At 31.5% G+C, this 144,179-nt stretch overlaps 6 protein-coding genes, 1 long non-coding RNA gene, 3 other non-coding genes and 1 pseudogene across 23 annotated transcripts; 3 read left to right on the top strand and 8 right to left on the bottom strand.

Annotated features, from left to right (window-relative positions):
- The first annotated feature begins 43,090 nt into the window (after positions 1 to 43,090).
- On the top strand, positions 43,091 to 51,388 carry LOC125418544 (DNA-directed RNA polymerase 2A-like; annotated as a pseudogene).
- Positions 51,389 to 73,580: 22,192 nt separating this feature from the next.
- Positions 73,581 to 78,235, bottom strand: LOC125418771 (uncharacterized). Its single transcript, XR_007237801.2, has 2 exons — positions 74,056 to 78,235; positions 73,581 to 73,919 (listed from the first exon to the last, which is right to left on the bottom strand). It is a non-coding gene; the product is annotated as an uncharacterized LOC125418771 (long non-coding RNA).
- LOC112493260 (small nucleolar RNA R160) lies at positions 76,459 to 76,538 on the bottom strand. Its single transcript, XR_003057688.1, has one exon. It is a non-coding gene; the product is annotated as a small nucleolar RNA R160 (small nucleolar RNA).
- Positions 76,864 to 76,943, bottom strand: LOC112490414 (small nucleolar RNA R160). The gene has a single exon (XR_003054624.3). It is a non-coding gene; the product is annotated as a small nucleolar RNA R160 (small nucleolar RNA).
- LOC112490415 (small nucleolar RNA R160) lies at positions 77,729 to 77,814 on the bottom strand. Its single transcript, XR_003054625.2, has one exon. It is a non-coding gene; the product is annotated as a small nucleolar RNA R160 (small nucleolar RNA).
- Positions 78,236 to 91,484: 13,249 nt separating the features above from the next.
- Positions 91,485 to 96,461, bottom strand: LOC107429133 (WPP domain-interacting tail-anchored protein 2). Of its 4 annotated transcripts, none has more exons than XM_048462751.2 (6): positions 96,059 to 96,461; positions 95,891 to 95,924; positions 94,717 to 95,248; positions 93,481 to 94,610; positions 92,571 to 92,717; positions 91,485 to 91,755 (listed from the first exon to the last, which is right to left on the bottom strand). In XM_048462751.2, exons 2-6 carry the CDS (start codon positions 95,912 to 95,914, stop codon positions 91,531 to 91,533), a joined length of 2,058 nt encoding a protein of 685 aa, XP_048318708.2. In that variant the 5' UTR covers positions 95,915 to 95,924; positions 96,059 to 96,461; the 3' UTR covers positions 91,485 to 91,530. The 4 variants fall into 4 exon arrangements, with proteins under 4 accessions (XP_048318708.2, XP_015895266.3, XP_048318709.2 ...); XM_048462752.2 differs by having other exon boundaries at positions 91,518 to 91,758; positions 92,567 to 92,717; positions 96,059 to 96,456; XM_048462754.2 differs by having other exon boundaries at positions 91,518 to 91,755; positions 92,567 to 92,717; positions 96,059 to 96,452.
- Positions 96,462 to 106,637: 10,176 nt separating this feature from the next.
- On the top strand, positions 106,638 to 111,476 carry LOC107429134 (transcription factor bHLH49). 3 transcript variants are annotated; one of them, XM_048462811.2, is made up of 9 exons: positions 106,638 to 106,924; positions 107,564 to 108,614; positions 108,707 to 108,937; positions 109,022 to 109,087; positions 109,183 to 109,251; positions 109,896 to 109,967; positions 110,146 to 110,337; positions 110,697 to 110,784; positions 110,873 to 111,476. In XM_048462811.2, the coding sequence occupies exons 2-9, from the start codon at positions 107,685 to 107,687 to the stop codon at positions 110,908 to 110,910; spliced, it is 1,686 nt and encodes a 561-aa protein (XP_048318768.2). In that variant the 5' UTR covers positions 106,638 to 106,924; positions 107,564 to 107,684; the 3' UTR covers positions 110,911 to 111,476. The 3 variants fall into 3 exon arrangements, with proteins under 3 accessions (XP_048318768.2, XP_048318767.2, XP_024934325.3); XM_048462810.2 differs by having other exon boundaries at positions 106,640 to 106,924; positions 110,137 to 110,337; XM_025078557.3 differs by lacking the exon at positions 106,638 to 106,924 and adding an exon at positions 107,236 to 107,418 and having other exon boundaries at positions 110,137 to 110,337.
- Positions 111,477 to 112,503: 1,027 nt separating this feature from the next.
- LOC112493156 (putative pentatricopeptide repeat-containing protein At1g68930) lies at positions 112,504 to 119,528 on the top strand. Of its 4 annotated transcripts, none has more exons than XM_048463302.2 (7): positions 112,504 to 115,376; positions 116,162 to 116,312; positions 116,475 to 116,712; positions 117,141 to 117,222; positions 117,304 to 117,392; positions 117,538 to 117,748; positions 119,038 to 119,528. In XM_048463302.2, exon 1 carries the CDS (start codon positions 112,740 to 112,742, stop codon positions 114,969 to 114,971), a length of 2,232 nt encoding a protein of 743 aa, XP_048319259.2. In that variant the 5' UTR covers positions 112,504 to 112,739; the 3' UTR covers positions 114,972 to 115,376; positions 116,162 to 116,312; positions 116,475 to 116,712; positions 117,141 to 117,222; positions 117,304 to 117,392; positions 117,538 to 117,748; positions 119,038 to 119,528. The 4 variants fall into 4 exon arrangements, with proteins under 4 accessions (XP_048319259.2, XP_060669064.1, XP_060669065.1 ...); XM_060813081.1 differs by having other exon boundaries at positions 116,472 to 116,712; XM_060813082.1 differs by lacking the exons at positions 116,162 to 116,312; positions 116,475 to 116,712 and having other exon boundaries at positions 119,038 to 119,207; positions 119,291 to 119,528.
- On the bottom strand, positions 115,984 to 119,470 carry LOC107429117 (uncharacterized). Of its 4 annotated transcripts, none has more exons than XM_016039763.4 (5): positions 117,999 to 119,031; positions 117,156 to 117,772; positions 116,632 to 116,740; positions 116,241 to 116,561; positions 115,984 to 116,152 (listed from the first exon to the last, which is right to left on the bottom strand). In XM_016039763.4, exons 1-5 carry the CDS (start codon positions 118,149 to 118,151, stop codon positions 116,126 to 116,128), a joined length of 1,227 nt encoding a protein of 408 aa, XP_015895249.3. In that variant the 5' UTR covers positions 118,152 to 119,031; the 3' UTR covers positions 115,984 to 116,125. The 4 variants fall into 4 exon arrangements, with proteins under 4 accessions (XP_015895249.3, XP_060669068.1, XP_060669067.1 ...); XM_060813085.1 differs by lacking the exon at positions 115,984 to 116,152 and adding an exon at positions 119,370 to 119,470 and having other exon boundaries at positions 116,208 to 116,561; positions 117,999 to 118,135; XM_060813084.1 differs by lacking the exon at positions 115,984 to 116,152 and having other exon boundaries at positions 116,208 to 116,561; positions 117,999 to 118,215; positions 118,335 to 119,031.
- A 1,145-nt stretch (positions 119,529 to 120,673) lies between the features above and the next one.
- On the bottom strand, positions 120,674 to 125,228 carry LOC107429113 (putative U-box domain-containing protein 42). Of its 2 annotated transcripts, XM_025078065.3 has the most exons (5): positions 124,909 to 125,228; positions 124,662 to 124,748; positions 123,313 to 124,488; positions 122,729 to 123,038; positions 120,674 to 122,496 (listed from the first exon to the last, which is right to left on the bottom strand). In XM_025078065.3, exons 2-5 carry the CDS (start codon positions 124,665 to 124,667, stop codon positions 120,902 to 120,904), a joined length of 3,087 nt encoding a protein of 1,028 aa, XP_024933833.3. In that variant the 5' UTR covers positions 124,668 to 124,748; positions 124,909 to 125,228; the 3' UTR covers positions 120,674 to 120,901. The 2 variants fall into 2 exon arrangements, with proteins under 2 accessions (XP_024933833.3, XP_015895246.3); XM_016039760.4 differs by lacking the exon at positions 124,662 to 124,748.
- Positions 125,229 to 128,019: 2,791 nt separating this feature from the next.
- LOC107429120 (RNA polymerase II C-terminal domain phosphatase-like 4) lies at positions 128,020 to 134,137 on the bottom strand. Of its 2 annotated transcripts, XM_048463030.2 has the most exons (10): positions 133,977 to 134,124; positions 133,668 to 133,887; positions 133,060 to 133,202; positions 132,787 to 132,872; positions 131,991 to 132,109; positions 130,840 to 131,020; positions 130,220 to 130,509; positions 128,904 to 129,089; positions 128,781 to 128,819; positions 128,020 to 128,658 (listed from the first exon to the last, which is right to left on the bottom strand). In XM_048463030.2, exons 3-10 carry the CDS (start codon positions 133,200 to 133,202, stop codon positions 128,347 to 128,349), a joined length of 1,356 nt encoding a protein of 451 aa, XP_048318987.2. In that variant the 5' UTR covers positions 133,668 to 133,887; positions 133,977 to 134,124; the 3' UTR covers positions 128,020 to 128,346. The 2 variants fall into 2 exon arrangements, with proteins under 2 accessions (XP_048318987.2, XP_048318986.2); XM_048463029.2 differs by lacking the exon at positions 133,668 to 133,887 and having other exon boundaries at positions 133,977 to 134,137.
- Positions 134,138 to 144,179: the final 10,042 nt, after the last annotated feature.

Below are 144,179 nucleotides of genomic sequence, written 5' to 3'. Positions count from 1 at the left end.
TAACCAACTACATCAAGAGAGTTGGTGCATCGATACGTCAACATATGATCTTTAATACCCTTAAGATACCTAAAGACCTTTTAACTGCTTGGTAATGAATTGGACCAAGATTGCTCATAAATCTACCAAGCACACTCATAGCAAAAGCTATATCAGGCTGTGTACAAACTTGAGCATACATCAAACTACCCACTGCTAAAGAATAGCGAACATTTTCCATCGCCTTCCTCTGTATATCATTTTAGGGACATTGATCCTTAGAAAGTCTTTCACCCTTCGTAGCCGGTAGACTTCTAGGAGAACAATTGTACATATCAAATCTCTTAAGGATTCTATCAATATAGGCTTTCTGAGACAACTGCAATATATAATTAGTGCTATCTCGAACAATCTTGATATCCAAAACAAAAGAAACCTTACCAAGATCTTTCATATCAAAATGGTTGCACAATATCCGTTTTGTCTCAGCCTAGCCAAGAGTATGTCATTATCATACAACACTAGAAATATAAAACTGCTCCCACTGACCTTCATATGTATGCATCTATCAACAACATTCTCCTTAAAGCCATTTTTGGTAACAACCTCATCAAACTTAAGATACCATTGCCCCAAAGCCTGCTTAAGACCATAAATAGACTTCTTAAGCTTACAAAACAAATTACCATTCCCTGTTTGTTGGAAGCCAACTGGTTGAATCATATATACATCCTTATACAAATCACCAATTAGAAAAGCAGTTCTGATATCCATCTGGTGTAACTATAGGTCATAATATGCCACAATTGCCATAATGATTCTAAAAGAATCCTTTGTGGATACAAGAGCGAATGTCTCTGTATAATCAATTCCTTCCTTCTGGCTAAATCCTTTGGCTATAAGTCTAGCCTTATATCTCTCCACTTGACCATTAGAGTCTCTTTTAGTCTTAAAGACTCATTTGCACCCTGTAGGTTTTCTACCCTCTGGTAACGCAATCAAATCCTAAAATCATCTTCAAAATAAACAGTCCTGTCTGATTCCATAATTTTGGTGGTGTGAGATGGACAAAAGAATCTTGAACCCCTAAATCTTATACAATAACCAACAAAATATCAACTTATAGTTTTAGGATCCAACTTATTAATTTGGGGATTATAAATCTTTACTTAAACTTTGCAACCCCATACTGGAAAATTGTGCAAATTAGGCTTTCTTCCTACCACAACTTAAAAGGAGTCTTAGGAATGGATTTACTTGGAACTTGATTTTAAATATAAGCCACATTCCTTAAGGCCTCTCCCCACAAATAATCTGGCAAACTAGAATTTGCCAACATAGATCGCACCATATCCAACAAAGTACGATTCCTCCTCTCAGCTATGCCATTCTGTTGAGGCATACGAGGCATTGGTATTGCGCATCAATGCCACACTCACGTAAATATATTGCAAAAGGCCTTGGGTTCTGTCCAATCTCATCATATCTACCATAAAACTCACCACCTCTATCAAACCTCACAGCCTTTATCTTCTTATTCATTTGAAGCTCCATCTTTACCTTAAACTCCTTAAAAGCAACTAAGGAATCTGATTTTTTATGAATAAGCTCAACATGTCCATAACGAAAAAAATCATCAATGAATGTAATAAAATACCTATAACCATCTAAAGCAGTTGGTGTAAAAGGTCCACATATATCAGTATGGATTAATTCTAAAACATCTCCACACCTCACTATCTTATCTTTTTTAACCATGGAAGTTAGCTTCCTTTTCACACATTCAACATAAGTCGACAGATTGGAGAAATCAAGATAAGGAGGTATTCCATCCGTCATTAGCCTTTCCATCTTATGAGTAGAAATATGTCCCAAACGCTTATGCCACAACATTGAGAAATTATCATTAACTCTTGGATGTTTAGAAGCAACAATAGGGGCAACAATAAAATTAACAAAATAATTGAGACCATTATTAAATAAATCAAGTCTATACAAATTGCCACATAAAGTTCCAAAATCACCAACTTTACCATCCTTAGATATTTCAACTTTGTTATTTCCAAACAAAATAAAACTAAAACCTTAACTATCCAAAAGTGAAATAGGTAATAAGTTCCTCCTAATTGAGGGTACATAGGAAACTTCTTATAATTCTAAAACATATCCTATGGCAAGCTTCAACTTGATTGTTTCCATGATATTCACCTTCACTCTTTAGCTATTTCTCATATAAACATGCTACTTAAGATTGCCTTATCATCCCCTTACTTTTCTAGCTTTGCCTTTAAAGTCCAACAATCTATCTTCTTGTGATAAGCATCATCTCTTGGGCTTGATTCCTTGTCCAGGCTTAAATCCTTGTCTAAGCTTAAATCCTTATCTCTTCTTTTGGAAAATCCTCTTGGACTTATCCACCTGATGTGACACAATAGCAACGGATCTCGACATGCTTAGCTTAATATCATCATCTTCCTTCACAAGAATAGCAGTTAATTCCTCCAAACTATAACATTTCTTCTTAGTATTCAAACTAGACCTTATATTATCAAACTGAGGTAGAATACTCTTCGTTATAGAATAAATCAAAAACTCCTCTCCAATGTCCATCTTAAAGTCCCTCAGCTTATTATAATTGGAAGAAAGTAACATAATATGGTCCTTTACTCCTTTAATTCCATCATATTTAGTATTATTCAAAATTTTCAAATAATGATGCTTCTCATTCATATCAAACTTGATAAATTTCTTTCCTATCTCCTCAAGAAGTTCCTTTGTAGTGTCAACCTTAGGAATACTAGCATATATAGCTTCATCCATGTGATTCTCCATCATCATCATGCAGCACTTATTAGAATGTTTCCAATCTTTATAAAGTTTCCTAATTGTTGCACTACTCTCATCAGTTGGTATCTTTGATGCATTTATCTCCAAAGCCAAATCCAATTTCATAAGGGTCAAATTCATAACCAATGTCTTTTTCTATTTTAGATAATTTGTCCCATCTAATTTCATCATGGCAGTCATAGGCAAAACATTTGGGGTACTACTAACTATGAAAATAGTAAACACAATAAAGCATTTAATATATATAAAACAATAATTATTTTTCAGCCCTTCAACACAAAACATAAAGTATCAATATCGCTAGGGTCTTTGTAGCACTAAAGATACCCTAAATAAATAAACAAAAATAAATAGATAAATAACCTTTTCTTTTGTTTAATTTTATTTTATAATAAACAATAGACAAATAAATAAATAATCAAAAAATAAAAAAGAGAGTAATAAATATAAACAAGAAAAAAAAGTTTTTTCTTTTTTTTTTTCATGGCTACTGACGTCAGTGCCTTCTGCCTTCAGCTAGGTCGTAGGTTGACCTGGTTTCCTGGTTAATGGGTCACACGACCTGCTTGACAAACCGAGATGGAAAACCCAAAAACGGCTACCATTTTCTACTATTCTTGTGCCGTTTGATTAATCTCTTCTTGGACAACCGTTTCCTCAATTCAATTTGATCCAAAAACCAAGAAAATTAAACACCCAAGCAAGATGAAATTCAGCCCTTAAACAAGAGTTTTCAGATCCAATTTCAAAAAGTTTTAGTCCAAATCAATGGATAAACATATTCCATTCCATTCGAAAATCAATTTCCAAGAAAACCTGGGTCATGAATTCATGCAAAACAAATTTCCCCAAAATTTTACAAACCAATTTACAGTATGAACGGAGCCAATATTTCACAAATCTTTTTTTTAATTAAAGGTTTTCAGATCCAATTAGAGATGTTAAACCATACAAAACATACCGAAAGACAATTTTCCATCATGCCCAGGTCTTAATTCGAATTAAAACAAAAAAATTACATATTTTGCACAAATTGAACATTAACCCAATAACAGTTTCATGGAAAAGAAATTTTTTTTTTAATCTATTTGAAATAGCAATCGAACATGTATATATATTCATAGAATATGTAATTTTGAATCCCACAAATTCATGCACAAAGGAAAACAAAATAAAGAACATATATTTGAATCGCACAGATCATTCGATGGCCACATACAGTTCAATCCGATCATCATTAATATAACAAAGACTAATCACAAAGAAATTTATTATCCATATTAACCAGCTCTAATACCAATTGTTAGATTTTACGGATCTAAATATACATAATAAATTCCATTAAAGTATCGAATTACTAAACTCCAAACGCAGCCATTGATAAATTAAATTTTTAGTCCTGCAAAATAGAAAACAATGTAAAGTAGTGCCTATGGACACACTACTCTTAAACCACTCTCAATGATTTCGGAAAACCCTAATCTCATAAAATATCTTATGTATCTGTTTGCTTGGCCTAGACCTTTTATAGTCTCTGCAAGTCAGACATATCCATTAATTTTAATGCACACCAAAATAATAATAATTTAATAATATAATAATAATAGAAAAATATGGATAAGTCACTGGGCTTATCAAGAGAATTGGTCTTCCAGTCCAATGGGCCAATTGGAGTCTTATAGAAAGTGCATAACCAAGGGCCTTACTGCAAAATAATAAAATAAATCAGTCTCATTAATGGCATAAATAGACCCTATAAGTGCGTAATTGATTATGATAAGTCCACAAATACTAATTTATCTAACATACAAGCCTTTGATCTGGAACTATCTCTAAAGGGTGTCCACAAAACCCTTTTCTATGTGAATGAAACTGCACTCATTGATATGGCATGGAGCCTGCTTGTAAAAACGAGGTCAACAAACTTATACTAATGCTAGCACTTATTGCATAAAAATTTGGAAATGAAAGAAGTTTACTGCATGCCTTTGGTACTTATTTGATCAGTCACAGTGGCATATAAGAGCCAAAAGGTCAATAAGACCGAAAAAGCATCATCCAAAAGATGAAGATGTTTGTAGGATTTTTATTAAAGGAGGGCTAATTCACATGTACAGAAGGCCTTTGAGTGGACTGCCATAAAAAGGAGGGCCTAAGACAAGCCTTTTTCCCAAATTAACCCGAAAATCTAGGAGCAATATGAGTGAGACCAAGCTAAGAGATTGGGGTAGGGTATGTGAAGTAGCTCGACTAAAATAGGATAGGATAAGCGAACTGGAAGGGAGGAGGTGCACAGCAGGCTCTTACATCAAGTTTCAAAGCCAACACATGTACCATGACAATAAAGCCTTGCCAATACTTTACCAACCTAAAAGCCTTATATATTGGGTGCAGAAGACATGACTTTTCTTATGAGAGATCCAAGGTATGTATTTTGGTGTAAAGCAAGGGTAAAAGGGCTGTGTATTTATATTCCAGTCGAGGTGATCGCTCAACTTAGCAAATAGGAGAGAGATCCCTTTTTTAAGGCTTTTTTAAGCCTAATCATCTTGCATCATGGAAAAACCAAATGTGGGGGACAATGACGTGGTAGAGGAGATTCTTTAGACAAACATTGTATTAGTGTCTTCATATTTTGGCTCCCACCATAATTCAAGATACAAAATCCAAATTTGGTGTTGTTTTCCATAAATTCTTTCACTTTCACGTAGAAATAAAAAAATCACACAAATAGGTTTATTTTCACATCAATTAAACATACTAACAAGTAACAACGTATAAATGAGGTATAAAATTATAGTTTATACCCAGTGTATAACACGCACTTGGCTAAACAAAATTTTCCACTCCAAACTAGCCAACACTATATCAAGTTGTTCTCTAATGTTTGCTTTGCCACCATTTGAAAATATTGCCTATAAACCCTAGATCAATAGCCTCATTATCATTCATGGAATTTCTAATGAAGAAGTATGACTTGCTTGTGATGTTCTTGCCTCCTAACTTTTCATCTTGCTCTATGATGTCATTCAAGTCCCCTATGTAACTGCATGCCTTATACCCTGCTTCAATCACCAAAGCTAGCTCAAGCCAAAAATCCATTCTCATTGAGCGATCTACTGAGCAATACAAAACCAAATATTCCATACTTCATTTACATATAATTTGGCAATGTAAATGAATGGATAAAAATAAAAAATAAAAAGGGTTAAATTTCACTTTACCTTTCTTTATTATGGATTTTTATTGGGGGGATAAATTTCACTTTACCGTATTTTGGATTTTTTTTTTTTTTTGGGAAATGGTAATTTGTATTTCGCATAAAAGAACTATTGTTATCTCACTTTTCATTTTTGTTCTAGTTTAGCTTCCTTTACAAGTCAAACCCACCCTAGTCAACTAATATATTTGACTTAAAATGACATTTCGTATTTTTATTTAGTTTTTTCTTTTTGATATTGGAAGTGGAGAATTCGAAAATGGATCAATCATCATGGTTGAAGAGTTAATAGATTTTACTACTAGGCAATCTCCATAGGAACTTTAGTTTTTTTTTTTTTTTTTTTTTTGGGGGGGGGGGCTTATATATCAAAATAATAATCCTTGTATTACATTAAAAAAAAAACTTATATTTGTTTTCAAATAACAATTATACTTTTATGTTTACGATTTTTTAGACATAAATGTTAAGAAATTGAATGAGTAGTCAACATATTAAGAAAAAATTATTATTGGTCTTTTATAGAGGATTTTTTTCTTTTTTTGTATATGTCACATAAGGGAAAATAAAATTGTTATTTTGAGTGAAATGTTTAAGTTGACTAAGATTTGACTGATAAAGACGCTAAAGTCAAACAGAAATGAAAATTGGAGGATTGTAGTGAAAATGTTCAAATAGCGATGCACATATGTGTACAAATTCCAAATTAAAGAGGCTATATATATAAAGTAAAATTTGCAATAAAAAAATTCAACAAATTGCAATACTTCACGCAATAGAGCAATATCGATTAATTCATCATATCATAGTTACGGTATTAAGAAAAGGTGCAAACAGCAATACTAAACGGGGGCTGCTTATTGTTTGTTGAGGCCTAAGCATTCATTGATCGGCCAATTTAATTTGTTGTTTGTTTAGACTTAGCAGGAGGGCCTCCTGGTGGGTCGATTTCATGACAGCCATGAGGAGGACAAGGAATAACATCGGAATCTTTGGCCTCCTTAGCTGGAGGGCCTCCTGGCGGGTCGATTTCGTGACAACCACGAGGAGGGCAGGCAATAACATCAGGATCAACAGTCGTTGGAGCTGGCCTTGCTTCAGCCACTTGAACTGTGCTCAACATAGGCAAGCCTGTCAAGAAATTCTTATAATCATTAATATATATATATATATATATATGAATTAAGCAAATTCGACGGGAAAGAAACTAACTTAATACTGTAATTAAGATTAATATCACCAAGAAAGCCAACTTAAGTGAAGGTTTCTCCATCATGCACTTGTTTTGGCGTTTGCTCCCCTTTTTCCCTTTTTTTTTTAATTTATTTATTTATTTTTTGGTATAGATATTGGACTGTTTCAGAGAGAGAGAGAGATATATATATAGAGAGAGGACATTATAACGTTCGCACCTTTTTATGGTATATAAATTTTAGTTTCCTATTTCATTTGTTTTTTATTCCTATATATATATATATATATATATTCCTATATATATATATTGACCATGATAATATCTAGGTTAAATGTGAATTAATCTGCTTGCTAAAAACTAGGATATTTTAATGTTTTTATAATAATGTCTTGGTTGGAGTATTTATAATGGCTCTGTTCATAGTTAGAATGTTTTTTTAATTTTTTTGCCACATCATAAATATAGATACATCATAAATATAGATAGTTATTTAAAAAAAAAAATCTTCAATGAATTTGTCTAAAAGCAACTTCAATGTTGAATGTGGAATGTTGTTTATATGGCAAAAATATTAACATTGTCTAAATTTATATGGTATAAATATACGGTCAATTTTAAAAATATTCTGCAATGATAGTGTGTAAATGACAATTTATGACTATTAATAATTTTATATATTTTATCTTTTTTTTTTATTTTTTTTAAAAAATAATTTTTGAGGAAAATTTTACTTTTAAGAAAACGTTACAATATTCAACAAAGCTTCCAAAAATAGAGAGTTATCTCGATAATGTTTATTTGTTTCTTGTTATATCAGTTTGATAGGATGTTTAGACAAATTCATTGAAGAGGATTTTTTTTTTTTAATGGCTGTCTATTTTTCTCATGTGGCCCAAAAAAAAGAAAAAAAATCTAGTTATAGATATATCCATTAGTGATGCTCTAAATACCTATTAAGCTGATGTAGCAAGGAAAAACAAAAAAAATTCATTGTTAAGGTGACCCTCTACTCCTAGAGGGTCTGTAAACATTCTAAAGATTCTTAAAATATAAACTTTTCTTAAAAATTCAACTTTTTAGAAAAAAAAAATAAATTATTAAAATATTTAATTAATTATTAACCATATATATTAACCAATTATTAACTATTGGATAGCAATTTTAAAATTGATTAGACATTTATGCCATCTATATTTATACATGTCAATTTCTATATCACATAAGCATGAATCCACATCCATCATTAGAGATGCTCTTAGATAAAGTATTACAAATAGTAGATTTCCTATCTATTTTTTCAAATCTGAAAATCATATCTACAATGGTTGCATTACTTCAAATGGCAAATATTCCTTTTTTTTTTTTCATGAAAGGAAAATCATAATTAGAAGTTAATTAACTATGTCACTATTGTAAGATTAGGTGGCATTTGGTACCATGTTTCGTATGCTTTTTTTTTTTTTTTCCTTTTTTTTCCTTTTCTTTTCTTCTTTTTGTTCAAAAATCTCAAATTGAGAGTCAAAACTCTTTTTACAAAAAATTTAAGTGCTTAACTGTAGTTAACAAATATAAGTTATTTTAGATAAGCTTAAATTTTTAATTTCTCTAGAAAAGCAATACTCCAAACCAATTACCATTTTAGTGACACTTTATTACTCAGCATAGTTACCAAACCAAAAAAAATAAAAAATAAAAAATAAAAAATTAATTACTTACCATGTTTTATTTGTTATTTTAACAAATTACCTAACAAAGAAAGCTAATATATATAAAATTCAACTGCTAAAAATGTTTTGGCTCCACTTTTTATCTTCTTATGCTTCCTAAACATATTTTTTTATTTTTTATTTTGTACATATATAAAGAGCTAAATATATCAGCTAAAATATAAAAAATAAAATAACAAGATTTAAACAATAGTATTTACTACATTAATTTTTGTAAGATTACTTTTCATCGATGTAATAAATTTTTTAATTAACATTACTTATATAAAAAATATATTTAATATAATTAAAATAATCTTATTCACATTTAAGTCAAAAGTGTAGCACCTTGATTCGAGAGAACACTTGAATTTGAACTTTTAACCATGTTTAATCAGGGTTGACCGAGTTTGATCAAGTGGGTATTATAGTTGACTTTTTATTACAAGAGGAATTTCGCTTTGATCGACTCATCTGGTGAAGTACTCGTCGACTTACGTTCATAGACTAGTAGTATACCAAAATCAGATCTGAGATGGAAAAGTTTTGGTCAAACAAACTGATCGGTGAGTCTAAGGTTGACTTTTTATTTTAACTCATACACCATGTTCGTTAATACGAGTCCGTAGACTACAGGCACGTTTAATTTAGACTTACGATTGAAAAGTTACGGATCTATAAATTCAGGCATTTTTGTGGGACCGACTTTACTGGGTAGAAGAATATTTAAAGGGGTCCTTAACAAGTATCATGTGTCACCATTTGGTAGGTGCCATGTGTAACAAATCAGTGGATACCACGTTTCATCATAAAATACAATAAAATATTATTTTTTCTTTTATTTCCTTTTCCTTTTCTTTCTTTTCTTTCTCTCTTTCCTCTCCCCATGCATGTAGAAAGGAAGAAAACAGCCCCCCTCTCTCTCTCTCTCCCCCTCTTTCTCTCTTCTTTTCTCTGTCTCTCTCACTAGCCAACCAAACTGGCCGTGCTCTCCTATCGTAGGGACCCGGTGCCTTGTCAGGATCCATCCAGAATCACTTCTCAGAACCTAGACAGGCCCTGATCCTAAGAAGACCCTATCGAACAGTCCTATGGAAAATCCGGCAGCATCTTCCCTCAAGGTAGAATATATCCCAAAAATTACCTACACGAAAACGTACTCCTATATGGTACCACCTTATCCCTCCCACCTTACTACAATAAATCTACAATTTGCAATACTTCGATAATGAAATATAAATGTAGATACATATATTAGAAATAATTTAAAAATAAAATACCTTTAATTTATCACATCCGCCCACACCAGCCACTTAATGCCATATATTTCAAATACATTTTAAATATCGCTTTATAAACATACCAATGTGTAATATAGAACTTGCCCGAGGGCTACCATATTAACATATTTGCCCATGGGCTATCACACTCATCCGAAGGCGATCACTTATCCAAGGATTATCCCATAATCACACCTGCCCAAAGGCTATCTCACTTACCCAAAGCCTACTACTTGTCTAAGGACTACTATACTTGCCAGATGACTATCTTTTTTGCTCGCAGGTTGTAATATTTGTTCGAAAGTACCATGTGATGATGATGATGATAATAATAATAATAAATAGATAATAAAAACATTAATACTTGCAATAACAACATTAATAACAATAATAGTTATTACAACAATTAATAATAGCGATTATAATAATAATTGACCATAACAATGATAAGTAATAATAATAATAACAATAATCAGAATAATAATAATAAAAATAGTGACAATAATAATGATAATGAAAATAATTGTAAACGAAATCATGATAAATAATAATAACAATATTAATAACAAGAATAATATTAATAATAGTAATGACAATAAAAGCAATTAAGTATAATATTGGAAAATCAAATTATGAATAGATAAGATAATATAAGTTAAAATAATATTTTAAAATTCAAAATATATTATGAAATATACACTCGTATCGGAGGTACGAACGATATCCTCTAACATGCTACATGATCCTTACAACCTAATAATTTCCTTAGAGAATAAGTTAGCAATATTAGATGCATTATCAATTTTGTTACATGCAATAAAATGTGTCATCTTAGAAAATCTATTCACAACAATAAATATTGAATCATTACCTATTCTTGACCTAGGTAAACCAAGAATAAAATTTTATAGACAAATCCACCCAAGGAAAGGAAGGAATCGGCAATGGAAGGTACAAATCGTACGGCTTCAACTTGGACTTGGATTTTCGGCACTTCAAGCATCTTTCACATATTTACTCCACATCTCTCCTTATGTTGGGCCAATAAAAATGTTCTTGCAGTAAAGATAGTTTTTAAAACACCAAAATAACCCATTAAACCACCACCATGACCTTCCCTCACTAATAATTCCCTAATGCTACAATTAGGCATAAAAACTTTGTTTTCCCTAAACAAATACCCCTCAAAGATATAAAATTTATTAAAACCATATTTTGTATAGGTCCTAAATATTTCTCCAAAATCATTATCATGCTCATAAATTTCTTTTAATTGTTCAAATCCAAGCAATCTAGCATCTAAGGTAGAAAACAATACATACCTTCGTGATAATGCATCGGCAACCACATTTTTCTTATCTTTCTTGTAGCGAATGACATAAGGAAATGTTTCAATGAACCCAATCCATTTAGCATGCCTTCGGTTGAGCTTCTCTTGTCCTTTAATGTGCTTCAAAAATTCATGATCCATATGAATCACAAACTCCTTCGGCATTAAGTACTGCTTCCACGTTTCCAAAGCTCTCACCAAAGCATACATCTATTTGTCATATATCAGGTAGTTTGGTGCAGCTCTATTCAATTTCTCACTAAAATAGGCTATGGTTCTTCCTTCTTGCATCAAAACAACTCCAATATCTACACCCGAAGCATCATACTCAATTTTAGAAATCTTAGAAAAATTTGGCAAAACTAGTAAAAGTGCATTGGTTAATTTTTCTTTTAACAAATTAAAAGATTTATCTTGTACTTCCCCCCATTTGAAGCCAACATTCTTCTTTACAACTTCGGTTAAATGTGTTGCGATGGTGCTAAAGTCCTTGACAAATCTTCAGTAAAAACTAGCCAAACTATGAAAGCTCCTCACTTGGGTAATGGAGGTAGGTTTCAGCCATTCTTGGATTACTTTCACCTTGGATTGATCAACTTTAATTCTTGTAGCACTTACAACAAATCCTAGAAAAACAAGTTCACTTTTGCAAAAATCATAGTTTTTAAAAGTTAGCAAACAACCTTTCCTTCCTAAGAATATTTAAAACTTACCAAGATGTTCCACATGCTGATCAAGATGCCTACTATATATAAGAATACCATCAAAATAAATAACAAATTTTCCAATGAATGGTCACATAACATGATTCATTAATCTCATGAAAGTGCTACGTGCATTAGTTAAACCAAAAGATATTACTAACCAATTATACAATCCATACTTAGTTTAAATGTGGTTTTCCATTCATCACCCTCTTTCATTCTAATTTGATGATACCCACTCCTAAGATCAATTTTAGTAAACATACATGCACCATGCAATTCATCTAACATGTCATCTAACCTAAGAATTAGATGCCTCTATTTATTGGTAATATTATTTATGGCTCTACAATCTACACACATGATCTATGAACCATATTTTTAGGAACTGACAAAACCGGAACAGCACATGGACTCATACTTTCCCTAATCTATCCTTTTATCAAGTAACTCACTTACCTGCCTTTATAGCTCCTTTGTCTCCTCGAGATTGCTCCTATATGCAGGCCTATTTGGAATTGTAGCTCCTGACATGAAATCAATTTGATTTTCAATCCCTCGGACAGGTGGTAATCCATTAGGAATTTCCTCTAAAAAGACATTATCAAATTCCTGCAAAAGAGAAGAAATAGAGCTTGGCAATTCAAGTTCTTCCAGATTAGCTTGATTATTTAATCTTTAGAAATCATGACCAGCAATGGTTTCTTGCTAAAGATGGCTTTATTAACATCCCCAAAACTAAGATAATTTTTTTTATTTTTCCTCTCTTTTCTTTCTTTTTCTTTTTCTCTCTCGGCCATCACACTTTTGCCAACATTCTCAGCTTTTTCTAAGTTTCTCACACTCTTGAGTTTCTCTCTTTCTTTCCCTTCTAAGTTGAGTTTAGGATACTTACCTGGTTGTTCTTGCATGGCCTTGTTCCTTTGAGTAGTTATTGAAGCCGTGGGTGCCATACTAGCATTTTCTTTAAGCTTTTCTGTAACAGCCCAGACCACTCGCATGAGATATTGTCCGCTTTGGACCCAGACCGCACGGTTTTGCTCTGCGACCTCGTTACACTGTGGGTCCATAAAAGGCGTCTCAAGGGAAAGGTATCCATACCACCTTATAAGCCATGCTTCGTTCCCCTTTCCAACCGATGTGGGATGTTACAATCCACCCCCCTTAGGGCCCAGCGTCCTCGCTGGCACACTGATCCGGGTACTAGCTCTGATACCACTGTAACAGCCCAGACCACCCGCATCAAGATATTGTCCGCTTGGGGTCCGGCCCGCACGGTTTTGCTCTTCCTGACCCCATTACAACGGTGGGTCACAGGAAAAGGCCTTTTAAAGGGAAAGGTATCCACACGCTTATAAGCCATGCCTCGTTCCCCTTTCCAACCGATGTGGGATGTTACATTTTCAGCATTCCTCCTTTGTTACATTTGAAGTTGATTTCCAAATACTTCCTTTAGAGTTAATGGCTCCAACTTAACCTTTTTTCCCTTTAACTTTAAATACAATGGAATTCTCTCTCCCATAATGTATGGCATCCTTATCAAAATTCCATGGCCTACACAACAAAAGATGACCTGTATGCATAGGAACCACATCACGCAATACAACATCCATATATTTATCAATGCTGAATTTTACTTTGGCTTGTTTATTTACTTTTATCTCACTACTATCATTAAGCCATTGTAATCTATATGGTTTTGGATATTTAATGATTGCTAACCCCAATTTATCAACTACCAAATTACTAATTACATTTGCACAACTTCCACTATCAACTATCATACTACAAATGTTACCTTGAATTTCACATCGGGTGTGGAAGATATTCTCTCTTTGAATTTGGTCCTCATCTCTATACACGGTTAGAACCCTTCTTGCCACCAAACTCAATTCAGCCCTTGAAGCCTTGAGTGTTTAAGATTCATCATGCCCATCATCTCCAAGTTCATCTTCAACAAATTCATTTTCAACATCACTTTCGGATTCTAGCTTACCATTACCTTTAAGCACCATAATCTTCCTATTCGGGCATTGACTAGTAATGTGTCCTCGTCCTTGGAACTTAAAACACATGATGTCACAAGTTCTAGAAAGTTTAGGATCAGATTTACCTTCATTCTTTGGTGATTGGACAGATTCATCTCTAGACTTCCTTTTTGGCCGATTGGTGCTCTTTTCTCTAAGTTTCAGTTTTTGTCTTGCTTCAAAGGTGGGATTGCTTCTCCAAGCACTTGGATTTGTCCTCCTGCTACTTGAAACTCCTCCAAGCCATGTACTTGTGCCCCTCCTCTTGAATTGATTCTCAAAGTTGATAGCCACATGCAATATCTCTTCCAATTCCATATATTGTTGCAACTCCCATTGATTGGCTATTTCTCGATTCAACCCACCTAGAAACCATGCCATGGTTGTTTCTCTATCCTCAGTCATGCTCAATCTCATCATGAGCATCTCCATCTCCTTGTAATAATCCTCCACGGACCTACTACCTTATGATAATGATTGAAGTCTTTGATGCAGCAACCTATGGTAATGACTTGGTACAAACCTCTTTCTCATGGCTCCTTTGATTTGTCGCCAAGTAGTGATGGGTTCATCCCCAATTCTACTCCTAGTACTTTACTCATTAGTCCATCATTGAAGTGCATAATGACCAAACTCCAAAGTTTCCAACTTAACTTTCTTAGCCTCTGAGTATTTGTGGCAATCGAAGATCATCTCCATACACTCCTCCCACTCTAGGTATGCTTTCGGATCACTTTTTCCCATGAAAGATGGTATGTTGACCTTAATATTTCCAAGTTCATCATCCTCATTCCTTGCTAGTCTCCCACGGGTTGTCCTTCCTTAGAGTGCAAAAATATCATCTCCTCTTCAAATTCATCTCCAAAGTTACTTTGCCCGAATTCTTCTTTAGGTTGCCTTCAACCTCCTCGACCTTGACCTTGGCTTCCATGTACATCAAACCTTGTATTCGAGCCACCTTGGGAATTCTCTAACCTTTCCATCCCTTAATCTATATGATCAAATCAAGTATTCATTCGCTACAATTGCTCCAATACTGCCATCATGTCTGTATGCTTACCCCCACTTCTCGAAGCTCGGGAATCACCTTTGAATCCTACGGATTCCTCTTCATTAATTCTTAATGATACATCTGCTCTTTTCACCCTTGAATCTGCCATGTTAGTATAAATAACATAAAAATAAAATAAAGCCTCACCAAATTCACTCCCTCATGTGTTTCACTTAAATAAGATCTCGACATTCTTGTTTGCACACTACTTTTGGCTTTTACCCTCTTTTAAGGTCACACGCTCTTGCATTTTTTCACTCAAAGAATTATCTCAAAGTTATAATTAAAACACATAAAAAATAGCAACTATATCACAAGTATGTTCTAATTAAACTTATCAACAAAACAATAGCAAAAGCAAGCAAATACCGAGCAGAATGAAAAGACCTATTCTCAACTTTTCTAAGCTAAAACAAGGTAAATCAATCAAGCAGATTTTTGGAATGAAATAAATATCCAGCAGAAAAATTGAATTTCCAGCAACTCCAAATATTGAATAAATAAGCAACAACTCAGCAGCTCCACCAAATTTCCAACAAACAAATTCAAACTCCAACTTTAACCAAACCGGCTTTTTTTCTTTTTCTTTTTTAATTCGGCTTTCTTCTTCCTTTTTTTTTAACTCACAAAATATAATCTCAACTGAAATGGAAAGAATTAACAAGTAAATTACAATTCCAACACCAAATAACTACCAAACCCGAGACCACACAATGCAAAGTTTGCAAATTTTGTATTTGTTGCCGCAAACACACTTTTTTTTTTTTTTTTGAATATATGAATGCAAATATTTAAGATCAAAAACATTAAACAAAAATAAAAAATAAACTAAATTACTAAGAACAAAGATGAAATCAATCAACAAGCTAGGAAGCCAAAATACGATAAACAAAGAATCCCAATTTCGGCTATGAATGAATTTTTTATTTTTTTTTTAAGATGCAAAACGTATAAGAGATGGATGCAACCTTAACCTAATGCTAAAATTATAGATTAACACAAAACAAAATAAAAGAAATAAAGATAAACCAAACCTGAACAAAATCTTGGCTCTGATACCAAATGATATGAACCTAGGTTGACTTGCGCCTAAACTCGTATTATATTAGCTCGGATCTCAATTAAGTTCAAGTTCTTATAGAAAAACCTCAACCCCTAACCAACCTGTGATTAGAAACATTGGTATAATGAAGGCGCCACAATAGGTTATGGATGCTCTATTGATAGGTCAAACTAAAACATACACTCTCTAATGGTGTTTTAGGTGTTCAAAGAGAACAAAGATAATTCTTTCTCACAAAATAGTTTCTGATTATTATTAAAGTTGTGTTCTTCATCAAAATTAAGCCCTTAAGTAGGCTAGAGTCATGAAATAGTAAACCCTAAAAATTTAGATTAAAACCAGCCACCAAAGAGAAAAGGAAACATGTTGGCCGATTCTCACATTATTTTCCTAAACTAGTTTGTGTTAATTAATTTCTTTGTTTTGAATTAGGAATTAATTAATTTACAATAAAAATAATAAAATAATAACTTTTTGAAGTTGATTTGTCCAGAAACTAAATAAATAAAAAACCAAATAAAAGAATAATTTCCTAAAATAAAAAGTCAAAATCAAATTAGGAAACTATTTGACTATCTTTCTAATTAAGCTGTCTTTAACCATTCTTTGACCAATTTAAGCTCCAAATCAGGTCCGTATGCCTTGTACGATGCCAAATAGGATGATTATTAAGCCTCACATGTTTCCCTTGATTGGAACAAAGAGAAAATGTCAACTCAGCAAAATATAGTAAAGCCAGTAAACAATACAGTAAAACTGGCCATGTCTTTCCCTTATGTGCACAACCCCTTGTTGTTTTCCTTTGGTTCTGTCTTGACTTGATTCCATGACCTCTTAAATATATTCATTGAATCCATAAAGTGTTGGATCCATTCCTTGCTTCTTGGAGTTCATATTTGCACTAAAACAGCTGCTCTGGTTCGTATCGGCCTCCACCACTTGAATGCTTAAAACAGGCTTTATACCTTTGGGTATTGACAAGCCCTTTTGAGAATTAATTACTTCCTATATAAAGGTAGCCAGGTTAAATCAAAGACTCCTTTGGATATTTTATTACCTGGTAAAATCAGTCTTGAAAAAGATGGACACAACTTTACAAACCCATAACTTTTCAATCGTAGGTCCGATTTAAGCATGCCGCCATTCTATGGACTCATACTGATGAGCACTTACGTATAACACATGGGTCAATGCTAAACTCCCTATAAATAAAAAGTCAACTATAGGATCCACTGGTCAATCCTGATCAACCTTGGTCAAAAATTCGAATTCAAGGCCTTTTCTAGGATCGGGGTGTTACATGCCTTGTTAGGATCCACCTAAGATTGCTTACCAGAACCCTAAATAAGTCCTGATCCTAGAAAAACCCTGCCAAACCGTCCTACAAAAAATCAGCAGCATCTCCCTAAGGGTCAAGCACGGCCCAAAAATTCTCTGTACAAAGAACAAACTCCAATATCATACCATTATTCCTTCCACCTTACTACAAAAAATTTCCATAAAAGGCAACACTTTCATAACAAAAACATAAGATTACATATACTAGACATACTTTAATGAACAAAAAATACATTTAAACTTCATATCTGCCCATTCCACCCATTTATTGCTATTCTACATTTCTATACTGTTTTATGAACACACCAAATGCATAAATGTAGATAGAAGGGTAACAAAACAACAACAACAATAACAATACAACCTACGAGAAATTAGGCAACTCAACACTGCCCGAAGGCTTCGATACTTGCTTGATTAGACGAATACGATGAGTACATAGTTGACACTAATGATGATAATAATAACATTAATAAATAATAATATTAATATTGGTCATAACAATAATCATAATAGTGTTCATAAGTAGTAGTAGTAGTAATAATAATAATAATAATAATAACAACAATAACGATATTAATAACAATAATAATAATAGTAATAATAATAATGATCACAATAAATAGTATTAATTATAAACATAACTAACCACGGTAACAATGGTAAATAATAATAATAATAACAACAAATAATAATAATAATAATAATAATTACATAACAAATAATGATAATAATCAAAAATCATAATCATCAACAAATAAAATAAAATAAAATTTATAAATATACTGCGAAATATGCACAATCACAGCAGAGATAGAACTGATACCATATAGCATACTAATACGCGATCCCATGATACCAGCTGTCGCAAGTACATTGCTACTAATACAGTTCGGGATGGTTACCTATAATGGCCATCTGAGCCACTAGTCTCATAGGTAACAGAGTTACCAGACTAAGCTACTCATAGACTAAATTGGATCATTACTCGCATACGGTGTAGTGCATATAGACATAATAGAACATAATATATATATATATATATATATGTGTGTGTGTACATGAAAAAGATATTTGATGCACCATATGATATACTAGTGGTTTCAGACAGTATTCAGTGTCCCGAGCACTACCTGATGTGGAGGTTAAAAGATAAACTTGCAATCGGTCACCTTGGCATCCCGCAACACAACTGCTAATAACTTGTCATGGCTAAAATAATCTTCTTTGGACTGAGAGGAAAGTGGCTGATGCTTACTATATATTATACTTGCCAATCTTCAATCCCATAGCTCTCACAAGATGGTTATACATACGTCTGTACTAACTTATAATAACCAACCGTCCTGCGACTAAGGGAGGATGATTGATACCCACTCTACATTATGTTTGCCTACCTTATCTCATCACAGCTCACAAAGGACGACCATTAATACAACTTATACGTTGATTCATAATATAAGAACCAGCTATCTTGCGGCTAAGGAGGGAGGCAGCTGATGCTCACTGTGCAAATATACTTGCCAGCCCTCAGATCCATGGCTCTCACAGGATGACCATAATATAATAACTAACCATCTTGTGATCAAGGAGGGGGGCGACTGATGCTCTTTACATTATACTTGCATTCCTTCAATTTCATGGCTCTCACAGGATGACCATACACACTTGCGCACTAATCAACAATACAGTACAGAACACCGGTATTGTACGACATATCTAAAAACTATAAAAATTTACAATATTATAACTACCAAAATTTGATAAAATAAAACCAAGTTTATACACTTTTATTAAATCCATAAGATTCCATATATTCCTTTTAAACAACTGTATCAATCCAACAATTTTATAAAATTAATTACTTTTACAATAATTTCAAATTCACAATTATTCAAATAAACAAATATATTTTTATACACTAAAAACTACTATCTATCTTAAATCCTTAAAATTAATTTATAAAAAACCATATTATATCAAATGAAATTTCTCACAAAAATAAACGCATAAATATATTTTATTTTGCATAATAAATTTAATAATAGGAAATAACAATAAATCTCATAATAATTTAGCATAGTAATTTCTTTAAAACCATAAATATAATTTTATGCAACAAATATATATATATATATATCACATAAGTTCTACACAATAAAATTAAATAACAACGTATCTTAAATTTTAAAATATACATAATATTTTTTCAAAATTTCCAATAACACAAAAAAAAAATATATATATATATATATATACACACAGATCTATATCTACACAAGAATATATATTCACCTACATAATTCATATATATTCATACACATAGATATTTAGTCGTATATATATAAACACAATCTTTTTGGTAAGCATGTACATGCTCATGTACATATTTATACAATGTATATATATACATGTAAATAATGTATATCCACATATGCTCACACACATACATAGGTATTCATATATATATATATATGTACAATTCTTTTAACAAGGATATATATGTATATATTCATATACTCAAATATATATATATATATATAAATATATATATATATATATGAATCTACACAAGTGCCAAAGGAGTATCCACATGTGCTTATGCATGTATATATAAATATGCATTTGCAAACACACATGCAATTATCTATACATAAACATGTACATATACATACACAATTTATCGCAATTATCACATTAAATACAAAGTTTACTCAAAAATAGCAACTTTTCAAATACATCCCCATAATTCATAAATAAGGTACCAATGGAAAGCTAAAGAGACAAAGAACACATTACTAACCTCCGTTGGGCTCAACACCACTGGTGTTGACCAAAAATAGATGGAAAGTTTCAACCAAACTCCCCTTTAATGTATCTAACAAACGGTTTGGAATTTGGATGAATGGAAACTAGTTTAGAGGTTAGGGGGTCGAAAACTAAAGGGAAGGACAGACTTCATGGCCAGAGACTGCTAGAAAACCAACTAACAAGAGAAAGGGTGATCACCGGCATTGGACCATTGATATCAAGACCCATCCAAGATCCCTTCTAAGAACCCTAGATAACTCCTGATCTCAGGGAAAATCCTACCAGACCGTCCTACAAAAAATCAAGTAGCATCTCCCCTAAGAGTGGAGCATGCCCCAAAAATACCTGCATGAAAGCACACTTCTATATAATATCACCTTATCCGTCCCACTTTACTACAATCGATTCCACAAGTTTTTAGAACTTCTATAAAAAAAGTATAGATACATAGATAGGAGTAATAACTTAACAATAACTCAAATACCTTTTTATTTCATGACCAATAGTGTCGTACTACATTTCAATATCATTTTACAAATGTATCAATGCATAATGTAAATAGGATGGTAATAAAACAACGATGATAATAGTAATATTAATAACAATAATAGCACAATTTGCCCAAAGGCTACAACACTTATTCGATGGCTATCGTTCTTTGCCCGTAGGCTGTGATACTTGCGAAAAGACTATCATATAATAATAACAACAACAACAACAACAATAATAATAATAATAATAATAAATGATAATAGTAACAATAAAAATAATAATAATAATAATAATGGATAAATAAATAATAAGAAGAAGAAGAAGAATAGCAACCATGTTATTAACAATAATAATCATAATAATAATAATAACAACAACAACAATAGTAATATTAATAATAGTAATAACAATAAAGATGAATAAAGGTAATATTAGGAAATCAAATCATGAATAGATAAGGTAACATAAGATAAAATAATATTTTAAAATTTATAAGCAAACTATGAAATATGTACACTGTAACACCCCGTCCCTAATCACATCGAAAATTTTCACGTTGATCGGGTTTGACCATCGTTGACCAAGCGGGGTTAAATTTTGACCTTTCACTTTGGATGAAATTTTGTGGTGACCAAGATACCATTGTGGAGTAATGTCGACATGAGTTCGTAGACTAGTCGCACACCAAAAATGGAGCTATAGTTTAAAAGTTATGAGCAAAACAAAATACGATCCGCATTGGTCAACGAGTTTGTGTTGACATTTTAGTTACATACATATTGGTGTTGACCCATGTGTTATATGAAAGTGTTCATCGCTACGAGTCTGTAGACTAATGGCACACCTAATTTGGATATACGGTTTAAAAGTTATGGGTCTGTAAAGTTATATTTATTTTTCCCAAAACCGATGTTACTGGGTAATAAAATATTCAAAGAGTCTTCGATTTGAGCCATGTGTCACCAGTGGGTTGCACCACATGCCACGTGTTAGCCTCAATAAAATATCATATTATTTTATTATCATTATTTTATCATTAAAAATTATATTATATAGTTATTTTTTTTATTTCTTTTTCTTTTTCTTTCTTTCTCTTTTTTTCCCTTTCCCCACGTGGGAAAACAACCCAACCCCCCCCCCAATTTCTTCTTCTTCTTCCTTTCTCTTTTTTTCTCTCTCTCCTATCGGGCTCCCTGTGTGCACCCTTTTATGGCCGCTACATGGCCACACGCGCCAAACGGAGTGGTGGCCCACGGCTGGGCAAGCTCAAGCCCCGAATCACTAGGCAGTTGGTCGGTAGATGCTCCAAGATCGGTGCCCAAAGCCCGCTGCCGACGTTATTTCGGTTGGCCAGCTTTCTGTTGGCTACCGACCATATGATTGTTCCTCCCTCTTAGTTTTCCACCCCTTGGTTCCAAAAATGACCTCTATTTGTCCAATTTCTAAATGGATTGTGAAATACATGGAGAGAGAGTTTGGCTAAAACTTCCCTGTCAAATTCTAGCCACCACCGGTGAGATTGTGGCCAACGAATGTTAGAAATGTGTTCCTTGTCTCATTAGCTTTCTATAGGTACCTTATTCGCGAATTATGGTTTCCAGCCACCACCAGTGAGATTGTGGCCAACGAAGGTTAGAGACATGTTCCTTATCTCATGAGCTTTCTATAAGTACCTTATTCATGAATTATGGTTTTCGGCCACCACCGGTGAGATTATGGCCAACGAAGGTTAGAAAACGTATTCCTTGTCTCATTAGCTTTCTATAGGTACCTCATTTGCGAATTATGATGGAATATTTTGAAAGATACCAATTTCAAATAAAATATTATTTTTTAATATGGTAATCTGAAAAATATATCTGTTTAATATTTAAATAATTGTCATTTATATTAAGGATGCCAAATTGTGTTGAATTGAACAAATATGGTCTTGAATTAAATTTTTCAAAAAATTGGGAAGCTATAAATTTTAAATTATTGTTAAATTTACTGCAAGGTCATGGCGTCTAATAGAATATTGCTTGAGGTATGTTGAAGCTAACTACTCCTTTTATGAGAGTTCCATGATGGAGTGTTTGCAGTCAATATGGAGGTTGAGCCTTGGGTTGTTACGCTTTAAGGCAGGAATACATTTGGTTGATAATATTTGACAATTATTTAGAAAATGTGATAGTTGCAATGTCATGTTGCAATTCCACATCTCCAGTTGATCCTTGCTTTTCTGTGGGACTCGACATTATTGCACCTCTCTTTATGGATGAAAGTCAGACAAATATCTCATTATCACTAAATAAGTTGAGATAGAACCCTTGAAGATCATCATTAATTTGTAAATTTATAAGGTATGTTCAATTTAGATTTTAAAAAACTTTTATTAATATTTTATATAGCTAAGTTTTGCGAATTTGATAGACTTTTATATAGTTTTACAAAATTATAAAAGATTCTCATTTACTTTTATAGATTTCATTTTAAAAACTTTTGATAGATATTCATAGACTTTCATTGAGTTCAAATACATATATTATAGCATTTGCTCTAATAAAATTATATTTCTACCGTAATAAAAAAATTTTATAAAAAAATTTTAAGTCAAATAAAAAATAAAAAATTTCTTATAAAAAATAGTAGTGTACAAATTCATAGAGATATGGAAACCATTTTACTTTTTGTACTAAGCAAAGTTTAAAATATCAAAATTTTCATGGAAATTTCATTAAAATTTTCGTATTTCTAAATGGTAGATAAGAAACCTTGGTCTCAAATGAAAATAGAGAAAATATTCAAAATTTCTATTGGAAATTCTAATATTTCCAAAAAAATTCAATCGAAATTTTCATTAAATTTATGGATCAATTCATTCATAATTTTATCCCAAAAAAAATCCATAATTGCATGGAAAATCAAACTTTTTGTGGAAATTTCTCTTAAATTTATCTTCTTCTTTTTAATTTGTTGTTAAGAAATAATAAATAATATTGATGTTTTACTTAGGTATTATTTTTTTTACTATAATAAATTTAATGTTTCTATAAGTATTATAAAGTAGATATAAATTATAATATAGACATAAATATAAATATGCATGTAAAATGAATGATAATATTATAATATAGACAAATATTATAAAGATGTACAAGTAATATACTCTCTGCAAATGTTGTTAAGATTAAATGTTTAAGAAACATCAAGTAGTAATTCATAGATACTATCTCAAACTTAACTATCAGATGAAAATAATTTTGCATAAAGTCAACAAATATCATATAATGATTATAATAAACATAGTCACATTTAATACAAAATCTATATGATTGGCATATTAAAAATTACATATTTCAAGGAGATACAACTTTTAATAATTAATTTCATATTTCATATTTCAAAATTAGGATAAGGAAGAGACCAATAATCTTTTAACAATTTAGGAATTCTATGTAATATTCAGATGACATTTTATGATACATTATATAATTATAATAACTGTTTTATATATAAATATATATATATATATATGTATATTAATTAATTAATATTTTTATCAAATATGTATTTTTTTGCATATTTTTTTATTAATAATATATTTATGATTATTAACGTTTACTATATATTATTAACTAAGAGACATATAAACCCAATTCAATATTTTTACAATTTTTATAGTCAATTTGATAATTATTTTATTAAGTAAGTCAATTCTAAAGTTTTGATAACAGTTTTAGCTTTTTAAATGAATTTCCATCAATTTTCACATTTATATGAGTTTTTTATTGATATTTGATCATTTTTAATATTTTTATGAATATTTCTGTATTTTAAACATTTGACATTTTCATCGATATCAATTTTTGGAACCTAGGTATTAAGTATAAGTAAAACAATAAAAAAAAAAGTAGAAGTAGCCAGACCTTTTTAATCCACATCACAAGTTCATTACATTTCAGTATGTGAATATATATATATATATATATATGTTAAAAAAATAATAAAAATATGTATACATATGTATTAATATTTAATTATTACTTTTGTGCTACAAGAAAAACATTATTTTTTGATAGAAAACATACAATAAAGTAGAAAAATAGGAGAAGAAGAATAACCACGCAGTCTATATATTCAAAAGATTTTTCAATTACAATTGAATTAGTGCTTTAAAAGGACATGTAAGTTAAAATAAATACAACATGAAGAAAATTAAAAAAATGAAAGTGATCTAAGCATGAAATCTATATATTTATTTGGTAAACTAAATGAAAAAATATATATTATCAATTCTTTATTTATATTTTCATATTTTGACTAATATGAAAATTGATGAGAAAAATCAAGTGCACTCTTAAGCCTCTATAAGTTTTTCCAGTTGGAGGGAGAGGAAACAAAAAAAGAAAAAAAAAAAAAAAGGTGTAAGTATACTATTAAAGGTTTTGAGAAAAGCCGATAAAAGCATTGGAAGTAGGTAAGTGTCTATTTAGCAGAATTTTTTTTTTTTTTTTACCAAAAGCTCTACTTGAAGGCCAAAAGCGCTTTTGTTAAAAAAATAAGGACGTTTGGCAAGAGTCAACAAGCACTTGTTGACCAAAAAAATAGTTTTTTAAACTGTTTTAGAGAAGTCCAAATTTTGTGCTTCTCTAGAAAAGCTTTTTTTTTTAACTTATGTAGAAACTCAATGAACATTTAATGCAGTTGTTTTAACTTATATAGAAGCTCAATAAGTATTTAATGCAACTTTTTTATTTAAAGCAAACGTTTATTGGCTTTTTAATAAAACATCTTTTTCAAAAAAAATCTATTAAATAAAACTCTACAGATTAAAGCTCTACTTTTATCAGCTACACCAAACGGATCATAAGAGAATCTGTAAGAGAAAATTTCAAGTTTTGATTAAAAGTTTGGATTTTTAAAATTCAATAAAAGTTATTGGAAATTTGAATAACTTTTATTTTCGTTGACTTTAAAAAGGTTTTAATTGAATACAATATAACATTTGTTGACATTATAAAGATCTTTAAAAGTTTATAATAAATACCTCCTGACTTTTAGAGAGTCATTAAAAGTTTATGTTAAATAAGCATAGACTTTTTAATTCTACAAAAGTCAACAAAAATCTTTCAAAATTTATATTGAGTTTCCATATATTATCATCACTAACAATAGCAACTAATTTAACAACTCGAGAGTCAAAGACATTTTAATCTTCATCTTACCTTAGGTAAAGAAGAAGCCAACAAAATATTTAAATCCAATCTCAAGAAAAAGCCAAAGGGATTCAAAGGAAGACTTTCATAATTGTCTTTTGGCATACACAACTGCATTGAGAACTTCTACTGAAGAAACATTCATTTTTCCGGTTATCTTTTGGCATACACAACCACGTTGAGCACTTCTACTGAAGAAACATTCATTTTTCCTTGCCTTAGACTGAAGTAGTAACTCCAACTGAGGTAAGAATGCCAAACCTCAAATAATATATTTTTTCACTTTATGAAAATGAGGATGGAATACTCTCATAGCTTATTATGTGATATATTTTTCATATTGGATTATATGATGCGATATACTATTGACATCAAACAACATTATATAACATAGTTTCAAGGAATATTGGATTATATGATGTGATATATTATTGACATCAAACAGCATTATACAACATAGTTTCAAGGTGGTAAATCCCGGTATTATCAAAGTGCGCTCAAATGTGGTAAGGTAAGTCTTGACACTGTTGAGGTACACCGAATCAAATTAAGAGACATAAATATGACCAAAATTGTTGAGATGCACTTAACTATGATAAGTCCCGATATTGTCGAGATATAAATCAATCGATGACCCGGGACTATCGAGGTGCACTTAAGTATGATACGTCTTTACATTTTCGAAATACGTTGTTTGACATAAATGTCATAAATAATGCAAATTACAATGCAAAATTGACAATGTATCAAAGATTTTTTATTTGACATCATACGGCCATCATCATGCATCCAAAGATTCGTCAAAACTAAAAATAATAAAAAAGCCACTTGTGCATATTCTGTCAACCTTTCTAATTATACATGCTATGAGTGAATTTAGCTTTTACTTATATGATAACTCCTACATGGAGGCATTAACTTATATGGAAATAATATCTACATGGCATTATTATCCTTTGTTAAACCATTATCTAATATGGCATCATCAACATTATTAGGTTACTACTCAAACGGTCTACTATTATATCTAATGAGATATTATAAGATATAATCTATGATATATAATTAGATAAGAAAGAATAATCTCTACTAAGCTTTAGATAAATATATTTTGAGGCAAATCTAGATCCCAATGGTTGATCAACAATTATTTATCAAATATTTGAACTTTAATACCATAATCTCGATATAATTAATTTCAAATGTGAGGTTTATGAATTATTACAAAGGAAAAATATAGATTACTTCTATACTATTGTTATGCAATTCTGAATCTAATTCTCTACTTCTACATAAAAATATTGACATTGACTTAGCATCAGAATGCTTTTGGCCAATGCGATGCCTACATCCCAAAGTTTTCCTAACCTCTTTTATCGGTTGGAGATCAAGAAAACAAGAGTTTTGATTGAGCTAGATTTTTATATCAATAATTCTTACATAATAGGTACGACTAACTATCTATGTTAATGGAGTACAGCAATTTACAACTTTTGAATTTAAATATTTTCTAAATATTCTTTACATGGAAAGAAATTAATTCTGTGAGTATGAGGAATGAAATAAATATATATATATATATATATATATATGACCAAGCTTAAATTGGGTCTTTAACGTCATGACTAATATTTAGACTTTCATTTTAATCTTTGGATTACATTAAAAATTAAGATTTAAAATTAGATTTATTAATCATCAAGTCCCAATATAGTTCACTTTCCTTATACAGTGCTGTAATATGTCACTAAATCTATATTTGACTATTTTTTAATTTTAAATTCTAGCTTTTGAAGTGATCCAATGGCAAATTAAAAAAAATCTGATTTTAAGACTATTAGGTCGTTCTAATGAGTATTACTGTATATATATAAGGATAATCAGGCTCAAATAAGGTCTATTATTGATGACCATTAGATCTATCAATGGATAGGGCTTTACCTTTTAAATGAGAATCCAATGAACATTAAAGGTAAATCTTAGTTGAATAAAATAAGGTGGACCTTACTTGCATTTGATTATACAAAGAAGAATTTTCTTGTTAAGACCTACTAATATTTTCTTATTAGGACTTAACTTCTCAACCATCAAAGTGCTTTAAGAGTTGAGATTTAAAAATCTGCCAAGTCAAAGTTCACTTTGCCTCCCTAGGATTTTAGTATTTCACCCAATTCATTTAAACCATCAAAATATATTTAAATCTTAGCCCTGAAGTAATCCTATGGCTAATAATAAAAGTTTGATAATTTTTTTGTTTGAACATTTCGATAGGATATTAACTATATATAATATATATATATATATATACATTCTTCACATGGAAATAAAAATAAATAAGAAAAACAATTAAAACAACCATCGCATCATATTGATGTGTCAATTAGTTGCATTAACATTATTTTTAACTTCTTAAAATAAATATATTTTTATAGAAAAATGATGTAACCCCTTAATAAATGTCATGTCAATATTAATTTCACTAGTGGCCATGATAATGATAGTAATATCCCACAAAAATAAATATATCCCTGCCCTAGAAACCTGTCTAAGGTTCCTATGGCCTTATTTAGGAAACTTTTCATTGAACAATTCTTATAAAAAGTTTGACAAAATCTTTCCTAAAATATAGACCATCCAAAAATTCCTGCAAATAAAACACAATTTAAATATATATATAGAACAATACATAAATCCCCTTACTATATATTAACATCAACAACCACCATTACTCCCACAGTCGTACTATTGATTCAATACATCCCATAAGCAGGTACAGTTATTTCTATGTTTATACTTTATATTCAGAGCAATCTAAAAATAATTTATAAATTTAATTTATATAAGTAAGACAAATATTTTCTAAATAAATAAAGATGGAAGAAAAAGGGAGCTAAAATACTGCTATGGTAGGGAAAAGAACTAAAAATATGACGAATGAGGTAGGCTATTTGAACCTAGAAAAACGAATTAAAAATAACAAAATATGATATAAAAACATCTCAATGAGTGGTTTAGTATTATAAAAAAATAAGGATTTAATCTTTAAAATTCTCCCTCAAAATTTCACATTAACACTTTTTAAAAAATTTCTCATTGAAAGCATTTTCATTAAAACTTATATTGTTAACCACAAAAGTTTATTTAAATAAAATTGATATTGAATGAAATGAAATAACATAGAATTATGCATTAAAATAAATATAAAGAGGTAACGTTTGCATAAATCATATATAAATATTCAATCAAAGTTTATAACATAGAAAAAACTTTTACATGTACGTAGCTATCATTGATATTTACAGCCAAAAAATTTACAATTGGTGTACCAACTATCTGTTTAATAATGCTTACTTATTGGTTGGGCAGGTTTGGAAAATTATCATGTTTGGTATGAGCAGCTATCAGGACTAAAAAAAATTTGGATCTGTCAAATAATCTCATCCGAGTGAGACAACTAATTCAATGAAAAAGGTTGAGATAAAATTATCCCACCCATACTTGACATTTTGTGATTTATTTATTTCTTTTTTTTTTTTTCTCTCTCTTTCTTCCCCTCTCTTTTTCTTTCAACAGTATCACTTTCTTTTTTTCCCCTTCTTTTCTTCCCTTATTTTTTTATTTTTCATTTTCTAGCTTCCTTTTTTTTTTTATATTATCTTCCTTTTCTTTGTTTCTTTGTTTGTTTTTTTTTTTTTAAGTCTTTGTTTTTTTTTTTTTCCAACCTTTGTTCTTTTATTCCTATTTTTTAATCTTTATTTTTTTTTTAATTGCATCAGTTCAATTTTTTTTTTCTCTTCTTATCATTCAATTTCTTTTTTTTTTTTTATTTGCTTTCTATTTTTTATTTTTTGTTTCTCCATTTCCCTCCCTTTTTATGGATGTCTAGATTAATATATACAATTAATTTTGTTAAGTAATATTAATGATTTTATATATTAATTAGATAAACTTTTTTTGAAAAAAAAATTAGATAAAGGAGTTATTTTTTTATTTAGAATTTATCTAATTTAGATCATTTTGTTTAATTTAAAAACAATAGGTTATATAATAATTTATATGCAATTTAATAATTACATACATACATATATATATATATATATATATTTATAAAATAATCATGTCCAACTAACATCAAACATAAGATTGGATTAGTTCTTACCCCATCCAATCTCAATTTCAATCCTAATCATAATCTCAATCCAATCATATCCCACATTACAAATGGATCCTCAATATCCCAAGGCATCATAAATCAAGGGGGAGAGGGGACAACAAATCACGACCTTTTAGTATTCGAAAGGCATCGTAACAGGATCTCATCATCACTTTTTGTGGTAGAGAATGACAAATATATGTATTATGACCATAACCAATATTGAATATAATCACTGATATTACATGGTACTCTAATCTAATCAATCAAATATCATCATTTAGCCACATTATTCATGTATACGTATTCCACATCCACAATCCATTATTACCATCAATCATTTCAGATAAACAATTGCACAACCTCTACTTTTCATTATCAACGTGATTACCATTTCGTAATTAAATTGATATCATAGGGACCAACCATAGATTAAAATATTAACCACATGCTTTTATAAAACCATGCAACTTGTATAAGCATATTGAAAAATCAGAGAAAATTTTATGTCATATTAAATCATAAATATTTATATGTATATGTATATATACATATATATACAACTAAGCTCAGATTAAATTTTTAAATTCAAGACTTGATTTAAAAATTTGATGGGAACCAACATCATACAACATGTTATAGTACGTCAATTCACATCAAGTCTTGGACTTAAAGACTTGATGTTAGCTTGGTCGTGTATATATATATATATACTCACACGTATGGGCAACTATCTAAAACCCAAAACCTATTAAATTGACTTATAAATATTCTCAAAATAATTTCATAAAATATTTTTATTCTTAGATACGGTCAATGATTATTTCTACTTCTTTGCAAGGTCACCTTTTAAGTTTAGTATAGGTGCCTAAAATATAACAAAAATATTTTTTTAGGCTTATGAAAAATAATCGAAGACATTGATGTGTGTCTAAGTTCTTAAAATTAATTTGACAACTTCAGGATCACAAAAATTGAACATTGAAGGGTCTAATTATATAGTAAACATGTTGGATCCGAAATCTAAAACTGGAATTTTACAACATATGGTCAATTTTATGAAACTAAACTTTCTTTTAACTTCTAATAACCTTTAGGAACGCATAAGTAACAAGAATTTAGTTATAAATTGTCCAATTCAGTCCAATTTTATTGGGTATTCACACAAATTAATCCATATTGATAATTATTCAAAACTTAATTATAATAAGCAATCTATATATCAATGGAAAACCCATGAGATGAGTAACACATTGATATACTTATCTTGGTCAATTGTCACTAGTGGTGGCCATAAATTCAACGAAAAGTTTTGACCATTTAAAGTTGATAGATCTTTTAAATGATATATATGGATTTAGGGGATCCAAAACAAGCAAAGGATCAAACTTTAGCTTTGGAATTGTCAAAATTCGATGAAGTGGACAATGCTAGCCATTGACTTCAAGTCGCCAATTATAGTGCATTCGGCGGCGGTTTACCACTTAGATATTGGTTGGAAATTTGACGGATCATGTGTGTGTGCAATAAATCGAATGGGTTGGGGATCAATTCTAGCAAGTTTCGTGGTGGAGGTGGTGGTTGTGAGTTGGGTCCAATAGGAATAAATGAGTCCATGGATCCTAAGGTTTCAAGGTGTATTTTGGACAATTTTGCTTATGTTGTGCCACAAGCAACTACACACCCATGTATTTATACACACCTTGGTCCTTTTAAAACAAAATGGTTATTGATTTTGGCACTAATGGACTACTTAAGAATAAAACTTCATGCATCAAAATTGCAACTTAGAGTTAAACATATTGTTAATCTATAAACTCATGTTGACAAATTTTATACAATAGTATAATGGTCAAACCAAAACTTGACCATATAAAAAGTCAATCCGTGGACTCACATGCATCCAATTAGTCAAACCCTTAACGAATGGGTATACTTAATACATGTTGTTACAGGGGTACGCAAAGAATTTTGCTATTAATTCCTCATGTTTGGTTGAAAGATTAAATCCAAGTCAATGTTAATGATGGTTTTTCATGATTAATGAAATTATTATTTTTCTTTTTCAAAAAAAAAAAAAATCCTCATGTTCTTTTTATATCATGGTCATGGGTAGCAATTAGAATTCACAATTTAACCTTAAGATGGATAAATGTTAAGCACAAAAATTCATCTAAAGACAATTAATCATCAATGCTGTTAACACAAAATAAAAATGAAAAAAATAAAAAAAAATACAAGAAGTAATATTATATATATATATATATATATATTTTTGCTTTTATTTTCGTAGATCTAGAATTCCAAACAACTTCAACCAAGGAAATATCTAAACGGTTCTTCTATTATTTGTGTACTTTTTTAACTGTGGAGACGGGTCAACCAAAGCAACAGTCAAGGAAATATGATGCTGGCAAACTTAATTGTAGTCCCTGACAGAGGGGGATCACTCATTCGGCTTGATTGGATTTTGCACCCAGTTTTCCAAAAGGAGAAATAGGGGCTAGATAGGGATTTAGTTTGTATTGGGCCTCATTGGATTTGGTTTTAGATTTTGCACCCAATTTTCCAAAAGGAGAAATTGGGAGTAGATAAGGGTTCATCTTGTATTGGGCTTCATTGGATTTGGTTACAGATTTAGGAAATGGAGGATTAGGGTGAAAATAAGGAGTCAGCTCGTATTTAGGTTCATTGAGTTTGGTTTCAGATCTAGCGAAAGGAGGTTTAGGGTGAAAATAAGGAGTAAGCTTGTACTTGGGCTCATTGGGTTTGATTTCAGACTTGTCAATGGGAGGATTGGGGTGAAAATAAGGAGCAAGCTTGTATCTGGCTTGAATGGGCTCGGCTCAACTCTGGCTTCAGTCCGAGACACACTCGATAATGGGCCTGCAAATTGTTTGTGATCATAACTCAGTTTCATTATGTATATAAATTGAGCAAATATAATTTGTCATATTTTTTGCAAGAAACAATGTTTTACCGAAAAAATAAATAAATAAATAAATAAAAATTGATATACATCAGTCATCTAAATACAGTTTAGTGGCAAAGCCATATATTCCTCTCTTTAGCAAAGTTCTGAGTTGAATTGCCCAACTCCAATATTATTGATATATTTTTCAAAAATAAAAAATAAAAAAAAGGTACATCAAGAGGCAGTATGAACGAAACAAACCACAAGCTATAAACAAGAGGATCACAAGGAAAGCCGTTTTGAGTGAAGGTAGAATCTCCATTACTTTGGCAACAGTAAATTGTGAATGGCAAGATATTATTTTTCCTTAAAATTTATAGGAGGTGAAATGCATAGATTTCCTTATTGTTAGCATTATTATTATTATTTTATTATATCCTTCCTATGTAATTTTAGTCCATTGATATGTCTGGGTTAAATTCAGCTACCAAATTTGGCATTTCTATCACAAATTTTCCTTAAATAGCTATAAATTTAAGGCTGGCGTATACTATTGCATTGCCTTTTGTACAATTTGATATGGTGAATCAAATTGTGCGCAACAATTACAGGGGAGCACAAGTTTGGCTTTATATATATATATATATATATATGAAATTCTATAGTGAGGACGTTTGAGAACTGCAGTATTTGTAATGATTTTTTATAGTATTAACGATAATTTTTAGGAAATCGTCACCAATACTATAAAAAACCATCACTAATACTGTAGTCCGCACATAGACGAACTGTGTATATATATTCACTTGACAGATAGATAATCATTAATTGAGTTTGAGTGACAAATGAATTTTCAATACCACTTTGCAAAGGTCCAAGTCTTCCTCAATACAAATAACATACTATTAATTATTGTAATCTCATGAAGATTACTAATAGACTTAGTGACGAATATATATGATGTATTTCTACATAGAAAATATGGGATTTATGGTATGAGTACTAATACAGTCGCCAAATAATTTACCAAATAACATCACAATTAATGCCTTAGTACGTTACCTAGTAAGTAAAAATAAATTTTCTTGTCATTTGATTTTTTTTTTTTCTGTGTCGCTAGTACTTGTCATATATATATATATATAAAATAAATAATATTTTTAGAATTAAATACACGTTTCTACATTATGCTCATTTTAGATCTCTAATTTATTTATTTATATTTGATACACTTTTTAAGTTCCAAAATTTACGTTTTGGTGACAAAATCCTCAAATATTAACGAAATTCTTAACGGTTTTATTCATTTTTAACAATAAATCCATTTTTATTTTGTATTTCTAATCATCATTTCAGTTAAGTATATATATTTCAAAAAAATAGAATAAAATGTATTAAAGTGCATTTAACCGTTTATTATTATTAGATAATAATATGCAAGGGCAGCAAGGCTCCGATTTTTCTCTGGAGTTGGTGAAAAATTAATTCATGATTTATCCCAGATCACATAATCATAATGATTTTTGCGGATAGATCTGTCCCAACGTGGCTTTCTTTTTCAATTATGTTTCTTTTGCGTGTAGATGATCCAGATCATAGCTCAGATGCTTTTTAAGATTTACCAGAGCCAAATAACCCCATGTTTCCATGCCTCTGCTTTAATTAGCTTGAAGCAGCATCCAAGCTCTCTGGAACAGGGCAAATAAAATATGATCTTTAAAAAATTAAAAAAATTAAAAAAAAACCATTTAAGAATATTAAATGCGCAAACAAAAACCATGAAAAATTGAAAACTACCCCAAAATTTCCCACTTGAAGTAAATAGGTCATTGAAATCAAATTACTGCCACTTTTAAATAAAACAAATTTTTGGACTCAAAATCACCAATTCATTAATATTATAGATATTACAAAGCCAAACATAGTGACAAACACATAGGTATATAAAGATACACACATACATACATACATATGTAGATATATGTATGCATCTATTTATTCGAATGTGTATGTAAATCTTCATCTTAGCTTCATATTCTAATTTAAGATGCGCATGCCTGAGACATGGCCCACATGACAATCAGCAGAGCAGAAGCCATGGAAGCCATGGAAAACCTTGCAACAATGGGCTTATTGGGGATCAAAAGGGCACTAAATGCACCTGAGAAAGCTAAGACTATGGATATGATAAAAGCATGGAAAGTTGAAGGCAGACCTTTAAATAGTACAGTAGGAACCGGAGTTCCATTTATTAATTCGTAAGGAACTAAAAGGAGAGTGGTGACCGTACTAAAACAAACATAGAGGATAGACTCCAAGACTGTTATTTGGATCTCTGAGGCCCGTGGAGTTGTACAAACATTGCGGAGTTGAACCGCCGGTGATGATCGATTACATCCTTCTTCGCACCTCATAGACGGGGAAAGAAGAGGACATGGTTTTGAAGGAACTGTGTGAAAAAGTATAATAGGAAATATGTAGCTGGTTCATATTTATAGGAAGTGTTATAATTCCAAATAGTAAAGACAATTTTGATGCACCTCCTTTCGAGGAAGCTTGTAAAATAAAATAAAGTAAGATAAAAATGATGGACCATTTTTTTTTTTTTTTTTCCTTTTGAGTAAGGGAGACAGAAATTCAACGATGTGGATAGATAATAGGGCCGATAGTGTGGAAAAAGCAAAAAGTACAGTTTGCGAAATTGCTGTGAAATTGTGAGGTTGAATCTGAGTCAACTAATTGTGGTAATGAAAATTAAAGGTATAAGAAACGGACAAAGGGAAAAGTAGAAGGAGTTGCTAGTAAGCTTCTGACCCACTACTAAAATTAAAGGTAGAAGAAACGGACAAAGGGAAAAGCAGGAGATGCTAGTAAGCTTCTGACCCACTACTAAAATTAAAGGTATAAGAAATGGACAAAGGGAAAAGTAGAAGGAGTTGCTAGTAAGCTTCTGACCCAGTACTAAAATTCAAACCGCGTCTAGATGAAGATATTATTATGTCTGAGGAAAATGAAACAAAAGGTACTCTTTGAAACGAACAAAAGTCATTGCTTGTAGAAAAAGAAATACAGGGAGAGAAAGGTTTATGTACAAGGAGGATATTTATAAAAAATAAAAATAAATTAAAAAAATAAAAAAAATAAAAGAAGTATTAATTTTTCATAAAATTAATATCCAATACTATAGCTTTGAACTATTTTATTTTTGTTTTTTTATTTTTGAATATTGAAGACACAAACTTGGGATCATAATCCAAAAAAAAATAATGGATTTATCATTAAGCTTATCCTCAAGGACTATAGCATTGAACTTACATAATCATAGCTAGGAAATAACACTCAAAACTTCTTTACCTCATTATAAAAGAAAATGACACAAGTATCCGATTTTACGGGGAACACTCGAGCTCTACGGTGTTCTCTCTGATTGCTCCTTTTATTTTTATGTTTTTCTTTTTTTGTTTTTTTCCCCCTTTTCTTTTAATTCAATGGCATCGTCATCATCTTCATCAACTTCCGCCTCAAATGAACCACCATTTTCTATTACTGAAAAAACCAAGCTGGCATTTCACCAATTTTATAACATCATTTCCGGTTTATGGGCTCGTTCTGTTCAGACAACTTCTCATCTAAACCAACGAAGAAGAAGGTACAGAGATTCCAGATTGTGGAGGTCTCGATCAGCAGATGATCTGCCACTTTACTTGACTGAAAGGCACAGGAACCAAAATAATGATAACGATCACTTTAGCTTAGGGAAGACAATCCTAAGTCTAACATTCCAGGCCATTCTTGGCTTGGCTCTCGCATTTCAGGGCTCATCATTGTCATCATTGCCGTCGTTGTCTACGTCAACTGGTCAATCTCATGATGAGGAGGATGTTTCATCTGTGGTTCCTTTGCATGTTGTTGGAGTGGCTATGGTTATTGCTTTTGCTGCTGCTTTCTCCGGGGTTTTCCTAAAGCAAGCATTTCCAACGGCTGCTTGCTTTTTTGAGAGAATTGGATCTCTTTTTATTGCAATAGGGTTCTTTGTGATGACAAGCATTTTCATCCCTAAAACCTTAAGATGGATTTGCTGGTTAGCTTTTGCAATTTCTTTGCTAGTTTTTTCCTTAGCCTTCATCAGATGATCACTTGACATGGCAATACCAAATTGCTGCTTTGTACACACCACCATAATATAGACTTTTAGTCATGAAAAAAATTGTGATTGAATGTAAAACTCTTCGTCACTAATGGTTTTAGTCACGAACATAGCTTGATAGCAAACTGTGATAAAAAATCCCATGGCTAAAACTTTCAGTCATGAAAAGTAAAATGTCTGTGACCGAATGTACTTTTAGCCATAGAGCAGTTTGTGACAAAAACTTTACCTCAATAAAATAATTAATCAAATATCTTTTTGCTGTAACCATTTTATCCTCGTGACTAAATGATCATTCGGTCACAATTCATATAGTGATTTATGCTTGTTTTTGGAAAAAAACTCTAGTGTAAAAGTTGCCAAAAGACAAAAGGTGAAGAATTGGTTTTGACAAAAATAGCGCCATTTTGTTTTTGTTTTTGCTTTTTTATATAAAACTTTAATATTATATATACAGTATACAATTTATCATATACTCAAAAAATAGGAATCTACATTTGTTTACATACTTATAGATATCATACACAATGCTATATATAATAAGAATAATGTTATAAATACCAAAACATCTTCCAAAAATGTTTACTAAATGACAAAATATCATATTCTATTATTGATCTATATTTACTTATCATTTTAAATATTTACTTATCTATATTACGTTATATGCATATATATATTTTAATCAATAAAATAATGGTATATCACTAGTCATAAATGATAAATGTCTTAGTATTTATAGCATCATTTTTACAATAATGCAATCTAAAATGAAACCATGAAGGTTGTTTAATAAAAAATTAATATTTAAATATATGAAATTTGAAAATTCTAGATGTAGATATGAACTAGCTAGCAAAAGTATTTTATATCATTCTCTGATTTTTTTTTTCTTTTTTTGAAATACATTTTCTTATTAATTAATCAAAGCTTCTACCGAAAGCATAAAGTATATATATAAATAGAAAAAATTTATTTCACATCATTAGTGACTAATAGAATTTATATGCTCAGTTATAATTTAATTAGTTGCTTTCAGAAGTTTACTTTTTCATATTGTATTTTTTAACTTTAAAAGTAAAAAATATAATTAAAAAAAAAATAGCCAGTTATCAATTAAAATGTCAACACAGGATTTCACTGATAACAAATAGTAAAAAAACTCATATGTAAAATAGTAGACATCATGCATTAATGTTCAAATCATTTATAGTGTATATATAGATGATCATTGAACATTTTGGTTTTAACTTTTCCTACTAACCATCACTGAAATATCAATTTTAACCCTTTTTAATGAAACTATGTATATTTTCTTCGGTTGCTAATTTTATAATAAATGAGTTTCATACATTAAACACCTTTTTCTTTTAATATAATTGTGGTGAAGAAAAAATTATTAATAAATACTTAATAAAAAAAGATGACCAAGACCGGGAGGAAAGCAAGGACATCCAATTAGGTAGCACCTGCAAACCAACCAACGCCACCCGAGACAAAATATATCAAACAAAAGGAAAAGTCAATATATTAATAAATATTTAATAATTATTATATAATAACAAAATAAGAACAAATTAAATTTACAATATTATTATAATAATACTTAATAAGAAAATAAAACTAATCAATATCCTTTTTGTATTATTATATACCATTATAACAATTGAGTAATATTATTTACCAAACACGACGGACAACAATTTTGAAACACCTAGTTACTAAACATTTAACCTTCTTTTTTTTTTTTACTGCTAATTCTTTCTTGAGCATAATTAAAGCTAATTTTGTACCAAACCAATCCTTAAGAAGATCAACATTGTAATTTCTATTCAAGGAAACAGCAAACTTTGTAACTGAACTATCTTGGAAGGAACTCGACTATACTTACTAAACGTAGTTTATTTTAGGACTGTTTGATGTACTTTTAGTGTTAAGAAAGTGATAACCAGATTGATAGCAATAATGCACGTTTCTATCTTTTTCTTTTAGGAAGAATAATTATTCTTACACGTAAATGTGAAAAGAAAAAAAAATAAAGATCACTATCATTAACGAAGCATATATGAAGCACCTTCGAGTCTTCGACGATATCAACACAGTATAATGACAAGGCACCGACGTTGTTCTATGAATGTGCTTTTGGAAACAAAGTCATCAAGTCAAGGTGAAGGCATAAAATAGCAGAAATTATTATTTTCTTTCTTGGCTCTTTATTCCACTTGACTAAAATTGAAAGGAAAACTAACTAAAGGAAGGGATAACAACATTTTCTTTTCTTAAAAAAAAAAAAAATTAAAAAATTAAAAAAAAAAAAACTATATTATTTTTTACAGTTTGTCTTTCAAATAATAGAATCCCTCATATTGCACCAGTCAACTACAACTTTTCTCTCATATTAGTTGAAATTGTGCAATTTTTTTCAATAATTTTGGCAAAATTAATAATATATGAATTTCTAAAAGTAAATTAAAATAAAACAGCTTTTAAACAGAGTTGCATAAATTGTAAGTATTTAATTTTATCAAATTCATCTGCCAAAATATATAACTAAACTTAACCAACAGAAAATTAATAGCTGAAAGGTAATATAAGAGATTTTGTTATTTAGAAAGCAACATGCCAAAAAAAAAAAAAAAATAGTAAGATTAGTTTGAATGGCCTAAAATATAGTCATCTATAAGAAAATAAAATTAAAAAAAGAAAAAAGCTTCAAATGCGGATTACCCAAGTAAATTTTCGGTGCTCCTCAGAGCATTGTTCCCTTTTCTCACAAATCAGTAGACCCACATGTGGATCCTACGGAATTTCATTGGTTTATAAGAGAAGGGGGTACTGTCCACGGATTAATCGAAAAAAATTTTTTCCGATTGCCCTTTAAACCTAAAAAAGCAACCAGTCAAAGAGAAGAAAAAGCAAAGGGAACAAATGCTTCTAGCCAAAAGATCCCACTAAAATTCATTCCACTTGATAATCTTAGTCCTCTATTTCGAATCTCAGATCTCACCTTTATTTATCCCCAAGTTTTCCTCCATTTAGAGCTATAATCATGGTGAAACAAACCGCGTTTAAATACGTCAATACCAAACAAAAGTAACTTTCGTCAAGTTAAAGGAAATTTTAGTTCCAAAAAACCAAAAAAAAAAAAAAAAAAAAAAAAAAAAAAAGGTAAAGGGAAATTTCATCTACCTTCCCCGAATTTGATAAATTTATTTAGATCCCTAAAGTTAAAAAAATAAAATAAAAAATAAAAAATTCATCACTTATCTCCTAAGTTTTGGATAATTATCACATAGCATCTTTGAAATTGATTTTTGATTAATTTACCTTATAATATATCTATCACCCTTCTATATCAAAATAATTAATGTTAAATTATTATTATTCCATTTACTTTATCTAATGAATATGATCAAATATATAGTGACTAAATATATAAATAGAAAGAAAAATAAATTATATATCTATCTATATATATTAACATATATTATTAAAAAATAATAATAATAAAGTATAAAGTTCTGAATTTTCTATATTTATTTTGATATAAAAGGGTAAAATAAACGTTTCATAAATCTTGATAAAAAATATATATATATTCCTCATGTGTATAAATGAATTTTGTAGATGAAATTTTCCCTCAAATAAAGTAATGTAAGTACCATCGCACTTACTTGGAGCTCACTTGGAAATTTTCTAAAGAGAAAAATCATCCCTTGTTTAAGAAGTCTGGAATAGTCTTCGTCACACTATAAAAAGTTTAAACTGGAAACAAGCCAAAACAAAAAAATATTTTAAACTTGTTTCCTCGTTTTGTTTTTGGTTTTTTCTGGTTCGTTTTCTTTGTTTTTTCTTTATGTACAATCCTTCATATCCTAGCTCTTCAAATGATCCACATCTCCCAGTTTCCACTGCAGTCAAGCAGGCATATCGCCGTGCTTGCCTGTTTATGTCTCGTCTATGGTCTGGTATAAAATGTTACTCCATTAATGCCATTCAAACAACACCAAATGCCACACCAAATTTGAATTCCATTATCAGAATGAGATTTATGATGTCGTCTCGGGAAAGATCCCGAGGAGAGTTATCTATCCTTCCTCTCTATGTGAACGCTTTAGAAATTGAAATGCAAAATTACCAATCTGAGATGCCAAGAAGTAGTAGTACTCTTGGGAAGGCAATTCTTAGTTTGACTTTCCAAGCAGTTCTTACATTGGCTCTCGCTTTGCATATTTCACCATCTTCACTTGATCAGCCTCAGCCTCATTTGCTTACTTTAAAGATAGTTCTAACTGTTATGCTGATTGCTTTTACATTGTCATTCTGCGGAATTTTTGCTCGTGGTGTCTATCCAAGGATTGTAAATGCTATTGAGAAAGTTGGCTTTGTTGTTGCTGCAGTGGGGCTCTGTCTTATGTCCAGCTTCTTCCTCTCTGGTTACTTCAAATTGGTTAGTTGGCTAGCTTGTGCTTTCTGCATACTAGCCTTCATCTTATCTATCTTTCATTAAATGATATGAAATGGATTATATATATGGGTGTAGAAGTTGCAGATCCAAAAATGGAAGATTTGCAGCTTCCGCACTTAATATATAATTTCAAGCATTTAATGAAAGATATAAATTCGAGGCTATGCCTCAGACATAGTAACTCTGCCTGTGCCCTGTATCGGAGTTACGGAAAAAATTCTAGTACTCCCGGAGTACCGTACAGCTGGTTACTCCTGTCATTGATCAATTGAAATCTAAATAGATGTCAATTAATCAATTGCAGGAGTAACCAGCTGTACAAAGCTCCGGGAGTACTAGAAATTTTTCTCTGGGTTTCCTAATAATTATCTGACACTGCCGGTCCCAAGCCCGGGTGAAAGAGGAGGGCTATGTCCTCACATCATTAAGTCAATAACCATCGATTCTCTGACTGCAATATTCATGCTCCAAACACCAGCAATGTTGATGGAACCGATCGGGATGTATGAAGATGGCTGCAGCAAGTGAAAACGATTCTGTCAATTTGATGAATGTGAAAGATAGCTGCTCAATCATGTAAAATTTTGAATGTTCAGGTTTATTAGTTATAATGTTTTTGCTATGTTAAAGACTATTTTATTTGTGTAAAACCCTGTCTTGTGACAAGTGATGTAATGATTGAATTTAACCTTTGGATTGATTATTCTCAAATGCTGCACAGTGGTCACATGGGAATTTATGGAATTCAAAGAAGTAGTTTTCCCTGTCTAATTGTGTTATTAAATAACGTGGCCAATTGACATGGTTTTCCCAAACGAATTAATAATCATCCTCACATAGATTATATGATTAATTTCATGTTGAATATATTGAAATTTATTTTGGTATATGAACTTATACCATTAAAATTTTATAAAAACAAAGAAAAAAAAAAATGGAAGTTTTTTGCCAAACTTACTTCCATTGGCCTTTATTACTACAATCAGCAACCAATTTGAGGAAATGTATAATGGTTTACAAACTGAAACTAGTTCGTGCTTCGACGGATGACAGTGCTGCAGAATCAGATGAAGTCTCGAAGACATGAGTGATCAAATAATCGGAAATGAGGACACAGAGTGACCTCCTTGCAACGTGATTAAAGATATCAATTAGGATAAGAAAAAAACAATGCACACGGCAGACAGTGTTTGGTGATATATGATCGATCGTCATATACTTTGCGATATGGAAAAAATAATCCCATCAAAAAAGAAGGGAAAATATATTATATAAATGTGCCTAAACTGATAAATCAATAAAATAAATAAATAAGAATACATGATTTGCCTAAACTGATATATACAGTGTGGCAATTACCGATTATAATTGACATGAAAGAATCTTTTCTTTAAAAGGTTTAGAGGGTTAAGGACGGTTTAGAGCATCTAACTTTTTTCCTCAATTTTTCTGTTCGGACTAAATTTTGATTCAGAAATAGTGTGGAGGAACTTACCCAAACAAGCCGCTGCTTCGAGGAAGATCAACTTCTGCGAGGCCTCTGTTTTTCTTGAAAAGCTTAGGCCTTTTGGCGAGTATTCTCGATTTGTAGTAGTGGTTTTTTCTCCAAGAGGTCAAATCTCTTCCCAAAAAGAAAATTTGAGTAAACACCCAGTTTACTAAATTCGGGTAAACTTTTTGTCAAAGGTTATGCTAGTAATGCAGAAGCCATTTTTTCTATGGGTGCCATTGATGAAGAAGCAGATATGCTTAGGAAGAAGCAGATACAGACTGAGACAGAGACAATGGAAGAAGCATCCAAAGAGTACCAAGAACTTCTTGTAATGAATATGATGGATATGTTTGGGCAGATTGTTGAAGCCATTGAACATTAAAGAATGGTGATGAAAGGATTGATTAGTTTGTTTTAGAGGAATTTTCTTAATGGTTCTGTTCTTCATAATCTCCTCCTTCACTAACAGTAGGCTTTTGTATAAAAAGCAATTTTTCATCCCTTTAATCATGTTACCAACATTGCCTTATTTTTAGTTATTGTGCTTTGTTGTCTCTGTCAAAATTTGCAGTCTTTACGGTTTCTTTCTTCGTCTTGTGGTTGATGCACTAATCTATAATTATTCTGTATATTAGGCCCTGGATGCACTTGGAAACACCAAATGGAGGATAAATAAAAGAGTAATTGGCGTGATAGACAGGATATGGACTAATGGAGGTTGTGTTGCTGACTTGGTAGACTGTGAAGACGTGGGTTACATTTTAGTTGGTTTCTTTTCCTTCTTCATTGACACATGTTTGAAAGAAATTGCTCATGCTAAATAATAAAAAAAATTTCTAGGTTGTCCTCTATAGCAAATGTCCAAGTCAATTCTGTGTTGTGGTTTCCATAAATCAGTTGCCTTCACTTTTCTTTTTTTCCCACTATTTATTTATTTTTATCTTCGTCTTAATAGATTTCCCTTCCTGAAAAACCAGATATGGAAGATGAAGCAGAGATTCAGAAATGGAAATTGAAACTTAAAGCTGCGCAAAAGGAGAATAATGAGAGGCATTTACAGCGTTGCGATATTGAACTTGAAACTTACTGTGAGGAGCTGCAGTATTTACTTGAGTGTACTTAAGGTTGCATATGCTAGTAGAGTGTATTGTTAATTACTTTTGTTCGGTATCAGGCTGCTGGAACGATGAAGGATGAGAAAGGCTTCTATTACCCACACAACCTTGATTTCAGAGGTTGTGCTTACTCCATGGACTCATATTTCAACCATCTTGGATCTGATCTGTGCAGAGGTATTCTTGAGTTTGCAGTTGGTCATCCTCTGGGAAAGTCTGGATTACGCTGTTTGAAGGTACATTTGACAAATTTATATGGTGGTGGTGTGGACAAATATTCCTATGATGGTCGAAGAGAAATTACTAAAAATCATATTGATGACATATTTGATTCAGCAGATTAGGCCATTGGAAGGAAGAGGCTGGTGGTCGGTTGCAGAGAATCCTTTTCAGTGCTTGACAGCATGTATTAATCTTTCAGAAGCACTAAGAAGCCCCTCCCCTGAAACTACTGTTTCACATATGCCCATTCGCCAGGTACTATTTTGTCATCATAGAATCATATAGGAAAATATCTATACTGGATAACAATTTTCCAATATGCAACACTTTTTAACATGTACTTTGATTTTGTTCATGCATATGATGGTCCATTTGTTGTTTCGGTGATTGTGCATCTCTGTCTGCCCTTGCATTTTTCTGAAGTGAAATTTGATTCATGTATGACAAAAGGGAGGTGTTCTTTTCTGTAATATTATCTATTCAATCTGGTAGCTAGTTATCTGAGATAGTAGTTCTGCTGAGAAAGATTTATTATTGTGGAGGAACATCTCCTTGTAGCGCATGTTGTTTGTTTTATGGATGGTTACGTGTGCCAGAAATTTTTTTGACTTTGTTTGTCAGCAGTTTGTCAAGTAAGTTTATCACTTGTGCAGTGCTTTAGATTCTACAAACACACTGTATTTTGTACCCTTTGACCGAATGATTTGGGTGGTAAGACGGCTCTTTTGACAGAAAGATCTAGAAATTTATATCTTAAGTGTATTTGAAACATTCATTAGCATATGGCAGTATCCCTTATATAACTTTTGCAGTCATTGCATCTGAGTTAGAATGTGTGAATTGTCTCTTTGTTACAACTGACACTTTCTGCATACATGTAATAGATTATTGTTTTATGACGGTCGCCACACCAGTGGTGAGTAAATCTTGATTTTTCATTGTTTTATTGTTATGTAAGTTCTTTCACTGTTAAAGAAGTTGAGAGCATCATCCATAGCCTATGTCTAACTAAGTTAACATATTTTTATCATCCCTTATCTGATTTCTAGATTTTCTTGTTCAATTCATACTTGCTAGGGTGGTTCATGCAATGGATTACAACAAAATGCAGCCTTTAGAAGGAACGACGTAATGACATTTGCTTTTTCATCTGAATGAAACTGCAATATATTGTAGCAGTCTCTCTTGGAACTTGGAATGACAGAAACCTACTTTCCAAGCGTCTTTTTCCTCTTTCAAAGAATTTTTGATATTAAAGTTGAAGGATTCAAACTTGCAAAATTCAGTGGTAGATAAAATTTGTCCAATTTGGGCATTTAGTTCTATGGTTTGATCAAATTATTTCCTGGTTATACATCTTTTATAGGAAGTTTTTGTCACATATAGGAAGTTTCTAAAAGTACTTCAAAATATGCTTTACTTATGAAGTCTCTCTCTCTCTCTCTCTCTCTCTCTCTCTCTCTCTCTCTCTCTCTCTCTCTCTCTCTCTCTCTCTCTCCCTAATTCACTAACACAAACACACACACCAGTGAACACACATGCCTACGCAAAATCATGGAGTAGCTTCTCACGAATACAAGTTCTAGCATGTATGTCCAAATATAGTTAATGCTTGTGAAGCTTTCAAATTTCATGATCCATTTTTTTCAATTAAATTGTTATAATAGTAGGTTACTTACTCATGAGTTGTATATTGTGGTTGGACTAGATGTCCAACCTTAAACATCCTATTCTGTGTTCCAAAGAATATTTTCCTGCTGCCGTCTCCAATAATTTTCTGAATTGATGGTATATTTTAGAGCTTTTGTTCTAGTTAAGGATTTTCTCATTTTCTGCTGAATTTTATATTTTTGTAAACATGTTTGCGTAAACTTTTCTGTTTGTTGATCAACTTGCATCTTTCTCTTATCAGTTGGGGCAGCTGCAGTTGATCTTTTAGCAGGAGAGAAACCAGCAGATGTTTACTCAAGAGTTGCTGCCAGGTTTGCCATGCTGTCTATTTTGTGTTATGCTGGATTTGATAAGGAGAAGTGGGAAGTGCTGACTAACAATATGTTGGCTTTAATCCCAAAAGCTTATGTTGTTAGGAGTCGGACCTAGTTATGTATATTAAGCATTAACAAATCAAACATGGGCGTTAGCATCCTTCAAATAGTATAATATCAGGCATTTTTTTCGTTGTACATATTTTGGATGCATTGCAAACCTTAAAGCTGTAAAGAGTTTAGTACGAATTTTACATATTTTTTTCTTCAGCACATCTCCCTTGGAAAACAAGATTTAGCGAAGAGAAATGATAATCCCAAGTTGAGTTGGATATCAGAGGATAGGGAAAGATGATAAAACCATAGAAAATTTTTGGAACCAGGTAAGAGTCCTATTGCCAACTAGAGATTGATGAAAATTGAAGATAAAAGAATATTATACCTTTCATCAGTCCAGAAAACAAAGGAAAAATATAATTTTCTCTATGCAAAGTATGAGGTTGACACCATAAAGTTATATTGCAGTCCTGGAAACAATTCATAACAAATCTCCTCCATTGGCAAGCTAAAATTGTATTTTGGGAGAAGCAAAATACACTAAACTGGTGAAAAAAATGTAGAATGATAGAGCATTCTTCCAAGCATATGGAAAAAACTGGTAAGCAAAGGAAAAAAGTATATGAAACGAGTAAAAAACTACTTAAACATCAATGGATTAAATATTTGATACATACACTTAACTAATATGGTGCCTTGTCAGATGTTCAAGTTTGTAGTTGGTCTTCCTTTCATGTTAAGGCCTGATAAATGATAGCATCGAAGGAAATTTGAAAGCTTATATTACTGATTTGACATGTGCTTTCTTGGTTTGTAATATCAAAGTTGTACATCCGAGTACCATATTTATTCTTCAATTATATTACAAATTAGAAAATATTTCCTTTCTAATAGGATCCTTCTTCTTTTTTTTTTTTTTTTTTTTTTCTTTTTTTTGACAGAGAGAAGCGGAGCGGCGGCGGGGGGGTGTTTAAAAAACTGTTATGATTTATATAAAAAAAGTTATGGATTATGATATGGATATGGAAACGATATTATAGTAAATAAACATGAATAAAGTAAATTGTTTAAGCCAACCCTGCCAGTGGGATTTTGGTTTTGGGGGAGGAATAGCATAGCAAAGTAACCAGATAACAATAGCTCAACTAAGATGAACTTCCACCAAGAAATAAAATTGATTGACATCTGGTCCAAAATTTTAATAACGTTGTAAACTAGAATCTATTTTGCAGTTATATATTCCTAAAACTAGCTATATGTATTTAAAAATGGTAATATTGGGTAACATCTAAATTTTAACACTTTTAACTAGGTTTGCTAGTGTACGTTTAAGGATTGTGCATTATTTCTGTCTTGCATCAAAATGAGTGGCAATAACCTTTGTTGTCACACTCATGGCCATTTTGTTCAAAAAATCATTCTTATTTTGTCTCATAGAAATTCTTGTTACTCTGCAGAGTTCGTCATATCATTGCACAGAGATGCAGCGACAGATCCTGCTACTAACCCAAATGCCTTGCATGCTGGGCTTTTAGTCAATCAGTTTTTCATATCCCTTATCTTTATTCCATCGTATTAGTTTTTATTAAGATTGTGGAACTAAAAGTATTGCAATGAATAGATACTTTATGTAGAATTCTTATTTTGATGGCTTAGCATGGTTAGGTCATAAATAAATGACATGGTTTGCAATGCCATGAGAAGAATTTCCTGTGCCTCTGCTTGTGTTAATGCAATATTGTTCTTTTTTAATACTTTGCCTGCATATTTGTCAATCTAGGTGGATGGTAAATTGGTGAAGAAGACAGTAATGACGTTCGTATATGGTGTCACTTATATCAGTGCATGTGATCAAATCAAGAGGAGAATTAAGGAGCATGGTTCTATAGGAGATGATGCAGCAATGTTGTTGCCTGCATCATGCTATGCAGTAAGAGTAAGTACATAAGACTAGTGTGTACTGTGTATACCCACTATGTAGGTGGCCTAATGCATACCAGTGAGTACTGTGCATACCCACTACGTAGGTGGCTTAATGCATACATTTCTTGTTCGTAATGAAGTTTGTATTTCACCATATTAGCAGGCAACCTTGACTTCTCCAAAAGAGCCGTTTGAAGCTGCAAGAAGTATTATGAGCTGGTTTGGTAACTGTGCAAAGGTGTGTCTCATTTGGTTAATTTTCTGATTGCATCATGTAAAAGCATGTTAATATGGAAGCCAATTTAACAGCTTCAAAAGCTTACTTTGACATGGTATGGATTTCTGATTTCTTACAAAATGATATATTGTTCTCTAAGGTGACAGCCAACACCATTAACTTTGTTTTGTTGTGAAGTTATATATTTTTCTTTCATTTTCTTAGCTTATCTCTTGGATACTTTTACAGTTTACTTCTATAATTGTTGTGCCTCTTAGGATGCCTATGGTACAAACTAGGGGCCTTCATGTTTTAAAGTACTTGAGAAGCATTTGTTACCTTCAATTCATATGGACGAATGCATCTAGCAAATCATCTCAAGCTAAAAAATTTTATTCCATGTTTTCTGGGATATTATGGATGCTGGTTGTGCATAAGCTTTATATTATTGATTTGTTATCTTAGCTTTGTTTGTTCACAGCAGAAGTATGCACTTAATTTGAGAAAAGGGGTAATATCTGGCATCATATATGGGCCCCTTGTGCCAGTATCCTTTATGGCACCTGCTTTGACTCTTCCACTTGGCATCATACCCATGCTGAAGCGGCACAAATTTATTTTAAATAGAGTAATGAAATATTTGATTTTAAGTTCTACATTTTCTACATCTTCTGAGATAAGAATATCTCATAAATGTTTTGTGCCTTTTACATCACTCCAGCACAAATGGAGATATATGTTCAGCTATTCTTATGAGGGAATTGCTACATTATATTGGTTACTGGGTGGGTACTGGTGTTACATTATATGTGCATATAACTAATTATAAAACTAGAGGGCCCGGATCGACGTATGTTTCTTATTTCATCATTTTAAAGTAATTAGATATGTTTCCTATTCAGCTACTGTCAATTAACTTCTAACATAAAAATAAACAAGTGGTAGAATCAGAAAATCAGCTGGTACAGTGGACAACTCCTCTAATTGGTCTTCGTGTTGTACTGCCACACCAGCAATTAGGCAGTCATCTTGTAATGTTCGATGACATTTTAGAGCTTCAAATGCAGCCAAAATATCCCATATCCATAGCATTAGAATTTAAAAAAAAAAAAAAAAAAAAAATTTGTCAATAATTGAACTACATGATTAACATATTAACCTGAATTGAGTGCAGATTAAGACTTTCCCTGAGGTGTTGACTCTACAACAAGAAACCAACAAGGTAGCTCTTGTCGATCAACTATTTTATCATATGCTTCATCAATCTTTTTGCCCAGAAAATCTTTTGGTATGTCCTATAAATGAAGGTGTCTAATATGCTTCGCGTATGATCCATATTTGACCTGATTCAAGTCTGTGATCATGCTCATTCCTATTAGCATAATTATCAGACCTAAAATCTGTTACAGAATATGCCAAACATGATTGCTTGGGCATCCATGTCTATCTGGATAGGTTTATTTTATTTTTGTTTCATTTTGGAATAACAAAGGAGATTCTCGAGTAAATTACTGGAAAAGAAGTTTACTTTGTAGATTTTAAGGTTGCAACTGGGACATTATTTTGTATCCTCCGGAATTTTTTTAAGTATTTATGATGTTTTATCAGTGTCAACTTTAAGCTATAAAATGTTAATGACATACTTCCGATGAACACACTTTAGATAATGGTTTCACGGTGGAGAACAGACTTTCCTTTCAATTTTGTTCATTCCCTGATGAATCCCATATGACGATGACAGCTCTTGCCTGCAAAAAAGTAGGCTTGAACTTCGCAGGTTTTCACTGAGTTTCATTATGTTCTAGTTTTTGTCTCTTATATACACAGCATACGTAATATGTGCTTACAAATATCTGGTTTCTTAAAGGAGTCCATGATTCGTGTTCGACACATGCTTGTGATGTTGAAGAAATGAATAAGATATTAAGAGATAAATTTGTTGAACTCTACGAGGCACTGATATTGGAGAATGTTAGTAGCTTTACTTTTTGTCCAAAATGCTCAAACTGATATTTAAACAGATGGTTTCTTGACAAAATATACATATTTCATTTAGAGAAAGCACCATAATATAGTCAGCTTGCTTTAGATTTTATGATACTTGTACATAACTTAGTTAAAATGTTGAGGGTGGAAACTTGTAAAGTTTAGACCTTCATTTCAATGGTTGTGATTGTGGCTCATCAAAATTATTAATAATTTACTTTTGTGTTTACAGTTGTTTGAGAGCTTTCAGTGGTCTTTCCCCATGTTAAAATTTCCTCCCTTACGGTATCTGGGAGACTTAGATGTTTGAGAAGTTCTGAAATCCCCCTATTTCTTCAACTAGTCTAAGTAAGATAGCTGGTTGCTACTACCAGGTTCTTTATTTGGTTCCTTGTATGTATGTCAAAGTGAATTTACGTATACACACTTTGAATTTTGAAATTTAATTTCCGTTTATTATGTTCATCATTTTATGGATTGGCTTTTTGCCTAATTAAGGGGAATTAGCCTTTAGAATTACTACTTTATAGTGAATGTGCTTGCATATTGATGATCAAATGGTTAGATGGTTCAAAAGCCAATGTGCTTGCATATTGATGATCAAATGGTTAGATGGTTCAAAAGCCTGCTATCTAAAACATTTGATAAAAACAGAGAAGTTCAAGCAGAAATATGTTGCTCTTACAGTTAACTTATCACCTTTGAAAATTTTTTTGTGCTAGTGATAATATAACATTTCTTAGGCTTTTGGTGGGTATAATAGTAATTATGGTATTTTATCTTCTAAATTCCTCTAGCGTGATAATTGCATTTTGTCTATATTGAATTTCATCTTGCTGTGAGTTTACCTTATACCGTTAAAACTTTATACAAAAATATAATGTATGACTATGTTTATGTAATAATAGGCTTGGCCAAGTGATCTTCCGGAAGGTTAAATCTTTGACCTAGATAAAAAATCTTTCTTATGTTTCCACTTACTGTCAACTTAAAAAAATTAAGGATATTCACATTTTATATATTTATATACACGTATAAATATTAAAAGCTTAGGTGTAACTTTGCCTTTCATTTGTTTGGGCATTAGCTCGTTTTTATTACTAGAACATTAGCAGGATACAAATGATGATGTGAATTTAAAAATTAGGGTAAATGTCACTAAAATGAAAATAATGTAATCAAACTATAATTGATTTTTTCTTTTTTTCTTTCTTAACAAAAAAAAAAAAAAATATATATATATATATATAGTTCAAAATATATTTAATGTGGATAAATTTAATTTTTAAAGTTGTATTTGAAACAATCATGATTATTTCTTTTTTCTTCCGATAAAATAAAAAGGAAGATTTTAGCATCCCTATTTTCAAGATACAGCACTTTTAGAAGAAGTGTGTATTATTATTATGAGCATCTTCCACAAAGTAAATAACACATAGAATGAGTAATGTTCCTCCAGAAAAATTATTTAAAAAAAAAAAAAAAAAAAAAAAGAAGAACATAGAACGAGGGTAATTATTCAGTAGATCGGGTACACCACGTGGTATACATGCCATGCCAATTAAAATACGCCATGTCATGAATTAATACAAGTCAGCTTCATTCTATATCTTTCCCCAATGATTCCCTTCAAGCCAATAATCAGATTATGGTTCAAAAAAAAAAAAAAAAAAAAAATTGGTGGCCAATTTGACTGTGATTCCAACCATTGCAGCTTCTTGGCGGTTTTGATAACTTCTCCATCATTATTAACCATAAATGAATGATTTTCTGATCCAGAAGCCAACATATAGAGCAGTCGGCCATTAACTTGAATATATTTATTCCTCACAAAATATTTAACCACAAAAATCTTTTCATACCTCATTATCTTCTGGCAATTCTTCCCTTCAATTCCAAATCAAATCAACCTCGAGCCAAACATTCAATATTTGAATTGAATTTCGTGGGTCCTTATAGAATACCAATCATGGATAAAGTCCTTTTCCATATACTTTGCTAAATCAGCCAGTATTCAGGAGATTTTAGTTGATAATGAAACACTAGAGTTTGATTGTGATCCTTTCACATTCGGAAAACAATTCGTACAATTTTCTTACCAAATAATAACAATAATTCGTACAATTTATAATGAAGTTGATCCTTATAAATGTATAATTAGACTGTGGACTTTCTGGATCTGATCCACACTGGGCTTAATGGTTAATTTGACTTGAGAACAAAGCAGCGTTTTAATATATGGATTAGCTAAAGCAGGGAGAGACAAGCTTTTTCTCAATTTTAAACAAAAGGCTTTGAAATCCACTGAACAAATAGTGATGAAAAATATTTTGCAAGTGGAGAAGCAATTGTGTATGCTTATTTATTTATTTATTTGTTATTATAATTTATTTTATCTCAGAGACAGGGAATTCAAAATTAATATTTTTGTCCAAAAACCAGTAAACTTTACTATTGGACCATCAACACAGAAACCCAACTAATATTATTTAATCTAGTTTACTAAATTAATTTGTTTTATATACTTTTTCCATGAAAAAATGATTTCCCTGTTTAATGTTGATCATACCATGCACATTGTTTATCTCTTTTTCTTTGCGATGAATGATTATAGTAAGTGTGAAAAGTCATCATCTTTTTGATAGGCAAAAGTATATCTCACTCATCAATACACCATATAAAGAGAAACCACAGCCGGTCGTTCTCTCTATTTGGCTTTTGGGAACAGAGAGAGGACATAAGGCAAAGGCATAAAGAAGACATAGAAATTATTCTTTTCTTTCTTAAGCTTTTTATATGACTAAATTGAAAGGAAAACTAAATTTAAGAGGTCAATAAGTCTTCAGCTTTTAATTTAATTTGACCCCACAAATAAAGAGTAAAAGCTAGCCTCAGGCACTTTTCCATTCTATCCAGATGTCCATTTATTCTTCTGTGTTTACCTTTGTAAATAGGTCCATATTTATTTGTCTAACCTGCATATGGTTGCCGTTGAAAAATTAAAGAAGGCAATCAAAGGTTGACAGAATTGAAGAAATTATAGCCACATAAGATCCAGAAAAAATTTATTCCACTTTATGATTTTAGTCATCCGTTTTGAATCTCACCTTTATGTATCCCTCAAGTTTTCCTCAATTTCTGTTCAAAAAATAGAAAAAGTTGTCCTCAATCTAAAGCTATAATCGTGGTGAAACAAACCCCATTCTTTATGTTATAAAGTAAATTAACCAAAGTTCCATATTACCCTTTGCGGTTTCTTGGATCCTAAGGAATTTTTCTAAGAGAACAATCACGCTGATTTTCTTTAGAGTCTGGAATACTCTCTGTCTCACTATTTAAAATTGAAAAGGAAACCAAGTCTGATACTTATAGCATGCCAAACACAAAATACTTAAAACTGATTTTCTAGCTCGTTTTCTGTTTTATTATTATTTTTTGGCTTATTTTTCTTCTTCTGGTGTGTTTTTGTTTTTGTTTTTGTTTGTTTTGTCCTCTATGTATAACCCTTCATATCCATGCTCTTCAAATGATCCACATTTTCTATTTTCCACTGCAATCAAGCAGGCATATTGCGGTGCTTGTGTATCTATGTCGTATCTGTGGTCTCATATAAAACGTTACTACTCTATTGCCATTCAAAGAAAACCAACTACGCCAAATTTGAATTCTATTATGAAAATTAGGTTTATGATATCATCACGGGGGAGATCCAGAGAAAAATTAGATAGACTTCCTATTTGTGTGAATGCTTTAGAGATTGAAATGCAAAATTACCAACCTGAGTTGCCAATGAGTAGTAGTACTACATTACATTGGCTCGCACTTTGCATAATTCATCATCTTCTCTTGATCGGTCTCATATATTTACTCTACAGAGAGTTCAATCTGTTATAATGGTTGCCTTTGCTGCATCTTACAGTGGAATTTTTCTTCGCCATGTCTATCCAAGGACTGCAAATGCTTTTGAGAAAGTTGGTTCTGTTGTTGCAGCAATGGGCCTCTGTCTTTTGTCCAGTTTCGTCCTCTCTGGTTACTTCACATGGGTTAGTTGGTTAGCTTGTGCTTTCTGCATACTAGCCACCGTCACATATATCTTTTATTAAATGATATAAAAAATGGATTATATGAGTGTGGAAGTTGCAGGTCCAAAAAAATGGAAGATTTGCATCTTCTGCACTTATGTAATCTCAATCATATTTTAAAGTTGATATTTGATTTTAATCATGTTTAAAATATTTGATAATGCTTGAAGTGAAATATGATACTTCTTGAATTGAGTATATTATGTAGAAGTTGCAGATCCAAAAATGGGAAGATTTGCTGCTTCTACACTTATATAATTTTGAATCATTAATGTTTAAAATTAAATTTTTGATTCAATAAGTTTTAAAGTTTTAAAGTCTTTGAAAATCTTTGAAATGAAGTGCTTGGTATAGACGTTGCGGGTGGTATGGAAGTTTTTGCAGATTTCTGTTCATATATGATTTCAATCATGTTAAAAATCTTGAGATGAAGTGTATGTGTAGAAGTTGCAGACAGTATGGAACTCTTGTAACTTCTTCATATGTATAATTTCAATCACGTAAACATTGATTTAAAACCATGTATTAAAATAATCGATAATGTTCAAAATGAAATATGTTTGATAATTATAATCGCTGAATTGAATTATATGGTGTAGAAGTTGAAGATCCTAGAATAGAACTTCTGCAGCTTCTGCACATATATAATTTCAATCACGATTAAAGTTAAACTTAGGTATGAGTATGATGTATGTTTAATAATTAATTGTTGAATTGAGTTATATGATGTAGATAGTTGCAAGTCGAAAAATGGAAGATTTGCGGCTTCTGAGCATATACAATTCCGATTAACTGATGTTTAAAGTTATAAAATCTTTGATCCTTTCATGTTTTAAGTCTTTGTAAATCATTGAAATGGAGTGTATGGTGTAGAAGTTTCAAGTCCTAGTAAGGAGTATGCGGCTTCTATACATATACAATTTCAATCATGTTGAAAGTATTTGATAATATTCGACATGAAGTATATTGTGCCGAATCCATGCCTCTTCAAAAATATCTTGCAGTTGGTTGGCATCCAATTGAACCTCCCCTGTAAAGTTTAACCATCATTATTATGAGTCATGGCATAAATCATTTGTGTCTTACATTGCAACTCTGGCTGTGCCCTGTATCGGTTTCCATAAAATATGAAGATGGATGGCTGCAGCAATTGAAATTGTTTTTGGCCAGTTGGTGAATATATGAAGGAACAACCTTTCGATACTGATTAGCTAAATCAAGTAAAATGTTGAATATATGAGTTTATCAGTTCTGATATCTTTGCTATGTACCAAAACAATTTTATTTGTGGAAAAAGTGTTTATTGACAAGGGAAGTAATTATTAATCCGCATTATGTGATTATTTTCCCTCTTTTGCTTCTGAAGGCATGTAGCAGATTCCCAAATGCTGCTGTCGTTATATGCCATTTTATAGCACTCAGCCATAGGTGCTTATTCAGTTCATTTCTGGTTAGACAAGCTGTTCCTTGCTTTTCTCATTTAAGATGAGTTTGGTTTTCAGGATTTTGTGGTAGATTGGTGCATGAAGATTCAGTAGTGTTTTCTTTCTTTCTTTTCTAGTCCTACTGTGATCCTTTTTCATCTACCCCTATGAATATTCTTGCGTAGTTTATTTATATAGGGTCAAATCTAATAGAGGTATATATATACACGCATAAAGATTATTAGAATAATTGAAATTATTACAGGAAATAATAATTGCTTCTTTACACTAACCATGTATGTATTCTTGTGGATCAAGAAGCTGATAGTTTATATTGAAGATCCGAATGAACTTTTCTCCTATCCAGAAATTTAGATGGAAAAAACCTTTTCTAAATTAAAACTCTAGATTATAATATATGATATAAAATAAACATAGGTAGCAACATGAACTTATTTTGTTATACAGAAAACAGCTAGTTATACATAAACTTACAAAGAAAAACTTATACCAATTACCAATTGAAAGATTCAATATGTTTATTTCAAAACAAAGCCAAAAGGCTTTGTGGCATAGTTTCAGTTTCTAATGGTTTCTTCCCAGTGGGTGACTGTTGAAGAAATCTTCTGCCCTGAATTTTGGTTCATCAGCCAGTAGCACCTTTTGTTTAAGCACATGCAGAATCCTGGATGCTTAAAGTGACAGTCTTGAACTGTGTGGCATTTTATATTCACAACATTTCTTGCTTTAGCTCCTAGTTGAGAACCTGCAGGATGTCAATTTCCATTTTCAACCCATTTTACAATTATGCAAACAAAGTTTATGTAATAATCAAAACAAGAAAGAAAAGAAAATTGAAAGAGAAAGAGAGCACTTTTCTTACCCAAAGCTATGACCAAGGTTAGACCAACCAAGAAAGCTAACTTGTATGAAGATTTCTCCATATTAAGGAACAAATAAATATTGTAATGGTGTTTATGTCTAGAAATTATTACTATTTTTGTTTTAATTAGTGGAACTATTGGCTCCCTTAAACCTATTTATAGTACTTGGTAAGCAACCTTTTTTTTTTAATTTTATTTTTTGGGTAAGCACTGGTAAAGTAATTTCATTATTATGGAGATGGATGATATTAGAAAGTAATAAATGGATTTTTTGGCATTACCTATAAATTCATAATGTAATTTACTTATAAAATTGGACTAGGTTGATTACTTGCTCGTTAATTTTTAGCCATTGGTCCATTTATCATTTAATCTAAAGGACTGTATTGATAGTTCCAAATTACACTATTTGTTATTAAAACAAATGAGATAGAAAATATTGAGAGAGAATTACCTAATCTATATATCTTACTTTAATACAAGTAAATTATATTTATATGAAAAATATTATTTGTCATTATTAGGAATTAAGTATTAGTGAGACTTATATCTTCTAAATATTAGTGAGATTTATATCTCATATAGTAATTTAATTGATTATATAAAAGGCATACTTTCCCAATTTTAATTGTGCAATGACTTATAAGGTGTTTACAAGTAACTTTTTTTTTTTTTTTTCAAATTTGTCCTTTTCAACGTTTAACTTTTTACTTTGGACCAAATTCTTCCTAACTTCTTATGGAAAGGAGCAAAATTAAGGTAGTTGTTCAAATTCTTCCAAATTGAGTATTTGATGTTTTCGTTATTATTTACCATTGCATGTATCAAATTCTCTCTCTCTCTCTCTCTCACACACACACAAAGTAAATAAATATATAAACTAATTTCCTCATGACATCTACATTGAGAAACTTCCTGCTCATTTTTGGCTCATGCACTCCGTCCATTCCGCATCAAAGACACAAAACTCTGGAAACGTATATCATTTGGCTTTGGCATATATATATATATATATATATATATTCAGTCCGTCTATAGTGCGAACGGTCCTCATGTGTACCACAGTATTGGTGATAGTTTTTCATAATATTGGTGACGATTTTCTAAGAAACCATCGTTAATACTATGAAAAACCGTCACTAATACTGCGATCCTCATGCGAACCGTCCTCACCATAGAATTTCTATATATATACCAACATCTTAAAACTATTTCACATGCACCCTCTCTTTTATTCTATTTTTGTTTATTTATTATTTATTTTCAAAAACTACACTTCTACCAGTGAAACGCTCAAATTTCTAGGTCAACATGAGTGAAATTTTTTAATTACGAAAGTGCCTTTTATTGTTAAAAAGGCTTAAATGATAATTATTTTAACCATTATGTTCTTCCTCGAAGAAAAATATCCTATATTTTGTTGAACAATTAATTTGTCAAACTGTCTATACAATTACTATATTAAAAAATTAAAATAAAATAAGGCAAAAAAAAAAAAAAACTCTTATACAGGCGATTTTTATCAACCTCGGCAAGCTTGTTTAGTGCAATGGAACTATACAGCACTGAAATCCCAAATTTTCACCTAAAAGACATTCAAACTCCAAATCCAACTGATTATTTAGCAATTTCTTTAATCTATCTGCTACTGCATCAAATATGGGATTGGAATATTTTTATCCCAATCTCAATCCGAATTCTGCATACTAAATATGCCCTTATGGAATTCATTCAAGATATCCTACTGAACCAAAATCTATAACACCCAAACCCTATATCATTTATTACCCAAAAAAAAAAAAAAAAAAAAAAAATTCTCATTTCGTTCCTCAGTCCCCACGGCTATTGCTTCCTTTGCATATAAGACCACTGTTGGGGAAAACAGTATTTGGGCTGTTGGTTTGGTGTGTGAGGCCCACTGACAAATCCTAAAGCTGGACTCTTTTAATTAAATTATTTATTTGCTGAGAATAATTTATTTTTGTACTAATCTGCGAAATTTGTATAATTTTGTGGACTTGATAATATGTAGATGAATGACAGCAGCAATTTTTTTTTTTTCTTGGTGAACAGATGAATCACAACATTCTTGACCCAAAAAAAAATCACAAAATTATTAAATTTATTATTATAGCTCCAAAAAACCGAAATATCTTATTCTTTATGTGTACAAGAATTATTTTTTAAAATATTATTATTATTATTATTTTTTTTTTTTTTTTTTTTTTTTTTTTTTTTTTTGGTTTGGGGTGAATGTAAAACCAGGAGTTATTATAGAAGATAGAAAGACATAAAATAGTGGCAGGATTGGGGGATACCAAAGTACAATATGCTTAAGAAAGAAGAAGCAAATAAAGATTGAGATGAGACAGTGGCTTAGGAAGAAGCGGCCAAAGAATAGCAACAACTCCTAATGAATACAGATTGAGGAGATTGGTGAAGCCCTTGGAAATATTTACTTTTTCAAAAATATGTGTTTTTCCACTTGTATCAGATGACAATATATGTATTACACGTTTAAACCTGTTCTTAAAAAAATTATTTTTTGTCATAGAATTAAATTCAATATGTATCCGGGCCATTTTTAAAAAAATTTGTACGTATACACTTTGCATATTTTTATGGAATTTACTAACTAGGCGCTTAGATAACTAGTCTTCCACTTCTAGCGGGACATTGCATGTATCACTGCTAGGATATTGTAGTATAGGACATACAATTACAGTTAAAGTAAAAATTATAAAAGTGAAAAATTTGTATAAAAAATATCCAAATAAAATGCACATAAAATAATATGCAATTATAGAAGGATTTTACTATAGCAAAATAATGTAATAATTTCTCTCTAAAATAAGGAGAACCTAATTGACAATACCCTCTTTTTTATAATAGAAGAAAACATATATTCTCTTACAAAAGAAAGACACAAGTATTTAAGAGAAACCTTTTCAAAAATTTTCTCTCTAACATTTTCCTTCTCTGTTTGTTTCTAAGTGTATATATATATATATATACTTTTTCTTTTATTTCAAAGAAATAGGATGGGGATACATAGTATGAATATATATATATATATATAGGTGCAAAATGGTAGTGCAAACGGAGGACTAAATCAGCATGTAAAGTGATTATTCCACCTATTGCAAGCTGTCATGACAGCTTGATTTTTGCTTCCTAGCCTCTCTTGCCACCGCCTTAGTGAAAGGCTTAATGAATAAGAGGCTTTACCACCACATATCTCCCACCTAAATATACTTTTATAGTAACCATTCAATCCTCTCTACTTGCCATTGATACCCATGCTACTCATGTTTTTGCTAGACCAACATAGGATCTACATTACATAAACTTATCAGTACTAATTAGCTTAGTCAAAACATTTGCTAGATTGTCTTTTTTATGGATTTTCTATAGATCCACACTTCCTTCTTCTACCTTCTCACAAACGAAGTGAAATGGAACTTATATGTGTTTTGTGTTCGAGTGATATGCTAGATTTTTTGCTAAATGTAAAGCACTCTAACTATCATAAAATAGAGTTATCTTCTCTTATTTGTATCCAAGCTCCTCTAGTAGCATTTACAACCAGATTGCCTTTTGCTAGTTTGCAAAGCTACGATATATTATGCTTCTATTGTAAAAATAGCCACAACATACTGTAGTTTTGAAACCTAGCTTACAGCTCCTCTAGCAAGAGTAAACACATACTTATGGTGGACTAGCTTATGTCAAGATCACCTGGATAATCTATATCAACATAGCCTCTAATAGTAAAGCCTGATCTTCCATAACATAATGCAGTATTTAAGATACCCTTCACATATCCCAAGATCTTCTTCACAGCATTCCAATGCTCTCTACCAGAATTTGCCATATATCGACTAACTGCTCCCATTGTATGTGCAATGTCTGGTCTTGTACGTACCATAGAGAACATTAAGCTACTCACCACTAATGCATACAAAGTAAAATGAAGATTCAAGCAAAAGATCCTATTGAAAACTCTCAAGATTATTCTAGAAAGGTGTTGAAATTTGCACAATCAATACTATATTGATCATATGTGAATTCTAGATGGAATTTTGAGGTGATTAATTTGCGCTTCAGCCGATCCACAATCTTATGGAAAAACTGAATTTTGAATGTCTTCCACATGTTCAAATGCATATTATCATATATGCTTGGAAAGTTAAAACATATACCAAACTTTTACAAGTGGAATTAGAGCAAAATAAGTAGATTTAGCATTCCAAAACATGTTCAAAATTAGGATGACGAATTAAAGGGTGCATCTTAATTCTTAGGCGCTGCATGCAGACTAATTTGTTGAAGACCAAGTTTCATATCAAAGTTGTTCACCAACTTGCAATATTATTAAACAAGTCCTTTTTCAACATAAAATTTGGTCAGCACATGTGTAGATAATAAACTTTGATTTTTGGGGGAAAAAAAAAACTGCTAATCTAGAGTACCAATTTCAAACAAATGAGTTTGCACATGCAATTGCCACTAAAGTCTTGCCCACTTCCCCAAAGATTAAATGCCTTCACATAGCTACATGTGCCAAATTTTAGGCTTAAATATCATTAATTCTCACAATATAAAAAGACTTTCTATGGTCAACCAAAAAGACATCCATTACTCAGAGAATCTTTTTTTTGAGTTTTAAAAGGAGTTTTGGGAGAATTTGGAGGTGAAGGTGGCAGCTAAGGCTTGAGAAAATAGGAGTTGATTTCTCTTGTCATTAAAGCTCGTTCTTTTCAAGCTTTTGAAAGCACAAATTGTAGCAACAAAGGAGGAGTTGAAACAGGCATTACCATGGGTTTGATGGAGTTCTAAGGCCGAATTCTACAAAATAGTTTACTTAGTTCTTTTTCTTGGTTGCTTTTGTTAATTATGTCTTCATCAAATTTATTTATTTTGCACTTTATAGTTACGAACTAAACCTCATAATTGAGGCTATAATGTAGCCTTAATAATGAGGATTTAATATTATGACTGGGATTTAATTTATGCTCTTTAATAATAAAATTTATAATTTATCAATATGCTTAATACTTTATTCTTAACTCCTTAAATAATTGATTTTGGTAGTTTTAAATAGTATGACAGCATGACTAAATTACTCCTTAAATAATTGATTTTGGTAGTTTGAAAAAGTATAACAACATGACTAAATTATAGTCCTTGGATGAATTACATATTTATTTTAATTGTGTGAAAATAAATTAACTTTTTTATGCCTTCTTAAAACCTTAGTCTTTTACTTAATGATATTGCATGATTTTTATATCTTAATTAGATGTAATTAATGTGAGAAAACAACTAATTACTGTAACAGCCCAAACCACCTGCATGATATATTGTCAGTTTTGGGTCCAGCGAGCATGGTTTTAAAAGGTCTCTCAAGGGAACCCCCTTATAAGGCGTGCTTCGTTCCTCTTTCCAACCAATGTGAGATCTCACAATCCACCCCTTTTGGGGCCCAACGTCCTCGTTGGCACACCGATCCGGGTACTGGCTCTGATACCAACTGTAATAGCCCAGACCACCCGCATGAGATATTGTTTGCTTTGGATCCAGTCCGCATGGTTTTAAAAGGCCTTTTAAGGGAAAGGTATCCACACCTCCTTATAAGGCCTGCTTCGTTCCCATTTCCAACCAATGTGGGATCTCACAATTACCTTGGGTAATAATTATCTTAAATGTGTAAAAATAACTTTTTATAATTTTTTTGATTAAGCATGGTGAGCTTATCTTTTAAATCCCTTATATGTTATATCATTGTCCTTATTGTATCAGTATTGGCACTTGACCTAAATTTATTTTGTGTTCTTTTACTTTTATTATTTAGTTGACAAATTAGTTAGTTTTTGTTTACTCTTAATCAAAATATGGGTGTTTAATTCAATATCAATATTTTACTTGGTTTAGTTAATACAATTATTCCTTTGATTTTGATAAACTGGTTTACTCAAAACCATTATATTACTTGACTTTTGTGCTTATAAATATTTTAGTATTGCAAAACCACAAAATTCCACCATAACCTATTCAGCAAGTTATAGATCTTATTGAAACCTTGTTCCCTAATCAACTCCAATTCCCAACACTTTAACCTCCATTGTTTGTTTAGACCCCATCTTTGCATCGAGTTCAGGAGCAATTCACTCCTGATTCGAGTTTTAAAGAATAATTGGAGGTGAATGGTAGTTAGAAATTTCATCAACCACCTTTGGAGAATTACAGGTATAAAGTCAACCATTGACACTCTGAATTTAAATTAAATATGGATATCCAATACTTTGATGGACAATTTGGCATTGAGGAATTTATAGATTGATTTGCTACTGATAAGGTTTTCTTCAAATCTACCTATGTTCCAAAGAAGAAGAAAGTTAAGGTGGCTACTTATATATTTAAAGGAGGAACCATAACTTGTAGGAACAATTGAATTGTGACATATTAAGAGAAAGGAAAAATTTATCCCAAACTTGGCCTAAGATGAGAAAATTGTTGAAGGCTAGGTTTTTACGTCAAGACAATAGCACAATTTTATTTCAAAAGTACCACAACTATAAACAAGGTAGTAAGAGTGTTGAATCCTACACTACTGAATTCTGCAGACTTAGTGCTAGAAATAACTTGAATGAAAATGAAGAACACCTAGCTAATAGATATCTCACTGGCTTGAGTTTACCAATTTAAGATAGATTTGAATTAGTTACAATGAACAATCAGGATGATGGTATAAACTTTACCACCAAAATTGAGAGACAGCTGCAAAGAGGCATGCCTCAAGCTCCCACAAAATGGAAGCCACTCTTAGAATTCTACAATGACAAACCCAAACCACCAAACTTAAATACTAATCTTACCAACAGCCTAGACCAAACACTAAGCAATCTAATTAGTAGCCTAAAACTCAACAACCTTGATAGAAATAACTTGAATGAAAATGAAGAACACCTACCAATTTAAGATAGATTTGAATTGACTACAATGAACAATTAAGGTAATGGTGTAAACTTTGCCACCAAAATTGAGAGACAGCTGCAAAGAAGCACGCATCAAGATCCCACAAAATGGAAGCCACTCTTAGATTTCTACAATGACAAACCCAAACCACCAAACTTAAATACTAAACCATCTTACCAATAGCCTAAACAAAACACCAAGCAATCTAATTAGTAGCCTGAAACTCAACAACCTAATCCTTATGCTCGAGACCAACCTCTAAAGTGTTTCAAATTCAATTAACCAAAACATAAATCTAATGAATATTCACTGTAAAAGCATGTCAACAATATGGGAAATGCAGAATATGCTAAAACCGAGGCAGCCGAATTTGAAGATGTAGAAGGAGAGCCAATTGAAGATAATGATTTGATTAATGAAGATCAAGGGGAGCCATTTGTTGGCATTGTGCAAAAATTGTTACAATGTGGTGTGGAAATTTAAGTAATATTTTACTTACGCATTAACTTGTAAATGGATTTTGATACCACGTCAGATAAGCAAGATGGAGTAATTGTTGCATATAAAACTTTCTCGAAATGAGAACATGAAAAAGGGGATAAAAATCTCCAATCCCATTTAAAATAAGGAATGTTTCATTTACAACCCCCGAGATTTGGGATGAATATAAAAACACTTCTCTAATTTGTAATAAATCATCTACACCCCTATATAATATTCACTTTCTCCCCGTATTTAGTAGTCTAAATTACCTTTAAACCCATTGTAAAGTTTAATTACTTTTAATATATATATATATATATTTTTTTTTTTTTTTTGCAATAATTATTTTGAAGACTTTGAATTTTTTTAATATATATTTCTATTTAAATTATATGATCATTTTTCCTTTTAGAAAAAACTATATAATAATTTTAGTTAGTTAAGCTTTCCTAAGTAAGTTTTATATTTGACAAATACTTCTTGTTAAATATATCTAAAAAATTATAATATAATTAATTAAATATGTTTGACAAATCATAACACATTTTAATACATTTAATTAAATAAATTTGACAAATTATCACATTGTTAAAAAGCTTATTTGATTAAAATGATCACATTGTTTTTTTATAATAAATAAAATAATTATAAAAAAAATAGATTAAGAAGACTTTCAAGTTTTTAAATTGATTTTGCAAGATCATAAAAAAAATGAAAAAAAAAAAAAGCGGAACAATACATTTAAAGGTAATTTCATTTTACTAAAAAGGTAATATAGATTTCCACATAGGATAGAATGAAGATCAAAGAGTCTAAATATATTAAATACTTTAAAAATATATATTTTTATATTTATCCCAAATTTTAAATAGATTAATGAAATAATCCCTTCAAAATCCTCTGTTTATAAGCCACGCCTACGAAAAATACAAAAATGCTCATCTTCCTTAAATTTTCCTCCTTCATTCATTAAAAGTAGAGTCTCTTCAACAACTGCACTATTTATAAGCCACGCCTACGAAAAATACAAAAAATACTCATCTTCCTTAAATTTTCCTATTTCATTCATTAAGATTAGAGTCTCTTCAACAACTGCAACTGTTGTGGCCATCAATAAGAGGAACTGCCAGCCCCTCGATGTAAGAGTTGACCAACCATTGTAGCAAGACCCAAAAAAATAAGAAAATTACCACAACATGATCACTACTTTCGTGTTTCTTGCTTAATTTCAAGGCTTTACAATGTAAAAGGATGCTGTGTAGACCCTCTCTCTCTACAACATAATCACTCCTTTCGTCTTTCTTACTTAATTTAAAGGCTTAGACTGATAAAAAACATAAAAACCCATGATGATCTACCAATTGTTAAATCTTTCATCCTTACAATCTAGGAATTTCTCTTTTCCTTATGTTTTTTTGCCCCTTTTGTTTCTTTCCCCCTTTTATTTCCCCATGGACCTAATCAAAAACAAAACCAGATGATTCCTCTTATGAATCTCTCAATACGCTCATCCTCTAACCCAAATCTAACCCAAATTCTTTGGTGAACAACAAAATTCCTATTGGAAAAGTCCTAACCACTCGTTGTTTCTGAAGCTTCACTATAACAAAGATAGTATTAAAAACTTGGAAATTGAAAGGCAAAGTTCGAATTGAGAAATTAAATGAAAATGTTTTCAAATTTTTCTTTGTGAGAGTTTTGGATAAAGATTTTATTTATAGAAGTAAACCATGACAGTGAACGGAGCTCACCTTACCCTCAAAGAATGGTCGGAATCGAGGACTTCATCTGAGATTTCTTTTCAATTTTCTACATTCTCAGTTCAAATTCATGGTCTTCCCCTAATGTACCTACATAAAGACACAGCTTCTCTAATAAGAAATATAGGCAGAAAATGTGTTATCGCCCATAGATACCTTTGTTTTAAGGTGGACATTGACATTGAATATGTGAGATCCAACATTGGTTGGAAAAGAAAACGAAGCATGCCTTATAAGGGAGTGTGAATACCTTTCCCTTGAGAGGCTTTTTAAAATTGTGCGAGCAGGACCCAAAGCGGATAATATCTCATGTGGGTGGACTGGGCTGTTACAGTTGGTATCAGAGCTGGTTACTCGGGCCAGTGAGACTGGCAGATGAAGGGGTGGGACCCCTAACCCATGAGAGGCCTTTTAAAACCGTACGGACGGGGTCCAAAACGGACAATATCTCATGCGGGTGGACTGGGCTATTACAGTTGGTATCAGAGCTGGTGAGGCTCAAAGCGGACAATATCTCATGCGAGTGGATTGGGCTGTTACAACTGATATCAGAACTAGTTACCTGGGCCAGTGGGACTAGCAGGTAAAAGGGTGGGACTCCTAACCTTTGAGGAACCTTTTAAAACCGTAAGGATGGGATCCAAAGCGGACAAGATCTCATATGGATGTACTGAGCTGTTACAGTTGGTATCAGAGCTGATTACCCAGGCCAATGGGATTAGAAGGTGAAGGGGTGGGACCCCTAACCCATAAGAGGCCTTTTAAAAGCATGCGGGAAGGGCTCAAAGCGGACAATATCTCATGCGAGTGGACTAGGCTGTTACAATTGGTATCAGAGCCAGACCTAGATCGGTGTGCCAGCGAGGACACTGGGCTCCAAGAGAGGTGAATTGTAAGATTTTACACCTATTGGAAGGAGAACGAAGCACGCCTTATAAAATGATATGGATATCTTTCCCTTGAGAGGCATTTTAAAACTGTGCGGGCGGGGTTCAAAGCGAACAATATCTCATGCGGGTGGACTGGGCTGTTACAGTTGGTATCAAAGCTCATTACCCGGGCCAGTGGCACTAGCAGGTGAAAGGGTGGGATCGCTAACCTATGAGAAGCCTTTTAAAACTATGCAGACGGAGTCCATAGTGGACAATATCTCATGCAAAGGAACTGGGCTATTACAGAATAAACCATCCTAACAAGTTTCTTCTTGGAAAGATTCAAGGAGAAGAGCCTTGGATACAATTCAAGTTCAAACAGCTAGGGAATTTCTGCTAAAAGTGCAGTCGTCTGTTTTATGTTATTGGAAAGTGCCATTTCGATAAGCCAGTAACCATAAAAACAGAGACTAGAAGGAGGCTCATTTGTATGGTCCATGGGTAAAATCGGAGTCACCGGGATCCATCCTTTTCATTAACCCATTGACAAATGCCAGGGAGTATAAAAAACCATCAATTCACAGTTGCTCAATACCAATCTTTCCAATAGCTTCTCGAAGCTCGAGGATCTAAATCAAAACGACAACAAATTTTGTCAAAGAAATTTAGAAATTGAATATAGAAATGTTAGAGAGATATGCCCTTAATTAGATGTCCTAAGCCACATGCTAAGGAGACAAGGATGGGATTTCAAGAAGGAACTTTAGCATGCCGTGTTCCAGTTCTAATATCATTCAGCTTATTGCTATCTCGTAAGCAGGTTAAAGGAAGGAATTGGGCCATACTAACCTGGACCTTTTAGAGTTGCTAGGTCTAAGCCACCCAATCATTTTCAAGCTTTTCATTCTAAACATGTTAATAACTCCAAAGAAAGCCCTCCTCTTACTTCAAAAAGACCTGCTTTAATGGACCTAACTGGGCCTCCAAAGGGCTTTCTTATAATTGAGGAAACCCAAGAGAAAGAAAGATATAATGAGCTTTATATCCACCAGAAGCCTTGTGACCAAGATTTTATCAAGGAGTTTGCTATTAACATTTCCAGTTCAAGTCAAAATATTTATTTTTTGGATTTCAAGGGGGGGGGGGGGGGAGAGAGAGAGAGAGAAAGAGAGAGAAACTACGTGCCCAGTAAATCCAACCTATCTCAAGCAAATTCAGTAGTCTCCCCATTGTATATCAAAGAAGAGTCAAGAGAAAGTTTTACTACGACACCATTAAATAGAAAAAGAATCATTAGTCAAGGGAGAAACAAAGACAAGTTTTGGTCGTAGAAGAAAGAGGCCAGGCGGAAAGCGCAGAGAAATAGAGGAGAGACTAGCTCATCTTCCAAACGACAACTGGATTTTCATTAGGCCGAGGAGGCGGGCCTAACCATGCCCCTCCCACAGCCATGAAGATTTTGTCATGAAACTACAGAAATCTTGGTCACCCAACTGTTTTTAATGTTCTCAAAAATTTGGTGAAATAATACAACCCTTCTTGCATTTTCCTTTGTGAAACTAAAAGAGGATGCAATCGTCTTGAATGGATATGTAAAGCCTTAGGCTTTTACAAGGCTGAAATTATAGAAGCTGAAGGAAATATAAGAGGTTTATGCCTAACGTGGGCTAAAGATATAGATTTGGAGATAACTTGACATCTAACTATGTCATCTACTATACTTTCGAGATGGAGAAGGGAATCACACTTGGAATATGCTAGCCTGCTTTGACCTTCCCTATTACAGAGAGAAAAAGATTTTTGGAAACAATTGATCTTTTTAGTTAATAACCTAAACAATTCTTGTATGTCGTTTGGTGGTCTCAATGAGATTGTTGATAGTATTGAAAAATTTGGAGGACATCAAAATTGGAAAAGAAAAATTTACCTTCAACAATTCTTACATGATGCTGGTGGTATTGATTTAGGATTTATAGGTGGTCAGTACACATGGGATAATCGCCAAAAAGGATGGCCTTTATTAGAGAAAGACTTGATAGGGTAGTTGCGAACAGACTTTAGCTGGAAGATAATCCTCAAGCTTTGATTGAACATCTTATGTTTGAAGAATCAACCATTGCCCCATTCTTATACGGACAGTAGGAGAAAACAAAAACCAAAAGAGACTTTTTAGATTTTTCAAAGCTTGGATGTCAAATAAGTTAATCTCCTACATGGTGGATAAGGCGTGAAATGCAGACTAGAGTTAGGGTTTAGATTGCATTAAACTGAAGAGAAGCTTAGCAGAGACATCTAAAGCTTTGAGAATTTGGAACAAAACAACTTTTGGATTTGCCAATAAGCAAATTCAGGGACTGGAACTTGAATTGAAATCCATCCAACAGAAGAAAGAGTGGAACTTTGCTGAAAAATAGAATATTTTAGATAACTTGAGAATACACGAGGCAAAATGGGAGTAAATCCTATGGCAAAAATCTAGGAAGACGTGGCTGAAGGAAGGGGACAAAAATACTAATTTCTTTCATTCTAGCCTTCTAGCTAGGAGAAGAAGGAACAAGGTGCAGGCTATTAAAGTGAATAAAGAATGCATTGATGATCCTGCTCAGATAAGTCATTACTTTATTAAGAAATTCCAAGAACTTTACAAATTAGAGTTTTCTTGCATTAACAACTCTTTTAAAGATTTAAAGGGTAACTATACTACTCAAAAAAAGAATATAGAACTTCTTAGAATTCCTACTATAGAGTAAGGTAAGGATGTTGTTAGGTGTCTTCATCCCTTAAAGATCCTTTGTCCAGATGGCTTCCCAGGAATTTTCTTTAGAAGTTATTGGTGAACAATGTAAGATAAAGTGGTGAAGTTTATCCAAGAATGCTTTAGACTGAAAAGGATTCCTTGTGGTGCAAATGAAACATTCCTTGTTCTTATCTCTAAAACAAATAACCCCTAAGACTTCAACCAGTTTCATCTGATCAGCCTCTGTAACTTTACTTACAAGATTGTGGCCAAAGATTTAGCAGGCAAACTTAGCAAATTGCTTTATAAAATCATCTTTCCTTATCAAGGGGCCTTCGATAGAGGTAGATGGATAGCTAAAAATCCTATAGTGGTCCAAGAAATCATCCACAAAGTCAAGACTCACAAGGGGAAGAAAGGTCTCATAATCATTAAAATTAATCTCAAGAAAGCCTATGACCGACTTGAATGGAATTTACTTGATAAAGCCCTTGGAGCTTAGGGCTTCTCTTTGGGTTTCCGTGAGATGATTCATAGTTGCGTTAGCTCAATGGGATTTTCTCTTTTTTTGAATGGGAATGTTTGTGGTTCTTTCAATCCAGAGAAAGTTCTCCGATAAAGCTACCCGCTGTTCCCATTACTTTTCATTCATTGTTCTGAATTTCTTTAAAGACTTCTGTTGAAAGAAGAGAATGATGGAAAGATTCATGGGATCAAAGTCTTTTGAAATGCTCCAGTTATCTCTCACTTAATGTACGTAGATGATCTTCTCATAATGTGCAGAGCCAATCTCCTTGAAGCAATGACAGTTAATGATTGTTTCAATATTTACTGTGAATGATCAAGATAACAAGCCAACACTGAAAAGTCCAACATTCTTTTCTCTTAGTCTACCCTTCAAAGAGACAAGAAGATCGTCAAGGAAATTTTAGGCTTTAACGAGCTTAGGAAACTCCTTTTTATTTGGAAGGAACAAATCAAAGGAATTGTTCAATCTAAAAGATAGAATCAAAAGTATATTAGAGGGTGGAATAAACACCTTCTTTCTAAAGCAGGCAAAGCAACCCTTTAAATCAGTTATCCAAGCTATGCCGACATATTTGATGGCCACTAATTATCATCCCTCAAAATCTGTGAGGATTTAAATGCTCTCGTTTGAAGATTTTGGTGGGAGACTAAACCTAATGCTTTAGGTTTCTTGGCTTTGAAGGCTTGGAAAGATGTCTATAAACCCAAGAAAATGGGAAGTCTCGGCCTTAGGAAATTCAGAGATATGAATGTGGCCTTGCTTGCCAAGCTAGTATGGAAATTGGCTTGCAAGGAGGATTGCTTATGGATGAAATTGCTGAGAGCAAAATACCTTTAGAATGAAACTTTCTTTATTTACAAATTGAAGAAAGGAACCTCGTGGATTTGGAAAGGGATAGTGAAGTCAAGGAAAATCTTGCATGAAGGCTTCTACTTTCGTATTGGAGGTGGTTTTTCAATAGATTATGGAATGACCCCTTGTTACTTGAGCTCCCTAATAGTTGCCCTTTGGCAAAAAAAGGAGTTGACACCTCAAATTACAGAAGAGTCTTTGAATTATGGGATTTTAGTAGCCATGTTTGGAACGTAAGCATAATTCGAAGCATTTTTTCAAATATCTTAACTAAGGCTATCTTAAAGCTGGAGTGGCTCCAAGTTAATTATAGGAATAAACTCATCTGGATGGGGAATAAGGAAGGAAGATTCTCTATTAAAAGTTGCTATAATTCTCTCTAAGGGGTTCCCGAGTCTAATGTCCTTATTGGAGGCTGGAAAAAGCTTTGGAAATTAAAAATCCATGAACGCCTTAGAATTTTCTTGTGGAGAATTAAATCCAATGTCATTCCCACACGTGTTTTGATCTCCGGTAAACTTGGAAAGGGAGAACGTACTTGTATTTTCTACGATGCTGAGGAGGAAATACCATTTCACATATTCAAGGAATGTCATAGCATAAAAAGACTTGTTTTTACTAGCAAATGGGGTTGTAGATTGGATCACCGGAGGATCCCTAACATTGAGGAGCTTATGGAGTTTTGCATTAGTCCTAAGTCAAAAGCTTGTTTCTAGAACATGGAGAGTAAAGAAATTTCTATTTTCATTGCCACTTTGTTGTATTTTGCTTGGAATTGCCAAAACAAAAAACTTTTCTTTGGCTCTGGTTGCTTCACAGAGGATATGTCTCACTTCAATAGCTTGGTTGAGGAGTTCCTTGACACCTCCAATGATTCGAAAGACTCCCCCCAAAATGTTTTAAATATCTGGCAACATCCCCCTGAAGGATGGTGGAAGATCAACATAGATGCAGCCTTTATCAATGGTGAAGCTGGACTAGCTTTTGTTGTGAGAGACTGAAGAGGATTCCTTCTCTTTTTTGCCTCTATGCACACCAAATGCAGACATGCTCTCGATGCTGAACTGAAAGCCGTGAGTTAGGCTGTGTCTGTTGTTGCTAATCAAAACTGGAGGAAGCTTTTATGGTCTACAGATTCTATCAAAGTGGATGAATTTCAAGCTCTAAGGACCCTTCTGCATGGGATACCAGATATGTTTTCCTTCAAATCAAAAACACTTTTGCTAAAAATATTTTGGATATGTCGTGGAGTCCTAGAGAGTCTAACTATTTGGGTGATTGTTTAGCTAAGAAAGCTCCGCATGATAATGTTGTTTTTTATTTGAGCGTTGGTTGTCAGAGCTCCCTTCCAAGGGATTTTCTTGATATTCTAGCCTCTGAGATGCTCAGCAGTGGCCTTGTTTTGTAATCCTCCTTTTTGGAGTCTTTCATCTTGTTTTTGCTTTTTTTTTAATGAATTTTTTCCTTCATCAAAAGAGACAAAAAAACCAAAAAAAAACAAAAAACAAAAAAAGCCATGCCTACAAATTAAAACCATTACTATTAGCTCTTCGTCACCAACCTTAATTTGTGACCCACAGTGGGAAAGGCATGTGAATTTTTCCCTTGCAATTTTTGAACACTTACACAGTAAATCTTACTAGAAAAGATACAATATTGTTCTATAATTGGATAATTTGTGTCGTAGCCAAGGTCAATGTGTGTGGTACCGTATTCGTCAATGGGACATGGAGGAAGAAATGTGAAGTTTTGTCTACATCATAAAATGTATATATTACATGCACAATATCAATTAATGACATGTTGATATCATATTCCCTATTTCATTATAAATACATATGTGCAATAGTGATCATCTATATATATATATATATATATTTATAATTAAATTTTAATATGGACATTTTTAATTTAAAAAATTAATGATAAATGAACTCAATTAAATTCAACGGCTTTAATAGATAAATTTATTTTTCCTAATTTTTTAACTTGATGATATCCTTTTTAGAATCTCATTGAATAGATTTATATCAAAATGCAGAAGATAAAATATAACATGGAGAGCAACATAAAACTTAATTATTTTATTAGAAAATAATAATAACCATATAGGCCATTTAATTTCCAAGGAGTACCACATATACTAATTGAACGCAACAATTAATATCAATTTCCCATATGGTGGTTCAACAACATTAATTAAGCCAAGGCATTGTCATATATTGAGTTTAGTGATTCAATTAGTTTCCTTTAAATCTAAAAGGGTGAGCTTCCTCAGATCTACACACGCAACAGCTTAAAACGCAAATGCACTTGGCTGGATCATCAGAACATTCTGCTGGAGTGTTGCATGATTTACACTCTACATGATTTCTTTCTGCACCTCTTGCGTCACAGCCTGCAATACATATATAATATCCAACAAAGTTTAATTGCATTTAATTTTTTATTGAAAGTAAAATTAAAAAATTAAAAAAACAAATAAAAATAAATAAAAAGAAGAAGAAAAAACTGAAGGAGCTGGAGAAATGTACCCAAAGCTAAAACCAACATCAGAGCAATCAAGAAAGCTAACTTGGAGGAACACTTTTCCATTTTCACAATGGAAAGGCAGATAGGAATTGGATGATACTATTTCTTTGTGCTCCTCCGACCTTTTTTAATAGCACAAACTTGTGGACCATAATTATTTTTCCAAATAAATTGGTAATTGCATTTAAGAAGGATGCTCATAATTAGAGTGTATAATTAATGGGCTTTCGGAAATTTTTGCACTATACCTCCTACAAATATTCTTAGTTACCTTAGACTTAATTATCAAGTAATTAATAGCTACCTAAACTTCCCACACTTGGTATTAATTTTATGAATAAGACATAAAAGAGTGCGCAATTAATTAATGTTCACTCTTTGAAAACGGTCCAGTTTTAATCTACAATAATGATAAATAGTTTTTTTTTTTTTAAATCTTGATTAATAAAAAAAGGTTAAGTACTCCCAACAATGATAAAATTGATGTCGATGAAAATATTGATGATATAATTTTATGAAAATTTCGATGAAAATATCGATATCAACAAAAATTTAGATAAAATTATAAAATTTACATATTTTATATTAAAAGCATACAATTTTGCATGTAAAAAAATTTTAAATTGTATAAGAACAAAATAATACATTAACTAAAATAATAATGTTAATAGCTTAGCGGAAAAAAACCATTTAACCTTCACATTTGTAGATTTGGAAATTTAAATTCGAATCTTGACTAATTTCGTTATTGCCTCAAATGATTCCATGCTGCAATGCCATGCGGTCACCTAATGCTTTATGATACTACATGAGGCATCTTTTTTTATTCACCCAAAAAAAAAAATGAAATAATAATGTTGGTTAAATATAACATAAATTACCAAGTTATAATTTATATAGTAATAAGTATTTACTTTTTTTTATCATATATAGCAATATTTTTTGAGACAATATATATATATATATATATAAAACATTAAAATTCTATATTAATTAACACGCTTAAAAGTTTTAAATATTAATATAATTATGTGATTTTTAAAATCTTAAGAATCTATTCAATGAGATTGATCAATACGTAAGCCCTCTGCTAATTTATTTGCATCATAATTATTGTATTTTATTTTATTTATCATTGTTATTACCCTTCCATTTTTTACTTGAAAGTGTAAAGTAATTTTTATGGTAGAAACTAATTACTATTTAAACATATTTTAGAAATTTATATTTATTTTGTTTTGAGAAAGCCTCATGTTTGTTTCAGCCATGAGCGGTGAGCCCAGTTTATTACCTCAAGTTTGTGAAATACTCAACCCAGCAGCCCTACACATTTCTAGAAGTCCAGCCCATTTTCATTAGGTTAAAACATAACAGTAAAAATCATCTTCGGTTGTACTAACAAACCGACATCTTCTTATGATTTTTTTGAATCTTTTCGTAAATATCGGTAAAAATATCGACGATATTTCGTTGATTTTCGCCAACTATTCTACTTATTTTAACTGATATAAGTACAGGAGATTTCACCACCAAGGAGGAAACACAATAGATTCATGATCAAGAAACTAATCACACATAATTAAAAATAATATTAAAAAAAATAAAAGTTGATATTATTCTTCATGTTATTGTCTCCAATTTTTTTTTTTTTTTTTTTTGGCCAACATGAAAAAATAAATAAATAGATAACGGAGCAAATACCATAAAAGAACATAGATTAAGTAATGTTTTTTATCTAGCCCCCCTCAAAGTCTGCAATATGGGACAAGAATAAGAAGACAATTAAGTATTATGAGATCAAAGAAAAGTTACGATACAATAACATGTCTTCTTCCCTAGCTTTTGCTTTGATTGTCATTGAACAAAGACATAAAGCAGCTATGAACAAGCTAAAAAATATTATATTATCGCACCATGCTCGTACAGCCTGAAATACATGTACATGACAGACTATGAATTTTGGTGCATTCATTCATTTTGTTGATTTCATAAGGAATTCAACATCAAAGCAGAAACCATTGGAAGTATTTCTAATTAAATCCATATCTAGCAGGGAAAAAATCCTTTCAAGCGTTCATTACTTGGTTGACATACAGCATATAATCAAAATATCAAAATTCCATATAAAAATAAAAAGGCCACATTGGTCAATCCTTGCAGCACCAGTAATCATGTCAAGTACACATAAATTAAGGGCTGACAGACTTTAGGATAGCTCTAGAGCACTGGAAATGCAACATCCAGCCAATTTAGAGAGGCATTTAATCAAACAGATAGTTGAATAATTGAAAATCACTTAATAGGTTTTATCAATACATACGAATACTTTACACCACACGTATATAACTTGGAATGATTCATTCATTTATTTATTTATTTTCATTTTACAAGCCAATATCAGCAAAAGCAATCAGAGAACTTTGAAGACCAATATGATATGCGATTCCACATGTTAATTCAGTCTAAAAAACCTCATCATTTTGCTGGTACTGCAACCATTAGCTTCAGGTAGCCAAGAAAAGGTCCACAAACAGACAATAACTACAAGTTTCAAAGAAAAAAGTAATCATGTCAAATACACACAAATTAAGGGTTGACAGACTCTAGGATTGCTCTAGAACATTAGAAATGCAACATCCAACCAATTCAGCGAGGCATTTAGTCAAACAGATAATTGAATAACACTTAGGTTTTTTATCATTGCATAAGAACACTTCACACCACAAAAGTTATAAAATATAACCTGGAATGTTTTGGTTTTTTTTTTTTTTTTTTTTTAATTTTTCATTTTACAAGCCAATACCAGCAAAAGCAATCAGAGAACTTTGAAGACCAATACGATATGGGATTCCACATGTTAATTCAGACTAAAGAATCTCATCATTTTGCTGACACTGCAACCAGTGGCTTCAGGTAGCCAGAAAAGGTCCACAAAAAGACACTAACTACAAATTTCAAAGAAATATGTATTGTTCTATACACTCAAGACTAATGTATGTAGAAAAATTCCAAGGCAAAAAAAAATAATATTAATAATCATAAAATATTATACACACACACACACACACACACACACATATATATATATATATATATTCTGCTCATAGACAGAGAGCCAAATTTGTGAAATAACATCACAAATACCAAATCAAACATTTATATGCAACTCAAACTAGCATTAACATTTGACTACCTAATGCATAAGTCATCAATTTCAAAATTGATCTACTACTGGTCCGAATAACAGCCCCCAACAAGAATAAAATTATAATCCTGCTAACATTCTATATCAGCTTCGATGGGGAAAAAAAAATTTTAAAAAAAAATACTGCTCTCAGGCTTTTGATGGGTCTCATTTACTAATCTGCGAAGATATTGGGGACTCAACCTCCAAATGTTTTGGTCAGCGAATCTTATCGATCTGGCTTTGTCTTAAAGATACCTTCATTACACTAACTAGCAGAGTAGATGTAAGAGAATACCCCAAATAGAAAAAATGAAAATACAACACAAAAGAAAATCAAACGGAGTAACATCAACCAATTAATCTAAAAGCGCACTGTTGCTCACAACAAAACAAAACGAAAAAGTGCTAATCATTTGAGCATTAGTAAGAAAAAAAATTGAGAAGCATCCAAATAATTTCTTAAACATAATAATGGTAAGAGCCAGCAAAGCAATCAGAGAACTTTGAAGACCACGATAACGCATTTCACATCAGAATTCAGATTAAGGAAAAAAAACAAACTCATCATTTTGCTTTGCCATTTCCAAGGTTCAACATCAGGGTTAATTTCTTTATTCGGGCGTAAAGAGAATTGCGCGAAAGAAGACATCAAATCCATCGCACAAACTCATGCCAATAGTTTAAATTTAGCACCTCTTTAATACCCATTTTCTCGAATTTTCCTTGCGACGAAAAAACTATACGCAGCAAGGGGCTTGCCGGTGCATCACAGACCCAGAAAAAAATTTAAACTAATAAAATTAAAATTTAAAAAATTTAAGGAATAAAAAGATAAATCGATTTGATTGTACCAAAACAATGAATTTAAATTGAACAAGAAAATGTAAGAGATACACAATGGATCATACTAAGATACCCTACCGTAATTGACGGCTTTGCTTCGCCAGTTGAACTATGAATTTGGACGACTGTTAGAAAAGAGGAGTTTTTATAAGGGTTTAGGGTTAGGTTTCAACTTCAAAACGGTTCGTTTTTATCAAACATTGCCATAAAAGGATAATAATTTGACAAGAAAAAATAAAAATAAAAAGTATTGAAGTTGGGCATTTTTACTTTTTATTTTTTTATTTTTTATTTTTTAAGTTATTGGTATGGTTGTCCTTAACCTTTATCCGCACTTGCACTTTGTCCTCTTTAACTTTTTTTTTTTTTTTTTCCCCTGACATTTTACCAAAAACATTTAATTCCCCCTGCACCGTTGAAAGTAAACCTAGAATTTTTCTCAGCTTTGGTTACTAAACTATATGATCATTCCCATTTTGGTTTTTAAACTAAATTTTTTTCCCACTTTGATCTTTAAACTTTTAAAATTTCATCACATGTGGTCTCTAGGTCAAACTTTTGTTACAAATCAAACAAAAGTGTCCCATGATAAACACGTGAACGGTTAAGGAGGAGTAACTATGTTCTTTTTTACTTGGTTGCTGAATTGCACGCGATCTCTTGAAGGCTGAATCCCTAATTCTTGCACGTGTGTTACATAAGATGTTAAGGCTATATCCCCATTGTCATTTATTCTTATGCATGTTGCTAGTATTGCACATTGAAATTGAGAATTAGGGCAAATGAGAAAGGGGAAAACAATAAAGGGGGAACGAAAAGATTAGTTTTTGATAGATCGTTCAAATTAAGAAGGTTGGATCTCACTCAATAGAGTCAATGAAGTGTTATTGTGGTGATCCAACAATTGAGAAGACCTCATGGACCTATCTTAATCTAGGAAAAAGGTTTGTTGGATGCTCGAACTTTAAGGTAATTAAAGATTAATGGAACTAAATTGTAGTTGATTTTTTTTTTTTTCCCCACCGAAAATTGTTGTTGAAATTAAATGTATCAAAGAGAGCAATTATATAGATTGATATAAGTATTGGCAAGGAAAAACAATTAGATATGTTTTCTATTAATAATAACATTCATAATTCATTTACTTTTTCATTTGATATGTTTCATAATTGCAAAATATGCATGCTGTTTTCCTAATTTTTGTGTTTTAATATTGATTGCAGATAAAGAAATGCAAATTTTTTTGTGTGCATTGACCCCCCAATGTTTGATCAATCTAGAGAAGTAGTACCTAGACTACTATAATCTAGGGAAAAATTAGAGGATGACAATTCAAAGCTTCATACAAAAGCCTGGGTTTTGTGGATTGCATTGTTCATATTTGTTGTGGGTTTCGCATATTTATTGGGGAAGAACGCAAATCTCATAGGATTTAGGATATGGCAAGGAGGGATAGGAGGGTTAGGAGAATTGGTTATCTTTTTGGGTAACTTTTATTTTCAAGATGTTATGTGACAAACAAGTAACTCATAATTAATTATGATAATGTAACAGCTACATCCTTGTTAACAGAGAAGAGGATTTAGTATTGAAGATGCCAGTGTATTGTAAAAAACCCTATAAGAGTATTCAACATGAAACATATAAACTAAACTATAAGAATATCAAAACACGTCGAAACTAAAAGTAAAATAATTAACCAAGAAATGTATAAAAACTAAAGTAAAATAATATTTTTAATATTTATTATTCACCATTGCTATAACCCAAAAAAACAAAAAAAAATGACAATAACACACATTGGACAAAATGATCTTTTTCATTCATTAAGCTCTGTATGGCTTCATATATCAATATCCACATAAAACAAAATACATTTTATCAAGCCAATAGCCTTAAGCCAAAAACTTGTTCAAGGTGAATATTTGTCACATTATAATAAAGATTCACCATAAACATGCTATATTCCATCCACCGTTTGCTACTATCCATTCTTAATTGTCAAGTGTCTACTAAGCATAATATATATTTTTTACAATACCAATAATATATTGTGAAAAAGACACTAGTACCAAAATTATTACATCACCATACTAAAGAATCAACATATTTCAAAATATAAAGTATTAACATTTCAAAATGAAACCTAAGAATATTCCCACATCTAATTTAATTTGCAACTTTCTTTCTCTTTCCCTTAGCTGTTGTCTTAATCAGTGGCTACTTGGATTGGCTAATATGTTTTCTAGTTGACCTTCTAAATGATTGTTTTGGTGGCTTCTTTGTTGGTTTTGCTAGCAGCTAAGTATTTCTCTATGTTTTTTATTGTGTTGTTGACCGTGGCCTTGCATATGTTGTTGCCTCTAGTCTTCCTTGTGTTGTTGCCTGTGATGTCACTTGTGTAATTGCCTATCTTGGTGGAGTTGGGTGCTCTAATGGTAGTTGTTTTCCATTAACAATATATGAGCTATTGCCATTTTTGACAGTACTTCTAATGAGAAGATTAGGTCTAAGCTCAAATTAAAACATAGTAAACAACACATCAACAATTCTACACATTCCAGTTGACCGACTAATTCTAATTGTTTTGAAGCAATCCACAGAGCGGTTCGTCCTATTCAGATATTCACAAGCAAGAAGTTGTCTTTTTCTTTGTTCTTCTCAATGCCTTTTGGTTTTTTTTCTGTATAATCTGAAATTGTTAATTCTGTGTTTTTCCACATCCAGCAAGCAAATGACCGGGATCATTCAATACGACGGTATGAACACAATACCAAGGCAAACCCATGGAAATACCCCTCTATCAATGAAAAATAGACACTATGTAACTTTATTGCACTGGAAAAAAACTATACTATAGACCTTCCCTTTTGAGTGGATTATCTCGAGGAAAGGATTAATATTTGTTCTATTCTTTTAGTAATAATGGAACAATTTAGTTTGTAGGAACAAAAAGAAGCAGATCTATTCTACACCCGATAAGTACCAATACGCAATGGTAAGAGGTTGATACCTTTTATATTAGTGATTGCATTTATATATATATTTTTTTTCATCATTCAAAAGACCTATTTGAAAGAATTTTCCTTTAGTATTTCTGTCTTCTTTTTTAATAAACTTATTCGATCTATGGATAAAATAGGATAAAGAACAATATTATTAAGACAATAAATACATTGTTACGCTTTCACATCAAAGTGAGCTATAGTAATTAATTTTTATTTCATTTAATGCCTATTGGTGTTCAAAAAGTTCCTTTTCGAACCTGGAGAGGAAGATGCATCGTGGATTGACATATAGTGTGACTTGTCAGATATATTTGGTTATATGGTATTTCTTCGTTCTTTTACCCGATCGAGATATTTCGATTAGAATTGTCATGTTGGAACAGAGAAGCGAGTGATATATTTCTATCCATATGGATATGCGCTTTAACGAAAGCGGCATGGATTACTAATAATCTTTTCGTTATTGCCAAATCAATTGGATAATCAATCTTTCAATGAAAAAGTTCGTTTTTCTTTATTTTACTCTTGTCCTTAGCCTTTACACTTACCAATCCTGATATGAATCTAGATCATTAGAAAAATCAGAATTTGTTGGAAAAAAAAATAAATTGAGTAACTAAATAGTGGTAGAGATATATCAAAAAATTTTTACCTTTTTCCTATTGGGATCGAGCATTTTGGGAAAACATCAAATGGGTTATATCATGGCGGATCGGCGAATTATTAGGACTATAACGAATCCGGGTATTTGGAGTTACGAAGGTGTGGCCAGTGCACATATTGTGTTTTCTTGCTTATGCTTTTTGGCAGCAGCATTGGGTGTATTGGGGTCTAGAAATATTTTGTGATGAACGTACAGGAAAACCCTCTTTGGATTTGCCCAAAATCTTTGGAATTCATTTATTTCTTTCAAGGCTAGCTTGCTTTGGTTTTGGCGCATTTCATGTAACAGGATTGTATGGTCCGGGAATATGGGTATCCGATCCTTATGGACTAACCGGAAGGGTACAATCTGTAAATTTGGCGTGGGGTCATTCATAGCATTACTATACCTTCCCTATTGATTGCGAGTTGGCTATTCGTTAGTACCGGTTTAGCTTACGATGTATTTGGAAGTCCTCACCCAAACGCGTATTTTACAGAGAGCCGACAAGGAATTCCATTAATAACTGGCCGTTTTGATCCTTTGGAAGAACTTGATGAATTTAGTAAATCTTTTCAGGAGGCCCCAATGACTATAGATAGAACCTATCCAATTTTTACCGTGTGATGGTTAGCTGTTCATAGACTAGCTGTACCTACCGTTTCTTTTTTGGGGTCAATATCAACAATGCAGTTCATCCAACGATAAATATAATCCGAATCATAGATAAATATCAACAATGCAGCTACGACACAATCAAACCCGAATGAACAAAATGTTGAATTAAATCGTACCAGTCTCTACTGGGGGTTATTACTCATTTTTGTACTTGCTGTTTTATTTTCCAATTATTTCTTCAATTAAAAGAAGAAAAAAGAATAGTAAAAATATAGTAGGAATTCTCTTATCTCATTCGGAAGGATATAATCTTATAATTATCTATGGCTATTTATGTCTCTAGCATGACCCGTTGATGAAATGTGGACAAAAGTAGGAAAAATGGCCGGTAGTGTACTTACAACTTGTTCATTTAGAAATCTATCACCTAAATCATTTACTTGTGTAGTTATCTGTCTTGGTGGAGTTAGGTACTCTAGTGGTAGTTGTTTTCCATTGAAAATATATGTGTTATTGCCATCTTTGACAGTACTTCTAATTGGAAGTTTAGGAGGTCTAAGCGCGAACTAAAACAAAGTAAACAACACATCGACAACTCATAGACTTGTAACTAATAAACAAGAAGGTAAATGCCGGTTGTGTACTTACAACTTGTTCATTTAGAAATCTGCCACTTGAATCATATGATGCATGTTACATAGCGCCTTGCTTATCACCACCCTACTTAGCAACTTGCACAGCATCTTGGTCAAAGCCTTATATAGCATCTTGAACTACAACTTGTATAGCATTGGCACCTTCAACAATACCTTACATTGCATCTTCACCTTTTACAACCTAATTGTCATGTATCTCTCCCTATTTTGCATTTTTTTTTTTTATCCTCTTCTTACCATGAAATGCATAGATATGAGGTATTAAATTTTTAGTATTGAAATTATTTTATGAAAGAGAAAGAAAAATTACCTAACTATTGGAGTTAGGTGCTGTCTTACAATGTCTACAGCTATGTCTAGATTGACCACAATTTGAGCATCTCGCGATGCTCCCTATTTTTTTAAGTTTCCCTGTCTTCTGTGGCTACTCATCTGGTTCCCTTATTCTTAACTTTCTTAGTCCAGGCTGTTTGTGAAACCATGGAGGCTATAGTGGTGGCTTACAACTTTTAGGCCATAATCCATGATTGTTCATTGGATGTGCAATTGGAGAGTATGCCACCAACCATGAAGCCATGAATGTACAAAATTAATTGAATTGAGGTTCCTGGAATAGATGGTAGCTATGGCATGTGCACATGAATTGAAGTCCACTTAAGTCCTAACTTCTACATGAAGAAGAATTTAATTGTAAGTCAATTACAAACTGTCTCCCATCTAAGACTTTTATCTAGAAACTTCAAATTTCTTACCAATCAACTAAATAGTGTCTTGGTTCCAATGTCAATGCTTCAAATAATTTAGAAATTCCCGACCCAAGAGATCCAGTACTCTTATTGATTTTTTCCCTTTTAGTTGCCATCTTCTTCATGACATAGCATCTTATATTATCTAATAAGGTAATAATCGGTTTATCTTTTGCTATTATAATAGCCCATTGAATAATTCATACAAGTTATTCAACTATATGGCTGCCTTAATACTTAGACCAAAATGAGACCTTGACCAATGACATGGTGTCTTATCTTTTAACCATTCGTAGGCCTTAGGGTTAATGGCTTTCATTCTCTCCATATGGGCCTCAAAAATAAGAATAGTAGTTGCTTTTGCAATAGCCCAAAAAGTGTTTTGAAGAATCACTCCTTTAAACTATTGGCTGAAGTTTTTGTATAGGTATCTTCCACAATGTCGATGTTGTACTTCAAGCATAAACTTCTGCACTTTATTAACCAACTCTTTTTGTTTGCCACTGATAAAGCAATAGCTATTAGTGTTCCTAATACCAACATCCTCAATTAAGAACTCTAAGAACCATGTCCATGTTTCCTTATCTCAACCTCCACCAATGCATATGCTATAAGATATATTGCATTATTGCATTATTTGGGGATCTACCCCAATAATAGCCAATAATTGTCCTTAATGTTTCCCTTTAATATGACAACTATCAAGGCCAATTAAAGGCCTACATCCTTTTATAAAACCATTCTTGCATGCTCCAAGACATATATATATATATATATATATATATGCTTTCAAACCATGGCAAATCATCTTCTTGCAATTCAGGCTTCACAAATACTATAGTGTCAAGACTAGTCCTTTTAAGGATCCCATAATAATCCAAAGCAACCCATATTGCTGTACATCTTCACCATAATTCAAATGTTATGGCTTCTACCAAGCTTTAAAATTGGTTCATCATACTCAATTAGAAACCTCAACTGAAAAAGCTAAAGCTTGATTCATCATATCCAAAACTGGTGCCCACTTCTTCGTCATTAGAGAAATCAATAGTAAAAAGGTGATGAAAGCCAATCGCCATCGTTTTCTCCTCCAAAAAAAGAAAGTAATTATATTAATATTAATGAAAAAGAAACAAATATATAAAACAGAAATTCATTTCAAAATTGAGTAAATTAACGAAACAAAATTACAAAACAATTGAAGTATATAATTCTTTGTAAGACTGGCACTACAACAAATACAAGATTTTAAAAAAATGCAATTACTAATATAAAACAAAAACATTTTTAATCAGCTTTTTACTTGTTAAAATGTGTTGAATAAAATTTTACTTTTCAATAACACATTAAAATGCTGTGAAAATTTATAACATTTTCAAATGTTATGAATATACTTAAATAGCATTTTCAAATGTTATAAAATGTACTTAATATAACACTTAGAATTGCTATTAAATTGAATTACTATATAAGAAAATCTTAATATAGTATAACACTTAGAATTGCTATTAAATTGAATTACTATATAAGAAAATCTTAATATAGTGACATTTATTTTTGTGTCAATTTAATCCAAAATGTCACAAATTAAATAATTAGTAACTAAGATGAACAAGCTATAAAGAAATACAAATGAGTTCACACCAATTTTAAAATTTCATAACTAATAATAATTTCTCTCTAGATCTATTTCAACATGAATAAGAAATTAAGATAAAGTAATATCACTAGGAGGAAAATAAAATGAGTAAAAATATATACAGAATAAATAATAAATATTCATACATTTAGTTTGTAATTCGAGTCCTAATAAAACAACACAAGACCATATATATGTTATTCTTATTCTCTGTTATAAGCACTTTGTATATTTTACCTCTATCTAAATACCTTCTCCTAAAATTTCTTTTTCAATTTGTCTATTTATTCATCAAGCCTTTAGTGTATTTTTTTTTTTTTTTTGAATGTGTTTCATCAACCCTTAAGTTACATAGTATTTACATCATTTATATGAGTATCACTGGTTTATTAAATGTCAATAAAAGATATCGTTTTATAACATTTTGACGTGTCATTAGATTATAATTTTTAAAATGAAAATTTTCTTTTTGATATTGTTACTTGTATAAAAATAAAGATAATATTAATTGAAGTTGTTCGTTATCCAAAAAATAAAAATAAAAATTGTTATTTTTTTTCAAAATTCTTTCCTATTTAAATAAGGTAAAAATATCATACCATGATTGGATTAACTAAAAAAATAACTTTGGATTAAAAGGGAAATGTGTTTGGAGGGATATATATAAATATATATATATATATATATATATATATATATATTATTAGGTTATCTTCCAATATAAATTGTTAGTTAACTTTCAAAAATAATTAAAAGTGTTACTCTTTCTTTTTTCAAAATTCTTTCCGATTTAAATGAGAAAAAAATTTCATACCATGGTTTTATGAACTCAAAAAATAAAAGGGAGGTCCATTTGGAGGGATTTTTTTTTCCCCCTTTTTATTTGGTCTGAAACATTTGAAAAAAAGAAAAAGAAAAAAAAACTCACCAAATTTTGCAAGGACAGAGAAAATAGGCGAGAAGGCCCTTTTCTTTTATATATACAGTTCATACAAGATTGAAAAAAATAAAAAAGCAAAAAATATGTTCTTATTGGTTTTAATATGAAATATTGAGTTTTGGCTTTAAGGTTTGTTGTATTTCTATAAGTTTAATTTTTTTGAAAATTTTAGTAGAATTTGTGATTTTTATGTTAGTTTTATAATTTTTTATTCATAATTTAGGTTTCGTATTATATAGATGTATTTAATTTGAATTACCTTTGGGTAAAACTTTGATTTAATCAATTTTATTTTATTTTTATATTGTTTTAATTTTTAGTGTTATTTTATTGGCTAAGTTAGATGTTTTTAGATTATCTAACATGGAGATTTTTTATTTTTTATTTTTTTTTGTCACTTGCATTTTATGAGCAAGAACAATAAGAGGTGGAATCATTAATGGGGATTATATTTTTGAAATTGTTACTATCATTTGGGTTTCTAGATCAAGATTTAAATATCTTTTTTGTAATTGTTTCAGACATAGGAAAGAAACTTGATTTTGCAAAACTTTTTTTTTTGCTCTCTTTATAATTTTGATTATTATAATTTTTATTTATCTTTTGAATGGTTGATGACAATCTATGAAAGAATTAGTTTTAAATTTTTATTATTTGTTTTTTAATATATTATTTTCATGATTATTGTTTTCACTATTGTCAACTTTAAATTTGACATAACTTTCACTTTAAAAAAAAAAAAAAAAGTAGTGTTATAAATTAAATTCATAAAATGTAATAAAAATATTATTAAAATTAAAATTAATATTTGAAATCCTCATATAGATAAATGACATTATTTTTATTAATTTATTTCACTAAAAATACATAAAATTGATCTAAATTGTTGTTGTTGTTGTTGTTGTTGTTGTTCTTATTAGTAGTAGTAGTAGTAGTAGTAGTAGTAGTAACATTTTGAAAATAATTCTAAATCTTTTTTTTTTAGCATTTTTAGATTTTTATAATAAATTAATATTTAAAATTCAATAAGATTCTATAATATCTTTAATAATTTTTTCAGACATTTTTAAATTTTACTAATCGATTAATTGTATTAATCTAATGATTTTTTTAATGGTATTTTTAAAAATTATTAATTGTCTTTTTAGTGATATTTTAAATTATCATTATAATTTTTAGTTACACTAATATTCCTGATATTTGTAATGATTGTCACTAGTTAATTAAATGTTATTATAGTATAATTTTAATAGCATTTTAAAGTGTTATAAATTTATTTTTTTGTTATTGTGATATAGTATTTTCGTATACTATGAAATCTACTTAAAAGAACATTTTCAAATGCTATAAAATATATTTAACATATTAAATGATTATTTATAGTATTTAGCATAATATTTTAAAAATGCTACAAAAAATAGAACGTTTTATAGCATAAGTTGTTATGGCATTTTTAAAAATGCAATCACATATCTTTTATAGCATTTTAGATATGCTATAAAAAAATAATATGTGTTGTAATGTGGTAGCTATATGTTCAAAAAATTTGCAATTAGAAGACAAGTATATATTTGTATCTTTATCTCTTATCTCTCCTATTATCCATGTTAGTCAAAGCTAAATTATCAGATATTAAAATGAATCCAATAATGAAAAATCCAGCTCGATAGCTGAAATTTAAGAGAGTTTTCAAATTGATTGGCCATTTCTAGCATTAACTTTTATATTGAGTGAGGAAAATGAATTATTAGGACTTCTTTGTAGCTAGGATTATTTTGTATTATTTATGTTGCATAGTATTAGGGAGATAGTATTGGATTAGGATGTATTGTATTAATCATTATGCAATTTTTCTAAATTAATAACACTGTGCTAGCATTTTAAAAGACCAAAAAACAAAAAATCACATAAAAATAAAAAATTTAAATTTAAATTTTAGTATTAAAGAAATTAGAATTATTGACAATATAACAATATTTAGCACATACATAAATAAAAACTTAAAATTGCAGTGAAGATTCTGTCTTTTATCTTAAGTTTTTTTTCCTTATAAATAGAAGATTTAGAGTTATCTTGATTTTTATAAGGATATATGCATTCTCTAAATTTATTGATATTTAGCCAAAAAGTCTTTGAAGTAAATAAGTTCATAATATTAAACCATCTTATTCAATAAAGAACTTGCTGAAACAAAAATAATAATAGTAAGAATAATTAAAATAATAATCATAATATACAATTAACAAGTGGGAAATTAAAAATTAAGAAAAAAAATTGATTGAAAATGAGATTGAATTTTTCTGAAAGGGGAGTGTGGATGCTCATCCCACGATTTAATACTGTTTATAGGATCAGATATGTCGACGTCTAAATTACTCAAATAATGGGATGACCTTAAGAAAGTGGTTGATAAAGCATCATTCTTTCTGTAGTATTGGAATTAAATTACAAGCCCCTGAAAGAAATTTGGTGATCGTGGTTTTGAATGTCTTAGCATCAGAATTCAATTTTCTCACACTTCCATGAATGCAAACCAACTGGGCAATGCCATGATCCGAAAGCTCACCAACCCGTTGTGGCTAGAGAAGAATAGCTGATTAGGATGCCATTTCCATATTTGGATGCAGCCAAATTTGGATTGTAAAATTAATATTCTCTATCTAATGGTGGTTATGGACTTATTGATGCTACATATAATGGATCTCACTGCCATTACCATCTCTAACAACCACTTATTCACCAAAAAAACACAACTACTTCTTTCTTTTCTTTAGAGAGAGAGAGATACTCGAATGAATAACTTTGAAAGTGTAGATCCACTGGTCGACAATAAGGTCCTTCTTACATTTATAATATCACATAGAGTACTCACTACCACTCCAATAGTTTCTCTTTTAAGTCTTAATCATTTAAAAAAAAAAGTATTGGTCATTTTAAAATTTAACCAATTTTTACTCCAAATATTCAATTAAACAAATATTATAACGGGTTAAAAAAAAAAAAAAACAGATTATTATGCTATTGGGTCACATTTCCTCCTTCGAATATTATCATTTGACAATTAAACTCTTATTTTTCTTCTAAATATGTGCTACTAGAAAATATTTCCCTCCTTTGAGTAACATTTATTCTTTTGATTTTATAGGGGAAAATTGATTAAAGATAACGTTATTGATTAACTTATTGCTTTATTTCCATTAATTTTTTAGGTGCTCCGCACACACACAACGTTTTTGATGAGAAATCGATTTTTAGGAGGAATTGTGGTACAAGGCTAGGTGGAGAAGTAAGTTAAAACATTTTTTTTCCAAAATTTTCCAGGCATCCAGTAAGTACCTATGTAGAAAACAAGTCAGCTTACGACCCGAACAAAAATTCACAGTTCTGGTAATTGAAGCCCTTATCGATTTTCCTATGAAACATGCCATACATGGTTGGAGAAATAACCCATAGAGACTCAATTAATTTTCATATTTTTTTCAGAATTTTCAGCGACCGCAGTGCCTTCCTACTCATCCGGCCTGCCTCTTGCCCTGACAGCGCATTTTAGTGACATTTCATTTTTGTGTAAATGTATAAAGTTCCACAAAACCCACACATAAGTTGGCCGAGGTTTTATTTTCCTGGCAGAAGCAGATTAGGAAACTAAAAGACTCTTTTTAATTTATTTCCTCGTTTCTAAAAGTTGGCATTTTATTTTTATTTTTGTTAAATTAGGAAGGAGGATTTGAATACTAAATCTTGAACCTAAGACCTTCGGATTATCATTGGTGGTCATTGGGCTGTCTTAAGGTGACAAAGCTGGTATTTTATTAGAAGACGGTTTTTCTAAAACCAAAAGGGCTAGAACTTTACGTCTTACAACCCATAATTAGAATGGCCTACAAGAGCTTTTACAAGAGCTTTTGAAAGTGGGGAACAAAAGAAAAGCAAAACAAAAGGAGATAAAAAGCGAACCTGGCTAGACGTTCTTCTAGGGTCTTTTTTTTTTTTTGGTCATATCACTTTTGCAAAATTAAAACTCAACCAGAATTGAAAAGCAGTGATAGGACTAGAGTATTTTCTTTCGGAATATGAGAGATAATGATATATAAATATATAAACAGTTCATCTACCATCAAGATATATGGTAGAATATCTATATATACATTTGTATGCAAATATATAATATACTCTCGTATTTATTTCCATTTATACCGAATAAGAGTATTTTGTTTCAATCGAAATTAATTATTTGATTGGTCAAACCCATTTTACACTATTTTCTTTTCTAGTTTTAATAACTATAAAAGGTTGGCAGAATTGAAAAGCAGTGAATGGATGTTCTTGGATTGCATATAGTCTACATATCCTAGTTACCATGACTAGTAAAAATAAATGCTAGTCTATCAACCTTGATATTTTCTTTACCAGTTACCCAAAATTTTGAACAGCAACTAATATGGCAATATGTTAATAATTGACAAATTAATAAAACTTAAAATACAGTAATATTCTGGTTTTCTGCATTAAGTTGTAAGCAGAGGACCATCTAAACTCAATCATAAAGGGGTAGTAGATCAATCTATAATGCCTTGTTCAAAAGGCAATGAAGTTCACTTTCACAATCCATGGATAATTCCTATAGAAAAGCGGCTTTCCCTGTTCCCAGTAACAGACTGCCTGCAAGTTTCACTCATAAAGCTCAAATGCTATCTGTCAATACTACAAGATGGAAGGGAATTGATTCCCCTATTCTTCAATAATTTCCGGAGGCCTTCCAAACTGGAAATTTTTAGCAACACATAAAACCATATCCATTTCTCAACTCTACAGAGTTAAATGCAATCATCCTTGTCAGTTATACCATGTTAGAAAATAAAAAAAAAAACCCCTCTCAGGAGCAAGCCACATAGACCTTCATTGCTGATACTTTTTCAACTTTTCTCATGCTGGGTTTTGATTCTCACCACCTCCCCAATTTCTAATTGGTGTTTGTTTCTAATTGACATATTTTGTCATACACTCATATTCACATTTACTGCTGATTTTTTACAATGGCATCAATTGGGAAAGGAACTAGGCACACCGAGGAATTTGAAAAAAATCATGAAAGAACAGCAACCAATAGAAGGTGCTACAGGAAATGATCATAAGACATAATGGATGTGCTGATGTGAAAAAGCCATTGATTTAAGACCATGAGAAAATTTAACCATCACAAATCATTGAAGAAGAATGGTTTCTGGTTAAGCAAATATAAAACAGACATTGAGAGTAGTGATACAAAAATTGCCAGAGAGACATACTTTAGGTTCAGTCGCTTGGCCTCTATAATCCTTGAAGGCTCAAGATCGGAAACTGTACTAGCATCACTATTTACAGAAACGGAGTCCTTCACACTATTGTCACACGGGACAGGATCTTGTGACGATTCATCCACCTGCTTCAGTGGAAGTGGAAGAAATTTTAAGAAATCTTATCCACTATCAACAAGAAATCGAAGGTACGAGAATTTTTCTAGTAATATATACGCTTCTCTCTTTGAGTTTCTCGTGTTAAAAAGCAAAAAACAGACCATTTGAAAAGAAATCCTCTACAGACAATATAACGGAAAATGACATGATGATTTCTCAATATCTGATATGCATAAGATTGACTAGCTTATTCATGCATGTTAAAAAAATTAGTTAAATTTGTGCTGTATTGACTCTATATTCAGAATTAGTTTGCTGACCTAAAGTCTTATACTTTCGGTATTGGTTGTTAAGTTTTTCAGATTGATGGAAACTTAACAAATTTAAAATGAGGTTAACCATACGAGATGAAATCAATTATGATAAGGAATGATTGATGATCACCCTTATACCATTAACCATAAGCTCTTGCTTGACAGCAAAAAGTACATTTATAAACTATCAAGAGGAAAATGAGAAACTTGTAACATTTGTCAAACAATGGTAAGTACATTACCTGAATGTTAACTGTGGTATGTCACATGATAATTTTTTGAAGATTTACAAGTTGTTGGTTGTGTTATATTAATTTTTTGAATATTTACAAATTGTTGGTTGTGATATAATGTGTCACACCACCTATATTCTGCAGTTCTACAGCCTGTTTCTATCTAATTGTTTTCTAAAACTGGTTTATTCCTGATTATCATTTTAGATAATTGGGGTTATCTATGACTTTGTCTTCAATCTCAGCATCTGCAAATCTACTTATCATGATGAGAAAGTCCAGAAGAATACCTGCCTGATAACTGTTACCCAGGGATTCAGCCACTGTTTGCAAGGATGATTTTGCACAAGAAGCATTGGAATCACCATCTTCGTTATTGCACACCATGGTTTTGCATAACTTTTCAGTCAAAACTTTATTCTCCTTTGTTAAGGCATGCAGCTGCACATATAGCAGGAAGAGCTGAGATGAACATTCTCTAAGTTGTTCCTTAATTGGCAAAATTTATTAATTTATCTGTTAGATAAACTTGATAATGGAAGAAGAAAGATAAAACTTTCCAATATACCAATAATGAGAAAATTAGTTATAAATTTATACATAGAGGAAAGTGTCATATGAGGGAAAGAATGCCATAAAGAGAAGAGTGTAGTAAGGGAAAGAATACAATATATGAACTAAATATTCCTGAACTCTCCAGGAGCATCCTTGTTTAAAATCTTATGGAAAACAAACTTACAAAAATTAATAACTCTCAAGCACAATCGATGGTTCATTGAGATATAGTGGTAATTATCTATCTGTAATATAATCTTAAGCTACCAATTCATTTTTCAAAAAGTGACCACTGAGGAAATTGGAACACACATCGATAATGTTCTCTTTTTTTTTTCCTTTTCTTCTCTTTCATGATTTTGGTCAATGGATTTATTCATGTTCAACCTTAAAGTTGCTCCATATTTATTATTTATATATATATATATATATTTTTTTTTTTTCTTTTTTTCTTTTTTTCTTTTTTTTCTGGCAGTTCAAGTAGATTAAAAAACTAGAACAAACAATCCTCCATGGTACATCCAAAGGAAATGTCACTAACTATATTCACTTTGAAGCCTCAATGCATAAGAAACAAATGAGAGAGAGATCAGAGCATGAAGCAAAGGATATCAGAGGAATGAGTTGGTCATAACAAGATACTACATACCTGCTTCTGGATGCGCTCCCTTTCAACTGCTAGTTGCATCACCATATCCATAATGAACTTAGTCCTGACATTAATTTCATTTGCACGTGCAAATTTTGCTGTGTTAACTTGATCCAAAGATGTCTCCAAGTATCCCATTCTAGCCCTTAAAATACTTAGTTCTTTATTAAGTTTTAGGTTAGTTTCAGACAATGCAATAGATTCTGCACTCTCATTCTTATTATCTGCTTTTGCAACCTTTGATTTAAGATCTTCAATTAAAGTTTCCATATCCCAAATTGCGGAATATAACATATTCTGCTGCTCTTGACTGGCTTCAGAGGATAGCTTTGCATGCTGTAGCTGGATCTCTGCTTCCCTCAACTGCTTCTCAAGACCACCCACCTTCTTTTCTGCCTTACTAGCACTTCCTTTAAGAAAATTCAGCTCTTCTGTAATTTCCACATTCGACCCCGTTAACTCTGCAACCTTTAATTCTGCACTTTCAGCCCTAGTGTCAGCCATGTAAATGCTTTCTCTCAATGAGTCAATTATACTTTCCATTTCCGCAAGTTTTTCTTGACTTGATTTATTTGTGGAATTTGCATCTTTCAGCTGGATCTCAGATGCTTTCAGCTTTTCCTCAAGAAACTTCACTTTTTCCCTCAAAGAAGACAATTCAGCATTGTTGGCACTATTTTCTTCATTACTACTCTTGAGCTTCTCTAAAGCAGTCTCTTTTCCTTTAAGTTCTTCTATACTATCTTGCAATTTAGATTTCAAATCGTTTTCTCTTTGAATCAAACTATTCAAATGAAAATGAACAAGATGAAGTTGACCCACCAATTCCTTTGAAACTCCCCTAAGCACCTCAGCAGAATTATCAGCCTCTAAAAACCTTCCCCAAACTACTTCTGCAGCCTCTTCCATGTGAAATGCTATCTGCTCCTTATAATGTAGCTTTAGTTTCAGTTCTTCTTCACCTTGTCTTGACTCAATTAATTTCTTCTCAAGATCTAGCTCTCTTGCAAGTGATTTTTCCAGCATCCTTAGAATATGTCTTTGTTGTCCAGCCATCTGCAGATTTGATTTAGCATTTACATTTGACAGTAGACCAGTTTCCGATAATTCTGGGTCAATATCAGTTTTCCCTGTTGACATTAGAAGTCAGGCAGACAACCACCAAGTAAAGTAAATCTTCAATATTTGAGTCCAAGTAAACTTCTCTACTAACTAGAATGAAAAATTTTAACTCACAGTTATCATGTGCGAAAGCAAGAGCAGTTCTTTGCAACTTAGCTGACTGCAACTTCATCTCCAAAATGTGATTGCGAGACTGTATAAAGGATTCTTCAGAATCATGCAACTTCTTTTCCATCGTTGTGTATATTTCTCTCAAGTGTCTGCATGAAGATATTTTTTGATGGGCATCAAAAATTTCTGCTTCGGCACTATCCATGAAACTGTCCAGCTCTCTTACCTCAGAATCTAAAATGCCAGATGACAGATTAAATACCAATGCCTTTTCTATAAAATCTGCCGAGACATAGTTATTCCCCACCGCCATTGCCTCAAGATCATTTTCCTGGGCCAAAAGGGTTATCAAAAGTACATGGAGATTTACTAACTTCTCAGAAGAAAACCCCAAGTCCAAGTCTACTTTTGTAAGAACATTCATGAAAGTCTCTAATTCTAGCATCCCAGTTGAGGGACTCTCCACATTAATATCACCAATATCATTGTCTTCCGTTGCCATATCTGAATTTTTGTGGCTTGGCAAGTTGGCAACCTGATGGAGGAGGGAAAATAAAAGGATTAAAACTGAATTCTTCAGTCTGAAGGTCTACAAAGTCCACCCGCACATCTCCCTCACCCAAAAAAAAAAAAAAAAAAGGGGTGAAAATTAACTGAAAGCCAGAGCAAGTAATGAAGTGGCCATGTAAACCTCACCACACAGAACATGAGGCCATTAATGCAGTCTTCATAGCATATAACCATATTCAACTTCGAACGAATAACAAGCAACTCACACAGGGAAACACAGATCAAAGTGAATTTTCACAATTCAATTAAGAACTTCTAAACCACTATACAGTGAAAAACATGGCATTTTTTAATAATTAATGGAAAAAATCACTGAAATTCTCAATACCCAAAACATTTGTTCAATATTGGGCCAAAAATTACCTATATAATGAGTGCGTTAGTGTGTGAATCGAGGACAATAAAAACAAGCATCCTTCAGACAAATGAAAAATCTAAACCCAGTTAGACATTGACCTCACTATTCTAATTAGAACCAAATTTCATAAAAATAATTTGGAAAAACAATAATAATAATAATAATAATAAAATATTAAAATAATATAATTAAAAAAAAAAAAGGGAGTTCATTAAATCCGGTTTAGCTCTGCGTAATTAAGCCACTCACCTTAACCTTTCGCAAATCCAACATGGTTCAGGAACTAAGCAATCCAAAACGCATACAAAACCGACATATATACATATACAAGTAAAAAAATTTCATATCTCCATGAAAGAACATTAAAAAAAAAAAAAATGATGGGAAAATTAGCTTGTGAATCCCAATATAAATTACCTGGAAGAAAAAAACTTTCTGGGTCTTTCTTGTCAGCTCACAAGGGAAAAATCAACAGCCACAAGAAACAATGATCATAAAGCAACAGTCTTTCCTTCTTCTTTATTTTTTGTGAGCCTTAACCACCTTTTTATTTTCACTTTACCGTTAAAGCAAAGGCACAAAAAGAAAGACTTTGGCCGTGAAGCTGTGTGGATCTATGTGAAGCTAAAACAACCAAATAAGTCAAAAATCAGACACAAAAAGTTTCACACTGCCAATCAAAGAATGTTGTGTGGTAGAGCGGTTGGCAAAACTCACGCTCCACGTAGGACCCAATTGTTTGTCAGCTTTTTCTTCCTTTTTTTTTTTTTCTTTTCCATCAAAGTGCCAAATACGTTGTTTGTTAAACGTCTTGTCACATTCCTATGCAATTACTGCAAATCAAGATTGCGGATGTGGATTTTCTGTGTGTGTGCATGTGAGAGTTTAATTAGAACAAAACCCACCTCATGAAATCAGTTTGTTTGTTTCCTTTAATTTCTCACATTATTTTGAGTAAAATGTCATCCTTGTACTTGTAGTCCATTATCAATGAAATTATTTATAATATAAGATATATCAGACTAATATTAAAAATTCACTTTTTTAAATAAATTTTTTAATTCTAAATTGTAGTACAAAAAAGGTTTAAAGGAAATCTAATTAATTATTATTATGCCAGCATGGCTATCACTTGACAAATAGATTTATTTTTGTTTTTATCATTTTACTTAATGGGAGTGGCTTATTAAAAAATACCTTGTTCTTTCTGGTTTCTTTCGTTAAATATCTAAGAAGCCTTACCAAGTTGCTAACCATTATTATTATTTTTTTTTAATCATTATTAAAAAAATATATATTATTTATCATCATTGGTATAAATCATTGTGATAAATTTTAATTAGATTACTTAATTAGATTATTTTTTATTTTAAAATTTTAAAAATAAATTATTTAATAATAATCATTTAAATTATTATTGATATATAGATTGTATTGATTATTATTTGATGACAAATAGCATTTTTTTTTATTAAAGTAGGTGAATAAATGAATCCTTCATTCTACCTGCTTAATAAATTAATGCCATCCTTTTCATTTAAAGATTATACAAACATATATAAGAAAGGCTTTGTACAACTCTACTATAATAATGGCTGTGGAATGGAATTTGATTGAGTTTTTTTAATGGAATTTAATGAACACACTGCAACATGACAGATTGTAATTTAAAATAATTTATTATTCTTATTATTATTAAAGTATAAATGCATAAAGTTAAAAGCTGGCAGAATTTGACTAGGCCACCTAACGCAGCACAAGAAAGTTTTGAACTAGGCCAGTTCACGCTTGGTGTTGGTATTCTGGTCCAAGCTCAGTCCTAAATGAAGGATGTTAGTGGGTACTCTTTGGGCTCTTGGTAGTTGGTACGTGTCAAGTAGTAGTTCATTTTTTTGGGCTTCAGCTGGAGTTGAGCCTTTTGAAGCTCATTATAGCCCAGTTATTCTGATCCATTGTACATTCTAGTTAGGACTGGCTAAGACCTAATGCAAAACCACAGTTTGATGGTTTAGTTCATCTATTCTAATTGGTTTAAAATAATATAATATATCACACATATAAATAAATAAAGAAAAAGAACCTTGAAAGATTTTTATTAATTTAATTTAAAAAATAAGAGGCTTGGAGCCTTGGACTACTAAAACTATGAGACTGACATTTTTAGATGCAACCTCAAGTTTCAATACTTAAAAAGAGTCCATTTGGTATACTATTGATCTTCTAGCATGTCAAACGGACACAAAAAGCATTTAAGCATCGACTTGAATTCAAATTTTTACAAGAATCTAGAAATGAAAGTTTTAAGATTGCAAGTGGGTGTTTTTTTTTGTTTTTTTCTTTTTGTAATTTCCTTGCTATTTCATTAAAGTAAATACAAATGATTACTCATTTGCCAAAAACGAGTTGCCAACTCATTTTGACGGTAAGACAATTGTTAATACAACAATAAATATTGTTGACCAAAAAAGAAAGGAAAAAGAACCACACAACAAGAAAAAGAAAGAAACAATAAATTTGAAGACCATCAAATCTAAGTTTTTTTTTTTTTTAATGAATATATATATATATATATATATTGATGAATAGCCATCACATCTAAGTTTGTAGCCAAAAATAAAATAAAATAAAAAGAAGAAGAAGAAGAAGAAGAAGAAGGAGGGGAAGATAGATAACACGTTATAATGTCCCAACTTTTTCAATCATAATTTGATAAAAGTCAGGTCCTTTTGGGGTCGACAAAAATTAGGTATTCGGACCACCATATATTAGTTTAAGAGTCACTATAATAGCTAGCTAGTTACAGTGGTATTACCCATAGGAATCATTTATACTTTATTGTATAGTTTGGAACTATAGCATGCATGTTTTATTCTCTTAAGGAAAACTAGGCTGCCTTAGCGTTTGTGGTCCTTTTTCACTATGCTTTTGTAGTTGGGGTTTTTAGCAACTTTAGAGAGCATAGAATCAATTTCTTAATCATGGATCTCATTCTCTTCATCTATTTCTAAAATCATTGGTCCTCTCTCAATTATTTTTATTATAATTATTATTGAAAAAAATTATAGTAATGCAGCATTTTGCACTTTAAATGTATTGCATTAATTAGAAAAATATTCTCATTATTATTTAAAATGACATCTTATTATGTTATTGATTTGTAATAAATTTCACTTAATCTTTCAAATATTTCATGTAATTTTGCCATATAATTTTTTTTTTTTATTGTTAGATTTTATTATATCAATTGGCAAACAATTTGATGCATGTAGTATTATTGTTCTAAAAGTAAGCCTATAACAATTACCATCCAAATTATCTAAAAAAGGTATATTATGATCAACTTTTAATTATGGGATTTTATTATTTTTTTCTTTCCTGGTTAAAGAAGTATTTTTAACTCATTTCATAAATTTAAAAGAAAATTGGAAGAACAAAACAAATTAAGCAGACACTTTCAATTTATGATAATGATTGATGTAAGCTTAATTGGTATTACCTTCATCCCTATAAGATCATGTTTCCTTATAATTGTAAATGTGATCATGTGAATTCTTCAACTCCATCAAGAAGTCTTTTCTCATCTCAGAGACAGGGGCCTTTTAATTCACATGCAAATGTATATACATGTAGGAAATAAAAAATTAAAAAAAAAAAAAAAAAAAGCACACTTCATCATATAATATATATATATATATATATTCTGAAAAATACAATCCAAATAATCAGAGGGATATTTACTAAAGCCACCAAAGAATGTCTCAATTAATCCTAGGACATTTGACGGAAAACCCAATTGCATTGAAAACCTTCTAGTCCTTTAGGACTTAGGTTCTTTTGGGTATTTTTGAAAGTCACACTAACTGTCCAAGCAGGATTAAGTAAGAAAAACGTGCCGTTAAAGCAACACTAAAACTCTCTTTACCTTCATGAGAAAGACACCACCTTCCTAGTTGAAAAGACTATAAAGGACCTACCTTTCTCAACGTGGGCCGGATTCACAGGTCTACATATAAGACGTGTGGGCAAATAAATAAAGATTCTAGGCCCATTTTGGATTTTATATACAGGGATTGGAATGTAAATTAACTAAGGTTTGCTAATATTGGTTATAAAGTAGTGCGTACAAGGTGAAGTACTAAGAGCAACAATGATAGAGATACTAGAGCAACAATGATAGAGATGCTTGGGAATATCCGATGATAATTAGTTGCCCCCAAGTTTGGTAGAGAGGAAATGTTTTTGTACATTTTGTTCAGTTTGGGATTGTTAGATTTTTCTTATGTTTGTTAAATGGTTTTTAATGCTATGTATCATTGGATGAAATTAAGTTATGTAAGATTGCGATATGAAAAAATAATCAATTTTTTGGATTAAAAGGTGTACTCAAAAGTGTAATATAATAATAAAACGCATTATTTAACCAAAAAAAAAAAAAACACATTAATTACTAGTGTAATTACCTGGAAGTACTTAGGTTTTAGATCCATCTAGTATACATATACTCTCATATTCTCTTTTTTTACACCTAAAACTAATTTTCGCCAATTTCTCAACGATTAGTCATTATGTTTTGATTTTGAACTAGACAACAAAAATGATTGATGGTAAGGAAAGAAGATATAATATATATGTAGGCAACTGAACTGTGTGCGACATTTATGAGTGATCAACATCTGTCCTTAAAAGGACAGCCATGTAAATTTGTTTAAGTGTCAACACTCGGTCGCCCCATTTAGCTAAATTCTAATATATATATATATAATTATGGAAAAGTTTTCACACTTTAAAAAGTTTCATTCAAGTTTCAAAGTAGCATTAATTTATGAATAGTAATATAGTGATGGAGAGGTCTACAGCAGAAGAGTTGTGGAATTGATACTTACCTCTCCATATCAAGGTATCTGATTCACACCCATTTATTTGAACCAACCAAAATGTTAATCAAGAAATGCCCTAGTACTGCTCAACCTAGATCTTCCATGACAGTACCCTTCTGCACATCATATATATGTTGGAGACAAAGAGCTAGAATTGCAGGCACTCTTTTACCTCAATATATATATATATATATATATATTACACTAATTTTGTCAGGAGAGAGTAAAAATGTTCAGGGGGGAAAAAAAAAAAAAGAGAGAAGCAGAGTAAAAGATCCCCACATTTTTCCAAGAAAAGCATCTTCTGCTAAGAAAAAGGGTGGAACTTTTATGGAGGTAGAATTCAAGAAAAGTGAGCCAAAAGAGGCTACAAAAGTTTTAAAAACAATCATTCAACAACATCTCATCATGCTGTATGCAATGATGATGCATGAAATTCACCATTAAAAAAAATAAAAATAAAAATGAAAATAAATGAATTCTGAAACAGATTTAATTTGTGCCCTTCTCACACCCAACTGACACTCTTCCTCTACTCTTCAAGATTTTTGTATCTTAAAGTTAAAACTTGACTATGCATGCTATTCTATATATACTTATTTAAAGCGCAATGTATCTAACCAAGATAAACCATTATATATATATATCACATATTCACATTGTGTTATAATTATATAATGAAGCATCTACATTCGTATTAATTGAAAAGGATAATTATAAAAATATTAGTTCTAATCTACTTCTTAGGAAGAACATGGATCTTGTCTCGGTCACATTCACCTGGAAAGTTAGTTTTGAATTATAAAGGTTACGTAACTTTAATTCCATAATGCAAATTATGCTTTGAGTAATATAGAAGAATTGAAGATTCACACTACAAAAATAATAAACTATACCCTTTTTTTTTTTTTTTGGCTAAAACAATAAACTATAAAATTTTGATACAGTGGAATATATATATATATATATATATATATTGAGGATGAAAGTATATTTATGTGATAATTAGCGGTCATCATTTGTTCAATTAAATTTTTAGATTTAAATCATTAAATTGTTCAAGAGTTATCTTAGTTTTTACCATATTATTATTGTTTTTACTTAATATGTGGGAACATATTTTTAATAGATCATTACTTTATACGGTAAAGTAAAAATCTAACGTTGAATATCATTTTAAAAAAGTCAATTTTATATTGGGACTTATAAGTCTCCTATCTAAGCATGTTTAATAAAAAAATATCAATTTTAGAATAAAATTAATTCTTTCAAAATTTATTAAACATTAAATTCTTATTTTACATAATCAATTTAATTTTCTTTATAATAAAACTGTTACTTTTTACATATGTGTGTGTCTATATATATATATATATATATATATATATAAAGAAATTATCATAAATACTGAAATTTATATGATAAAAAATTATGAACATAGGTACCATAGGCTATATATAGAATATACATCTATATATATATATCATAAATACTGAAATTTATATGATAAAAAATTATGAACATAGGTACCATAGGCTATATATAGAATATACATCTATATATATATTATATATATATATATGTTTTATAATAAAACTGTTACTTTTTACATATGTGTGTGTCTATATATATATATATATATATATATAAAGAATATATATATAAAGAAACTATCATAAATACTGAAATTTATATAATAAAAAATTATGAACATAGGTACCATAGGCTATATATAGAATATACATCTATATATATATTATATATATATATGATAAGTACTAGTACGGTATTTTAGAGAGGGGGAAAAAAAAAAAAAGGTACTAGGATTTGTTAGAGATTGACATGCTTTGAAGTCTCAAACTTGGTTCTCCCCATCGATGATTAAAGCTCAAGCCCAAAGATTACTTTATTAGCATCTATATTGCATGAGAGAGAGAGAGGGTAATGATCAAAGATACAGTCCTTAATTGAGGTTAAAGAAATATAAAGCTGTATTTAAGAGTTCTCGAATCCCCAACTCCCATCCCATGTTGCTATGGATGGGATTTGGTTGCTTGGTCTTAGCTTTTCCAAAAGAAGAGCCATGCCAACCATGAGCCAACTCTCTCTCTCTCTCTCTCTCTCTCTCTCTGTGTGTCACTAAATATATAATTATTTATGTACTATAGTTTAATTGCAAATTTTATCGTTTTCATATATGACACTAATCAATAGGCCTCCTACAAAAGGGCACACTATTACACGTGGCAATTCCCAATTCGTTGAGTTCTTGGCTTTTCCATAATCTATGTGAAGAAAATGTTAACTAAGGAATCTAATCCCTAATTCTTTAACAGGGTGGTGGGTTTTATTTTTATTGTCTTCTCCTTTGGACTATCTCCTAAGCGATTTTGTTCATGGTTTCTAATGCATTGTACACAAATAATAATTATTATTAAATTCCTTATTTTAATGACAAAAAAGGAGGAGAGACAGGTACACATACATATATAAAATATTTTTTTTAGAAAATTAATTTTTATTTTATTTTCCTTCTCCAGCATACCTTGTAAAAAGCAAACCCCAATCAATACAAATCATTTTTACCTCTTAATTGACCAATTTTCTAAACCTTTCTCTGGGTTGAGTACTATGGGGGTTATATAAAGCAAAAGTGTGTATGTGGGGGAGATTCCATTGTTCTAAAGCTTAGGCCATTGTGATTGCAAGTCCCAATGCCAACTAATAATGACAGGAGAGAAAGAGAGAAAAGGACAGTCCATCAATGGCATAAACTAGTAAAAAGTTGCAACAGGCATTCAGAAAATATATTACTCTCAATTTTTTTTTAATTTTAATTATTAATCATGGATAACCTCTATTAAGCCTTGTTTTAATGAAGAATATTTTCTAATTAGTCCTAGCTCATAGGTCAACCTTGATAAATTTAATTACTTGACGTTTCTAGCCTTCAGATTTGTGATTACATTTTCCTGAGTGATTTCAATCTGTAAATTTATTTTAAAAAAAATTATTCATTAGGCAGACTAAATCATGTTATTATAATCTCCTTTATTGACTCTTTCATAAAAATTATTAATGCAGTTTTAAATTTGAAATATTAACAATGAGAATTTATTATTGCATTTTTTTGAACAAATTATTATTATTATTATTGAAGAGAAGATTTAAATCTAAATAATAAAAAAAACATTGGCATGTCAGAAAACATATATATTGAATAGAGGTGAATTAATTACCCCCTTAAATAGAAAAAAGGGAAAAAAAAATATTTTGAGATAAACAATTTTTTCTTAATACGAGGAATGACAAAGGAATCAAACATTTTCCTTTGATAAATTTGAATAAATTCCTAAATTATCGTGTTAATAAAATAACTAATTCTACAGAATTATTTGTTATATATATTTATTATTTTATGAAAAAAAAAATGTTAGAAGTTTTAACATATAATTGTCAACAAATTATGGAATTTTCATGTCTATAAAAAAATTATGGCATTTTCAATTTTATAAGATACTTAGCATTGAGCAACAGTAACACTTAAAGCTTCGAGCAGAAATAGCCTCTTAAAGTTTTCTGAAATTCATTAAAAGTTCCGAAAGCATTTATTGGTTATTCCATGAAGTTATTTAAATGGACCCCTTAAAAGTAAATTTGATTTTGTTATGGCCCTCCCAATCATTAAAACTTGTCATTTTATTCTCATCTATAATTCCATCAATTTTGAACCTCATGTATTAAATTCCACCACAACCTCATGTAAAAAGAATAAAAAATTAATTCAAGTATACAGTAAATTTTAAGAATTTTAATTATACAAGAATATCAATATCCTTTAGAAACTAATTTGAAAAGTAATTAAAAACTACCTTTTGAAATTATCATATAAAATATCAATTTTAACTTTTATTAATAAAATTAATATCATTCTTGTCCTAGGTCAATTGGTATTCTATGTATATTTTTTTTTGCATGGACCCTTTTTTTTAATTGCAATTTTATAAATGTTGAGTTTTGATACTTTAAATACTTTTCTGCTTTAATGTAAGATGAATGAAATGTCATGTTAAATTATAATTATATATAGTAAGAAAAATAATAATACTACCATTAAATAGGTGATAATGTCCTTCTTAGCCATTATATATACTTACAGCAATTGAAAATTATTATCTATCAAATATTTGCACATTGACTTTGAAATATACAGCTAACAATGATAAAACAATAATTTATCAAACATTAAATTGATATTTCTTATAACGCAGTTAAAGTTGATTTTTTAAAAAGCATTTCAACTCACATTATTCCTTCATTCCTCGTTAAAGCAACTTTTGTACATACAAATCTTTTCTTTCTTTTTTTTTTTTTCCTCTAATTTTGATCGAATTACATCTATTTCTACTATAAAAGAGAGGGGGACAATGTCTCTACCGAAGACCTCATAGTGTAGGTTTAAGTTGCATAAAAATATTTATGTTGAAAATAATCTAAGATAAAACTGAAAAACAAAAGGGTCATTTTCATTTCTGTATTTGTTTTTTAAACGTTAGTTATTAAATTACTTTAATTATAATGATTTAAAAATATATAAATAATCTTATATGGATTTAGATAAATATTAAAGCTTTATATGAACAAAGTGGTTCTTATAGAATTTCTTGTAATCAAACTTTATATGAACTTAAAGAATCATCAATGTTTTTTGAAATATTAATCTTTAAATAATTCAAATGCTGATAAGTTGGACTTGATGTGGACTTTTTTTTTTTTTTTTTTTGGGGGGTTTTCGGTAAGGGATGTGGACTTGTTTTTATGCATATACGTCGATATTAAATAAATGCATATAAGAAAGAGAAATAATAAAGACAAATGAGTGGTGTAATGGAAATTTGAGCCCCATTGCAATGAAATTTTCATCTTATAAAAAATGTGTTTTTTATATATATCACACGTTTTCTTTACCTAAATGTGGATGGAGAAATTGTAGAAAAAAAAAAAAAAAAAGGTGGATGGAGAAAAAAACACCATTAATAGACTTGAGAATTGACACACCTCTAACAAAATGTTTGAACCAAAATGTGGATATTTTAGTTATTGAAAACCATCTACCCCCTTCACTATCTAATTAAACCCAAAACAGTATTGGACCAAAAAAATGTTAATGGGTCATAATTTCAACAAATTTAGGCGTATAGAGAATATGGTCAAAGTTGAAAAAGAAAGATCATCGAAAGAATACATGAGTTTACTATCCTCCTAACCTAACTTATTAGCCTCGTCCCTCGGAGTTTGCGAAAAACATTAAAAACATATTTTGAAATTCTGTGCTGCCCAAATCTACCCCTAATTGATTGCAAATCAAAACACAACAATTTGACCATTTAAAATATCAGGGTCAGACAGTCCAATGGCCGATTTCTTTTAGACTAATAATTCAAAATTTGAATTCTCATTAATCAATATAAAAAAAAAAGTGGTAATAAAAAACAAGGATAGTTATATAATTTTGTAAGAAAACAATGTAATTTTTTTTTTAAATTTTTGGTTTTGCCTTTTTTATTTTCCTTCGCATGTGCAAACAAATAGCACAGAGCATAAAGTAATGGATAAGATGATCAAGTTATCAGGGAAAGAGATACCCATTGATCTTCTCACACAAATAATGCAACCTCCAGATTAATTAGAATATAAAGTAAGTGTGAAAATGAGCTAGATTTTGGGGGTTCTTGACCAAACAAACCACCTCCATTAAAGATCTTAAGCTCTTCTCCCAAGGTGTAATGAAGGACAATGAAATAAGATAAAAGAAAAACCCTTAGCTTAGAGTTGGCAATGTCAGTTGGTAGCTCAAACTGGAATAATAATTATACTGTTTTCGTTTAAAAAAAAAAAAAAAAAAAGAGCCCGAAATGTTAAACATAAAGTAACAAATTTAAAAAGTAAAAATATAAAATAAATAATAAAATAAAACAATGAATTTAATAAACCAAAGTAAATTAATAAAGGAGGGTCTTTTTAATATTTTACAGTAGCAGTGGCGGTGGTTAATCATCAACAGCTCTCTTTTTGATGTAAGCGTGGGTATAAATGCAGAGCCTTTGCCATTGCTCTTCTCTTTCACTCTCTTTCAAAAATCCCCCATTTCCTTGTTTTCTCTCTCTCCATTGCTCTCTCTCTCTCTCTCTCTCTCTCTCTCTCTATACAAAGAGTTAAAAACCTTGTTTTTACATATAAAAACTCCCTTTATTGGGTGTATAACAGTGGGCAAACAGAGTTTCCTGAGCTAAAAAACAGGAAGAGGTTTGAACAAAGCAAAAACCAAAACTCACAAGTTTTTTTTCTGAGTAAAAAAGCTTGAATGGAAGGCGGAGTGCCAAAAGTAGCACAGAGTCTGTAATGGGTATCTTTCTCTTGCCACTTTTAGTTCTCTCTCTCGTCTCTGTTTCAGAGCTTTTTTTTTTTTTTTTTTCTCTGCTTCTCTGACTAGGGTTTTGAATGGGGGTTATTTAATATGCTGAAATCAAAGTTCCCCTTGTTTTAATTGACTGCTTCCACAGACTTTTTTCATGCCTTTTCTTTGAACTGTCTCTTTTAAGTTTCTGTGTCTTGGGAGAGCTTCCCTTTGAGAAAGTTTGGTACTTCAGGTTCAGTGTTGGCTTTGGGAAATGCTAGCTGTTAAATACGTGTGATCATTTTGGTACAGTATTATTTGGGTACAAGGGTTTTATTTTAGTGATTTTCAGCTTATTAATTGAAGTGGGTTTCTATTATTTACTTCTTGTAAGATTGTTTTTTGGGTAGTTTACCTTCTGGGTCACATGATTTCTTTTTCTTTTTGGGTGGATTTATCTTTTGGTGGAGTCTCTTTAAGACCAATACAATGTTTCTTCAACTGTAAGTTTCAAATATTCATGGTTTGGTTTTAAGCTTGTTGGTAAAGTATGTTATTATCTTTTTGGAGATTTAAGTAGTATTTCTTTTTCTCAGTTCATCTTCACTTCTGTGTTTTGATCTTTGGTTAATGTTATTGAGCTACTAGGTTCTAATTAAGGGTGGTCAATTGTGGAGGCTTTGATAGCTGTGCTGGTTGATCAAGAAAAAGAATTGTAAGAGTAAAGGTAGTCACCGCTGGCTAGTTTGGGTATTCTTGTCAAGGAGAGATGGATATGGGAGACAGAGATAAATTTGAGTTAGAAAATAAGAATGAAGATCCAATGAACTATTCGCCTGGAATGTCTTCAGACTGGAGATTTGGTGGATCAAATCTTACAAATACATCTATGGGCTTGGTTTCGGTTGGAAATTCAATGGCAGTTAGCAAGGGTGATTTAATTGGTTCTTCTTGTTCCTCAGCTTCAATGATGGACTCATTTGGCCCAACACTTTGGGAGCAACCCACCAATTCACAAAGCTTGGGTTTTTGTGAAATGAATGTCCCTAGCAATTCGAACACTGTAAGCACATTAGGAATTAGAAAAGGCAGTCCTGGCTCATGGCGAAATGGTACTGATAGAGCTCTTGATATGTATTGGAATCCACCGAATTCAATGTCAAAGGGTGGTATGTTCTTACCAAATGTGCCTGGAGTGCTTCCACAAAGCTTATCCCAGTTGCCAGCTGACTCTGCTTTTATAGAGCGTGCCGCAAGGTTCTCATGCTTCAATGGTGGGAATTTTGGTGACATGGTTAACTCTTTTGCAATTCCTGAATCCATGGGAATTTACTCAAGAGGTGGGGGAATGATGCATGGAGCTCAAGACATTTTAGGAGGCAATGGATTGAAACCAGTGTCTGGTTTGCAGTCTCAAAAGAATGAGCTGAGTGTGGGTGAAGCTTCAAAAGATGCTTCTTTGACTGTTGAGCATGGGCCTACCGATGGGGCCCCACTCAAGAATGAGAGGAAAAGTGAGAGCCTAGTAAGATCTCATGACGAAGCAAAACAAGGTGTTGGTAATGGTGGGTCTGGTAATGAATCTGATGAAGCTGAATTTAGTGGTGGTGGCCAAGAGGAGCCATCCATGTTGGAGGGTCATGGAGGTGAACCTTCTGCTAAGGGGCTTGGCTCGAAGAAAAGGAAAAGAAATGGACAGGTTAACTACCATATCGAATTTTTTTCCCCCTAGTGTGTATAATTTGTGCTGCTTTAATCTCATACATGTTTCTGATTCTGAATTTGTGACAGGATATGGATCTTGATCAAGCCAAAGGAGCTTCACAACAACCTGGTGAATCAGCAAAGGATAATACTGAATTTCAACATAAGGGAGACCAAAACCATGGTACAGCCACAAACAAGGCTACTGGAAAACATAGTAAACAGGGGTCCCAAGCTTCAGATCCACCAAAAGAAGAATATATTCATGTTAGAGCTCGAAGAGGGCACGCAACAAACAGCCATAGTCTTGCAGAGAGAGTATGATTTTAAGTGAATGTTTTCAATTAAATTTATGCACTCCTAATTACATTTGGACTGGAGTTAATTTATCATGAACTACAGGTCAGAAGGGAAAAGATTAGTGAAAGGATGAAGTTTCTTCAAGACCTTGTACCTGGATGCAGCAAGGTTATTTTGATTGAACCAATAGCTTTAGAAGTGATAGGATGCATTCTACCAGAATTTTATGTAGTGTTGTCCTGAATATTGATTTGTTTTTGCAGGTAACTGGTAAGGCAGTGATGTTAGACGAAATCATTAATTATGTACAGTCGTTGCAACGGCAGGTTGAGGTATGGAAATTATGTGTTTTTAACTTTTCCTCCATAGAATGTGATTCTTGATTTGAGAAGTACAACTGCTCTCAAGTATCTCGGGTATCCTGCAGCATCAATTTTTTTTTAATTTTAATCAAGTGCTCTGGTTGTCAGTCTCGAATTCCGTAACATTTTGTGCTTCTTAACACTGATCTATCAATAAGTTTATCCTTGCTAACAACTATGGTTTTTGTCTCTATGATCTTTGCTTTTGAGAGATATTAAAATTACATGATTCAATTGCTAGTGTGGCCATCTAAAACTATTCATGGAAGTAATCTTGATTTGAGAAGTACAACTGCTCTCAAGTATCTTGGGTATCCTGCAGCATCAATTTTTTTAATTTTAATCAAGTGCTCTGGTTCTCATTCTCAATTCCCGTAACTTTTGGCAATTTGTTCATCTTAACACTGATCTATTAATTAGTTTATCCATGCTAGCAACTATTCTCTAAGATCTTTGCTTTTGAGAGATATTAAAATTACATGATTCAATTGCTAGTGTGACCGTCTAAAACTATTCATGGAAATAATCCATTTTGTTTGCTTCATTATGTTAGAAATGTAGGTGTTACTGAGTTAAATAGTATTTTTATATGACACTGAACTCTTTCCATGCAGTTTCTGTCGATGAAGCTCGCAACGGTGAATCTGAGACTAGATTTTAACATTGAAGGGCTCCTTGCAAAAGACGTAAGTAATTTGTTTATTTCAGTATGATGCAAAAAAGTTTCTATGTATATTTCCATATTGTATCCTTGCAAAAGACGTAAGTAATTTGTTTATTTCAGTATGATGCAAAAAAGTTTCTATGTATATTTCCATATTGTAATTCACCTCTATATTGTATATTTCTGTATAGATCCTTCAGTCACGGGTTGGTCCATCATCTACACTAGCATTTTCCCCAGAGATGCCAATGTCTTATCCTTCACTACATCCATCTCAACAAGGACTTATTCAGGCAGGCCACCCGGGCATTGGGAGTTCTTCTGATGTACTTCGGAGAACCATTAGTTCTCAGTTGACACCTCTAACTGGGGGATTCAAGGAACCTAATCAGGTATTGTTATAGATAAGACTATATTATGAGACCATAGTAGTACTTCTTTGTTTCATACTAAAGTAGCTCTTATTATATTTTAATAACATATGTTAATTATGATTAACTAGTAGAGAGCAGTTATCCTGTCCATGGGAAAAGATGAAACCCTGAGTTGTGAGATTTTTCTTTATTTGTTGTTTGATGGGGTAAAAAAAAAGTTCGTTTGGCTGAGAAAAACAGCGCACCACGTCATATTTATCTACAGTCAGGATAGCATGCCATCATGCCAGATTCTAAGTGGATCTAATCTAAGCTTTGTAATGAGCCTTCTCTCTTCTGCTACAAACTAACCATTCATTTAATATCTTTAACTACAGCTACCAAATGTGTGGGAGGATGAGCTCAACAATGTAGTACAGATGAGCTTCGGAACCAGTGCTCCTCCTAGTAGCCATGATGTGGATGGTATTATTTCATCGCGGTTTCCATTTAAGCATTATTCAAATGTTCTGGAATTGTTCTTAAGCTAAGGAGTTCTGCTGCATTTTTGCAGGGTCTTTGCCAGCAGGTCATATGAAAGTTGAACTTTGATCACTCACCCAGATTTTATGCCATACGGCAATACTTTGTGCCATATTATACGCAAACCTTGCCAAAATATCCGAAGTACATGACATTCCCTCTTCCAAGGACTATGGTTGACAAGATACCATCAAAATAATACTTCATGATCCAAGTTATACCAGCCTCTTGCTTAAAAAAATTCTCAGAAGGAAGGTGAAGCTGTGCGGCCTGACATATCATCTCTTTTGTTCAGGCCATGTTACATTGTATGCCATGCATATATATATGCAGCAATATGAAAGTTCTACAGTCTGATGGAAATGGTTTGCCTCTTAGGTGAAGGGACAAAGAAATGTGTATAGATTGATACTACAAAAGATTTCGAGAGGAAATGATTAGAGGGAAGTTGATAATGAAGGTTTGTTCTTTTGTTTCTGTCAGATGGAATGGGCAAGGATATGTAGGTTATAAGAATGCTATGGAAATCATGGTCATGTTTTTGCTGCTCATTTTGGAGAGTTTAGAGGCTGTTTTTGTTAATAATATATATTTGACAAAATGTTAAATGTTATTTATTTCCTTTTTTTGGTTCATTTTTAAACTTTTTAACTTTTGTCCGTCTCATATCTTTGAGTTTACCAAACGGCCCCTTTCCTTCTGCCCAGATTTCTTCTCTTTTTATTTACAATCATAAAAATGGAATTTAATCTGGGAAAATCATATTAAATATGTAAGAAACTATATATGAAATATGCAGTACAGAAAAAAAAAAAGAAAAAAAAAAACTTTAATAAATCTAGGATAAGAATGGTACGTATGGGGGAAATATTAATTTATTAATATCTACAAGATTTTTTTCAGGGACACATAATATTGTGCTAATTAATTACTGACAAAAGGTTATTTAGCTAATGTTTTTCTTAATCCAATTACTTTATATAAATATATATATATATAATATTAGACTTACAAATTAATTTATCAAATGAAATGTCCAAAATAATATAGTATTATTTTATTAGTTTGGTTATTTATGTACATTTTTTCTTGCTTAATTATTATAAAAAAAGATTCTTATACAAGATTTCAAGAATAAAATCTAAAATTTTAATATTGATTTTTAATTTTAATCCGATAAGTTAAAGTTTAAAATTTTAATAATCACTGTTAAATTTAATCAATGGTCGAGGTAAAATTTGGCAAAAACTCCTCACGTGTCCTTTACCCTCTCTACCATTGTAGACATTCTTCCCATAATTCTTCTCCATAATAATCTTTATCTTAAACTACAAAATCACCTCGATTTATTTGGAAAAATTTAATATAAAATAATAATAAGAAAAAAAGAAGAAGATCATGTGAATATTTAACTCTCTTAAATCTAAGCTTAACTATTGATTAAATTCAATAATTAATATTAAAATTCTGAACTTTAATTTTATCTATAAAAATCTCTTTAATCAATAAACAATTATCCATTATTTTTACCACGTTATTTAATGAAATTTTTGATATCCATAGTACTAAATAAATAAAATTTAGGAAGAAAAAAAAAAAAGCTTTGAAAGTTGAATATATTATCAAATATTTATGTTAATAATTACGCTTCATTAAGAAAGATGCAATTTCAAAACTCCAAAAGGATCAATCTAGTACCAGTTTTCAACCCTAATTTAAACGGATCAGTTTTAAGTGCTTTTACCATTTTAGACAAACCTCGTGAGCATCAAACCAAACCATATATGGTCTTCTCTGTTTCGCCGACTCTATTTTCTTCATTTTTTAATTTTTTTTGGGGAAAATTTTCGAAAAACTGTAAACGTTATTTCCCGCCGAATATTAGTTGAAGGTGAAAAATGTATTGGTCCTCTAACTATTACAGTGGCTTGCTCAAACTCTGCTGCGAAAGAAGAAATCAAGGACTGGCAAAGAAACTCCATTGCCATATACTCAGAACCTTGGCATACCCAGAAACCTTTCTTTTCAATAACCTCATTGACACCTACGGTAAATTAGGCAGCGTAAAGTATGCACGCCGTACGTTCGATCAAATGCGTCAACCAAATGTTTTCTCATGGAACACCATTCTATCCGCTTATTCCAAATCGGGTTGCCTTTATGAGATGCAAGAGATCTTTGATCGAATGCCCAGTCATGATGGAGTCACTTGGAATGCGCTTATTTCTGGGTATGCGTCTTTTGGTTCAGTGGCCGACTCGGTGAAGGTTTATAGGCTGATGGTAAGAGATGGACCTGTTAATCTGAATCGAATTACGTTCTCTACTATGGTCATACTTTCTTCGAGTAAAGGGTGTCTTGATTTGGGTCGGCAGGTGCATGGGCAAATAGTGAAATTTGGGTTCGAGTTCTACTTGTTTGTTGGTAGTCCTTTGGTGGACATGTATTCCAAAGCAGGGTTGATATATGATGCAAAGAAGGTTTTTGATGGGATGGCAGAGAGAAATGTGGTTATGTTTAATACAATGCTGACTGGGCTTTTACGATGTGGGTTGATAGAAGATTCTGAATGTTTGTTTCGTAGAATGCCAGAAAAAGATTCAATTTCTTGGACAACAATGATTACTGGACTTACCCAGAATGGTTTGGAAAGAGAAGCGATTAACAAGTTTCGAGACATGAGATTAGAAGACTTAGGTATGGATCAATTTACATTTGGTAGCGTATTGACGGCATGTGGAGGAATCTTGGCCTTGGAAGAAGGCAAACAAATTCATGCTTACATTATTAGGACTTATCCTAGGGATAACATATATGTTGGGAGTGCTCTTGTTGACATGTATTGCAAGTGTAAAAGCATAAAATCTGCTGAAACAGTTTTCAAGAGGATGCCCCGGAAAAACGTTGTATCTTGGACTGCAATGCTAGTTGGTTATGGCCAGAATGGGCATAGCGAAGAAGCTGTAAGAATTTTTTGTGAAATGCAGAGAGAAGGTGTTGAACCAGACGATTTTACTCTGGGAAGTGTAATTAGCTCATGTGCGAACCTAGCAAGCTTAGAAGAGGGTGCCCAGTTTCATGGTCAAGCTCTAGTTTCAGGCTTGATTTCTTTCATCACTGTTTCCAATGCACTTGTTACATTGTATGGTAAATGCGGAAGCATTGAAGACTCCAATAGGTTGTTCAATGAGATGAGCATAAGGGATGAAGTCTCCTGGACTGCATTGGTTTCAGGGTATGCCCAGTTTGGAAAAGCCAGTGAGACTATTGCTTTGTTTGAAAAGATGTTGGCCAATGCTTTAAAGCCTGATGGGGTTACTTTCATTGGGGTTCTTTCAGCTTGCAGTAGAGCAGGACTAGTGGAGAAAGGACATGAATATTTTGAGTCAATGGTGAAAAAACATGGAATTACACCAACTTCTGATCACTACACTTGCATGATTGATCTTCTTGGGCGAGCTGGAAGGTTAGAAGAAGCAAAAGGCTTTATAAACAAGATGCCTTTTAAACCTGATGCTATTGGTTGGGCCACCTTGCTAAGCTCGTGTAGACTTCATCATAATGTAGAAATTGGAAAATGGGCAGCTGATTTTCTTCTGGAAATAGAGCCCCATAACCCTGCAAGCTATATCTTGCTCTCAAGCATCTATGCTGCTAATGGGAAATGGGATGATGTAGCCAAATTAAGGAGAGGAATGAGAGATAAGGGGGTGAGAAAGGAGCCAGGATGTAGTTGGATCAAATATAAAAGCCGAGTGCACATTTTCTCAGCAGATGACCGGTCAAATCCATTTTCAGATCAGATATATGCTGAGCTGGAGAAACTAAATTGCAAAATGATAGATGAGGGTTATGTGCCGGATATGGGTTCTGTTCTTCATGATGTTGAGGAATCAGAGAAGATGAAGATGCTGAACCATCATAGTGAGAAGCTTGCAATTGCCTTTGGGTTAATTTTTATTCCAGCTGGCCTTCCCATAAGGGTAGTTAAAAACCTTAGGGTCTGTGGTGATTGCCATAATGCCACTAAATATATCTCTAAGATCACAAAAAGAGAGATACTTGTAAGAGACGCTGTCCGATTCCATTTATTTAAAGATGGAACATGTTCATGTGGGGATTTTTGGTGATTATTTTCTATTACTGTCAAAATTCTTTTGGAGATGATTGTGAAACCACCTATTTATCAGGTGACTGACCAAAAAGAACTCTATCGGTGTCAGGAAATTCATTTAATGCATCACTGTCGTTATACATGAACCAAATTTTCAAGAATATCTTTGTAAGGTTTAAACAATGATGTGTTTAGAGATCAAGGATTGTAAAAAGAGAACTTTAGTTTCTTCCTCCTATAACAGAATCTTGTCAACTGAAGTACCAAGCTTTGGTGAATATATTCAACTATTCCAAGTGGTACAAGGGAATCATCTATCAAATGCTGTGTTTATCTGCCTGTGCTTGCCATCGACCCCTCTGAGAGTGCTTAATGTAGGGAAATTGTTGGATTATGTTGTAACAGACTACAAATTATTGAGGTAAGATTTTGAAATGGTTTACTTATTACTTGAAGGTTAATGTTCTATATTCCAATTAAATAATATTTTTAATTAATTTTTTTCTTTAGTTTGATAGAATACTGTTAGTTGTTTTAATTCATAATTACTGAATATTAAAAGATCTGTCATATGATACCCTAGACTCTTCATCCACTTCCATATGTGGCAGTGTTTGTCATTTTAGATGGGGATGATTGATTGATCATATTTTGATATTTGAAATATAGATATGCATAGGCTTTCTAGATGTGTCAATTAATAACGGCCTTGATGATAATATCTTCAATTAATAAAGTACGGCTCGTCCTACCTTTCGTTAGGGATGTGAGTATTTCCCACACTTACATCCGCCTTTTTTGTATTCATATGGGCTTTCTACTTTCATAACCCTCATTATATCACGCGAAAGTTTTTCGTGGGCTGATAACCGGGGCAGTGTGCATGAGCGAGACTGACCATATTATCTTTTTGAGTGTTGCTTTTTACACTTCTATTTTATCTTTATGTTTACTTGAATAGATATAATGTTTACTTGAATAGATATAATCATCAATGGGCATGTATTTTTGAATGAAGGGAAGATATCTGAAGAGTATTGGACCTCTTAAATGAATTTATTACAAAATTCTCAGTGCAAGCTGACAAATGTATAGAAGTGTAAGGATTTTGAATTTAAAATACATACAAAATAGAGAATTAATTTTCAAATTTCCCTCTGCATTATAATGTCACACCCCTTGACCTTGATGTGGGTTCTGCATTAGGTGAGAAAAGAATTGATCAATATAAAAGTTATACTTGAGAACAACCTCAGCATAAAGGAGAAAAATCGACAAGATTTACCTGCAACTTTGTACAAATCTCTATGACTTCAGCTAGAGGTGCCCAATCACCAAAATTCCTCTCAATAAACTGGTAAGCGATGCCACTCTTTCCATTCCCCATTATAAAAAGTCCACCTTTAATTTCACCTTCTCCTTTGAAGTTTTGCTTTATTCCCATGGCTTTCGCACGCCTGTAATTTGCTATAGCTCGGGGGTTGAAAATGAATCCTGATAGGAACTTCTCCTTTAGCAGTTCCCCACCACCAAGGGCTTTGAAGAATCCCATACCTCGATCAAATATTACAGCACCACCCCAGTATCGTGGCCAGAAGTCTTTTACCTGCACCATTCAGCAATAAGTCAGCCATTTCTTTGAATGATTAAGGAGTTGAAACGAGTATTCTGAATACCTCTGAATCTATGTTCTCATGAAGCACTGCTATTAATTGAACTCCCAGTGCATCAAATATGGGTTTCTTGGCATATAGCTGGTGAGCTTCAGCTCTGCACATGATGCACCTGTGATTGAGTTCAATAGACATACAAAACAAAATTAATCAACATGTTTAAGTAAAATAGATCAACCCTTAAAGCGGTGAGAGGATCCTAGAGAAAAATCAACTTTTCTAAATATTGCTCAAGTCATTGTACATTTTGTTCTTTATCCTTTCTATTAGTATCCTATTAACAGCAGGCATGTTTTCGTTTATGCTACACTTAGATATCCATATAAAGAAATTTTTTAACAAAAAAATTCAATCTGTGCACTAGTTTATCACTTGAATTTGTTCTGATGATCATGATAGTTGTTGAAGCCTAAAAACTTGTCTGATTTAGCAGTTGTAGGTTTATTACTGAATTATAGTAAATATAACCAGAACATACACAAACTAAACCCATTTTACATGTTATATTGTAGGTTATAGAAATTTACCCAGGACGTCGAATGCAAACGAGCACAGCCGGTTTTTCTCGCCATAATTCTGAAGCTTTCATAGGAGGTGCCTTGGATTTCACTAAACTCTCTACCCCAACCTTGTACTCAGGAGTTAATTTCTGAACTGAGATGTTTTCAATTGCAGAATATGGAGCAACTTTATCAACTATAGGAGGAGCCTTTATGCAGCCACATCTACTCTCGGCTGGTTCGGCAGCAACAATCCCTTTGAAGGTGTATCCATCTTTAATCTTAAAATCTGCTAAAGATTGTTCAAGTGATTTTTCACTTGTATTACTTCTTATAATTGATTTTGTTCTACTTTGTATCTTTTGGGAGACAAAATCATAACTTTTATAGATGCTGTTGTTTCTTGAAGGTCTGCTGGTTAACTTTGTTGAGGGGGGAGCATTCGATTTGGGTAAGGTGTCTGCACATGCACTTGTTCTATCCATAAAACGGGCGATATGGCCTCTCTTCATACCAAATTGGGAGGACAGATCTCCACTGCTTAAGCTGAGAAGCTCAGGCAGAGACTTCCCAGAGGATTCAAACTTATCTCCATATTGCATCAGAGAACGTTCATGCAGGTATGCCCTGATTTCCAGTGCATCCTAATGTAAAGAAAAAATATTCCTTAGCAACACATTCAGTTTTTATATCTATGCAAAATGGAATCAAACACTTTAAGTTTAGACATTCAAGATGAAGGGAATGATGTTTCAAAATATAATATATAAGATTGACCATAAAAAAATTGGAATATACCCTTTCCTTTGGGGTTGAAACCTGAAGAACTGGAAGAATATGTAAGGAGTTCTTAATGAATGGAGAACCAACCTTTTGTTCTTGAGTCATGTTTATTGCATTCATGTCTTCTGAGTTCATGATCTTCAAGGTTGGCACATCATCCCAGCCTTCTTCTAACAGTTTTGGAAGCAGTCCTTTCAGAACTCCATTCCCAACAAATTCTTCCACTGAAAAAGAGGCCATTTTATTTCAAAGCAGATAGTGTTTCAAATGAATAAGTCTCGTTCCTGGGACAGATCTGCATATACTACAAGTACACACAAAGCACACAAATATATCAACTTTATTGGCGTTACGGCCAACTACTAAGACATAGAAAAGGCCTTTAGTGCATTAAAATAATGAATTTTTTAGAAAAATATTCACCTTATTCGGCAATATCAATGATATAACAGTTTAATTTCTATATGTTTTCTTGATTGGGACCATTCAACCAATTCACATGCATTATTTTATGATGATAAACATCAAATTGGAATTGATTCATATTATTAATGTGTAAACTGGGTCATGAAAGTCTGCTTATAACTTGGTCTTTTGAATGTCCTAGGAGAAATTGAGGCGACTGGTTCTTATGGCTTGATTATGCATTTGAAAAAGTAATCTTTGTATCTTTTTTTTTTTTTCTTTTTTTCTTTTTTTCTTTTTTTCTTTTTTTCTTTTTTCTTTTTTGTTTTTCTCCTTCTGTTTTTTAGGTTATTTCTTTGCTCTAAGATTCTATGGGAATAAAGTGGACTGGTTTTGGTGTCCTACAGCATTTTATTATTCTCCTTAGACAGATGGAATGGAAGATCCTAACTGTATAGAGATGATTTAAAAAATAGGTTATAGGCTTTAATGCCCTTGTCCATACAATAGAAAAGGACAAATATGTGAATCAAATGACATAAAGACAGGAAGAAGGACACAAATTGAGTCCAGAATACAAAAACTATGTACAAATATCTTATCTTATAGCATTATAAAGTCAAAAGATGCTTTGAAATCAATAGAGAAAATAAATAAATAAATTTTAGGACATGCCATTTGGCAAGAAGATAATGGTTGAGCTAATATATTTGATTGATAGGTAAATTTGAAGTTGCTGGATTGCAGTTGCATTTGACAATTTGAGGTGTTAGTAGAATTTGTTTGAGGCATTGCCGGCTAAAACCTGCCCCTGTTGGAAATCATTATTGTTGACAATTGCCATTCCCAGCTTGCCGAGGCAAAGTACTCTTACAGCATAAAAGCATAATGGTATAAACCTTCTTGTGGGTTTCTAAATATTGCAGCCTTTTTCTCTTCTGAATTTATATTCTACTTATTATGAAATATTTTAGCGTGGAGGGAATGACAATACAAGTCAATGATATTATGGTTATCAGAGAAGAAAGTAGGATTGAAATCTTGTGAACCTACTTGAATTTGTCCCGTGCCTTCCTTGGGGTTCGATTGTCAAACGAACTTATGAAGGAAAAAAGGATTATTAGCACCTTCATGACCGTCCTTATTGAGACAGCTTTTTCAACAACGATACTGAATTACAATTCTTTGATTTATTTATTTATTTATTTTTTTAATCAGAGCACAGTGACAAGATAATAATAATAATATAAGGCCCATATTTTATTATTACATCTTGGTATGTTCTGATCAATTTTAGTCCTAATTTATAATCCATTTAGTTCGAAATGATTTTCTTTCCGTTTTGGTTAACTGGTTTGAAATGATCTAGCATGAAGTACAGCACTAAAAGTTGCTGGGATATTATTTAATTTCCAAGCTCAAAAATTGATATCATAACATTTTTTTTTTTTGGGTCAAACCGTTATTGGAAGTTCCAATCCATCTGTCATGTTTCTTCGCCGAGAAATAATGTTCCAAATATATTAATAAATGTTAACCGTACTTTTAAGTTTTGATGTAAAATTTCAGAAAATAACGCAAATAAATAAATAAAAACCTTACATACTTTCCATCGATTAACAAGAAAAAAAAATTCATGATTTTAAAAATATAAATATATTTTTCTATTTTTAATTTCAAAGTTGCAAATAAACTCGAGCAGCTCGAGGTCAGCTCTGATCTCGAGCTCTCGGTCGAACATGATTTTTAAAAAAAATGTGTTTAGGTTAAATAAGAAATGAAACTTGTGGGTTAATTTTAAGCAATAAATCAAGTTCGTAAATATGTGAGTAAATCGAATTTATTACTTATATGCTACTGTAAAAAAATTATATTATGAATATAAGCGTATTAAATGTTTATAATGCATAAATAATATTTTTTATAAACATAAATTTATAATTTTTGAAAAATAAATTTATAATCAAATTAATAGAATAAATAAATTTATTAATAACTGTTGTTAAATTTTTTATTTTAAGTAAATAAATATTTATGTTTTTAAATTTTTATATTGTAACTAGCTGAATCGAATTAAGCTTATACTGTTCATAAACAAACCGAATCGAGTTTGAACATGTTATTTTAAAATTTTATGAGCTTAAATCTTGAGCACTTAAAAAATTATGCAAACCGAGCTTAAGAATGTTAAAACTTGATTCATTTACACTCCTACTTAATTTTATATTCTATTTTTCAAAATAAATAATGAAAATTTAAATTTTGACACACGTACGTACATATATATTACTTCTTTTTTTTTTTTCTTTTTTTTTTTTTGTAATTGGAAACTCCAAGCATAAACACTCACTGCCAAATTCAAAACAAACAATCAAATCATCAGAATTTACCTTTCATCGTTTACACCACGGCATGCTCTGGTGACAGCAATGTTTGATTTACAGACTGAAGAAAAAGCAATTCTTCCATCACACTCTCATACTCCTGAACTTCGCATTTCCTTAATACAGCATTACAGTACTAAAGACCATTACACATGAACTTTTTTTCTTTTTTTTTTTCTTTTTTTTTTTTTTTTGTTTTTTTCACATGGTATACCCGGAAGTGTTGTAACTTGGCATCTTATTCAAATGTGTTAGAATTTTCTCAGCCGTTTGCCTTGTATTACCATCTCCATGATGAAAAGCGCTGACCAATAGAGCAGGTAACAACCTATCCTGAGATATATCTGAAGCAGACTGACCCCCACCTTTCTTCAAGAACTTCTCTATCACCCAAAACGATTTCTGCCATAGACCATCTTGTCTATGCTCTTTAACAACATTCAGAACATGTCGTATGGCATTAACACTGTTCAACATATTCACACTCTTGTCTACATCCACTTTGTCATCTAGCAAAGTGCATAGAGCTGATAATGCAGCTTCAACTACTTCTGCATTCTCATGGTCTAGACAAGCCAATAATCTGTCTACTGCTTTTGCATTGACTAAGCAGAATGTGTTTTCTGAAGAGCAATCACCTCTATGAACTGGGCAAACTGTTATTTTTGTTTTTCTTGATGATTTAAAAGATAGAAACTTTGGCAGATTAACTAGATTCATGAACTTGGCTTTCTTTACTTGTGGTGGTTTTGACAGATTTATTGATTCTGATGAGAGATTCTCCAACCCAATTGCTGATAACCTCTGAACTTCATCACTTGATGATTTCATTAGAAGTTCAGAGAATACCATCGTGAAATTATGGGTTCTTGCTAGAAACAGTATTTGAGGATCGTATAGAGTCGTCGTGAATCTGACTAAAATGCCTACTAGGCCTTCTAGATAACTGGTTGCATACCTGCTTGATCTTGTTCCACTTCTTTGAATTTGGCTGATAGTTTGAAGGATTGTTGGGACTGCAATTTTGAAGAGCAGAGCTAAGTTTAGTGTCAGGTTTTGGTGTGGGAGTTCTGCAAGGAACTTGGCTGAAACTGCCTGCTTCTCGGTGATTCTGGTTACGTCATTTGGGATCTGTATAAGGTTCTCTGGTTGCCCTCTCGTTTTGCAAAGTCTATCTGCTAGTGTATGACCCATATTGGGTGTAAGCATAATTAATAGCTTGATTGTAGCAACAGCAAGTTCTTCATGCGGATTGTTGATGAGTTCGATGAGGGTGAAGCTTGTTTCAATCTCTTTAACCAATGAGATTATTGTGGCCATTGATTTGGGATACTTTGTCAGGCACGAAAGAATTCTGATAAGGTTAACGTTTAGTTCATCTGGGGTTGAGTTCCTGAGCATGTAGATGATGTTGTACACTACATAGTCTGAAGCCATTGTGTGTCCATGGGAATTAACTCGGAGATTCTCATGCTCAAGCCCGGACTCAAATATATTAGCAAGTATTGCAGCTGCTTCAATTTTCGAGTCCATTAGTTCATCGTAGATTCTCCTAGTGAACATTTCTTCAGCCATGATTTGTACAATACCAGCTTCTATAAGTATTTTTCCATTAGGCTGGTATGATGACATTTGTGATAAAGCTTTAAATGCTGCCATTCTAGTGAGAGGATTTCCACTATGTACCATTCCGATGAGAGAAGGAGAGACCTTCTCAGCCACATAGGTTCTGCTGTCATGTTCAAGAACGGTTTCTCCGAGGTAGCTTGCCATTTCTGTCTTTATCTCTTCATTTCCTGTTTTATTTGAATTTGATAAAAGTTCTGGTTAGAAAGCATATCTACTTTTAAGAACCATGTCTGAAATGCCAGAAAAAGTCCAAAAATTACAAGTTTCCTATACTTTCTATGTACATATTGCTAAGTTGTGTTTGTCATTTTATTATGCAGTTTCTTCAACCCAATTACTTGGAGGGACTAAAAAAACTGTATGCAAATGATAAATTGCAACTAATGTTCAGAACATTACCTACAACAAGGTTATACAAAAGGGGTTCTAAAAATCCATTTTCTGCCATGAGTTTGACATTTGTTGGTGATCGCTCTAAGTTCTTCAAGGTTTCATTAGCCTTCTCCGAAGCAAAGACATCAGTTGATGGTTTGTATTTGATGGTAATCAGCATTAGAATCACTCCAGGAACCAAACCTATTTTGTCACACAAGTACTGGGATTTCGAAAGCTCAAGCAACAAGAGCAATGATGAGTGCCTTAAAGGCTGGTGACTACAAGACAGCAATTTTATTATCAGCGAAAAATCCAATTCCTCAGCAATCATTTCCTGCACAAAAAACCACCAATATAAAATAAATCTAAAGAATTTTTTTTTTGAAGTTTTCAAACCATGCTTCTGGATGAATGATTACTCTAATATGCAAATATGCTTTGACACTAAACAAATGTCATAAGACTAGAAAATAAAATATTATGTTACTATTTCTTTTTTGAAATTATGGATATCCGAAAATGCATTTAAGCATGTTATAGACTTATCTGTCTTATTGTTTTCCATTAAAAAAAAAAAAAAAAAAGGGGAAATGTCAAAGGGCTAAAACCTTGCTGTCATCATCATCCTCTGCCAACTTTTGTAAAAGTTCCAGTGCTGCAAATCTAACATTTGTGTCTTCATACTCCAGAGTCCTAATTATCAGAGGCAACATCCCCACAGCCTGAACCTGTAGCTTATTCTGTGGCTTCCCTTGGCAGATGGTTTGCACATCTTTTATTGCTTCAAGTACCATTTGCTCTGAACTAGCTAATGACAAAGCTGTCCGAGCAACCTTAATCCTTGCTACTTCATTCCTTTCCTTCCATTGCTCAATTGTGCACTTGAGGGCAATGTTGCTGTTGAAAACTCTGCTAACCAACTTCTGGGAAGTGACCGGGCAGAAAACTTCCTCTGTATTTCCATGCTTCTCAAACAAATCAATGATTGCTTTCTTCTCATAGGTTATTCCACTTTCGATGGTGACTGGCTCATCCATGATTTTCTTTGTCAATGGACAGAAGAAAGTTTCATACATAGGCTCCATGAATTGAGCTACCTGTTGGGAGGCCTTTATGGAGCTGCTCATGCTTCCTTGTTTTACCCTGCTGCTCCTGGTACTGCTACTTGCACTTTTAACAATGTAAGGGGCATCTAACAGATAAGGGTTATCCATGGAAAACTCTACATTAATGGAGTAGAGGTCCCTTTCGGTTTCGGTTTCGGTTTCTGTTCGTGTTAGTTCTTTCTTTGCTTGCTCATCCAAAGACAACATCTGCATATCTATATCTTTTCTCGGAGATGTTTGACTAGCAAAGCAAACATTCTGCATCTCTTTCGAAAGAGAATTGACTGCAAGTTCTGCATATTCTTGGTCCTTAAATGTTGATGATGGTATTAAGCTCAGACTTTCTCCCATGTGTTTTATCACTTCCTCTAGCTGCACTATAATGCTTCCGAGTTCTGAATTTGAAATGGGTTGGGTGCCTTTTTGGCATCTCTCTAAAATTTCCTTAGCCAAGTCAATGCTTTTCGATAGAGATTGCAAAATCTCAATTGTATTTGGTGGGGAATTTTCAGTTGTCTTTAATTCCATTACAACTATAGAAGCTCGATAGAGATAGCACCCAAATTCAATAAAAGTCTCCTGTTCTATCTCTATGCATACTACTGAAACTGTGATCCCGGAGATGGATGCCAACAAGGAGTCTGCAACACTGTTAGCCAGAGTTGGTTCTTGCTTGTGCTGGAATAAGGTAAGAAGGGTTAGATCAACTAGTATTATACTAGCATATAATCACTAAAAAAACCTATCTTTCATATGAATTTCAGTACTTTTTGTGTGATCTAGTATGTATAGTGATTATGATCACTGTTCTATTATGTCAAATGGGAGCAAATTTCAGCAAAATGGTTTACTTTCATCGCTTAGCAGATGGAAAGAAGTTTGAATAATACTCCACTTATTGTTCCTGGGAAAGAGAATGCTTACAGAAACCTTGTTGCCTATGAATATGACGATGAACTTATATGAGCTTTAGCTCTATAAACCAATAATCAAAATATACAACTTTCTTTCATCATACCTAGAATTTAATGTAATCACTATTAGTTCTTAGTCTCAAAAGAAATGTTAAAACCAAAAATATAAATAAAAAACCCATACCGTCATCCAGTCGATGCTGTTGCACAATAACCTTCCTGGTATGAATCTCCAAGTTTTGCAAAAATATAGGAACTAACTTGTTTACAGCTTCAGTAAGACATTGAAATTTGCAGCATCAACTGCTTAATACCACTTGAAGTGATATTCTCTGATAGGATGCTATAACTTTTGTTGCAAAGTTTTTGAATTATCTTTCTCAAGCTTCTACTTCTCAGACAAACTTGGATTTTCCATAAAGAATTTGCAGGTCAATGTTGAAGACCTGGTCAGCTAATAAAACTTTGTTTGGTTTAAATGTTTATCTCTATCGCTTAACAACCTCAAGAAAAGTAATCCCCTTGAATTGTTCATTTGGTAATATTTAATCCTTTTTTTCAACCCAATTTCATTGCTTTCAAATTGTTTTAGTGTGCATTAAGCCGGTCCATCAATTGCCTTGACTTTGGTTATTGGTTTGTGCAATTCAAATCTAAGGCTTGACCTTAGTCCAACGGGATCAATCATTTTAGCAGAATTCCATTAAGACAACTTTGAGACATCTTTTCTATTCACCCAAAAAAAAAAAAAAAAAACCCAAAAAAAAACCCAAAAAAAACCCAAAAAAAAAAAAAAAATCCTTTGAGACATCTTTTTTTTTTTTTGGCTAATATTGTATTATTAGCATTATAATCCTTATTCATCACCATTGGTAATATCCAGGGACAGGATTGTATAGGAAATGTGAAACAATAATATATTTTTTTAATTAATTAGTTGTCATATCAGTGTGATCAGTCTAACCATCGATAAAACACAGTATTTTTCCATCAAATTGTTTTTCTTTACTCAAATTTGATTTATGTTAACAATATCTCAATGGTTAACCATCTTTTCATGTTGCTTTCTTGCCTCTAAAGTCTAAACTTAAAAACTTGACTAAAAGATCCTTTTTTTAAAATCTTTTTTTCCCCTAGTAGGACCTATATATTTAAATGCCAATTCAATTGCTATTTTAGATTTTTAGTTTTAAAAGTCAAAAAGAATTTAAATAGAGCTAAACATTTATTGTAATGTCAACAATAGAAAAACCTTTCTATTTTAATTTTTAATATACAAATCAAACAATTTTAGAAAACCTAAAAGCCTATTCACAGTACAAATGCAATGCAAATTTGTGGCAGGTAAGCAAGGACAAAATGTTGTTATCAAGAGGAATATGACTTTTTAAGAAAAACTTGGAAGAGTGGGGGAAAAATTTCTAATACTTCCGGAGTATGGGACACTCAGAACTCTTACCATTCACCGACTGACATGTGTATTATTATTATTATTATTATTTTGCAAGTATGACACCCTGTTGCTGCTTGTTAATCCTTTTCAACTCTTCTTGAAGGCAACCAATTACAAGAGCAGTCAGTGATTGAAATTTTCCAAAAACCATCAATTAAAATCGAGAACGGAAAGATTAATGATGAAGCAATTGAAAAATTTTCCAAAACCGTCAATTAAAATCTTTTAGCAGAATTCCCATTGTCTTAAGACAAACTTTGATACATCTTTTGGGTAATATTGTATTTTTAGCATTGTAATCCTTGTTGTGATAACCACCAACAGGATTGTAAAGGAAATTGTGAAACAATAATATATTTTTTTAATTAATATGTGTCATATCAGTGTGATCATCTTATCATCAATAAAAACAATATTTTTCTGTCAAATTGTTCTTCTTTACTCAAATTTGATTTTTATTAACAACATCTCAATGGTTAACCATCTTTTCATATTGCTTTCAAGCCTTTAAACTTAAAAACTTGACTTAAAAATCCCATTTCCCTTTTTTTTTTTTTTTTTTCTCTTTTTTCCTTTTTTCTTTTTTCTCATATAGGACCTGTATATCCAAATGACAACTCAATTGCAATTATTTTAAACTTTTAATTTTAAAAGTAAAAAATAAAATAAAATAAAATTAAATAGAGCTAAATATTTATTATAATATCAACATATAATGATCATTAATAATAAAAAAATAGCTAAATCTTTGTATTTTAATCTTTAATAGAGAAAATCAAGCAATTTTAAAAAGACCTAAAAGCCTATCCACGATACAAATGCAATGCAACAAAATCTTGATATCAAGAGGAAATGACTTTTTCAGAAGACTTGGAAGAGTAGACTATTCGCATTGACGTTACTCTCATTCTATATTCTAGCAAAAAATCGTGTACGTGGGTCCCATATGTGGGACCCAAATGATGTATTTTTTTATTATTTTTATTTTTATTATTATTTTTATTTTTTGTTTAGGGGTCAAAAAGTTTCAGGATTCCTTTATTGTTAGAAGGGTGTAGATCATTATTGATTTTACTTGGTATACGGATTTGAAATGAGAGTTTATAATTTTGACAAGTTTTAAATGGTACTGACTTTACTTGGTACACGGATTTGAAATGAGAGTTTATAATTATGACAAGTTTTAAATAGTACATGTCAAAATCATTGCAGTCATGTATAAATATAATGCTGCAGATAAGAACCAAGAAATGTATGCACTAATTCGGTTTTATTATATGGTAAAATACTAGCAAAATTTTAAAAATGGAACTCAAATAACTCTTTAATTTGAAAAATGACTTAAAGTATGTGTTTTAAATTTTTTAAAAATATTTTAATGCCATAAACAAACTCACACTGAAACCCCTGAGCACAGAACAAAGATAATAACTGGAAATACCCAAACCTTGAACAAGTTTGAATGGAGAAATGTGATTCATAATTTGTAATCATCTAATCCTAAACAGCCCAAAGGTTGTTCAGTCTGATTTTACCAAAAAAATCTACTTTTGCTCAATTGTAATCAACCAAATAATTCACTGTTAAACTTAACCAAACCTACCCTTGTGCAATTTTTTCCCATACTTAAAATGGTCATTCACAACAAAAATAAAACTACAGTAAATATCCAATACAGGAGATGAAAAAATGTAAAAGATTAACAAACCTATAAAAGTTTGAGACATTTAATCTTCTATTTTTCCAATATAATTATGATTAAATTAAAATAATAAAAATCTAAAGCTTAAAAAGTTATACTTTCACAAAATACTCAAATAAAATTAACTTTGCACAGATAACTAAGGAACATAAAACGAAATTACTTCATTTCAATACTACTAATATACTCATCATTATATTTATTGTATATTGATATGTGGGAACCAAATGCAAATCATTCCTACAGCAATGAATGAGGATCCAAATCCCAAAACAGCTAAAGGATCCAAAATTTAAAATGCATTGGACAAATTTAAGCTATATGATTTGGAGATATGGTGGATCCAAATGCTTCAAAGTATGCGTAGGTAAGTTCATAGAGGAATTGGTCTATACTGAAAGCAAGAAGTCAAAAGTGCTAGAAACTATGCACAACTAGAGAGGGTTATCAGCAGTGATAATGAATGATCATTGGTTTTTCACTATGTTAACACAGAAGTTCTCTTCTGGTTGCTTTTGCCACAAATAATAAGCGGCTTCAATCCACCTGGGATGGACCAAAAATTTCATCTCTTTCACTGCCCAACGAGACTTATCCGTTCCAGCATCTGTTGCAACCACATGTGTCACTGATGGATCAAGTTCTGTTAAACAAGTAGCACCCAAATGCTCTGCCATCTTCCAGAGCTGGTGATTCTCAGCCTGGAATTTAGTAGGAAAAATGCGGCTGAAAACAATTTTACAATCCTTCAAGACTTCCTTCCGAATAGATTTCAACACCTGAACCACAATGGGAAAATTGTATCTTAACAACCATACCAATCCAAATTATAAGTTTTACCCATCGCAATAGCAGATCTCCCATTCTAAAGTTAAATTGGATAAAATATAAACCACTTTACCTGCCTCACATCCTTGCCTGTACAACCGTCACTGGTTTCCTACAGAAAGGTTCCCCAACTATAAATTCGGATATGACAAATATAACTGCATTTATTGATAGAGTACTGAAAGATGGGACATACATCGAAGAACATGTTATGGGTTTGCTTAAGAACTTTGAGAACAGTTGCAAGAGCTCCATCAAGCTCACTTTCATCACTCTTCATTTCAGAAAGAGACTTACAATGGAAGCCAAATTGCTGACAACTTGATCTGAAGAAATGATATCTTTCCATCAGTATTAAGTTTCCCTTATGCTGTGTCCATGCCTGCAATATAGATAGCAATATCAATAGCATCAAAGAAAAATTGCAGGCACAAAGACTATGGAAATGATTCCCAGTCTCTAAGACATGATTCAAATGTAAGAATTATAAATTTTTTTGAAAACAATGACCTAAGGACCTGAACTACCTAATAAAGCAAAAAAGTTAATACTAACAAAAAATAGTGAATAGCAACTTATCAGAAGTTGGGACCACAGAGGGGAACACTAAACAACAGCTACAAACAAAATACTAGAATCACATATTATGGTTCTATTGACAAGAGAAAGAGGAGGAGGCCAAGTCATAAAAAACTTCAGCCAAGTAAAACGCACATTTTCCAGACTTCCTCTATCGTAAATGAAATATGACAATAAAGGCCACAAAATATTGAACTTCAAATCAAATTCTAAACTCAGGGACCATTAAAGCCGAGTTTATAGGATGATCAAAATTGAAATCAAAATTTTCCAATAACAATTATTTCAATTCTTCAAAATTTCAAGAATACATAAAAGTTGGGTTCCCAAAGCCCTTTACAACCAGCGCCAACACTCTGACTTTTCACATGCTTGCTCATTTTAACTTAAGAAATAAGTTAACTTTACAGCTTCATTCTTTAAGTACATCAAATCATAAACAAGAAATAAATTAGTTGAGCAAAGACAGTTTAGGAGAAGAAGCTCCCTCCAATTACAATTAAGAAAGAAGCATTCTATAATGGATAAGGGAACTTGCTTTTTCAATAACATCAAAACATCATACCTCATATGATGCAATCCTATGCACAATTAATTTTAAGAAAAAAGATGTAATTAAGATTTTCTAGTACAACACAGTTCATCAAGAAATAACACTCCAAGGAATAACTTTTCAAATTAAATTTAACATCAAGAAGAATATACAATAATAACAAATGATTAAAGCATTCAAATATTTTCTATTATAAAAAAGAAACCCAAAACAAAAAAAAAAAAAAAAAAAAAAAAGAGAGGAAAACCTATCTCCACCCAGCAATATTTTTTTCTTTTTCCTACTGAAATTATTTTGACTAGCTGATAGTTTTCTTGAAATGGTTTTCAAAATATTGAAGATTGTCAAAAATTGAAAATATTAGAGAAAAAAATACTTACATTTTCAGTATCATCAAGGATCAGAACCGCACTTTCCTGACCCAACACAACATCAAGACCTTTCTGATGTTTTTGGGTGCCATCGTCCCGTGATATCACTCTGTCACCAAAGTACTCTCTTCTAGGGTCAAGAAGATTAGCCATTGCCAATGCATAAGCCCGATCACCCATTGTATAAATGTGCAGTTCATACATTTCGCTTGCTTCTTTTAAGAATGTCCGAACAAAAGGCCTCAACTTGGTCATCATATGCATAGCCTCCAGCATGAAGAGGCTGCCATTTGAGATATCTAACAGCTCATTGTAATTCAGAGCATAACATAACAAGATCAGTGAACCCATAAAATGGTCCAGAATTTCAAATACATTTTAATTATTCAAACCAAGCAAAAACTAAAGCAATTGTCTAAAAGTAAGTGCACATACAAACACTAAGCTGCAAAAATAAAAAGAAAGTTAAAAGAAACTTAATAGCAAATCAAACCAATGATTACCTCTATTTGGTTTGTAAATCACAAAGCAGAAAAAACCAAACATTTATGGCATTGGGTATATTCTTATAACAGGGAAACAAAATTAATTGAGAAAGAAGAACCACATCAAGGGAAAATACAATATACCTTGCAATGAATCTGTTTGGCTTTTCAAGTATTCTTCATCTGATGTCAAATGTACAAGGAGAGTGGAGTTTAACAATGTATGATCAAGATCAAGAACCAAGTGAAGTTTTTTATGGCGTAACAAATTCTTCATATCTTTACCACGCAACCTAACAATCTCATCGTTATTAAGCCTTAATCCCTGCCCAAAAAAAAAAAAATATTGTTTTTCTTGCCATATCAATTCCACTTTATTAATAATATATAATAAGCTGCAAATAGCAAGGATAGAATGGGAAACCAATGCTCTAAATAGCTCAGCTGGTTCACATTTCTCCCATGTATGCTAATCCATATTTTTATCAGAAAAACAGTATTTGGTCAATGATAGGACATAACAAAGCAAAATAATGATGCCTTCTACATCCTAAGTTACTGAAATCATTTTTACAAGAACAATTTATCAAAAGAATCCCAGAAGTGTTACCTATGTACACAAGACATAAATGAAAAAGAGAAAAAACTTTTATATACATATAAAAAGAAAAATAGCACAAGTACATAAAATCTACATGGTAAAAGAAGCATACAAAGCATTTTTATATCATTAAAAAGCACTCTCAAAAAACAATTATTTCACTACCATCTTGGGCAGGCATTTTTAACAAACATGCAAGCAACCTGAAAAATAGATTCCAATATGGTCACATTGGCCAACTTGCCTAGGCTTTCAAGGAATTTTCATATTAAATCTGGTAAAGCTTGAATAATCTTGTTAAGTGAATCAAGTAACAGGTTTCAAAACTTTTTTTATTCATTAATACTGAACCTAACAAAGTAAATTTCAGTCGTATGATTTTCTTTTACCTTTTTTCCTGCATTAGCCACTAAAAGCCCCATTCATCTTTCCCTTAACTTAGGTAATCATAGCTCACTTAACCCATAACTTTTTTCTTTTTCACATATCCAAATGTAAGAAATTCATTTGTAGCCGAATGGTATAGCAAATAAGGTAATATACATGCATACATATATATATATATATTTACAACAAGTAAAGATAGGGTGTCACATACATATAAACCCATAAATCAACATACATACTATTTTTAAAATAATCACGGGCAACAAGACCATTACTCCACCAACTAGTTGTCTCAAGGAAGGAATACCTTGTGAATGTACCCAAATGTCACACCAGACTCCTGCTCCAACCTCTGACCACAACGTATACACATATCTCCAAAAGAACCAGGATGTGTACATGGATTCTGACTTGTGGGTTCTTCTTCTGCACAGAAGAACAGTGATCAATGCACAATCATGTAGTAACATCCAATTTCTTCTCACCCTAAAAAGAACAGTTTGTAAATAACATGAACAGTAGAAAGACTCTATATTAAAGTTAGCATATATTTGCATCTTCATCTCAGTGCAACAGAAAACATTCAGAGTGTATTGGTTAACTATATGAGGAGAAAATGAATGAAAATAATAAAATTTCAATCATCAATAGAATCTAGAATGATTTCAAACCTTCTCTTTTTGAAGGAAAAACTAGTTCAGGATGTCTTTAAATCTAAGTTAACAAAACATCGTTAAAGCTTACATCCAAGTCCAAATACAGACAATACATGATCACTCCATGAATGCCACTAACTTCTCAGCTTATACCAACAAAGCAACTTCTCGAGCATGTTATGCACGCACATATACAGACTTTAAGGATGAAAGGAAGAAGAAATGAACCAAGAAAAAAAAAAAAAAAAAAAAAAAAAAAAAGAATGTGAACATGCAAACATAATGAGAATTTGTCTAATAAGGTACCAGTCTGTCGGTCTCATGACGCATTGTTAAAGTAAGGCCTTGGCATTCAAGACCCCTCACCCAGAAAGCATTTAGGCAGTCAAGAAGGAGACGAGATGCAAGCAACAATCAACGGACCAACAACCAAATGATAAAATTTACCTAATACTTCTTTAAGAGAAACTTCAGAAATTGATGCATGTGGTTCCTCCATGCTTTCCACATTCTCCACTTTACGCCTCTTTATACTGGAAGGTAATTACAAATTAAAATTAAAAAACCATAATACTTAATCAGCAAAAGTAATAGAATAGGAAAACAAAAGAATGCAGTCTTATTAGCTCCTTAAGAAGTGTAATGCTAACATATATATATATATATATATATAAAACATATATATATATATATATATATATATAACAAACTAAACAGCACCTCTCACTTTCACCATCGCTGTCATCCTCAGCTTCATCACCGGGTGATGAATATGAAGAAGCAGAATCCAATGCTGCATCAAGAAGTGCAGCAAAGTCATCGCTGCTTGATGAATTCACCGGAGAATCAGACACAAGACTCATCTGTAAAAGGGACCTAAACGATGTTAACCCCTGAATTGAAATAAGCAATAACAAAGACACTTTTATTCACTAAAAAATTAGCGCAACAAGAGCATCTTAACACAACCAACTAATCTCATAAGAATAAAATATAAAGGCTCTATCCTTCAATGAAACCAAATATAATAGCCAAAAAATGTGTTGATTCCAAAATGAGGAAAAAAAAATCACAATAAATGGTGAAGCCTGGGCCATACGGGTCAGATCAAATAATGAAAAAGCAAACGAAACCCTAATTGCATTAGTCAGAATACTAATTTATACTGACCTAGCCAAAATTTTACAAAAGTAATCTCCATCTTTATCAAAAACCAAGCTTATAGTTTAAATGCATAGTTTGGAAATGGCAAAATCCATTCTGCTTCTAACAAACATAAGCAATTGAAATCCCACAATCCCTAAATCCTAAACAGGAACAAGCACAACCTTTAAACAAGCATTTGCTTCTTTACCAACCAGTCACCTCGCCATTACCAAAACCTATGTCACACGAAACTCTCGCTGTTCACCACTCGACACAGAAAAATGGTACGGAATATGAGTCGGATATGGTTGGGTAAATCTTCGGACTTGTCTATTCTCAGGTTTTGAAAGTTCACTCTCACACTTTCAAACACAGAAGAAAAGCTAGGGTTTTTATAAAGAGCTGAAGAAGCAGAGAGCAAAGGTTTTCAGACAAATAAAAAAAAAAAAAATCAGATAGAAAATGAAACCGAAATTGAAAGAATTGCTTACATAGTTTCTTTCAAACTAAGCTGGCAGAGAAGAGTCGTCGTTGTTGTCGATGCCGTCGCCGTCGTTTGAGAGTCGGAGATGGAGGAGTGTTGCATGGCTAAAGGGAGGGACGAAGACAAGTAGTAATTTTGACCGCTCAACGCTAAAATTTGAGTGTTTTGTCTGAATATATTTTATCATGGGCTTAAGATGATGGGCTGTTAAACAAACGGGCTTAAGATTTATAATATGGGCTTAACATTAAACTTGGCCCTTTTTTTATAGGGCCTTTTTTTTTAACGTATTTCTCTTCTAGTCCTTTTTTTTATTTCTTTTTTTGGGCTGCAAACAAGAGGTATTACACCCAAAAGCCCAAGGCAAAAGCCTAAAAAAGGAGAAGGCGAAACGCCACACTCCTGGGCAACAAAAGAGGAAAAGGAGCTGGGAAAAGTCCTTTTTTTATTTCTTATGCTTCATTTGAACAGTGATTACATTAAGGAAAATACTTATAGTTACTAAATGAGAAATTCTACATGCAACACAAAATTATCTATATACAGTCCCCAAAAATTTATATTCCTTTAATATCCCTAATCCCTATTAAATATTTTTTTTTATTCTTAGTTTTTAAAAATCAAAACTTTCTATCTGTTATCAATTTTTTATTTTATTTTATTTTATTTTATTTATTTATTTTTTTTATGCAGGGACTTGAGTATTGAGCCAAGCTGCTAGGTGAACTTGGCCTGGTGAATAAGATGTTCAGAGATTGCTCCTTTGGAGCCCCACCCTTGATGCACTTGGAATGGAGGAGGCTTCTAACATGAGCCGAATAGAAACTGTCTTATGGTGACGTGGAATTGAAAACTTGATTGAGGATGGTCTTCTGGACCACTTATGAAGGAAACGAGTTGCAGCAGTGGGTTGTGAGAAGAATAAGAAGAAGAAGAAGAGGTAGTGAGAAAGACAAAGGTTTGGTTGGGTGGGCTTGGCGTTTACCACTGAATGTTTGCAATGAAATGACCAGAAAACTTCATGGCTCATGGTGTTCTTCTGACATTGATATCTCTCTGGGTGGCTTATCGTTTGAGAGAAGAAGAAAAAGATATTAAAATTCAATTGTAAAAAAATGGAGAAATTGAATGAGGACATTTTAGTAATTTACATTTTTATGAAATAAAACTGTATAAAGTGTTTTTTGCATTGCAAAAAGAACCTTTCTTACTATATCCGTAAATAATATGTATATAATACGCAATTTCTGAAAAAATATTTGCTTTCCACATCGATTTAAAGAAAAAAATTTTGAAATACGTATTAACCGAATTACCATATTATACACGTGAAAAGAATACATATTTTTGAAAAAATAAATCATTTTAATTATCTATTCTTTTTCGCAACAACTTAAAAAAATGTGTATAAAATTTTTTTTTAATTTTTAATTTTATTTTTTTAATTATTTATTACTTTTGATTTTTTTAATATTTTAAAATATTATCATGTCATTCGTAGTTAAGTTTTTATCATATATATTAAAATAACTAATTTTAATATATATATAATATTTGTATTTTTTGTTCTATACTTTTTTAATTATAACGTATTATACACGTATGTACTGAATTTATAGATTTTCTATTTACTTATTTTAAATCAAATTTTTCTCCATATTTTTAAATCAAAAAAAGGATTTATATACTTACATATTATTTACGGATTTATTTAACTGTATTCCACACATTATCGAGGTACTCCTCCTTCGATGAAATGCCAAGTTTAATTTATTTGCTGTATTATGTGGTGGATTCCACAAAATATAATAATTAATAATTAAATATGGTTATAAAATATGCGGGCATCCAAACCAACGTTTAAAATATTTGACATTTCTTTGAAATTTTTTAGAAATTTTTATTTTTTTAAAGAGTCAAAATAAAATTTAGATTTCAAATTAAAACGGATAGAATTTGCTAATAACTATTGAAATTTTTGAAATTTCATCAAAAATTTTATGAAAATTTCTGTCAAAATATTTACATTAAATCCTTAACAATTTGATTAAAAAATCCATAATATCCATCGAAATTTTAAAAATTTTCATTGAAATTTTGAAAATATCTATGATTTATTTTTTATAAAAAATTTAAAAATATTATTAATATTTAGCAAATTATTTTACCAAATTAACTTTAGTAATAATTTTTAATTGTTTTATAAAATGAAGCGAATTGAATTCAATAATCTTAATAAGTTATATTTATTAATAAAATATATATATATATATATATATACTTGCTATACATTTTGTATAAGATGAATTCATTAGAATCTCATAATTATAAATTAATAATTGATTATATAAGAATAAAAAATAATAACATGGAAATACAATATTATATATAATTGATATTAATAGCATTTAAATTAATAACATTAAGCAAATAAAAATTAAAAATAATAAAATATATTATACTAAATATTAATGACAATTATATTTAATACAAGATCCTTGTAGTTGATATATAAATAATTACATGAAAAATTATTAAGGAAATATATTTTTTAATAATAATTATTTTTTACATTTTACATCTCAAAATGAAGATCAGAATATATTAATAATTTTCAATTATCTAAGAGTTATATGAGTATTAATATGATATTTGTAATTGTAATTATTGTTTTATCTTAATTAATAAATAATTTATTAAAGATCATTACTATTTCTATAAATTAAATTGGTTAAGAGAAATATAATATCTATTTAATATTTTTACAATTTGTATAATCAATTTTATAATTAATTGTTTAAATAGGCTAATGTTAAAGTTTTAATAAAAAAAATTATTTTTTAAAATAAATTTTCATAATTTTTTGTCAATTTTTATAGGTATTCGATATTTTCTTATATTTCCATAGAAATTTTCATATTTTAAACTTTTGATATTTCATCAATGCCGAAATTTTAAACCTTGATCCAAATTAATTTTAATTGATTATAAAATTTAAATTAATATGTAATATTATGCCATATGGAAGTACCGAGGAGTGCATCCACAATAGTGGAGTTAAATATTGTCCTTATATTAAATAACTATACTTGTTCATAATTATTATATTAAAAAAATTAATTAAATAAAGATTAAATTGTTAAAAAATGGGTTGATACATTTGGCTACTTGGATAAAGTTCCATTTTGGGGGGATTTTACAAATTTTCTTTTTGTACTTGATACCTTTTAATTTTTTTTTTTAAAAAAAATTGCATTTTAATGACAAAAACCATTAAGTTTATCTATTTTTTATTTAATACTAAATCTGATTTTTTTTATATTTTAATTGTTATCTTTAACTCTGTCTTAAAATAAACCAAAGTTCACTATTTTAGGACAAAATAAACTGAAATAAAATAAAATTGACTAAAGGATGGATGAGCTTAATGGTTTGTCATTAAAATGCAACTTTTTTGAAATCTAAAGGACATCAAATAAAAAAAATTATAGAGACTGTTTTTTTTTTTTTTTTTCCTTTTCTTTTCTCCTTCTTTAATTTTTTTTTTAAGTGCAAAGAAGAATTCATTACATCAAGAATCAAAAGATACATCACTTTGCAACGCAGGGGAAAGCCACTCGGCCCCCTCCATCCAAAACTCTAACATAGACAAGGACAAGGGATGTTTTGCTAGCAAATGAGCCATATTACTATTATAATTATAGACTTTTTTGATCAAACATAGAGACTTCAAAATGAACTTTTTTCCATGCTGTGCACTTAACCTTGAAAAAATAAATATTATAAATATATTAAATGATTATGATTAACATATAAGAGAAAAACAAAAAAATATATACATAAGTGATGGGGATTTTGGGATAATATATATATATATATATATATTAAAAACTTCAAAAAAAATATATAAAACAAAAGGTGTGTGCCTGTGGCCAAGTTGAGTTCGATCAGACTTTGAATTAGATCATGGCCGGAATAAAAGCATAGTGAATACAAATTATTGCTTATATAGTATAAATATTGATATTATTTAAATTTAAATGGCATAAATATATAGTAAATTTAAAAATTATTTTTCAATGATAATATGTATAAATAGAACTGTAGACAGGTTTGAATAGCTTGTGATCGTTTCACGGTTTAATTTTAGCCGTTTGAATTTGATTCTTAAAAAAAATGAGCAGAGCTTTAATAAGAAATGAAGCTCGCAAACAATTTTAAATAATAAATTAAACTCGTAAATAATTCAAATTTATCATTTATAATCTAATAAATTTAAGCACATTGAGCATTGATAATGCATACACAATATTTTTTATATTTTAAATTTATAATTTTTTTTTAAAATTAAATTAATTTTATAATAAAATTACTAGACTAACAGGAATTTATTAATTATTAATGTTAATATTTTTATTTAAAAAATAAATATTCAAGTTTTTAAATTTATATGATATAACGAACTTAATTGAGGGTACGGCACGTGACAAGCCTAAAGAAAAAATTATTGTTTTTGGGACAATTAGATAATAATGGATGCAAAACCCATGTTTAAGATGAAATCATGAAAATAATTAAAGGTGTGCTTGTGGTAATAAAAGCGGAAAAGATAGCTACAAATTTGTACATGCTTAAAGGAGAAGCATCTATAGTATTGGCAAATTCTGTAGAAGAATCAACTATGATATGACATCGTAATCTTGGCCAGATGTCACAAGGAAGCTTGAAGATTCTCGCTAAACAAAAGCTTCTTCCAGGGCTTAAAAAGGCTTCATTACCCTTTTGTGAGCATTGTGTTACTAGTAAGCAGCACAGGTTAAAGTTCAGCAGTACTAATGCTGGAAGCAAAGCCATCTTAAAACTGATCCACTCCAATGTTTGGCAAGCATCAGTTCTGTCCCTAGGAGGTGTAAGAAATTTCGTATCTTTTATTGATGATTATTCCAAGAGATGTTGGATGTATCCAATTAAGAGAAAAGTTTATGTATTTTTAGTTTTCAAAATATTTAAAGTGCGAGTGGAATGTGAATCTGAGAAGAAGATCAAGTGTTTAAGGACAAATAATGTAGGAAAATATTTTGGTAAAGAATTTGATAGCTTTTGTGAATAAGAAGGTAACAAGAGGTAGTTTATGGTGGTATACACTTCACAATAAAATGGAATAGCAGAGTAGATGAACAGAACCTCATTGAAACAGACAAGAACAATGTTGAAAATTGCAAGAATGACTTATTGCAAGGACGGCTAAGTCATTTTGGACAGAAGCAGTTAAGATCACTTGTTATGTGATCAATTAGTCACCATCAACCGCAATTAAACTGAAGACATCTATGGAGGTGTGGACTAGTAAGCGAGCTGATTATTCTCACCTACATACATTTGAAAGTCTTGTCTATGTTATGTATAATGGCCAAGAAACATTAAAGTTGGATCCAAAGTCTAGAAAATGTATTTTCTTAGGATATATTGATGGAGTTAAGGGGTATTGTCTATGGGATCCCACTACCCACAAGGTGATAATCAGTAGAAATATGGTATTTATAGAAGAAAAGTTATAAGAAAATGAAAATGATAGCCCTTTAAAAGAGAAACAAAAAATACTACAGTTCAAGTTAAAGAAAAACAAGAACAAGAAGTTCTAGATTCTTTCAAAGTAGCATGAAGCATGAAAAACAAGAGCAAGTTAAGTTTGCGACTCCACAAGTTCAACGGTCAAGTAGGGAGAGAAATGAACCAACTTGGCACTTTTAATACATTATAGAGGAAAATATTGTGTACTATCTACTGAAAGAAGATGAAGAGCCATCAACTTTCCAAGAGGCTACAAAAAGCCTAGAAGCTTTTCTGTGGGTGACAGCAATGCAAGAAGAAATTGAAGCTCTCCATAAAAATAAGACATGGGATCTTATTCCATTATAACAAGGAAGGAAGGTTATTGACAACAAATGGGTCTACAAGATCAAACAAAATAGTAATGACCAAGTGGAGCAGTATCGTTCTAAATTGTGGTAAAAGAATTTGCTCAAAAAGAAAGTATTGATTTTAATGAGATATTCTCTCTTGTAGTTCGACTTACAACAGTTCTCATAGTCCTGACAATGTCTGTTAATTTTGACTTGTATTTGGAGCAATTGGATGTAAAAACTTTATTCTTTAATGGAAAACTTGAAGAAGAGATTTACATGCTCCAACCAGGAGGTTTTGAAGAAAAAGAAATGGAGAACTTGGTTTACAGGTTAAACAAATCTTTATACGGTCTCAAACAGGCTCAAGATATTGGTAGAAGAGATTTGATTCCTTTATCATGAGTCTTGGATACAACAGACTTAATTTAGATCCTTTTTCTTACAATAAAAGATTTGGTGATGATGATTTCATTATTTTACTATTGTATATTGTTGATATCTTGGTAGCAGGTTCCAACAAAGATCACATTAAAGACTTGAAGGTACAGTTGACTAAGGAGTTTGAAATGAAGGACTTAGGACTAGAAAACAAGATTTTAGGGATGGAAATTTATCGAGATTGAAATGATAGGAAGATTTGGCTTTCTCAGAAAAAATACTTGAAGAAAATATTGTAGCATTTCAACATACAAAATTATAAGCCAATTTTTACCCTTCTTCCTATTAATTTCAAGTTATCCTCAAATATGACTCCCACCAATAAAAAAGAAACAATAGAAATGTCTTGAGTACTATATGCATCATAAGTGGATAGCTTAATGGTCGCTATAGTATGCACAAGATTAGATATTACACAAGAAGTGGGAGCAATTAGTTGATACATGATGAATCATAGTAAAGAGCATTGGGGTACTACAAAGAAAATTTTGTTATATGTGAATGGTATCTCAAATGTTGTATTATATTATAGAGGATTAGACTTTACTATTAGAGGTTATGTTGATTTAGATTATATAGGTGATTTTGACAAAATCAAATCCTTCATAGGATACGTATTTACTCATGCTAAAGGATCTGTAAGCTGGGTTTCAAAACTATAATTTGTCATGACTACTTCCACAACAGAAGCAGAATATATTGTAGCTTTGTAAGCTAGCAAAAAAGCGATTTGGTTGCAAATGCTACTAGAGGAGCTTGGACACAAATAAGAGAAGATAACTCTGTTTTATGATAGTTAGACCCTTTGCATTTAGCAAAAAATCCAGCATATCACTTGAAAACAAAACATAAACGAGTTCCATTTCACTTTGTTCATGAGAAGGTGGAAGAAGGAAGTGTGGATCTATAGAAAATTCACATTAGAGACAACCTAGAAGATGTTCTAACAAAGCCAATTAGTACTGATAAGTTTATGTGGTGTAAATCTTCTACTGGCCTAGTAGAAACATACGCAGCATGGGTATAAAATGATAAATAGAAATGATAGAAGGGTTACAACAAAAATGATTTTGAGTGGGAGATATGTGACAGTAAAGCCATTTTTCTTATCCATTAAGCCTTTAAGTCAAGGTGGTGGCAAGAAAGGCTAGCAAAATTACAGCTGTAATCAAAGTTTGCCACAGTTAAGAATCCCACTTTAATTCCAACACTCCATCGCCATTTTACACTACCATTTTGCACTATATAATACCTTCACACTTTGTAATCCTATCCATTTCTTTGAAAAATAAAGGCTAGAAACAGAGAGAAAGCTAGAGAGTATTAGAGAGAAAAAAAAAATAAAAATTTAGAAGGTTTCTCCTAAATACTTTTGTCTTTGCTTTGTAAGAGAAAATGTGTTTTCTTTTATTATAAAGGAAAGAGTGTTGTCAAATTGTGTTCTCCTTATTTAGAGAGAAGCTATTATATTCTTTTACTATAACAAAATCCTTCTACAATTGCCTATTATTTTGTTTGTACTTTATTTAGTATTTTCACACACAAAATTCTAACTTTTATAATTTATGCTTCAGCTGTAATTGTGTGTCTCATACCGCAATATCCTAATATCCTCTTTTCCTCAACTTTTGTGTTGATGGATTTAAAATTTTGTTTCTTATTTGACTACTTAACAAATTGAAAGTCACCACCATTTCCTGAACTCCTGCAGATTGAGCAAGAAAGAAAACGAAAAACAATGTATTAGAAACTTAAATATTCTTCATAAAGTTTCTTTCATATATTCAAACCACAATTTTCAATAAAATATTTGGACTTAAATATTTGAGCTATAATTTGGACAAAAACATTTTACAATTCAAGCAATTTTCTACAATATGGATTGTTGACCTGTGGGCTAAAAATATATATATATATATATATATATATATATGATTTTTCATGCATGCAGATTCATTGAGATACACATCTACTTTAGCTGTCGCTCTGGCAGTCGTTTTTTTTTGTTATAACTGCAGGAATTGCAGTTATCAAATTGTTTAATGGAAATATTTCCATGCCCAGGTTCCTTCCTAAAATGACTGACGTTGAATCAGTGTGGAAACTCTTGCTTCCTAAAAGATTTGGTAGTACATGATTTTTGACATTAAGGTTGTGCGTGAGTTTAAAATGCACAATTAGAGTTGATCTGCCGTAGTTGTGTAAGGTGGATATTTGCTCACTTGTTGGTTTAAATATATGTGCTTTTCAGGGATCCACATGGTATAGTAACAAAGAAGGGCAAGATCTTATCTGTTTTTATGGTCATTCTTGCTGTGTTCTCAAATTTGGTATCCATATATAGCAATTAGAATGCCCTGTTGGCAAGGAAAGTGTCCCCACATTCATGACTTGGACCCCCATATTGGTATAAGGAGGAACTAAGATTCTTCTTGTTAAATCCACAGATGAAATATATACTTTGTGAACGATACTTGAAATGCAAAAAGCACATTGTTTTTGGGGGCTCTAAATTACTGCACTATCTCAGTTGTTCCCTCAATGTAATTTTGTCAATAAACCTTCAGTTACTTTCCCTTTGTCATCCATAAATGCAAATATCTTGACTCCTATTCCAGTCTTCTTTTCTCTGTCATATTTTTTGTAGTTTTGAGACATTTGGATTTGCCAAAGTTCCAATACATTAAACATTTCTTATTTTTCTGTAACATTTTGTGAAAAACAAAATAGAAAATGGAGAAGGGTCATTGAGGGAAAGAATCATACAACTAAATAGTTATTTTCCTACCAATATTTTGTTAAAAATTAGTAACTTCTAATTTGTTAGAATATAGTAATTCAAAGGAATAAGAAATTTCAATTTCAAATATCAAATACATACATAGCAGACCTTGGAAGAGATAAGAGATTTAAAAATGATTTAGTGACAGCGCACTTACTCAAAAGTCAAAATCCGCTCATTTTGAAGGTGTACAATGATAAATTCCATTTAACGGGTAGCAAAAAATTCTTTACAATCCCATAAACACTTAAATGACCAAAATACCTATAATTAATTTTTTCTTTTTTTAGTTTTAAAATTCAAATTTTCCTGAGTCTTTTTCTTCTTCCTCATCCACTCAAACTGGCAGCTACACGAATTCAAGTCCCACTCCCACCTCCTCTCTCTCTCTAAAACACACGCATACAACACACACACACACACACAAATCCTTTCAGCAACCCAAAGCCCACAGCCAACCAAAAAAAGGCTGGCCCACCCACCCGGCCCCATCACCTCTTCTCTCTCACAGTCTTATTCTTCATGTGGGTCCCTATCTCGCATGGGGGCAAAAAAATAAATTTGTCCCAAAAAAAAAAAAAAAATTTAATTAGGGTAACTTATGGAAATTTAAAAATTATGAACTGCATAAAGTTCTTTTATGCAATGTGCAACTAGCATTTCTCTATTTCAATTTCACCTTGTCTATGACTAAAATGATCAAACTATGGTTCGGTTGTTACCTTCAGACAAATTAAATATAATTTAATTTCTTTTAAGATATGTAGCTCAGTAAAATAGCATCTAAATTTAGAATTTTGCAAAATAAAAAGACCTATTATTATACATAGATATCTAAAACATAAATACATTCTTATTTTTTAAAAGATATGCTCCTAAATAGTTTTTCATCTCCATATCATTTTAAAGAATATGTGCATGAATAATTAGTTGCATATATTAATATAAATTTTAAAACTACTAAAGAAAAACATAAAAGGCGCGTGCATATTGGAACATCTAGGACCAGTGAAACTCAAAATAACCATAGCTGCTGGAGCTGATCTTGGCTATTACTGCACACCATGTTCCCTGATCATACTGA

The sequence above is a fragment of the Ziziphus jujuba genome, chromosome 12, assembly GCF_031755915.1.
Source record: "Ziziphus jujuba cultivar Dongzao chromosome 12, ASM3175591v1".
Lineage (NCBI taxonomy): Eukaryota > Viridiplantae > Streptophyta > Magnoliopsida > Rosales > Rhamnaceae > Ziziphus > Ziziphus jujuba.
The sequence above is the reverse complement of the archived record's forward strand: the minus strand, read 5'-3'. Positions and strand labels throughout refer to the sequence as shown.

Excerpts from the sequence above, each read along its gene's own strand:
- LOC107429133 (XM_048462751.2), bottom strand. The coding sequence starts at position 95,914 with ATGTTGGATTTGCGAAAGGTTAAG. Across the intron at positions 94,611-94,716 it reads TGCTTTCGCACATGATAACT|GGAAAACTGATATTGACCCA; the intron begins GTGAGTTAAAAT and ends TAATGTCAACAG. Across the intron at positions 91,756-92,570 it reads CCCTGGGTAACAGTTATCAG|GTGGATGAATCGTCACAAGA; the intron begins GCAGGTATTCTT and ends CCACTGAAGCAG.
- LOC107429134 (XM_048462810.2), top strand. The coding sequence starts at position 107,685 with ATGGATATGGGAGACAGAGATAAATTTGAGTTAGAAAATAAGAATGAA. Across the intron at positions 110,338-110,696 it reads GATTCAAGGAACCTAATCAG|CTACCAAATGTGTGGGAGGA; the intron begins GTATTGTTATAG and ends CTTTAACTACAG. Across the intron at positions 110,785-110,872 it reads TAGTAGCCATGATGTGGATG|GGTCTTTGCCAGCAGGTCAT; the intron begins GTATTATTTCAT and ends GCATTTTTGCAG.
- LOC112493156 (XM_060813082.1), top strand. The coding sequence starts at position 112,740 with ATGTATTGGTCCTCTAACTATTACAGTGGCTTGCTCAAACTCTGCTGC.
- LOC107429117 (XM_060813083.1), bottom strand. The coding sequence starts at position 118,151 with ATGGCCTCTTTTTCAGTGGAAGAATTTGTTGGGAATGGAGTTCTGAAA. Across the intron at positions 116,741-117,155 it reads GTTTGCATTCGACGTCCTGG|GTGCATCATGTGCAGAGCTG; the intron begins GTAAATTTCTAT and ends ACTCAATCACAG. Across the intron at positions 116,562-116,631 it reads ATGAGAACATAGATTCAGAG|GTAAAAGACTTCTGGCCACG; the intron begins GTATTCAGAATA and ends TGAATGGTGCAG.
- LOC107429113 (XM_025078065.3), bottom strand. Across the intron at positions 123,039-123,312 it reads AGGATGATGATGACAGCAAG|GAAATGATTGCTGAGGAATT; the intron begins GTTTTAGCCCTT and ends TTTTTTGTGCAG. Across the intron at positions 122,497-122,728 it reads TTTGTATAACCTTGTTGTAG|GAAATGAAGAGATAAAGACA; the intron begins GTAATGTTCTGA and ends CAAATAAAACAG.
- LOC107429120 (XM_048463029.2), bottom strand. The coding sequence starts at position 133,202 with ATGAGTCTTGTGTCTGATTCTCCGGTGAATTCATCAAGCAGCGATGAC. Across the intron at positions 132,110-132,786 it reads TTCTCTTAAAGAAGTATTAG|AAGAAGAACCCACAAGTCAG; the intron begins GTAAATTTTATC and ends TCTTCTGTGCAG. Across the intron at positions 131,021-131,990 it reads CATTTGGGTACATTCACAAG|GGATTAAGGCTTAATAACGA; the intron begins GTATTCCTTCCT and ends TTTTTTGGGCAG.